Source organism: Maniola hyperantus, chromosome 14 (genome assembly GCF_902806685.2).
Source record: "Maniola hyperantus chromosome 14, iAphHyp1.2, whole genome shotgun sequence".
NCBI classification, from domain to species: Eukaryota; Metazoa; Arthropoda; class Insecta; order Lepidoptera; family Nymphalidae; genus Maniola; species Maniola hyperantus.
In genome coordinates this window covers 10,024,333-10,146,228 of record NC_048549.1, presented here as the reverse complement: position 1 = coordinate 10,146,228, position 121,896 = coordinate 10,024,333, and the positions used below count along the sequence as shown (strand labels likewise).

At 36.2% G+C, this 121,896-nt stretch overlaps 2 protein-coding genes and 1 long non-coding RNA gene across 4 annotated transcripts; 2 read left to right on the top strand and 1 right to left on the bottom strand.

Moving 5' to 3' along the window:
• Positions 1 to 3,027: 3,027 nt before the first annotated feature.
• On the bottom strand, positions 3,028 to 105,046 carry LOC117988140 (collagen alpha-1(XVIII) chain-like). The gene is made up of 27 exons (XM_034975257.2): positions 104,846 to 105,046; positions 59,247 to 59,290; positions 56,893 to 57,413; positions 20,948 to 21,016; positions 20,833 to 20,853; positions 20,355 to 20,384; positions 19,665 to 19,691; positions 19,216 to 19,264; positions 18,978 to 19,069; positions 18,790 to 18,888; positions 18,164 to 18,253; positions 17,603 to 17,797; positions 17,229 to 17,393; positions 16,935 to 17,052; positions 16,729 to 16,790; positions 16,462 to 16,659; positions 16,006 to 16,131; positions 15,670 to 15,753; positions 15,232 to 15,445; positions 14,899 to 14,969; positions 14,338 to 14,430; positions 13,454 to 13,561; positions 12,667 to 12,815; positions 12,081 to 12,260; positions 11,160 to 11,303; positions 6,630 to 6,722; positions 3,028 to 5,554 (listed from the first exon to the last, which is right to left on the bottom strand). Exons 1-27 carry the CDS (start codon positions 104,878 to 104,880, stop codon positions 5,500 to 5,502), a joined length of 3,132 nt encoding a protein of 1,043 aa, XP_034831148.2. The 5' UTR covers positions 104,881 to 105,046; the 3' UTR covers positions 3,028 to 5,499.
• LOC138403262 (uncharacterized) lies at positions 28,663 to 29,530 on the top strand. The gene is made up of 2 exons (XR_011237565.1): positions 28,663 to 28,848; positions 29,401 to 29,530. It is a non-coding gene; the product is annotated as an uncharacterized lncRNA (long non-coding RNA).
• LOC138403256 (putative leucine-rich repeat-containing protein DDB_G0290503) lies at positions 31,624 to 36,073 on the top strand. 2 transcript variants are annotated; one of them, XM_069503107.1, is made up of 2 exons: positions 31,624 to 35,199; positions 35,944 to 36,073. In XM_069503107.1, exon 1 carries the CDS (start codon positions 31,639 to 31,641, stop codon positions 32,995 to 32,997), a length of 1,359 nt encoding a protein of 452 aa, XP_069359208.1. In that variant the 5' UTR covers positions 31,624 to 31,638; the 3' UTR covers positions 32,998 to 35,199; positions 35,944 to 36,073. The 2 variants fall into 2 exon arrangements, with proteins under 2 accessions (XP_069359208.1, XP_069359207.1); XM_069503106.1 differs by having other exon boundaries at positions 31,624 to 35,391.
• Positions 105,047 to 121,896: the final 16,850 nt, after the last annotated feature.

Genomic DNA, 121,896 nt, shown 5'->3' with positions numbered 1-121,896 from the left:
TCAACGTTTTGTTACAAGTTCTAACGTTTTGGTTTATCACGATGCAACAGAAGACGATCGGGATCATAGTATAGATATTTATCAACCCTAGTTGTTACCTTGTTACCAGGGTGACAACCAGGCCACCACTATTTGAAGCACGCTCGTAAGGCCCGCTTTCCACCTAAGCGGAGAGGAGAGGAGATGTGTTCAGTCAACCAATCAGATTCATAATAAATGACGTGAATCTGATTGGCCGACCGCACACATCTCCTCTCCGCTCCGCTTAGGTGGAGACCGGGCCTTAGTGTCAAAATGTGCGTAAACCCTGTGCCAAAACCTATGTAAGACTTACTTTGACGTAAGATTTTTTACACCTTTTTACCTCGTTATCTCCCAAAGCCACTATGTTCCAAACAAACATCCATACAAACATTCCTCCCAGTGTTGGGGACAATACCTACTCAGATAAACTCTCAGCCTTTATGAAATTAAAGATCTGGCACGCGCTGGCTCTTAGGCCATTGTCACGATTAACTGCAAATAAGTTCAAAGGAAAACAATTGAATTGGTCAATATATTTATTGGTTTAACTGTATGATTGTTAAACTGCTACTACCTTAGAGTGGGCACATACTAACTGCGATCGATTCGCTGCGGAGAGTTGTTTCGTGTCACAGCTGCAAATTGATTTCTTAATTGGTCGATTGATGACTGCTTGCGTTATTCAGGTATAAATAGTACATTTTAGTTATAGTAGGTATAAATAAATAAATAATAATTGTAATTAACCAGTAGTCTATCTGCATTGTTCCATGGTTTAATCCAGGGCATACATCTCTTAGGTATTACTTGCTTTAACGGTGAAGGAAAACATCGTGAGGAAACCAGCATGCTTGAGATTTAAAGCCATATTAGTAGGATTTCTGTGTAACAGACAGACAAACTATTAGTATGGCTACTAAAATAAACTATACAATTAAAAACCTCCTAAATAAGTACCTACGCCATTGAAAATGTAATGAATAAAGAAGCCCAAGTCATTTCACTAAAATAAAAATTTGTAAGACACACTCTTCGAAATGAAGTTGGAATTATTCCGGGTTTGGATATATTAAAAAAGTTTTCGATTCAACCGCGGTCGCCAGTCGGCTTATTACTACTACTTCTGGAGCACTTCGCATTAATAAATCGTGGTGAAAGTTTGATGACTTTCCGTCAGAAACCTATGCATTGCAAATATTACTGTTTGAATTATTTCTTCGTCTTTTTTTTTGCTTAGTTTTATTAATATCTTCTCTTCTTGTAATTGTAAGTCGTACTCCGAATTTTGTAGTCGTATCGTGGGTATATTATGTTTGAAAAATCCCGCGGCAAGCATGGATTTTTACGAAATAAAAGTAGACTATGTTTCAATCCACGTTATAATCTATCTACATATCAAATTTCAGCCAAATCCGTCGAGTTGTTTCTGCATGAGAGAGTATAGTGCTCCCACACAGGTGTACAGACACACTCACTCACTCTCCCACACACACACACACACACACATACACCCTTTATGAAAATTCAATTTTCAAAACCAACCATTTACCTGCATTTATCAAAAACTAGCTTATGGCCCTGACTTCATCCGTATAGACTACATAAATTTCAAATCCCTATTTTGCCCCCTTATTATACCAAATTTCAGCCCGATCCGTCCTGTGTATCATTCAGTCAGTTAGTTAGTCTGTTACTCTTCATTTTACATGTTGAGATTTAGAATAATTAGGTGCTAGATGAAGCTTCTGACTTCATCCGCGTGAATATAGGTTTTCTAAAAATCCTGCGAGAACTGCTTGTGAACTGGTCCAAAATTCTGTAAGCGCTGGCCTAATGTGACAAATATATGCCAAATCGTTTACCGAATGCATTGGCCGCGTGCGTTTCGCCAATATGTAGCGTGCCATCCCGTAATAGCATAAATCATTAAATCAACCCTTTAAGCGAGATAAAAAGTTATAAGACAAAAAGTCCCTAGTGTAACCTAAACTTTACAATGAGTGAAAACTAAAACTAGGTGAAAACATCAACAAGTAAAGTCAAACTAAAGTAACTTTGACGAGTGCTTTTGACTGTTATAAAATTTTACGTTTAACATTATGGACCAAGAGCCAGCGCGTGCCAGACCTTCGTTTTTTATAAAAACTGAAAGTTTCTCTGCGTAATGTCCGTAACACAGGGAGGAACGATCACCGACTATGAAGTTTGGGTCATGGTGGTTTTGGCAGATAACAGGTAACAAAGACGTATAAAATCTTTCGTCAAAGTACAGTCCAATTTTTTATATTTTCTTCGGAAAAGTATTAGATATTATCACGTTATATAAATTATATCAAGTAAAGTTTAAGGTTGTCTGCAAGGGGTTGCCACACAGACGCTTATACTCGGTGGTTTGCCACGATACTAATTGTCTGGCAACGCATGACGTGATTTCTAATACTAGGTATGTTTCGGAAAATAGATATATAAAAAATGGACTTTATAGTTTGACGTAAGATTTTTATGATTACCTATTATATATTTATTACCTGTTATCTCCTAAAGCCACCAACATCAAACTTCTTAGTCGCTGATAGTTCGTCCCTGTGTTGGAGACAATACGCAGATAAACTTTCAGCTTTTATAAAATAACGAAGGTCTGGCACGCGCTGGCTCTCTATTAGGTACTTGTCACCAATTTTTTTTAAAGTTTTCAAACGAAAAACGCTTTCACAAATTGCAACAGCGTGTGAAAACGTGGCAACAAGCCGTTAAGTGGAGTTGAATTTAAGTTCTTCATTGACAAGTGTTTTTAGGGTACCGTACCCAAAGAGTAAAACGGGACCCTATTACTAAGACTCCGCTGTCGGCTCGTCTGTCTGTCCGTCAGTCACCAAGCTGTATCTCATAATATATGTGTGCATAGTCTGTTGTGCCTAAAAGCGATATAAATATTTTAAGGTTAGGTATAAAAGAAAACCACGAAATTTACATTTTCTACTTCTTATATTTTATTAAAAGGAATCGTACAAAAGAATTATGGCACCTATTAATTATAAAATTACTTAATTATAAATTAAAAATGCTTCTGAAGTTAAAATTGGTGCACGTAAGAAAATGGGGTAGAATTTGAGTAGGTAGGTACCTAGGTAAGGTTTAGGTAACTGTAGTACGCGACAGGTTAAAATAGCAATCGAGGAGGGAACACCCAGCACGCCCACACAGTCCCCGCGCTAACCGAGTGCGTGCGAGCGTGGGTGACGAGTGGGTGGTCCCCCCGCCTCATACCCTGATTGCCATCTCAACCTGTCGCAGACTATACCTACCTATGTTTGTTTCTTATTACGCAGTGAATATGAAAGGCTATGACGCTTTCAGTGCACTATACTAATACTTTGTAGGTTTCATTAGAGAAGCGAAACCTCGCAAGCTTTTAGACCAAGTTGCAATTTTCCGGGAACAACCTGATTTTCCAATATGAAAGGTATTGTCCGCGAGAGGTTGAGATGGCAATCGGGGTATGAGGCGGGGGGACGCTTCGTACACCCGCACGTCACCCGCGCTCGCCGGCACCCGGTTAGCGCAGGGGCTGTGCGGGTGTGCGGGGTGTTCCCTTCCCGATTGCCATTTCAATCTGTCGCGTACTAGCTACTTTCCTGTTTTCACTATACACGTGTTTAGGAAACGTGTTTTAATACTATACTACTCACACATTCATAAATTATCATAACCAATATTAAGTTGATGTTCACGCTTGCCTCTAAGTACTATGTAATATACTTACTGTATTATAAGATTTATCTTTTGCCTTCAAATTATCACTATGTTTATAAAATGTTAATTTATAAAATATTAATAACTATTTACAAGAAATATTTGTTCATTCGGAAAATATAGTAGTTAAATTAATTAGGTAAGTATTAATTATTTTTTATTATTATTTCTCACCTACTTTTCATTTTATGGCATTGATACAGTTTTTTTAACAAATTACAAGTATCTTACTTACTAGCGAACATAAACATTGTACAATACGCCGCCGAAAGTAATGTATAGTACCCGGCAAACAACTTGGACCTTAAACAACGTAGTGGGAGAAAGTTGGTGAATCCGGGAAGCGAAAGTCGACATATCAACCAATCGCGTGTACTCACGCCGACTGATCAACCAATCCCGTGCACCCGCTAGCCAATCGCACCAATACTCAAGTTGTTTGCCGGGCATTGTACATCGACCTTTAGAATGAGATAGCAAATTAATTTTGTAGAGCACTGTCTCTGTCGTTGAGACCGACAAAACGTCATATAGGTATGAGTGACAGAGACAACGCTCTACAAAGCCGAATTGTCATTCTAAAGGCCGATGTACATTACTTTCAGCCGAGAACTATAATAGGTTAATTGCAATAGGTAAATTAATTCTACTTAATGTTACGTAGGTAAGTTGGTTTGTAAGAAATCCTTAAAAAATAGGAACAATATTAAATCTGTCATGGATCATGGAACAGAAATTAATTATTTCACACCTCCATTAAAAAATCATGCCTTAATGTTTGTTAAAGTTTGATTTTTTTATAGAACTTTATTAGTATCGTTATTATATCGGTGAAGATTTTAATAATTAGATTAAATGTATTTCTAGCTAAGACGTCACAATATGGTGGAAACTTTCCCTTTTGTTAGTTCGAATGCATCTTACGTATATTAAATGCTTTTTTTAGATAATATATTTCAATAAAAATAATATTTATGTGGCCAATGTTTTCAAAATTACAACTTCAATTTTATTTTCACACTTATATTATATATAGCTATTTTTTCTATACAAGATGAAGTTGTAATATAGAAAACTAAGTAATAACTTTTGATTTATACCTACTAGGCTACTTATGAGTTGAAAATACATAAGAATACATTGATAAATTGACAAGTAAATATAAGTAACGTGGTATGAGTAGATACCTAATAGTATTATAGTTAAAGTAAGTTAATTAAATAAGCGTTTTAAAATCGTCTTCCATACCTATCCATATTAATATTATAATCCATACTAATATGATAAATGCGAAAGTGTGTCTGTCTGTCTGTCTGCTAGCTTTGCACGGCTCATCCGTTAAACCGATTTTGACGAAATATAGCACACAGCTTACATCCCGGGGAAGGACATAGGCTACTTTTTATTCCGGAAAATAAAAGAGTTCCCACGGGATTTTTAAAAAACCTTAATCCACGCGGACGAAGTCGAGGGCATCATCTAGTACATAATAATATGAAGAAGTAAGTACCTACCTAATCTAAGACACAAACAGAACATTACTTGGTAGTATGTTAGTTTTATGATCAGCTAAACATAGATTACCTATTTAGTAAGTAATGGATTTATAAATACTTAATTACTTATTATTATATCGACCTAATCATCTATAATACTTTACTAATGACTATAAATATGACACTAACTTAATAGTAAATAGCCTAGTTCAATTTATTAGAACTGCTACGTGCCCGGTATTTGATTATAATAGGTGTTTTCTGGCATAACTTTTCTTGATCTGAAACAAAAAACATGAAGTGAACCATTGACTTATATATTACTTCGTATGAACAGGGTTATTGAACAAACAAAATGGCACCGACTCAGTGGTGCTAAAGCACCAATACAACCTTAGTGACGTCTGGATTTCAATGGGTCGTTCATTAGTATCTAAGAGGTGGCGCTGGTTTATTTGGTTCCTAAACCGTGAAATTTTTTGTTGCTTGACCATATCTTGTCATTTATATCGATGGAAGTGTACATAATTGGAAGTGATTTTAATACTTAGTAGGTTTTAACTTAACCACCAAGTTTTAATTTCCATAGAAGCAAAAATACTGAGCCTGGTACGACTTATAAAGTAATTCCAATTCAAGTTCGTAACTTGACGGGGTTACAGCGGATTTGGGCTGAATTTCGCGGTCACATTATTTTCGTGCCTCATAAAGAACGTCATACTTCGATCTCGGTTATTATCATTAAAGCTTGATAAAAATCTTTAAGCTTTTGGCTTCGCGTTTTACAATAAAATATTATTTTCTATCCTAATAGGGGTATGACCGACAAGAATGCGTAGAGTCGATGTGATTAGATTTCATTTCATTCTATGTAGTTACTCCGGCTACCGAAAGCTACTTGACATTTCCATTAGAAAATGAAGAATCATTTTCTATCAAACTCTAAAGAAATAGAGTTTGCGTTATGGAACAAATAAAAGCTAATACACAGTATAACGAGAAATAACAATTATAATCATCCTTACTCTGTGCCAATAACTTCACAAGTATAAGTCCCGCGGATTGCTATTGCGCTGGAACCATGTCTCATTAACATCGAAATGACGTAATTTTGACGTCAGCCGAATTAAAAATATACCATCAGCTCGAAACTACGGTTAAGTGCTGACGTCACTAAAATGGCGGCCACGTGCATTAACAATTTGCGGGACTTATAGCAGAATATTTTTATTAGAATATATTATTTAGTAAACAGCCGTTTGTGGCTATCTAGATACTTCCAATTTTTAATGTCATATTTTTAGCATATCCTGATTTTTCACTGCTATCTAATAATTAATAGTAGTATGAACTTACCTATGGTGTCTTCTTCTTAAGCTTTGTTTTAAAGCTTGCGTGTGAGATGTAACCTCTACGCAGAGGACAATTAGCTCCTTATCACAGGAGTATCTGGGAACAAAATAATACCAAAGTTTAAAGCCCGCTCTACAGTTGCGAGCGATCACGGCGGTAAATTTGTCCGCGAATCGCGCGTTAACGCTGCACAACAAATATAATTATTTATCTCGCAACTTTATTCACTCTAATCGCTGACAACAAAACTGATATTCGACGGGGAACGCTACGAAGCCCAAAAGAATACATATACAGGGTTACAGGAAAAGAGGACACGATCCCATTAAGGGGTTATAGTACAGGACATTAGCTATCAAACGACCCCTAAAGTGCTTATGCGAAAGTGTATCGTTTTCGAGTTATTCATTTTTTTATTTTTTTCTTGGTAAAAGGGTGTTTGCCACTTTAAAAATTAATAAAAAAAGGAACAATGTATTTCAGCAGATTTTTTTTATTTCTTGCTAGTACATATCCTTGTTAATAATAAACAGTTATAAAACTAAAAAAAACTTCAAGCATTTTAAAATTACAGCCCAAAAACTGTACAAGTTTTCGATTTTTAAATTTAATTCTTTGAATAACTTGCAAATTTTCTGTAAAAATTAGTATGGCACTTATCCTGCGGATTATTTTAAAAACATCTACGTTTCGTTAGTTATCCATTGGTACAAAAAAATAACAAAAAGAATCATAAAATCAAGAAAAAATTACACAACAAAGAGACAAGGTAGAAAATTCTAATAAATGATATTGCCAAAGAATTAAATCAGAATCTATGTAAAAACGAGTTTAATGCAAAATCGTTAAAGATTATTTTTAATGAGGTAAAAAGGTAATATAAAATCAGTCAAGTGCGAGTCGGGCTCGCACACGAAGGGTTCCGTACCTTCGTACAAGAAATAACAATTTATTTTTTTTTAATTTTTATGGCAGCCATTTTGTAATTTTTAGTATTTGTTGTTATAGCGACCATAAAAATACACATTTTGTGAAAATTTCATGTTCGTTCGTCCGTCTGTCCGTCTGTCCGGCCGTCCGTTTGTCTGTCAGTGGACTGTATCTCGTGAACCCTAATACGTAGAGACTTGAAATTTTTACAGAATGTGTATTTTTATTGCCGCTATAACAATAAATACTAAAAATTACAAAATGACTGCCATATAAATTAAAAAAAATTAAAAAGTGTTATTTTTTGTACGAAGGTACGGAACCCTTCGTGTTCAAGCCCGACTCGCACTTGACTGATTTTATGTTACCTTTTGACCTGATTAAAAATAATCTTTAACTATTTTGCATTAAACTCGTTTTTACATTGATTCTGATTTAATTCTTTGGCAATAGCATTTGTTAGAACCTCTACCTTCTACCGTCTCTTTGTTGTGTAATTTTTTCTTGATTTTATGATTTTTTTTTGTAATTTTTTTGTACCAATGGATACCTAACGAAACGTGAATGTTTTTAAAATAATCCGCAGGATAAGTGCCATAGTAATTTTTACAGAAAATTTGCAAGTTATTCAAAGAATTAAATTTAAAAATCGAAAACTTGTACAGTTTTTGGGCTGTAATTTTAAAATTCTTGAAGTTTTTTTTAGTTTTATAACTGTTTATTATTAACAAGGATATGTACTAGCAAGAAATAAAAAAAAATCTGCTGAAATACATTGTTCCTTTTTTTTATTAATTTTTAAAGTGGCAAACACCCTTTTACCAAGAAATAAATAAAAAAATGAATAACTCGAAAACGATACACTTTCGCATAAGCACTTTAGGAGTCGTTTGATAGCCAATGTCCTGTACTATAATCCCTTAACGGGATCGTGTCCTATTTTCCTGTAACCCTGTATATACAGACAACTTCTATGATGTATACGGACGTGTCGGAGCCTACTGTCGTAGTTTGACAGTGACATTGTGACGATCGCAATCTCCAATCACCCCTTATTGCCCGACACTCACTCACTATTGACTGGAATGCATTGTCGCAGTAAGAATATCATAAATTCAGCCAACCACAACATTCAGATCGTAGCAATGATTGACGCAACTTTTTTCTAATCGACCAGCCACTTTACGGTCGCAGCACCTACATAACCGAAAGATAAAGTTTGTTTTGCTAATTTTCGCCGGTCGGTATTCCCTCCCCTGTCTTGCATCTGACCCCGCAGAAGCGCTTTGTCTAGGCGTCTCTGTCGAACGACTGTATAACGTATCTCCTTAAGCGGTGATACAATAGCACAGCTTAAAGAGATTATGGCCTAGTGGTTAAGACGTCGGTTTCCTATTTAGGAGGGTCAGGGACGCACCTCTAACATATGCATATTAAGCAATTAAAGTGGAAGAATACATCGCGAGGAAAACTGCATTTCTAAGAGTTTTCCATAATGTTCTTCGTGACTTTCAGGGGCGGAGGTAAAGAGCGGGCTTATTAAAAATCGTTCACGATTTCAGTGTAACGCTGCCGTCGTATTTTATATCTCTTAAAAACTCATAAATCTTATTATAAATGTATTAAGGCTTCACGAGCCAATAGGTAGGATAAGCGTAGTAATGAGTACGAGGAACTAATTTGCGAATGTACGAGTAAATTGTTAACGTCTGCTATTCCTAGATATTCCAGGAATACCGGAGGCAGACAGATACCTTTAAAAAGAGAACGTTTACAGACTGGAATAACAAAATTTACACGAGTGTAATTATTAATGGTATGGTATCCAATAATGGATATCGTTAGGGTTGTCAGGTACAACTTTTAAAAATATGTCTGCAACTGCTAATAGACATGAGGATAGAAATTGGTTCTATTTTGAATAATAGGGCTGAGTCCATATTCGTAATATTTTGGTATAGATATAGCATCTCCAGTCATATTCAATAAAATTTAATATTTTTTTATATTATTACTAGCTTATGCACGCTACTTCGTTCGCGTGGTAACCCACGCGAACATCTAAGTTTCGAACCCATATTTAAATCACTTATAGGTGGAATTTCAAAATCCTTTCTTAGTGGATTCCTACTCTTTACAAAGAACACACCCGTCAAATATCATGTCTCTCAGACCAGCGGTTTAGGCTGTACTTTGATTTATAAATCAGTAGTCAGTCAGGACTTTGAATTGTATATATACAGAATAGCTTATGCTTGCGACTTCGTCCGAGTGGACTACACAAGTTTCAAACCCCTATCTGACCCTCTTAGGGGTTGAATTTTAAAAATCCTTTCTTAGTGGATGCCTATACGTTATAATTGCTATCCGCTTGCCAAATTTCAGCCCGATCCATCCAATAGTTTGAGCTGTGCGTTGATAGATCAGTCAGTCAGTCACCTTTTCCTTTTATATATTTAGATACATCTGTTTACTTTTTTTACTTTGTTTAGGTACTTTTTTATGCCTAAATACTAAAGCAAACTCAACAGAATTTGCCACAGATTGTACCTACTAGGTTAATTTTACCCACGAAAAAAAAAAAGGATAGGTACCTACTTAATACTAACATGGAATTATAAAATCAGTACCCTTATTATAAATGCGAAAGTGTGTTTGTTTATTGGTTTGTTGGTTTGTTGGTTTGTCCTTCAATCACGTCGCAGCGGTGAAACGGATTGACGTCATTTTTTGCACGGGTATAGATAAAAACTGGGAGAGTGACATAGGCTACTTTTTATCCCGGAAAATCAAAGAGTTCCCACGGGATTTTTAAAAAACCTAATTCCACGCGGACGAAGTCGCGGACATCAGCTAGTTATACATAATCAACAATGTTGCGAAGGGACTAAAGCTAGCTGATATAAAGTTTTCGATTGGAACAACCCTAGACGAGTTACAAACATGTTTCAGGAGGGTATAATATCCAAGTTTTAACGGTTTACCCATGTCCATCCATGTCTTCCAACGATACGGTGGAACAATAGTCGTTTAGATTAATGATGCACCCGCGTTAGGCTTTTGAATATTGTTTTGTTTATAAACAAACAGATATGTAATTCGAACTTTATTTACAGTTATACAGTACCTAGGAGTTTTGTGAATGTTTACTCCATAGTTTGCGAATCTAAATAGTTTGATTGAAAACAGTTTTTTTGACAAATCACAATCTTTTCAATGTCTTAAATTTGAATATAATTAAATCTATGTGTTTAGTGCAACTGCACTAAACTAGTGCGTAGCGAAAGGCGTCAGCCGACACCTGTCTTCGCGTCGAACAGGCAAGCTATTCGCGGTGCATCGGGAACACACATTGTAGTTACGTGTCTATTATTTGTACTTAAAGTGAATAAACCAGTGCCAAGAATTACAGTCTTTTTGTGCACACATCAAACATTTTGGTCCTTCGAACCGGGTTGGAACCCGGACCTATGGATTCGTTACTTAGCGTTGTTATTGTGACAAGTAACAAAGTTGTAAAGTAGCTTATCTACAGATTACGTATAGCTAGTATGGAAAGCGCTTGGATACGCTACGGGTTACTTCTCTTAAGTAGTTACTCACCTTTCTTGATCTAAAAGTCTATAACTATATAGTGAGGACCCAGCACCCTGGCTGGTTGGGCTGTCACTCTCCCAATTCTCACATGAAGCCCTCGGTGACCTGGTGCCATAGGAATTGCTTCCGTGCCATATTGCTTTCATCCTCCTGAAATGTAACGGTTTATACCTATTTCAGTAATTATTATTATTTATATGACTTTCTCTGCGTTTTAATCCTAATAACATTGTATTATGTTTAGCAGTTTATCAAATCAGCAACTAACTAAACTATCATTTTTTTATTCTATTCTATAAGTTTAGAAAAAAATTATATTAGAAACCTCAATATCATTTTTGCAGACCTTGCCATAGATATCCCACACGTATGGGTTTGATGAAAAAAAAATTTTTTTTCTGTTTGTGTGCGGTTCACCAAGTTCACTTACCAAGTTTCAACAGTGGTATTGATTCTGAGCACAACCTAATTTTATTAGAGTATTCGCATCATGTTCTTACTAATGTAATATGAAAAGGACAGACACAGTTTGACAGATTTAAATTTAATTTTGAGCTGTAAAACCTCGTGACTTTAGCTGCCAGTCGCGAGTCTACTGTTTCTTGTAGCGTGCACTAAAATTTAGAGCCTTTCAATGTAAAATTTATTATCTGTCCTTTTATAGCAATATTGAAAAGAAAAAGATGCATATACTCTAAATTTAGTTTAGAGAAAGACAACAGACTCAGCGCCATTGAGGCTAATTCCGTTGTAGACAATCTCTAAACTAAACTAAAATGGCACGTTTAAATCTATTGCTATCCTTTTCATAATGTTGCTTGCAGAAAAGGATAGCATTAAATTTAGACCTGTTAATTTAATTTAGTTTAGGGATTGTGTACAAGAGAATCGGCCTTATTGTCCTTTTAAAAAAGAAAAAAGACTTACCACGTAGGATCAATAAGTATATTCTTCCCGCTGAAGCTGTAGATACTGACGTTGGTGAGAATGGCGCCGGACCCATTGAACATACTGGACCAGGAGTCATAGAGCACCTCGCCCCTAGAGTTCTTTACCGGAATGTTATTGTAGATGCCCGTTTTCCCAACTGATTTCAAGTCATCCACGCTGAAACATAATATATTCATAATACAATTTTCATGAACATAATTATAAAAAGCGGTCAAGTGCGACTCGAGTCGGACTCTTACACGAAAGGTTCTGTACCATCATACAAGAAAAATACTTTTAAATTTTTACGGCGGCCATTTTGAAATAATTACTATTATAATTTCACATTCATGTGAAAATTAAAACTCTCGTCTTAGTCCGTTTATATAAATCCTACGGGATTTTTATAAACGGACCAGACGGGTCACTCCAAACAATATTTTTTGCGGGCTGAAACACGCCTTTGCCTACAACAATTGCTTCATAGAACAGGATTTTTATTCGGTATGATCAGTCTAGTGCATATTGGATAGAGGTCATTGGCCAAGATAATGAGAGTAGGAAAAATATTAATGTTACTCACTTATTAGCTAAGAAGGCGACAAAATTGTTCGTCCGAAACGCTTTCGTACCCTGTCTGAAGCATTCCTGGTTCGCGGCGTTCCGTCCTGTCCTGTTTGCCACAGTCAGCATATTTCCAGGATATGGCTTGTTTAGAGCTACTAACCGGATCTGTGAAGAAAAAAAACCAGTCAAATGCGAGTCAAGCTCACCGCACCGACGCGACGGTTCCGTAAAAGTTGAAGTATTTTTTTGACATTTTGCACGATAAATCAAAAATAATTAAAACTTATTTTATTACTCATGAAAAATGAAGATTAAAAACAACTAAGTACACAATTTTTTATTGCGCTAGATATACAATGGGGCCGATTCTGTAGTACATAATCTTTAAACTAAACTAAATTAACAGATCTAAATCTAGTGCTATCCAATATCCATTTTAGCAATACATTTAGAGGTGTCATTTTAGTTTAGTTTAGAGATTGTGTACAACGGAATTAGCCACATTGTGGCTAATTCTGTTGTATACAATCTCTAAACTAAACTTAAATGGCACGTCTAAATCTATTGCTATCCCTTTCATTATGTTGCTCGCGGAAAAGGATAGCACTAGATTTAGACCCTTTCATTTAGTTTAGTTAAGAGATTGTGTACAAGAGAATCGGCCCCCATGATCACTTTAAAAAGTTCTGATTGAGGATTATGAGATTCAATATTCTCTGAGTAATTGCTTTGATTAAAAGCTTTTGGGATTTCTGATTGAAATCTCCTAGATAGTAGAAACACGGAGACGGAATCACACTTACATAAATATCGTTGCTCGGTTTTACTTGTTCTTGTATTTTGGACGGTTGTACCTTATTGTGTAATTTCGGCGGCCGCCATATTGTAGTTGTGTGTTGGATGGAGTCTGTCTGTGAATAAAGTAGGTATATATAAAAGATAGGCAAGCGTAGTGTGGGACGCCTTCCAGCACGATGGACCGACGATATAAAGAGGCTGGCGGGAAATGGCTGGATGAGGAAGGCTGAGGACCGGGTGTGGTGGCGCTCTTTAGGGAAGGCCTATGTCCAACAGTGGACGTCCACAGGCTGATGATGATTATGATGATGATGATATAAAAGACATACGACATAAAAATATCAAAATCAATTTTATTTAAGCAGGTAGGTAGTTAGGTACGAGTTGGCCCCACGCTAACCGGCGGGGTGATTACGAAAAACGTTGCAGTAGCGACAGCAACGCGACAGTTCATTTGCGGCCTCTCTTCTTCTTCTTCTTATTTTGCTTTGTGGCTATTGCTGTCTCTCTCTAGCCACTGTTACGCGTGACATTTGACAGCTATGATCGCGAGATTTACGCCTGTCGCAAGCCTGTCGCGAGATACGTAATCACCCCGCCGGTGCGGGATAGCCCAACGTACGGTTGTGCGGGGCGTCTCCCCGTCTCACACCCCGATTGACATCTGGACCTGTCACGTACTATAGGTATTAAAAAGAAATATTGTCTGATGGGATTTTTTTGTACCAAAAACATTTACAATAAAGAGAAAAAGAGAGTAAAAGTGGACAGGGAAGCACTAATTTCTATGAGAGATCTCTACCAGAGACCCTTGGTGTGGAGGGATTATTGGGAAGAAGGGTTTTTCGAATACATAAGCATGAAAACAACGAATAGTTTTTCTACTTACAATAACAAATTTCCATCCTTTTTCGACTCTCAATAACAATTTCTCTTCTGCTATAATAAAAGCTAATGTTCCCAGCGGTATGCTTGAAGTTCTCTAGAACAAAAATATATTTACTAGTTGATAGGTACCCTGTGGACGTCGGTTTTGTAAATTCACGTGGGAGCTCTTTTTTTCTTCTTCTGGATGTTTGCAAGCTATGCCTGTACCGACTGTCAAAATTGGTTAAACGAATGAGCAGTGAAAAGCTGGCAGACAGACAAACTTTCGCATTTATAATATTAGTATGGACAGTATCTTATGAATATACTAGCTTATGCTTGCGACTTCGTCCGCGTGGACTACACAAATTTCAAATCCCTATTTCACCCTCTTAGGGGTTGAATTTTCAAAAATCCTTTCTTAGCGGATGCCTACGTCATAATAGCTATCTGCATGCCAAATTTCAGCTTGATCCGTCCAGTAGTTTGAGCTGTGCGTTGATAGATCAGTCAGTCAGTCAGTCACCTTATCCTTTTAATATATTTTTAAGATATAAAATTGTACCGATTTTTTTTAACTGACCTTAAATAAAGCTCTGCTGGTCTTGTATATTACTGTTCCCGCTGTATAAAAGTCATCCTCGTCATCTGTACCTGAAGATATAAGCACACAGACAATATTGCTCATTATTTTATCTACTGTTTTTTTTTTGAAAATGTTACAATGAAACTTAGAGCTAGCCTTATCTAATTATTGTATAAATCATGCCCGCGTGGAATGGTGCCAAGAAGGCTGGCTGCATTTCCACGCTGGACAGCCAGGCTGATCCTTTGCGCAAAAAATGAGTCATCCTGTCTGTCACCAGATGAGGCTATTTATTTGTTTATAATAATTAGAATACGTAAAAACCCTTACCATTCTCAAAATTAAAAAACGAGCTTTTAATAATTTCTCCCGGTTCTCCCTTAGGACCGGTTATTGAGGTACCGGGTGGACCAGGTGGTCCCGGTGGACCAGGTGGACCGGAGCCCGTAATAGAATTACAATTTTCACATTTTCCGGGTATACCAGGTTTGCCTGATTCACCCGCTGGTCCAATGTCACCCCTCTCTCCTTTTTCTCCTTTGAGCTGGAAGCAAAAATATGTATTACTTATTTAATCTGATTTAATAAGAAATGTAAGACATGTTAAATAGGATCATTATGCCCCTTTCTTCTTCAATTAAACTTAAAGTTCTTGCTAAGATTCAGTACGATAATACGTTTCATCTGATAAATTATCGTGATATGTAAGGTTTGGTGTGTAACACAGTCTAACACACTACTTACTAAAATTAACTTGTTAATATTTACCTTTCCAACATCAATGAAAGGTGTCTCGCCCTTTTCACCTTTCGCTCCCATAGCACCTTTATCGCCCTTAGGTCCAGTTGGTCCCTAAAAATTGTTGAAAAATATTTCTATTCTTCACAGTGTCTACTAGGTTCAACCTACCAACCATTCAATCAGTAAAGAATTCATTGATTAGTAAACAAATAGGCTGTAAAATCTGTAGCATCAAAGAAGTTACCAAAGAGTTTGTTGATTCAAGGAATTCGTTTACTCTCCTTTTGTCCAATCCTCATCGTAGTTATAAGTTATCACAGATAATAATATATTTTTTCCCAAATTAAGATGTTAAGTACTTACCGTTGGACCGCGTGGCCCCGGTGTTCCTCTAGGACCTTTAGGGCCAGTTGGTCCTCGTGGCCCAGTTTTTCCTTTGTGGCCTTGTGGACCTCGAGGGCCAGGGAGCCCCTGTTGCCCTTTTGGTCCCTATAACATAAATAGGTAAAAGCTATAATCATGAATCACGTGGTATCACTTTATGTTGCCTGATACATTATTTCCGATTGCGAAAAAAACATACTTTTTTTCAATCATTTCTCCTTGTTTGACAGTACTTTATTACGAAAATGACTTCATTTTGAAAACCATACACTTATTTTAATCAAATATAGGTACTAAAGCTTGGCTAAAAATAAAACACCTTGCCATATTACGGAAAACCTGTGGAACTAATTTAAATAAGACCATAAACTTCACAATACTTAGTTTTTTTATTTCTGGTCAAGCTCTTATACTTTACAAATTTAAATTTATTACCTTCATCAGACTAATAGTCGATGCTGGCACATTTCCTGGAGCACCTGGTTCACCAGGTTCCCCTTTATATCCCCTGGGCCCTTCAGTACCAGATTCTCCTTTGTCCCCTTGAAGTCCTCTTTGTCCAGGAGGCCCTTGTGGTCCATCAGTTCCAGTGTCCCCCCTGGGACCTCCTGATCCTTTATCTCCCTTGTCACCCTAAAATATATTTAAATGATGATATCGAAAAGAAACGTTAAATAAAAATAACAAGAGATTTCTACGCACCTTTTCACCTGGTACACCCATTTCACCTTTCTCTCCTTTAATATCTACTAGTATGACTTCTCCTGCAAAATTTTTGAAGAAATAAATTTACAAAAATTAAAAATTAATTCATAATTAATATCAAAGTGATTTGTAAGTATCTGGGTTTTAATATTCAAGAAATTTAAATTTAAATATCATCACTTCTAGTCATATATTTATTTTACCTTTCTCTCCTTTTTCACCATCAAGACCATGTCTTCCAGTTTTACCTGGTATCCCATTTTCTCCTGGCATTCCAGTGTCACCCTTTTCTCCCCGAGGTCCTGGTTTTCCATCCTTACCCTAATCATAGCACAAGAAACATTAAGTTTTTGGCGGAACAAGCCTGGAGTAAAAATTTTCTAATTTTTGTTTCACTTAAATATATTTAGTAACAATTTGAGATATAAAATTTTGATCACAAATAACCATAAAATAACGAGTAGTAAAGTTATATTATGGTCCATGTCCAAACTTACCTGAATATGTTTTATCACTTCGTCCCCCTTTTCTCCCTTGATGCCATAGTCTCCTTTGTCTCCTTTCATTCCGTCTTTTCCATCTCGTCCAGGAGGACCAGGGGGTCCAATTGGCCCCATATCACCTTTATCTCCATTTATTGGTTCTTTTGTCTCTACTATTTCCTGTCAACATAAGCTCTGACACTATTCGTTCCATTGAAAATCAATCTAAATAACAGTGTGGACTTTCTAGATAAACAATAATTAACTGGTAACTCCCAGTTGTCATTATTCTAATCTAGTAAGTTTATTCTTTAGTACTGAACTAGAATTGAAAATAATATGTTATTATTTTAATGGCTATCAATACTAAAATCATAAATGGTAATCACCTTATGAACAAGTCCTGATTTTCCGGGAGGTCCGGGCGATCCAGTTTCTCCTTTAGGTCCTGGGGTTCCATCTTTTCCCGGTTCCCCTTTTGGTCCAAATGTGCCATCCAGTCCTGGCAAACCCATAGCCCCAGGGTCACCATTATCACCCTTCAGACCAGGTGGACCTCGTTTCCCTTGGATGCCTAGAGGGCCCTTGAAGTGATGTTTTAACTTATAAAATCATTTTACAGTAATGTTTTCATTCAAAGATGTAAAAAATAATGATGTATTCATATCCTAAAAATGTAGGTACTTAGGGAAGTGGTGGCAACTTAAAGTAAGTAGGTACCCGATTTAAAATCCAACCCGAAGGATAAAATTTCTGCGACTGCTTCGCGATATCCTAGCTAGAAGGCGCTTCGTCACTGTTTTGTATACAAATACTACAAGAAAGGGCACCGCTACGTCCCGTATCACTCTTCATAATTCTGAGAAAGGCAGTAATGTGTCTTGTATTACGATCATGTTCCTTAAAATGTGGCTCTACTTTAGTGGCATATTCTATAAAATAATACTTACAGTCAAACCAGGTGGCCCGGGTTCACCCACATCACCCCGAGGCCCGGGTGGACCAGCTTCACCACGTGGGCCAGTTATTCTTTCACACACCTTTGAAAAATTAATCATCCCATGTTTTTATTTAAATCATTGTTGCAGGTCATTCATTTCAACAGCAATTTTAAACGGCTATTTAAAATTCAAGATTCCACCACACTTGACACTTCCAAAGCACGTAAAAATCTCGCCATGCACAAATTATATTAACTAGCTGATGCCCGCGACTTCGTATGCGTGGATTTAGGTTTTTAAAAATCCCGTGGGAACTCATCAATTTTCCGGGATGAAATGTAGCCTATGTCCTTCCCCGGGATATAAGTTAACTCTGTACCAAATTTTATCAAAATCGGTTGAACGGATGGGCCGTGAAAGGCTAGCAGACAGACAGACATACTTTCGCATTTATATTATTAGTATGGATAATAATATCTTAACACTATTTCTAAATAATTTAAAGTGTAGGTAAAAAAAACACTATCATAAAAATTATAAATATAGTCAACACTATAATATTCTAAAATCTGAAAGTAAACACATCTAAAAAAATTATTGAATTCAAGCTATTACAGTTTAAAGAATTTTCTTACTCCTCTATCACCCTTTTCGCCAGATATTCCTGGAGGTCCTTGAGGGCCAGGAGGTCCCTGCGGTCCTTCTGGACCAGTAATAGATTCACCATCGTTACCCTGAATAACAAGAACTACTTGTAGATTATTATTTCAATTATTGGTATCTAGGACATTTGTCAGTCATCGACTAAATATATTTTTCTCACATTTTCACCACGCTCTCCCGTATCTCCTCTATCACCCTTATCTCCTTTTTCACCCTTCTCAAAAGTTATTTTTTTTGTTTCTGAGCTGGAATCTGTAATAAATAGGTAATTTATTGCTATTTATGAATTTAAAAAAGGAATATTAGCCATGTTTATCATGACTAATATTCCCTTGTTTGAATTTTTTTTAATCTCGGAAAATATTATTCTTATTTTATTGTAATTCACAATAACTCACCGTTATTATTTTCTGGAACGTCACCTCGGTGAGGATCGAGATCTAGAAACTGTAATTTATAAATAGCAGTTATTAAAAATTTCTTTTTTGTCAAGCAATTGTTATTTAACTAAAATATACGTGCACAAGCATGAAGGTTATTAGGATACTATAATAAAGCTGATACGTACAAGATTGACCCCAGGAGCTAGGAAGTAACATTATTAATAGTTATTTTTATTTTGTAAATAATTGCAAAAATGAATATTCCAATAATGTAGTCTTCGTTAAAATGCCAATGCAAATAAACCTAAACATGTTATATATTGATTCGAATATCTACTGTTGGTAATTTAAGTACTTGATTGGGTGGTTTATAAGCAAGAAAGCTAATTTTATTTCAGCTTATAAATGTTTATCGTTTACAAACGTAATCTTTGATTCATTTATAAAAAAATAAATTTACGTACCTCCAAATTCTGTGGACTTGAAGTATCCTAAAATTAGGTTAAGGTTAATTAATTTGTTAATCTCGTGTAATCACCGTGTAAATAATATTCTGGTTATATATGAAAAATAATTAATTAAAATATTGTTAAAATGTTACAATGCTTGGAACTTTAAAAAGTAACATAAAAAGGCATAAGCATCACAAAACACACAAATAAAGCTAAACAAATGGGCCATAATATAATTATGTTGTCAGTACATAGACCATTTTTTGGAAAAAGAGAGTATTCCATTGAAATGCTGATTTAGACTTGTTAGTACAATTATTGTACCTAACTCTAGTAAGTGTTAAAAGAACATGTGCTATCAGATCACCTGTCTTCGAGATATTTGCAAGGAAACGTTTGTTCTTGTACTGCGAACAATTAACAAGATCCAATAAAATATTGCTAGTGCATATTTAAGGCCCCTTTTTGGGTCAGCTTTTGGGCCAGCATTCACACACATTGACTAAAACTAATGAATACACGAACACAAACACATAAAGAAGAAAATAATTACAAAAGTAAAGAGTATTTTAAATCTATATATTTACAATCAATATTGAGCTATGCTTTGTTTTTGTTACTTTATAAAGAACTGTAAAGTTTATAGTACTTTTTTTAGTAATTTATGTAACTTTGTTTTGATAACTACTAACTGGAACTTACAACTTTGACGGTACTGGAGTTAGGCTCAATCTACGAAAAAAATACTGATGTTAAAAATGCAATAGTGCCCCAATAATATTAAGTATAATAAGTAAAATAATAATAATTAACAATCAAAAATAAAAAGCAAATAAAACTTAATATTAATTTCAAATAAAGGAAGAATAATATTTTTTTAAGTATTTATAAGTTATATTATTTATTTTGAACTAAAAGTCATAAAATAATATATTAAACTTATTGATAGTGTTGTGAACGATATCAAGGTACATGAAATAGAATAAAACTATCAATAAACCCATTTATTTTTGATTGTATTTTAAGTAAATATTACGTAAACTAAATAAATAATGTGTGAAGTGCCAATAAACCTGCAAAAGATAAAGGACAAGACATAGACATAGACAAAGATTTTAAGCGGACATTGAAATGAAAGAAATAGAGCAGAAGTGATCTACTGGATGTAGATAAAACTTACACTATCGGGAAGAGTAAGCTCCTGTAAGATAAAATACATCATATTTTATATAATATGTATAATTTTTGTCTACTTTTTAATATACTAGTGTTATTTTCATAAATTTTAGACTTACATCATTACAAACATCATTTCTTCCATAAAAATCCGGATTAGGAAATATTTGGAGATTTTGAATAGATCCCTGTAACAAAAATATTTATAAATATTTATTGTATTTAATATAATAATATTTAATAAATATATTTATAATAATATATTTTTTTAAATGTAAGTTTAAAAATAATATTTTTAAACTTCTAACAGATAAACTCATACATAGCATAATGAACCCATAAAATAAATAGTAAATGCTTGAAATACGCAAAAAACAAATATAACATAACTAAGTCAAAGTTACTACAATGTGGCAATCAATTGCAGAAGAATACCATAAACATTAAGTCCACGGAGAATACGTATAATCTGCTAATCTGTAAAGCTTTTCAACAAGCTCATTGTTCTGTTAGAAGATTAAAAAGATGGCAAAAGAACTCATACGTAGCATAATAAACCCATAAATAATTATTTCTCGAAATAAGTAAAATTACAAGTATAATTAAGTCGTAGTTACTACACTGTGCCAGTAAATTGCATCAACAATACGCCCATGGAGAATACGTGAGATCTGTAAGAGCATTTTCTATTTGTGTTGACGCCCTCTCGTTGTTCTGTTAGAAGATTAAAATATTACGAGAATGGACATATACATACCATAATAAACTCAAAAATAATTATTGCTTGAATTATGGAAAGTAAGAAGTAGGTATAATCAAATCTTAGTTACTACACTGTGGCAATAAATTGCATCAACATTACGCCCATGAAACCATACGTGAAATCTGTAAGAGCATTTTCTGTTTGCGTTGACGCCGTCTCATTGTTCTGTTAGAAGATTAAAAATATGACGAGACTGAAGCCTTTTGTGACTCGTAGCGGAGTTTTAATGAAACTGAATCTGAAATAGATTCGCTTGCCATCGATGCGGGTCGACTTTATGAGATTGGATTTTTTTGATGTGTATGCGATTTTAACTCGAGTTATCTGATAAGTGGATTGCTTGAAACGATTCCGCTGGATCCGGATTTAATGGTATTTTCAAATCGAGTCGAGTACATCGATATTATCTTTTAACCTAATATTATGAAGAACTTCCAAAATGATTTCCAAAACCCCTGAAATACGTACTTCTTCATCGTTGCACGAAAACCCAAATACCAATTTTCATCGATGTAATATGGATGTAAATTGAAAAACGACGGGCTTTTATACAGACTTTCATCCCCTATTCAACCCACATGGATATAGAGTTTTAAAATACTCTTCATTTTAAACCAAAAGCCCAAATACCAAGTAGATCTAAAAAAACATATACCTACCTATCTCTTGTAAATTATAAACCACACGTCCTATACCGAAAAAAAAAATGAAAAGGTGATTTTCAATCTTCATGTGGGTGGGTGCCACTTCTTCGGGGTGCTTTATAATATTATGTACTACTCTTATAGACACAAACTGAATTCCACGTGAGCGAACCCGCGGGCACAACTAGTGATATATTATGTTTCAGGATTCCAATGGAATTCGTGATTTCAAAAACACATTGTCTCGTAGCGAGAAAATGTCCACTATATTGCGGAGACATTTCTGGAAGGTTCTCATAATGTTGCGCAGATGAAATAAATAAATACATACGGGTGTCATGTGTAAGCAACTTGGTACATGACAACGTTTATGAGCTACCAAGGGGACATAAAATATTACTGAGATTTAATATCCGGGCGTGGTAAAAATATCTGCGAGAGGAGATTCAATTTTTATATGTATTGCAGAGATGACCGGCTATTTTCGCAGTATTAACTAAGGGACAGCTTAATTTTGTATGGTGTCAAGAGGGTACGAGAATTATTGTATTGACTTGACATGGCTCCTTTAACGGTACAATCAAAAGGGCTCTTGCCACCATAGACATTCCTTCGCTCACTGAGCCGGCAGGGATTAGTCGGGACGATGGGAAGAGACCTGATGGATTGACGCTGGTTCCCTGGAAACGGGTACGGGTGCTAATGTGGGACGCAACTTGCTAAGAGGGTAAAATAGGGGTTCGAAATTTGTGTAGTCCCCGCGAACGAAGTCGCGAGTATAAGCTAGTACAAAGTATATTTGTCTTTAGGATATAAGCTCTGTAGTATGTAGAATATTACCTTTCACAATACCATAAATCCATTATAATACGCCAAGATAGTCGTATCATTAAAAAATCCACGTACGGCAATATTTATGACGGCAAGTAGCTTGAAATTGAGTTTTATTGCAGGCAATCGAGTTAAGCAGGTTGAAATGTATTCAAGGAAAATTTTGGGAAGACAAGACGCCTTGTTGTAATGAATACATCACCCGCAACTAAGCACAAAGAGAATGTGCAAGATGACATTCAAATGTAGGCACTCTATTTTATTAGATATCCAATCCAATCCAAACCAATCCATCAGCCTCTTTGCGTCCACTGCTGGACACAGGCCTTTCCAAGAGCGCGCCACCAAACACGGTCCTCCGCCTTTCTCATCCATCCGCTCCCCACCACCTTCTTCAGGTCGTCGGTCCAGCGGGCGGGGGGTCGTCCTACACTGCGCTTACCGGTACGCGGTCTCCACTCCAGAACACGTCTGCCCCATCGGGCGTCGATTCTGCGACAGACATGACCTGCCCATTGCCACTTCAGCTTGCTCATTCTTTGAGCTATGTCGGTCGCTTTTGTTCTTCTTTATTGTTCTTGTTTATTAGATAGGACCATTTCAAAAAAAAAATCTTAGTGGATGTCTATACGTCAAATAGCTATCTGCATGCCAAATTTCAACCCGATCCGTCCAGTAGTTATAGCGTTGCGTTGATAGATCAGTCAGTCAGTCAGTCAGCTTTTCCTTTTATATATAAGATACGAGATGATTTCGCCCGCGTGGACATCGCTGTATGCTGTATGTTAAACATTTGATGAACTCTTTGATTTTCCGGGATAGAAAGTACTTATTAAGATGTATATTGGGGCCGATTCTCTTGTACACAATCTCTAAACTAAACTAAATTAGAAGGTCTAAATCTAGTGCTATCCTTTTCCGCAAGCAACATTATGATAGGGATAGCAATAGATTTAGACGTGCCATTATAGTTTAGTTAAGAGATTGTGTACAATGGAATTAGTCACATTATGTGTATAAAATATCTTATTTCTTTTAGACAAATCAGTTCAGTCGTTGCAGCGTAAAAGACTAACAAAATATCCCAACCTTCAGTTGGGTTACGCAAGTTGAAAATTGAAATGTATTGAAACAAAATTTTGGGTATACATATACAAGACGCGTTGTAATGAATATATCACCCGCAATTGAGCACAAAGGGGGAATGTGCAAGAAGATGTTATTCAAATGTAGGCACTTTATTTTATTAGATACTTGATGATGATTTCGGATATGGTATGGTGATATGTTAAACATTTTGCGGGAACTCTTTGATTTTCCGGGATTACAAGTAGGTAGGTAATGGCGCCGATTCTGTTGTCTTTCTCTAAACTAAATTTAGAGTATCTGCATCTTTTTCTTTTTAATATTGCTAAAAAAGGACAGTTAATTAATTTTACATTTAAAGTCTCTAAATTTTAGTGCACGCTACAAATTTAAACAAAAGGCTCGCGACTGGCAGCTAAGGTCACGAGGTTTGACAGCTTTAAACTAAATTTAAAACTGTCAAACTGTGTCTGTCCTTTTCATTAACATTAGTAAGAAGAGCATGCGAATACTCTAAAATTAAGTTGTGCTCACAATCAGTACCATTATACGAGTAATTCAAGGTACTAGAGAGAGAGCCAGCGCGTGCCAGACCTTCGTTACGTTATAAAAGCTGAAAGTTTATATCTGCGTATTGTCCCCAACTCGGGAGGGTTTTGCTTTTTTGATTTTAATTTTCCAAGAGTTCTAAAATATAATCCTTTATAGCGTGTTTGATTTATATCTAACAGCATATTTTTCTGTAAAACCATCGTTTCAAAACCGAAGAAGCGCTGGACAAAAAGCCCATCTGTGGCGCTTGTTTCCTCCAAAATATGTATCTCGAATGCGGCCCTAATTTGTGAGAGACCGTAAATTTCCCTCGTCCAAAGTTTTGCAAAAAGTAATCCCATATATTCCAGGAATACATCACGTGGCGTGACAGCTGAATTGCGATTTTAATACCATCCTGCAATGGTGCGTATTTTGAGGATTTATTTTGGAAATGAAAAGTTTTGATACTCACTCCTTAATGAACAACTGACGATATCAGACAGACTTTAAAGAAAAGTACTATAAAATTCAAGATGGTCATAGTTGCTACGACTTCGGCTCACTATTCGGGGGCCTTCACAGTTCTTACTCTAACATCGGAACTAGATACGTGCGTTTTAAGGAATTAAATATCACTAGCCTAGAATATCAATATCATATTTGCCTAGCGGTGAAAGAAAACGTCGCGAGGAAAACTGCATGCCTGAGATTTCATCATAATGTTCTCAAATCCTCAAATGTCCAGCGTGATGGACTCTAGCAGATGTCGTATATTCGAAATGACGAACGATAAGACTAAAAAGTTTGAATATAGTCTAGTAGTGAAAAGTAAACGAATTCTTTAGTAGGTAGTCCAGGGTTCCAGCCTGACACGCACCTCTAGAATTGGATTCATGAACAGTTGAACATAATGTTTTTTTTCTTCTTCTTAAAGGTATGTGAAATGTGCTTAGTAGCAGACCGACTATGGTTTGAGATGATGATGATGATAATGATGTTATCTTTATTTAAAGTATAGTGTCACACAGGTAACTTTAAACCACATCATCGCTAACCATCAGGCGAGATTGCAATCATGTGTAATCTAGTAAACAATAAAAAGTCTACAACAAAAAAATATCTTCAATGTAACTTAATATTACTACATACATTCGCAAAAAATTCGCGTGTCTACGAAACTCGAAGACATTGTAGACACCTGCAGTAAGGACTTAAAGGCCTGGACATATACAAAGCAGCGACGCGCTATGGCAGAAGCCCATGTTCAAACAAACTCTGCAACACGTTTTTGTTTACACTTTACAACTTAATGTCCTGCAATGTTTATCTTGGCTGCTTCAAAGGACACGATTCCCTTCTAGAAGTATTAATTCATTCAACGGCAGCATCATGATCACAAAATGTTACTTACAATAAACGACTGTGTAATTTTTAATACAATAAACTTTAATATTTAGTAGGTACTTCTGAAGCTCGCACGCTGTCAGTTGACTCAGTTGACATTACGGTTCTTGTATTTACGGTTTCTAAGAGCAACATAGGCCGCGTATGTTGCAATTGCGTGTCTTTGTCGTCACGCGTTTTGTTTGTCCAAGCCTTATACGTTACTGTGTGAGAAACTTAACAGATGCTATAAAAAAACTAAACAACAGGTAGTTTAACACGGAGGCAATTTTAAAAGCTGTTGTACTTATAGTATGCGACAGGTCGAGATGGCAATCGGGGTTTGAAACGGGGGAAAATGCCGCACACCCGCACGTCAACCGCGCTATCCCACACCGGGGTAGCGCGGGGCCTGTGTGGGTGTGCGGGGTGTCCCCACCCTGATTGCCATACCGACCTGTCGCCTATTATAACTTTGTTTTTAAACGTAACTTTGTTCATAACGTGATATGAAATATATAACATTAATTTTGGTTAATTACAGGAAGTTTGAGCTAGAATTTGATTTAACCACGTCAATTTTAGCTCAAAATTTTGTTTTAGTTTTGCTTGTTTACAAACTCAATTTGCTGGTGGTGTATTAAAGTAGAAGCGGAAACGGAATTCTTCTGAAATAAAAGCTTTATTTGTTTCAAACAGAACGGAGAATCCAAGCAACTCAAGATAAAAATTCACTGTGTATTAGGCAATTTATTTTTTATTTTTAGGGTTCAGTACCTCAAAAAGTAAAAAGGTACCCTTATAGGATCACTTTGTTGTATGTCTGTCTGAACAAAAGACAGTTTTGGCAGTGATTTTGATAAAAGTTGCAGGAGTTGCGTCCAGTCTTAGGTTTGGAATGAAACTGGCTAAGTATCTATAATAGATACATATTATTAGCAAACGAAAAACCGCGCGCGGAATTTTTCTTTGGTAGGTATCTGGTCCTCACAAGTCTCAGACAAAAAATATCTGGCAAGATTCTATAGGACTGCAGATAAATTCTCTTAGATTTCCTTAGCCCTAATTACCTTTTGGTAATAATGCATATAAAAACGAATAAACGAAATATGTATCAGTCCCGCAAATTGCTAATGCGCGTGGCCGCCATTTTAGTGATGTCAGCACTAGACTGAAGTATCGAGCTGATGGTATATTTTTATTTCGGCTGACGTCAAAATAACGTCATTTCGATGTTAATGAGACATGGCTCCAGCGCAATTTGCGGGACTTATAATAGAAGTAAAGGTTTATGCTATCAGCACTTCATTCACAAATATTTAAGTTTATTACAAAAATAGATTAGGTAGTACACAAATTTTTAAGTTATTTAAGTTAGATAGAGTATCAGGTAGATAGAATATTAGGTATGTTAAATTTGATTTTGTTAATAACTAGCTTATGCCCGCGACTTCGTCCACGTGGACTACACAAATTTTAAACCCCTATTTTACACACTTAAGGGTTGATCTTTAACGATGAGATTTTTACATATATTATGAGCTTAATAAAATATGTAATACTGCTAATTGCAAAAATATTAACTACAAAACTTCTTTATAGACACTTCAAAACTGACAGAGTTTCATACAAACTTCAAACCCCTATTTTACCCCTTCAGGGGTTAAATTTTGAAAAATTCTTTCTTAGCGGACGCCTACGTTATAATAGCTATCTGCATGTCGAATTTCAGCGTGATCCGTCCAGTAGTTTGAGCTGTGCGTTCTGTGTGATCAGTCAGTCAGTCACCTTTTCCTTTTATATATATAGATTATTGTTAATAGGCTACTTGACAATTTTTTTAAGTTGGTCTTAAATGGTTAATATTTGTCCTATTATATCAAAAAAATTGACACTATATTTTTTTGCGACCTAAAAACCGTAAAACTTTAATTTAAAAAAATATTTTTCTTAGACAGGTGAAAACACTGTCGGCCATGTTTGGCCGATAGATTATCTGTGCTCTGACGTCATGCATTTGTAAACAACAGTATAACCACTGTGGTTATACTGTTGTTTACAAATGCATGACGTCAGAGCACAGATAATCTATCGGCCAAACATGGCCGACAGTGTTTTCACCTGTCTAAGAAAAATATTTTTTTAAATTAAAGTTTTACGGTTTTTAGGTCGCAAAAAAATATAGTGTTAATTTTTTTGATATAATAGGACAAATATTAACCATTTAAGACCAACTTAAAAAAATTGTCAAGTAGCCTATTAAGTTAGACTATGTTATAAGGTACGATAGGGTTGTCATATACAATTGTATAAAAGCCCTGTAAAAAAAATTAAGATAATAAAAAAAAGTTCATTACAAAGAACCATTAAAAAGGAATTCCGTAAAGGCTGAATTTAGATCGCTACACCTGAAGTCATTCAGCTGTCAGACGTTGTCGCGACGAACGTCGCGAAATAGTTAATTGTACAAAATATAAATAGTAATCATCGTAAAATTAAATCATCCAATTATAATATCTAATTACAATAACGAGCAAAACGAGATTAGAAGGAGAGGAATCCAGAGCCGGACGCTTAAAATACTATGGTAAGTTGTCTGTGACTTTACTCTGTGGGTCTAATGGTCTATACTTGAAACGCGACGCCGACTGTCTGTGGTCGAAGCCTCGAACCACGGCGCCCACCATTTTGTTAACTGACTGGATCCGAGCACGGCAGCCTCGCCTCACAGCACGCCCACCGTCATCAGTTCGGTGCCTCGCATCCTGTATTATTACTCGTAAGTGGCTAACTATAAGTAACTATATTTGATTGCTATTAATTGTGTGCATAAGGAACGTTTCCATGTAGCCAACGTCGAGAGTCGTAAGGGCCCTTTATTGGCAGGCCTTAGTCGGAATAGTAAATCGTCAACGTCGGGAGCCATTGGGACCCTTGTTGGCAGGACTTGGCTGGGAGAAAGTAATCCGTCAGTATCGAGAGTCGTAGGGGCCCTCGGGTGGCAGGCCTTAGCGTCGAACCGCTAACTCTCGATACAGATGACGAGACCAGCTAGCTCTCGACGTCAGTGACGACCCCGGCTAACTCTCGGCGTAAGTAGCAAGCAAAGGTGTGGCACTTTGAGCCGGCACGAATAGCCAGTTACCTGACCGAAACGCGGTAGGTCAATGGGACCCAATTATAATCCTAATGGCTAGGCTAATGATGGAACCGTTCCTCCTTTAATTTAGCGCTAGTCAGCACTGGTCTTCCCCGCTTAGCGGCGAGGAAGACAGTAGCCCCGGCAGATTTCGTCTAGGCGAAATCTGCCCGTCCCATATATGTATTACAGAGTGCGAGGCAGTGGATTCTGTCCTATGCGACGGGGAGGAAGGCCGCTTCCTCGCCCGTCGCCTCAGTGCCGCGGAGACGGCGCATTAACCTGGTGTCGCACGCGCAAGCAGACTGCGCATCGAGCAAGGGTGAGTGCATAATCAAACATTCACAAACTAGCCTTCGTGACGTCTCTGGTTTCAACCCTCAAACCCGGGCGGCAAGCCGAGTCTAACTAAGCATAAACAGGAGGCGCCACGACATGGTGGAGGTGCTGGGATCTGATAAATCAGTAAATGAGCTTTCAGCAAAAAATGCTAAAAGAAAGAGGGTTGTCAAATAAGTTGTGAATGTTGTTATGCACTGACCTAAATCAGACATGTCTCGACAAGTCTCGACACGTATAGAGCGGCAAAGACCATTAGACCTTAATAGGTTATTTTCATGTCTTGTTTTCTCGTAGCTATGTGATTTGTTCTGAATATGATTATTCTTAAGCGTGAATGACCTACCTACCTACACATGAAAATTATTTTTCCTACTATTGAGTTTTGATACCCACCTACAGGTGATGAATAATTCTACTTATAACTAACACTTTAAACTCTAATACCTACTTTAAATAAGCAAAGTTATGTTGCATTTCACTGATGATTTTAACGTTTTCTTAGACAGTTTTAATATAAATACCTACAATACATTGTAGTGAATAGTGACAAATGTTCAATGTTTAATTTAATAAAGGATAGGTACCTACCTAATGTGAAGAATAAAGGAGGATGCTGTGCGCATAGTCCTATAATAGAATAAAGGAAACCGAAAATTAAGAATAACCTCATTCTCTGTTAAAGTCTAATTGTAAAGATGCGACGGTATTACCAACGTTCTGAATTATTATATTCACAATAAAGTGACACTGTTATTGCAGTTTAGTGGAATAATTATTATAATTATGTTGATCCATGTGGGACTAAATCAATTAAAATAAAAGTTTGAGCTCGCATGAACTTTCTGACAAATTAAGATTATTGTAATATCATATTCAACTGAGACTTAAAGATGAGTCAATTTCAAAAGTGTTTAGGGTTCCGCACCTAGTAAGAAAGAAAATCAATTCTAAAGGTTATCGTTTCTTGTATAACAGTTATAAATGTGAAAAAAACCCTTGGTCCCGGTGCGCAAGAAATTCTTTTTTTTTTCACAAATTTTATGAATGAAACAGTGAAGTGATATGGACATTAACAATAAACGATAGGTACCTAGAGCAGTCACCTGCGATAGTACACTGACCTTTGCCGGTGCATTCACACTGGACTTGCTAGAACGGTTAAATAGTTACACACACATACCTACCCGACTTGAGATTGCTATGATCATACAATTTTGATACGAAGGGGTCAATCATTGAATGCTTATACTGAATGGTCACACAGTGTGTGTGCCCACGCATACCTAGTAACTGAGATGATTAAATACTAAAATTGAGACCCGGTTTAGCAATACGAACCTTAGGCATGAAATAAAAGCCAGTAGAATGTACAGAGATTTAAGAATATTTGTAGAAGTTTATTGAATAGAGGTATAATGCTACTCTATTTTACTACATTCTATATCTTGTTGCAAGGGTAGGCATAACCCTTCTAGCATGTTAGTGGAATTGTGTACACATCTGTGGGCAGATGACTGACAATTATTGATAAGGTCGTTGTCACACTATGACGACAGGGCCGGACTATGAAATTGATTTATGATAAAGTCGGTTACTTACTTTATCCGCGATACTAATAACCAATTAATTTCATTCTACAACAACAACGGTACAAAATTATTTCGTTATAACTAGTCGTTGAAATTTATTTGATAAATTATTTGATGAATATATGAGATTTATAGAACAAGGGTTACCATGAATATTCAAACCATAGGACATTGATGTAACACAACAACTAAATAGAAGTTTTAAATGAACTTTAAAGTGAAATAAATGAAAGATGGACGATCATTTGAAAAATAGATCTACGATACTGACACAGATAAATAAAATTAGTTAGATTAAAATTTTTTTTTTGTTTTGGCCAATCCGTTTCCTTTCTTTCTCTCTCGCTTTTCTCCTAAGCGGTGCTATTTCATTTATAGAGAGACGAGCCACGAAGTTCCCGGTCACAACGAAGACATCAACTAAAATTCTAAAAACCTTAAACAACTAACCCGTTTTGAGGAAACTTTTATCTACTAATATTTCGAACATACCGACAAGATGGATCAAAGTCTCTTGGCGATACTGCACTCAATGAAAACAAAATTACAAAATTTATCAACCAACGCATCTCAAATAATAGAAACTCTTGATGATCCAACCACTCAATCTCCAACGATTATACAAGAAGCAGAAATTATTTCTTCGAAATTACAAACTTTGTTAAATAGATTGAGCTCCGAATTGACCAACTACTTTCGATTAAGCAACGATCCTGCGCCTGATGACATATCCGAGATATCTACAGTACAATTAGAAGCCGAAGATATATTGTGTGAACTTAAAGTCAAAATTAAAGAAAAGATTAAAGTAATTGAACGAGAAAATCAAGTCAACAGGGATACGAATCCGAATCTAAACAGCCGGCTACCGAAACTGAGTTTACCGGAATTCGACGGCGATATCCTGCAATGGTCAACATTTTGGGATCAATTCAGCTCAAATATTGACAAACGAAACTTAACCGATGTTGACAAGCTATTGTATTTAAAAGCTTCATTGAAAGGTGAAGCGAAGAAGATCGTGGAAGGCTTAGAGACAACAAACAAGAATTACAGTATAGCTCTAGTGACATTAAAAAATCGATATGGAAAGGAAAACCACATAATTGATGCACACTACTCAGCGCTGTATCGTGTCAAGGCTTCCACCGCAATGAATGTCACGGAGGTGAGACAAACACTGAACGAGATCGAACGACATCTTAGGGTGCTTAAATCGCTGGGCGAGGACATAAACCACAACCATCTACGTTTCCTAATCATGGAAAAACTCCCGCAAGAAATCATTTACGAAATGAAAATGAAAATAAACACCGAGTCCATCGAGGAGATAAGGAAATGCCTCGAAGTCATTATCACGGCTAGGGAAGACGCAGAGAGAGTTATCCAGGGAAAATCTGAAGACAATTACACTACCCAATCTCTACACGCGAATGCATCCGACGACAATAATATGAAATTAAAATCCAAAGGGCCAACAAGTAAAGAAATGTCCACAAAGAAACAAGATAAAAATCGGGGACTATTTCAAGGTCGTCAGGGAAGTTTTAGGAAACAATTCAAAAGAAAATGGGAAGAGCCAGTAGGAAACCAAGAAAGGCAACACGAAAAGAAAAGAAAACTTCACTGCATCTTCTGTCAGGAGAACCATTTTAACGATCAATGCAAAGCCTTTACAACGTTACGAGAAAGGAAAAATAAATTAATTAACCGATGCTACGCATGTCTTCGCATAGGACATACCGTAAAGATATGTGAGAGAAAAATAAAATGTGCACACTGTAACGAGATTGGATCTCACAATCGGGCACTTTGTCCTAAAAATCTACAAAAGGAGAGTGAAACAACTAATAAATAAATAAAAATAATAAATAAGAATGTAAATAATAAATAAGAATAATAATAATGAATGATTATATAAATAATAAGAATACAAACGAATCAACTAATAATTTAATGCAATTAGATACCAAGGATACTACTATACTTCAAACAGCAGTTGTGAACGCGAAATCTGAAAAGGAAGAACATCCTGTTCATTACTTGCATCATTGTGTCCATCAGAAGGAGAAAACCATCAGAATTATATACCGACTCCAAAAAAGCGTTTAAACAAATGTCTATGAACTTAAGGGAGTGGAGTTCTAATTCTTATGAATTTATGACACAAATCCCAGACTCGTCAAAGGAAATCCGTGTTAAGATATTAGGACTTGATTGGGATTTAAAGGAAGATCTACTTCAATTGAGATACAAGATCGACTCTAATGCGAACAATAAACGGGAAGTATTGAGAGTGATCGCTTCAATCTACGATCCTTGCGGATTTGTTGCACCACATATCCTACCTGCTAAATTATTTAAGAAGTCGTCTTATAAAATTTATTCGGAACTTTCTTCCTGCAAAAGTAACACATCAATTTCTTTGGACCGATAGCCAAATTGTAATCGGATGGTGCAAGTCTTCTAAACTTTTACCACCATTCGTAGCAAGGAGAATCCAAGAAATTAAATGAAACAAAGAATCGATCATAAGATATGTTCCCTCAGAGCTAAATCCAGCAGATGTAGCAACAAAACCTTATAGCGCTTGTGAAGATAAAGCGAAATGGTTAACTGGACCTCAATATTTGTTACAAGCATCTGATACATTGCCACAAAGGGCAACGAATAGTGATCCCTTTTTGTTTCGGGAGGCTCTTCCGAATGATAGTGAAGATGAGGAAGTTGAAATTAATGAAACTATTTCTGTAATATAGAATAAACGAAAAGGAACAAGAACATTATAAAAACACTGTCTTAAGGATCACGAACTATCTACAGTAATGAAGGAAATTGAAGCCGTGGTAAATACACGTCCACTCACCCATATAGATGCCGAGCTGGATCATATATTTGTCGGCAGAGAGCTCTAGGATCGTCGTATTACCTTCTATTGGGCGTTTATCTACAGGGTTATCATGTTGGCTTAATAGGAACGCGGGATACGATTCTACACAAGTACACAAGTCGTTTCTCTTACCATCTTCAAACCATATTGTTATTCTTACGTGTCCATGGTAACCCAGATTGTGTCATAATGCGTAGACTCGATCAACGCCACTAGACAACGTTTGCGTCCCGATTACTGCCGAGTATCTCCGACATATTGAAACCAGCTGATTTCTTGGCTGTAGGAAAATGTATAACAGTAGAGAATACCCGGAAGGAACCTTTAGCAGAAGGAACCGTTACAAAAAGGGAACTAGTTAAAGGTTGGAAAAGAGCTCTTAAAATCCAGGAAGAATTTAGAGAAATGTTTTCTAATCGTTACCTTCTCAGCCTTCGAGAAAGATACCAGCATTCACATAGGGATCCAAGAGTCACTTCGAAATTAGAACCTCAAGAAGGACAAATAGTCCAGATAAAGGGGGAACATCCCAATCGGGAAAGCTGGCGAGTTGGGAAAATAACAAAACTTATGAAGGGGAAGGATGGATTTAGCAGAACAGCGAAAGTAAAAGTAGATAATAGCGAATATATTAGATCCATTTCACACTTATATCCACTGGAAATGGACGAACAAGAAGCTCACGCTCTAGCTGACAAACCTAGACCAAGTTACAACTATATACCTTCCGAACGCATAACAAGAGAAGTGCACGAAGAAACCACTGGAGAAACCAGTGAGATACGTAGTGGTGAAATCGATGCACCTGAAAAGGAAAATGATCACACCATACAAGACCATAATGAGACGATGTTAGAGGATCAACTTCTGCCAGAGGAGATTACTAACGAAAACGAAGTAGACCTTTCTTCCGAGGAGCCAAGACCCAAGAGAGAAGCGGCTGTCAGGGCCCTCGAGAAGATTAAGGAATGGACGCAGAATCTTATCGTCTTATTGTAACTTCCGTTGTTGGGGAGTGTCGCGACGAACGTCGCGAAATAGTTAATTGTACAAAATATAAATAGTAATCATCGTAAAATTAAATCATCCAATTATAATATCTAATTACAATAACGAGCAAAACGAGATTAGAAGGAGAGGAATCCAGAGCCGGACGCTTAAAATACTATGGTAAGTTGTCTGTGACTTTACTCTGTGGGTCTAATGGTCTATACTTGAAACGCGACGCCGACTGTCTGTGGTCGAAGCCTCGAACCACGGCGCCCACCATTTTGTTAACTGACTGGATCCGAGCACGGCAGCCTCGCCTCACAGCACGCCCACCGTCATCAGTTCGGTGCCTCGCATCCTGTATTATTACTCGTAAGTGGCTAACTATAAGTAACTATATTTGATTGCTATTAATTGTGTGCATAAGGAACGTTTCCATGTAGCCAACGTCGAGAGTCGTAAGGGCCCTTTATTGGCAGGCCTTAGTCGGAATAGTAAATCGTCAACGTCGGGAGCCATTGGGACCCTTGTTGGCAGGACTTGGCTGGGAGAAAGTAATCCGTCAGTATCGAGAGTCGTAGGGGCCCTCGGGTGGCAGGCCTTAGCGTCGAACCGCTAACTCTCGATACAGATGACGAGACCAGCTAGCTCTCGACGTCAGTGACGACCCCGGCTAACTCTCGGCGTAAGTAGCAAGCAAAGGTGTGGCACTTTGAGCCGGCACGAATAGCCAGTTACCTGACCGAAACGCGGTAGGTCAATGGGACCCAATTATAATCCTAATGGCTAGGCTAATGATGGAACCGTTCCTCCTTTAATTTAGCGCTAGTCAGCACTGGTCTTCCCCGCTTAGCGGCGAGGAAGACAGTAGCCCCGGCAGATTTCGTCTAGGCGAAATCTGCCCGTCCCATATATGTATTACAGAGTGCGAGGCAGTGGATTCTGTCCTATGCGACGGGGAGGAAGGCCGCTTCCTCGCCCGTCGCCTCAGTGCCGCGGAGACGGCGCATTAACCTGGTGTCGCACGCGCAAGCAGACTGCGCATCGAGCAAGGGTGAGTGCATAATCAAACATTCACAAACTAGCCTTCGTGACGTCTCTGGTTTCAACCCTCAAACCCGGGCGGCAAGCCGAGTCTAACTAAGCATAAACAGGAGGCGCCACGACAGACGTTGTGCAGTATCTCCGAATATATGACCTTACTTTTTGCGGAACTTTTCAGGAATATTTACGGGCTCACTCTCAAATTAGACCTTACATTCGAGGCTCATATTTCGGAGGATACCATCCGCTTTTCAAGGCTTGCTGTCCAGTGAAGAACCACTATGATAATATAATAATTACAGTTATAAAAGTAAATAAAAATCTGTTTTAGAATGCACAGGAATCCCTTTCATATGATACCTCACTTGGTATATAGTTATCTTACTTCGAAAATTGAAAATACTAATTATTAGTTCATGACCACAATTAAATTTTTTTGTGTGATGTTACCCCAAATTCACGGTTTTCAGGTTTTTCCCCTTATGTCTGCTATAAGACCTACCTACCTGCCAAATTTCATGATTCTAAGTCAACGGGAAGTACCCTGTAGGTTTCTTGACAGACCGACAGACAGACAGACAGACAGACAGACAACAAAGTGATCCTATAAGGGTTCCGTTTTTCCTTTTGAGGTACGGTACCCTAAAAATCCACGAGAGTTTTGTTTGTTGTATTCTTCGATTTACACTGCTTTATATAATATTATGCTCTACTAAATTAATTAAAAATAAATAAATAGTAAAAAATTTAGTAGACATAATTAATAATGAGAGAAGAAAATATAACAAATATTCTAAGCTTTAATTTATTAATTTAAAACTAAAAATAACAGGTGAATTGTATTATAACGGCATACTTTAGTACTTAGCATATTTTATATCATTAAGTTTAAGTTGGTTTTTTTTGTGTACCTACGAGTTTGAAATTTAAGGGCTTTTTATATGAATTTAATGCGTTAACAGCTACACCTATAGGTATCCCCTTTGAATCATGAAACGAAGTCGTTAAAACTCACACCACTGCAAGGCAGGCATCCAGCTGTCACAGTGCGTGATGTATCTCCGGAAAAATTAGAGGTACGTGAACGGGATCGAACTTCCGACCTCCGATTAGAAGGCGTACGTCCTAACCACGAGGAAAGAAAGACTTTTTTAAATTAATTTAACACAAATTTTATTAAGTTAACACGAATCTGTATGACTCTATATCCATTTTAGATCATGAAATGAAGTCGTTATAACTCACACCACTGCAAGGCAGGATTAAAATCGCAGCACTTGAAGGCATCCAGCTGTCACAGTGCGTGATGTATCTCCGGAAGTTTTACTGCTTTTTTCTGGAACTCTACAAGCTGATTTACGAGCCCACTCGCAAATTGGATCCTGTTTCCACGATACATGCTCGTGCTTACTTGTAAAGACGTACTTTAACAAGCATAATATTAAGCTAGTCTTCCATTACTATTTATTTAAGTTTTTTTTCATGATTGCAACAAGTTTTCGCAAAATTAAAAGAAAACGCAATAAAGTCCGGCGGGATGATTACGTATCTCGCGACAGGCGTAAGTCTCGCGATCATTGCTGTCAAAACAGCGGCTAGAGAGAGACAGCAATAGCCACAAAATAAGAAGAAGAGAGACAGCAAATGAACTGTCGCATCACTACTGCTGTCCCGTTGCAGTCGCTACTGCAACGTTTTACGTAATCACCCCGCAGATCACACACAACAGTTAGCGCCACGTGCCTGACCAAGGCTTAATATACTATCTATCATTCAACCCTAAATTACAATCACGAATCATATTAATCATCGCTAAACTATTTTTAAGGGATAGCGTAAGGAACAAAGATATCTTTTTGATAACAGCTTAAAATCAACTCTATACAGTATGTAGCCAGAATAAAAGCAAAAACGAAGACAGGTGGTAAAAAACGCGTTTTTTCCTGTATTTTGTAAAAGCTCACGATATATTTCAAATAAAACATCTGACTGACGTTAGAGGTCAACGAACGTTGCGTAAGTAGGCCACTCGGAGTCAATGCTGCGTTACAGGTGGGGTTTTGCGCGATATACATTGCGGGTTTGAAAGATACTAAATCACTAAAACTACAAAATGAGGCAAATGAGGATAATAAAAAAAAGTTCATTACAAAGAACCATTAAAAAGGAATTCCGTAAAGGCTGAATTTAGATCGCTACACCTGAAGTCATTCAGCTGTCAGACGTTGTGCAGTATCTCCGAATATATGACCTTACTTTTTGCGGAACTTTTCAGGAATATTTACGGGCTCACTCTCAAATTAGACCTTACATTCGAGGCTCATATTTCGGAGGATACCATCCGCTTTTCAAGGCTTGCTGTCCAGTGAAGAACCACTATGATAATATAATAATTACAGTTATAAAAGTAAATAAAAATCTGTTTTAGAATGCACAGGAATCCCTTTCATATGATACCTCACTTGGTATATAGTTATCTTACTTCGAAAATTGAAAATACTAATTATTAGTTCATGACCACAATTAATTTTTTTTGTGTGATTTAACCACAAATTCACGGTTTTCAGATTTTTCCCCGAATGTCTGCTATATGACCTACCTACCTGCTAAATTTCATGATTCTAGGTCAACGGGAAGTACGCTGTAGGTTTCTTGACAGACCGACAGACAGACAGACAGACAGACAACAAAGTGATCCTATAAGGGTTCTGTTTTTCCTTTTGAAGTACAGAACCCTAAAAAACATAGGTGTACCGTTACTGAGATGAATCACTCACTCACACAGAGCGTGGGTTACGAAAAGATGACAATTGACGACTGACGTACAAAGCAAGGAATTCAACCGTCGCTGTAATTCTCCCAGCGTCCTCCCGTAACCCGCACCCTACCCAATAAGCCGTTTTAATCCAGCGGTACACCTATAGGCTATAGCATCACATATTTGCGCTTTCAGTGTATAGTTTCTTTCTCTTCAGCTTCACCCCTCATATTTTCGCCCAATAAGAGAACCTTCAAAATTTGAATAGGGCCTTTTCTTACCACCCTCTTTGTACTCAATTATGGGTGATGTATGCAGTGCAAAACTGCTCTATGAATATTTTTTTGAGTTTAGTTAGGTATTTTTAAGCTAATTCTTGCTATTCTACTTATATTGTATTTTTGTGAATACGTCCGATACCATATTATTTTTCAAAACCATACCAACTTCAACTGGATTTGCACTCAGTAAAAATCTGCCTATTAACACTCCCCAACTTATTACTTAAATTCTACCCATGACAAATTGGAGTAGGTATAGCCATTTACATGTTCGGGCTCTGAGGATTTTTGTAAGTTTTTTGATAGGTATGTATATTATTTTTCAAAACCATACCAGTTTTTTCTCCCAGCTTCATGTGGATTTGAATTGGATACAATGCAACTTAACTCCAGCTCTTTACTTTGACCCAGAATGCAACCTCAAGAGCACGAATTACAAGGTTTTGCATGAAAACAAAATCGTATGTTGGCGGGGGACAGGGGAGAATGCTTTGTTGTGATTGGTGGATTCAAAAGTCACGTAATTAAGACAATGTGCGGAATAAGGGGAACCGAACGGGCGTGGGCCGTCTTTTATGCTAGCCTAAGCTTGGCGATCGGGGGTGTCCGGTTGTCTATTATATTATAAGTAGGTGGTGGTCTGCGCGAAAAAAAAATGTCTACCTGTTGTCCCATATTACGTGAAAGAAGGTTATAATAGCTAGGTATTTAGTAAAAAGAATGGGGAAAAAATTCTCATATGCTAGTCATTTTCAGCCGAGTTCACTTTATAAATCCTTTTTTAGCTTTTAAGCCTAAGATGTTACGCACGAAATAACATGAAAACGTGCTTTCGCGAACCTTTTTAAAGGAATCTAGATCTCTTCTTGGAATCTCTTTGGCGGAGAGAGGCTTGTCCGCATTTCGCGAACATTTTATTTCGTAATCTTAAGTCTATTTTGCTTTTTGTCACAGTATTATACTTACACAACTTTTCCTAATTTTCCTTTTTCTCACTTTTCTCGTAAACCACCAGATTAGTTTTTTTCTTAACAAAAACTGTGATTTCGGAATGTTTTCTAGGAATTTTAATAATAGCTTTCAAATGTAAAGGTACATTAGGTTAGGTAATCATTACCCATAATATTATAAATGCGAAAATGTGTTTGTATGTTGGTTTGTCCTTCAATCATGTCGCAACGGAGCAACGGATCGACGTGATTTTTTGCATGGGTATAGTAAAAAACCTGGTAGAGAGTGACATAGACTACTTTTTATCCCAGAAAATCAAAGAGTTCTCACGGGATTTTCAACGTAAACCCAGGCGGACGAAGTCGCGGGAACAAGTCAAAATCTTAGATTGTAGACTCAAAAATTATTACATATGCCAGCGACTTCGTCCGCGTGGAATTTTTAAAAATCCCTTTAAAAAAAATAAAAAAAAAAACTCTTTGATTTTCCGGGATAAAAGTAGCCTATGTCACTTTCCCGGTCTTTACCTATACTTATACAAAAAATCACGTCAATCCGTTGCATCGTTGCGATGTGATTGAAGGACAAACCAACAAACCAATATACCAACAAACAAACAAACACACTTTCGCATTTACAATAAGGGTACTGCTATACATGAAACAAATTTATTAATGTTTATATTAAACACTTCTAGGCTGGTGCTGAGCAATACGATTTTAGGAATATGAGTTTAGTAAGCACAAGTTACGAGTAGTCTAACTTTGGGGGCGCACCGTTAGTTACAAAACGTGAAATCCAAGGTGTATAACGCGTGGTAACGTTTTGAATTTCAAGCGAATAAGGGGCCTGTTATGATTCAAATTTCAGCCCAACTATTAAACGAGTTGTCGCTAATGTATTTAGAGTGGCGCGCAAGTTACTGTGGCAATCACGCAAATGAACTGACGAGTTATTCTCGCTTTCCGTACATTTCGAGCATTTCGGGGATTATTTCCTGTTCTAAAACTAGATAATTTAATATCAGTAACTACGTGATGCGCACAACTTCATTCGCGTGGGTTCAGGTTTTTAAAAATTCCGTAGGAACTCTTTGATTTTCGGGATAAAAAGTAGCCTATGTCCTTTCCCGGGATGCAAGCTATCTCTGTACCAAATTTTGTTAAAATCGGCTGAGAGGATGGGCCGTGAAAGGCTAGCAGATACATAGATAGACAGACAGACACACTTTAGCATATTTTATAATATTAGTGTGGCAATCACGCAAATGAACTGACGAGTTATTGTCGCTTTCCGTACATTTCGAGCATTTCGGGGATTATTTCCTGTTCTAAAACTAGTTAATTTATATCAGTAACTGGGTGACGCGCATGACTTCGTTCGCGTGGATTTAGTTCTTTAAAAGACCAGTAGAGTTCCCCTCTTTGATTTTCCGAGATAAAAAGTAGTCCATGTCCACTGTCCGTATTTACTCTTCAGCATGCAAGCTATCTTTGTAGCAAGTAGATGATTCTGACAACTTCATACACAGAACTCTGATTTTGCGTAAATAAAAATAGCGTAGAAACCGACACAGACAGACAGGTCGAGATCGCAATCGGCGAGGGAACGTCCCGCGCAGCCCCCCGCGCTAATCCCGTGCTGGCGAGCGTGTACGAGTGTGAGGACGTCCCCCCGCCTCATACCCGATTGCCATCTCAACCTGTCGCGGACTATACTTAATATATCCTGCCCCGAGATACAGGCTATATTATGTGCCTTCGTCAAAATAGGTTTTAAGGAAAACGGGCCGTGAAAGCTAGCAGACAGACAGATCGACTTCGGTCGAATCTCGGCCACGGCATCTAATCTCAACGGAGATAGCGCTGGAAATATTGTGCACAAGCGTGTGCTCACTCTCTACTCTCCCTCCTTCACTCTTACGTTGGGATGGTAACCCGACACGACCAGAGAGAGATTAGCCGCGGAACCGAGGGCATAACTTACTCTCCAAGGCACAGGAGTGTCATACCACCAACTTTCCAAACTCTGGGCTTATTACCTAAGAATTATTTCTTTACAGAAAAGCCAATAAATTATTTTTCGGTCTGAACCGGGGCTAGTATCTACTTATGGATACTATAGACTTATCTATCATACTTTTGGTAATCAATTTTTAAAGTTCTAAGCCGAGTTACGGCTAAAAGACTGAAGTTATTTAGTTCAGTCTTAAGTAAGTACCTATAGGTACAAAAAAGTGTTCTTTCTGTAATTAAAAAGTGCTTTTGAGCTTAGCGGAGATTATTAACTTTATAAAGAGAAAATTTTCTTTAGATGTAGTAACGGGGTTTAATTAAGGTCTTTCATAGAAGTGAGAAACTGTAAAACGTTAACCTGGTTAGCAAGAATGTTTTTACGCCACCTTCTATCAACTTTTATATTTTTATCTTTGAAAATCTAATCTTACCTACTAATATTATAAATACGAAAGTATGCCCGTCTTTTTATCTTTCACGGCTCGTCTGCTGAACCAGTACCCGTAGTACAAGATTTTACGTCTCACCCAACCAAACCAAATTCGAGAGTCGAAATACTTCCGCGTTACAGTAAACTGGATCTTAAAGGCCTTGTTTTAAAGCTCAAGTTTGTCTACACTTCTACAGCCCGCGCTCCAAGCGGAAACATTGCGAAATTAAAATCAGTGGCATTGAATATTTGACTTCAATTCAAGGCTCTTTAAGTCCATTTTACTTTGATGTTATTGTGTTTCGACTCTCGAATTCTAGCAACGTTTGGTGAGACGTAAAATCTTATACTACGGGTACTGTTTTGTCGAAATTCGGTAGCCGGTAGGTATGTATCTAACTAACTAATCACCTAATTAATTAATTAATTAATTAGGTATTTAACCTTGCATTACGGAAACGAACATATACCTACTATTTGTCCCCGAAAACTAAAAAAATCCCAAAAGGGTTTTCAAAAAACCTAAAATCCTCACGAGTAAAGTCTCGAACTTTATCTAGTAGGTAGGTATGCAGTAAAATTTTGCTATGTAAGCAAATGATTTTTTCTTTTTTAGCCGAATTCAATTTTTTTTAAAATTGAATTATATTACAAGTTACATTTGAAAAATGGCAATGCTCTTCTTAGTTGAAACGTATAGTAGTGAACTGGTCGCCCCACTAACTCGGAGTGAAATATGAGAGACGTGCAAGATTATGATAAGGCATTTAACTCAGTAAATCATAGGATTTCTGAAGACTGAGGCAAATTTAAGGTGGGTCTCTAGACGCGGGCAGACTGCTTTGACATTTTGTGCTGATTTTTTTAGTTTTAGTTCAAAAATAGTTCAACAAAATTAAGTCTGAGTAGATAAGTATGCTTTAGCCTTAAGTTGTGTAAGTCTGCCTTAGTCTTAGGCACACTTACACAAGGATAGTTTATCATCATCTACCGGTTCACTACAGAGCACGGGTCTCAGAGTCAGAAGGGTTTTGGCCACAGTCTACCACGCTGACCAAATGCGGATTGGCGTGAGGACACCTGCAATGTTCTCAAAGGTGTGTGTAGTCTACACACACCTTTGAGAACATTGCAGGTGTCCTCAGTCCTCACGGTGTCCTCCTTCCCCGTTAAAGCAAGTGATATTTAATTACTTAAAACGCAAATAACACCGAAAAGTTAGAGGTGTGTGCCCGGGATAGAACTTCTGACCTCTGATTAGAAGGCGGACGTCTTAACCACTAGGCTATCACAGCTTCAAGGACCGTTAAACTGATAATTTAAATTTTGTAATAGGTACTTAGTAAATTTTGTAATTATATTCAAAGTCAAAGTCAGAGTCAAAATCAAATAGTTTATTCAAATTAGGTAATGAATTACACTTTTTGATGGTATGATTCATTCGATTCGTATTTTGACGGAATCCGTGATTTCACGGATGAGTGCACAAACACCCTAAGAGTTAAAAAAACACTATTTAATTTCTGTAGATTCGTAAGCAATTTCCTAACCATGCCCTAAATCCAAAAGTAGGTAACTGACCGCGAAACACAAATCCTAACTCGCTAATGTGCATACTAAATCAGGTATTACGAGTTCATTATACACCGTTTTAGTTGTGTAACACGTTTCCTCTAAAATATTTGTTTAAACGAATTCGGCAGCACTTGTTGAGATTAATGTTTATTTTTTATTGCTAATAGCCGTTTATGTTTGACAAATGTAGAGTATCATTATAATTTATTATAAGATTACATTATTTAATGTATATTTTTTTAAGATTATGAATTACGATAAGCTCGTAATCCATAATCTTAAAAAAAAATTGTGACGTCATTATTCACCTTCCGTACAGTATGACATTTCATACAAAATATATAAAAATGATGTTTTTTTTATGAATTCTAGCCGCATAAACTACCGCTAAACAAAAATCACATCATCTCATTACTACAGTCCGAGATCCTATTAATAGATATCTCTCTTAACAATAATTCTGTTATAATATAACTCAGGAATAATTTTGACACTTTAAAAAACGTTGAAGTTATTTCTCATTCAAATAAAATTAAAATTAAAACATCGGTCGTTAGGTAAGAACACCTTTGTGACGTTATCATACAAAATTATGGTAGCAAGGTTGCAATCTAGTGAATTCGTATTCAACCACATGTATTGTATTCCAAGACTCAAAGGGCAATCCCGGTATGAACATTTACGTGAACAGTACGTAGGCCGATTAGTCTGTGGCTGAGAGGTTTCAGGATCCTAGGGGTGCAACGATGTATCGGACAACCGATAAATATCGATATCGACGAAACATTGATATCGATATATCGATATCGAATTAACTCAATAATATCATAGCGTAATATCGAAATTACTATTCATTTTACTTATCAAAAAGGCTCCTATCCACTCCACACGGTGAGTATAGTATAGCCTTTACTCTATCAAGGAGATAGTCTTTAAACCTTAAGTCAAGTAACCTTTTCATTTTATTACTTTAACCTAAATAACATTTTACTCCAACGTGTTCGTAGTCCATGAACTAAAATTAGTATTCCTATTACAACCATTTATACTTTTATGACCAAATCATTTTAGCGAGTGTTCTTACGAAGCTTGTTGTAAATATGTCACTTACGGCATTTAAAATAGAGTAGCAAAGTAGTAAATTGAAATGAATGTACCTAATATAATTATTGACAGAATAGTACTCTTATGTTGCCCGCGACTTTGTCCGCGTAGATTTAGTTTTTTTTAAATCTGAAATGAGAACTATTTAATTTTCCGGGATACAAAGTAGCCTATATCCACCAACAGCATTTTATAAATAAACTAGATGATGCCCGCGACTTCGTCTGCGTGGATTTAGGTTTAAATCCCGTGGGAGATCTTTGATTTTCCGGGGTAAAAAGCCTATGTCCTTCCCCGGAATATAAGCTAACTCTGTACCAAATTTCATAAAAATCGGTTGAACTATTGGGCCGTTAAAAGAATATTAGCCATTTTTTAAATGACTAATATTCCCCTTTCCTCTCCAATTAAGCGTCAAGCTTGTGCTAGGAGTAGGTACGACAATAGTGCAACGGGCGGGGTTTGAACCGTTGACCTTTCGGTTTTCAGTCCACTCCTATACCGGTTGAGCTATTGAGGCTCTATAATATTAGTATGGATAAATAATTAATACAAAGGGATATTAATTATTATGTCAAAGATATCATATTAATGTAATAATATACTTAATAATGCAGTCCAATTCTATCAAAGCTGAACGCGTTTCAAAGAAAATCCAATTGAAACTCTTTCGATATACTTTTCTTATTTGCGGTCGTGCTTTGAACGGGACAATATTACGTACAATCTGTGCCGCTTTCAGTTCAAGATGCACGTTCCGCATACAGTGATTGCTGGAGGAAACATCTCGACCCCGTATTCTGATTCCTGATGAAAATTCTGCAAGTTTTAGTACCTAAGTATGAAATACAAAGCGGTGTTCTTTTTTTGTAAATTAGCATTTACTACCTCATGATTCCAATTCAGAAAGATAATTCCAATTGAGATTGTTTGATCGTCATTACTTATTATAAAGCAATACCAATTAAGTATGTCAAAGATGCTTTATCATACAGTCCAATTCCATTTTATTCTAAAACGTCTCAAGAAAATTCCAATTGAAACTGTTTTGAGATACTTTTCTTATTTGCGGTTGTGCTTTGAACGGACACAGTGATTGTTGGAGGAAGCATCTCGACGACACAGTGATTGTTGGAGGAAGCATCTCGACACCATACCTATCCTGATTTTTGATGAGAACTGTGCAAGTTTTAGTATGGAATATAAAACGCAGATTTAGTATGTTGTTTATTTGTAAATTGGCATCGATTATTACCTACATGATTCCAAATTCCAATCAAGTAAAATAATTCCAATTGAGATTTTTTGATTGTCATTACTTATTACAAAGCAATACCAATTAAGTATGTCAGATATTCTTTATCATACATTCCAATTCCATTTTACTCTAAAACGTCTTAAGGAAATTCCAATTGAAATTCTTTCGAGATACTTTATTAATTATTTGCGGTTGTGCTTTGAACGGTACAATATTACATACAATCCGTACCGCTTTCAAGTCAAGATGCACGTCTCGTTTACAGCAATTGTTGGAGGAAATATCTCGACCCCGTATTCTAATTTCTAATGATAATGATAATTTCGCAAGTTTTGGTATGAAACTAGCTTATGCTTGCCACTTTGTCAACGATTACACACATTTCAAACCCCTATTTCACCCCCTTAGGGGTTCAATTTTCAAAAATCCTTTCTTAGCCTACGCCATAATAGCTATCTGCATGCGAAATTTCAGCCCGATCCGTCCAGTAGTTTGAGCTGTGCGTTGATAGATCAGTTAGTCAGTCAGTCAGTCAGTCACCTTTTTTCCTATTATATATTTAGACTAGCTTATGCTCGCGACTTTGTCCGCGTGGACTACAAAATTTCAAAACCCTATTTCACCCCCTTAGGAGTTGAATTTTCAAAAATCCTTTCTTAGCGGATGCCTACGTCATAATAGCTATCTGCATGCCAAATTTCAGCCCGATCCGTCCAGTAGTTTGAGCTGTGCGTTGATAGATCAGTCAGTCAGTCAGTCAGTCAGTCATTCAGTCAGTCAGTCAGTCAGTCACCTTTTCCTTTTATATATATAGATAATAATGCGGTGGACTTCTAAATCCTTCGCGAAAGATTTTGACTAAGCTGCCTATCTATACGATCTATACTAATAAATAAAATTTAAGTGTCTGTCTGTAATTTCGAAATAAAAATTATGGTTATTTGAACTGTACCATAACTGAGTCACACGTTTTTAAAATTTTTGTCTGTCTGTTTGAACGGGCCAATCTTCAGAACGGCTGAACTTTGCTTACTTTACTTTTACTTTACTTTATTAACCGACTTTAAAAAAAGGAGGGATTGTTTTCTACCTATGTACACCGAAATCTCTGAGATTTCTAAACCAATTTGCGATTTTTTTAATCGGTACCTAGAGAAACTTTGCGACATTGTCCCATAAAAAATTTGGATTCCAATTCCTCAATCCTGATGCTGCTGCGGTTATAAATTGATATTAGATCCAAATCCAAAAAGTTAAAAGTGCGTGCCCAGGATCGAACCGCCGACCCCCGAATAGGAGGTTGATGTCTTTACCACTAGGCTATCACTGCTCACATCATGATCTTACTTGTATATGTGCACTAAACTGAAACCAAAATAGATGCTAGTTTCATGATTATCTAAAGTCTAGACATTATGATTCTGGCATCGTATAATATCCGGGCGTGACCTCATTTCGTGTCACTCGCTATAAAATATAGATTTATGGGACAAGAAAAATTGAACGCGTTTGAAGTTTGAGCAGAGGCCAAGCATAAACAGCGCGACATATCTCTACCACCACACATCCAACTTTATAGATGACTAGCTTATGCCCGCGACTTACATTGGCGGCGTGGATTACACAGATTTCAACCCCCTGTTTTACCAATTGTTTTATTGAATTTTAAAAGATAAGGATTTTCTTAGCGGATGTCTACGTCATAATAGCTCTACTTGTTAAATTTCAGCCATATCCGTCCAGTAGTTTGAGCGTTATGCGTTGATAGATCAGTCAGTCAGCTTTTCCTTTTATATAAATACCAGCTGATGGCCGCGACTTCGTACGCGTGGATGTAGGTTTTTAAAAATCCCGTGGGAACTCTTTGATTTTCCGGGATAAAAATAGTCTATGTCACTCTCCAGGTCTTCTCTATACCCATGCAAAAATCACGTCAATCCGTTGCACGCACCGTTGCTACGTGATTGAAGGATAAACCAACAAACAAACACACTTTCGCATTTATAATTAGAAAAAGAAAAATCGCGAAGAAATTGCGAGAAAGCGTTGTCGCACTGGTTGTGTTTGCACTGTTTAGTTATGAAAATAAACATGTCAAAAAGTTCGTGGTAAGTAAATAAATAAGTGTAAATAACGGACATCCGTATGTTTATGCGGACTAATTGGGAAAATGGAAAAGCTGACACTGTGATCGATTTAAATCTCTTATATTTTTTTACCGATGACAGATTTGTACTTGACGTCACCTGTGGCCCTACCGCGGTTGTTTGACAGCTACAATGTCACGATCGCAATCATCTCTGATTGGTAAATGCTCGCTCACTATTGGCTACAATGCATTGTTGCAACAAGAATCGCACAAATTCAGCCAATCAGAACAATTGAGATTGTAATAATGATTGATGCATGTTTTAGACAATCGCCCTACTGATATTTTTCGAGTGATGATGGAGTCGCAATGGAAAAGAATATAGCAGTTTAAAATACTTACGTAAATGCCTTAAATTAAAATAATTGGTGGTGAGTGGCTACTGCAAGTGGCTACCTAAGTTTTCATCTCTCTCGCACATTTTAACATTTGCAATAATTGTGAAAGAATCTGTATACATTATTAACAAATGTAACTCAGCCAAATCCTAAAAAAAAATTAAAATAAAAACGGCAAGCTAACGATTAGGCTGGTCACCTGATGCCCATTGAACCAGAGGAACCACCAATGCGTTGTCTGCTTTTCAGGAATTTGTTGGTCCGCCCCTTGAATAACTCCATGTTGTAATTTTATCAGTGTTTTGATATCTCTTAATATAATCGAATCTCTTCCGAGATCAGTATTTCCTGCCAATTACAATCCGGGTATCTTTAAAACAAGATGAATACTTAGGCACCTTCTAGGCAAACGCGTCTCATCTTAGCCCACATCATCACTTCCCATCAGGTGTGATCATGGTCAAGCGTGCGCCTATAATTAATAATAAAAAATGGGATGGATGGTTGGATCTTGTTACTTTCATTTTAGACATTAAACTTTGAAATATAGTTTATTTCCAACTACAAACGAGCGAGCGAAGCCGTGGGCTGTGGGTAGATTATCTTTGTACCTAGTATTTTGTTAACAGATGTCTTTGACATATCTAATGCGGTCCTTTAATGGAGAAAACTCCTACACAAGGTTTGCAACTGCTCAAATTTCAAACAAACTTTGTCTCATTCCCATTTAGTGCAAAATGAAATTTCTGTATAGTCAAAGCATTCATTTAGTTCGTTCTCTAAGCTATAATAGGTGCAGGTATTTTACTAATTGAAAACTTGTTTCTGAAGAACTGAATTAATAATGACTAGCTTACGCTCGCGACTTCGTCCACGTGGACTACACCAATTTCAAACCCCTATTTAACCCTTTAGGGGTTGAATTTTCAAAAATCCTTTCTTAGTGGATGCCTACGTCGTAATAGCTATATGCACGCCAAATTTCAACCCAATCCGTCCAGTGGTTTGTGCTGTGCGTTGATAGATCAGTCAGTCAGTTACCTTTTGCTTTTATACAACAGTTTGCTTTTATGCAGTAGTTTTAGTTGACGCAAAAACCGAAACACGTGTCGAATATTTTTACAAAAATAATAAATATACAAAATTTCAAAAACGTTTAATGAAAACTTACGAAGTTATAAGCTTTTTGTATTGAGTCATTGTCCCGCAAAAATATGGTCACCCCAAGCAAGCGGCTGTGAGCGAACGGGACGGCTGGCATCGATCGGGCGCGCTCCCGCTCGCGCGGCTCGAATCAGCTGGTGCATGCGGTCATTCAACTAGGTGTTTAAACTTGCAGAATTTTAAAGTACTTTTTGGTCAAAACTGTGCTTTTAAAATTATACTACAACAATTTCAACAAGCCATAATCAGTTCAATTTCTATGTAAAGGTAGCTACTAAATGTTGTTCCGAGCGTTAAATCTTGTATTATGAGTTCATTATGCTAACGTCACAACGTTCCGCCGTGTAACACGTGCACGTGAAATATTGTTTAAACAAATTCGGTCACATTGGGATTAATTTATGGCAGCCCACAATATTTGCCCAAGAAGCCGACTTTATTACTATTAATGGAATTTATGTAGGTTCGGGAAAATCATTTTCAACTCCCAAATATATAAGAGCAAGGATGAAGTAGCAATCTCGACCTGAAAGGTTCAGGGTAGAGTCGGGGATTCGATCCCGAATAACTTTTCGGCTTGCTAGGTTCTAAGCAAAAGTGAAGGAAAACATCGTGAAGAAACCAGCATCCCTGAGAGTTCTCCATAATGTCATCAAATGTGTGTGAAGTTGGCCAATGCTCACTTGGCCAGCGTGGTGGCTATGGCCACCAAACATTCCAAACATTCTGAGAGGAGACCCGTGCTCAGTAGTAAGTCAGCGATGTGTTGATGATTATAGTTAATGATATTCTGGCACAAAGCCTTGTTTTACGACTCCATTATGCTAATATTATTAGTTATTACCTTTCCACTTTGTAGCATGTGTTGGTAAAATATTGTTTAAACAAATTTTGTCGCATTCAGTTCAATTTACGACTACAATATTTGCTTATTGAACCGCTAATGGGAGGCTTAAGCTTGGGTCAAACTGAGGGGAATTACGGGATTCATCTATCTATCGATCCGTCAGCCTGTACGCGTCCACTGTTGGACATAGGCCTTTTGGAGAGCGCGCCACCACACTCAATCTTCTTTTAACCACCCACTTCCCGCTATCTTCCATACGCGTCCACTGCTGGACATAGGCCTTTTAGAAAGCATGCACTCACTCACTCCTCCATCTTCTTTACCAATCCCCTCCCCGCCCCCATCTTTTTTTGGTCGTCGATGCAGCGGGCTGGAAGACGTCCCACACTTCACCTATCGATAAGCGGTCTCCATTCCAGAACTGGTCTGGGTCCATTGGTTTAGCAACAGACAAGGCCTGCCCACTGCCACTAGCTTGATAATTCTTTGGGCTGTCTATGTATGGGACACGATTATACCTATTGCGCCTATTCCAACTGCGTTAATGAACTTGTAGATTTACACGCATTACCGTGAGGTCGAAATATTTTTATAAAACACGTTTAAAACTCGGCTTTCTATGTATTGAACTGTGTTTGCATTGCGTATAATAATTTGTTGAAGAGGAACTTGTTTAACATTTCAATTAAGAGATTTACCCGATTGTCTGCACTGCGTACGGAAATTCAACAAAAAAGTAAAAAAAATCAGCGTTTACTTAAAATGACCTGTCAAAATATATTCACATGTTTAATGTGGTTTGGTACACTCACAGTAACATTTTAAGAATCAGCGGATATTGGGGCCGATTCTCTAGTACACAATCTCTAAACTAAACTAAATTAACAGGTCTAAATCTAGTGCTTTCCTTTTCCGCAAGCAGCATTATGAAAGGGATAGCAATAGATTTAGACGTGATATTTTAGTTTAGTTTAGAGATTGTGTACAAAGGAATTAGCCACATTGCCTCAGTTTGACCGGAGCTTTAAACATGGGGATTGGCGACTATAAAATCTGTTGAAATAATGTAACAAAAATCTAAATAAAAAGGTTAGAACCCAGAGCCGTAAAACCAGTTAAATAATATAAATAAAATTGAAGATGGCAATACACATACTTTTGTTGTTGTCCAGCAGAGGCGCATGTCTTTTCGAGTTTCGCTAATCTAATATTATAAGTCTGATTAAATAACAAGAATCATATACAAGTGTTCTATTTTATTTAGAATAAAAAACATGAACAAATAACAGGTTATGGGCCCAGAACGCGTGGACAACAATAAAAGGCCGATAAAAATACTACGCTGTAAAAAGGCGTGGGTCGCCATTTTGGACTCCGGTTATTAAAAGTTGAAAATACGTGAATTTCTATCACGGGACACGGAGTAATTACGTTAGTACAATGGAGAATAAAGAAGACTCCAAAATCAAACTACGGGGCGAAGAAAATTGGACCATTTGGAAGTTTCAAATAACACTTCAATTAAAATCCAAAGGACTTTACGACACACTTTTAAAAGATGAAAAAGGTACCGAAAAAGATGCAAAGACCATGGCATTATTAGTAAATCGAATGACTGAGAATGTTATATCGCACGTGTTATCATGTGACAGCGCCAGCCAAATGTGGAAAAAACTTTTGTCAATATATGAACAAGATTCCCACGTGAGTATTCACCTACTTTATCAGCAGTTTTATGCAATAACATATGAAAATAATATGACAGATTTACTAACAAAAATTGAGAACCTTAAGTCAAAGATAATTGCCCGTGGAGAAAACCTAACAGACAAAATGATCATCACAAAAGTTTTGATGAGCCTGCCTCAAGAGTACAAACACTTTATCTCAGCTTGGGAGTCGCTTCCTGAAGAACGTCAGAGTTTCAACGAGTTAAGTGCACGTTTACATCTAGAGGAAACAAGATCTAAGGAGGGCGAGGCCAGCGAGGCATTACTAGCTAAACAAAGGAAACAAACTCATCCAACTTTCAATAATAAAAATAAATTACAATGTAAATTCTGTAAAAAGTATAATCACACCATAGAAAATTGCTGGTTTAAACAAAGAAAAGCTCAAAAGAATACACACAACGACAATACCAATGCATTTATCTTAGCATCAGATGAGGAAACTGCGGCTGCAGCATCTTCTTCGAGCGAGTGGATCCTGGACTCCGGTGCTAGTGAACATATGTGCTACGATCGGTCAATATTTTCAAAGTTTAGTGAAATTTCTCAGCGTAAAGTGAAAATAGGTGACGGCACCACTTTAGATGTGTTAGGAATTGGTACCATACAATGCGAGGCTTGGAACGGTATAAAGTGGATTGAAACAAAACTGTCAGATGTATTGTATGTTCCCTCATTAAAAGCAAACCTTTTCTCTGTTGGTAAATGTTTAGATAAAGGTTATTTTATGAAAAGTGATCAAAATTATTGTAAAATTTTAGATTCAAATAACAGTGTACGAGCAATTGCTAAGAGGTTAGATACTAAATTATATAAATTGTTTTTCAGAGTAGAACCACCTACCGCTAACTATATTTCTAGTTTAACTGAGTGGCATGAAAAGTTTTGTCATCAAAATTATCAATATGTTAAAAAGTATCTTGATCTTCATAATATTAGGTATGAAAATTCAAAAGTGTATCCATGCAAATCCTGTTTACAAGGCAAACAGCACAGAGTAACCTACAGTAACAGTGAGTCTAGATCTTCAGTGCCAGGTGAGTTGATACATGCTGACTTATGTGGTCCTGTAGAATCTAGTTCTATTGGCGGCTCTAGATATTTCTTGTTGCTTAAGGATGACATGTCATAAGTTTGTTTATTTTCTCAAACATAAAAATGAAGTAAAACAACACTTACAAAATTGCATCAAATTAATTAAAAATCAGACTGGTAATTCTATGAAGTATTTGAGAACTGACAATGGCTTAGAGTTTCTTAACAGTGATATAAAGGCCATTTTAGATAACCTAGGAATCTGCCATCAGAGAACCGTAGCTTACACTCCTCAACAGAACGGCCGTGTAGAACGTGAGAACCGGACCATCATGGAAGCTGCAAGAACATTAATTACAGGTATGTCTAAACGTTTTTGGGCTGAAGCTGTCAACACAGTGGTATTTACATTAAATAGGTGTGGATCCAGTCCAGTAATGAATAAAACTCCTTATGAGGTATGGTTTAATAAATCTTTTGATATTAATTTTCTTAGGAAGTTTGGTGTGCAATGTGCTGTACATATTCCTAAAGAAAAACGCAGAAAACTGGATGGGAAAACCAAATTTGGGATATTTATAGGCTATGATACAAATGTCAAAGGCTATAGAGTATATTTCTCTAATACTGATAAAGTTGAGACGGTGAGGGATGTCATCTTCCTACCGGAAAGTGGGGAAATTCCACGAAAAAATCAGGTAAGTAATAGCCATCATGACTCTGATATATCTTCCAGTAGTGAAGAGTCTGAAGAGGAATTGCAAAGTCAGAGCAGTAAACACTCTCAGGAGGTACTAAAACACTCTACGGAGGAAAAACACTCCCAGGAAGATAAAAACTCTACGGAGATTACTGGTGAGGTTAATATCAACAAAACTGATGCATCATCAGGTACAAGTTCAGATGCACGACAAGCTGGGGATATCATGCTGCGAGATCGTCATAAGATCATCAACCCAAAGAGGTATGACACTGAATTTTTAAGTTATGCTTACATGACAGAGTTGGAAAATGAACCCCAGTCCTACCAAGAGGCTATGGAATCCAACGAGTCCACTAAATGGAAAGAAGCCATTAATACTGAGCTTAAGGCTTTGGAAGAAAACCATACTTGGGATGTAATAACGGTAAAACCGGAAGAAAATATTATAGATACCAAATGGGTATTTAAAAGGAAGAAAAACAGTGAAGGTAAAGTACAAGTTTATAAAGCTCGCTTGGTCGCTCGAGGTTTCCTTCAAACAGGTGTATCCTATGATGAAGTTTACTCACCTGTCACCAGCTTAACTACAGTAAGAATCTTAATTTCCATAGCTGCATATTATGGCTGGAATATCCATCAACTTGATATATGTAGTGCCTTCCTACATAGTTCTATAAATGAGGATATCTATATCTACTTACCAGAGGGTCATAGTCAGTCAGGCAAAGTTGGAAAACTCAAGAAAGCTATTTATGGGTTTAAGAAAGCACCTAGATACTGGTATGACACTTTCTGTAATTTCATGGTTAGTCAGGGTTTTAAAAGGTCTAAAACAGACATGTGTTTATATATTAAAATACTTGAAAACACAAAAACATTTGTTGTGCAGTATGTAGATGATATTCTAATAATAAGTTCTCATGAGTCTATAGTAGAATACTTAAAACAACAAATGGGTAAAACTTTCAAAATTAAAGACTTAGGTCTAGCTTCATACTACCTAGGCATTCGAATTATGCAGGAAAAGGATTTCATCTCATTAGATCAATGTGAATACTTAAAAGGTATATTACAGGTATTTAACATGTCTGATTGCAAAGGTATGACTATCCCTTTAGAACCAAATTTCAACAGTTCACACTTGTTAAAAGAAAGCTCTGAGACTCCAGAAATAGAAAATAGATGCAGAAAATTAATAGGCTGCATTATGTATGCTATGTTAGGCACCAGACCTGACTTGTCAATATCCATAAGTATACTAAGTAGATTTCAAAACAGTGCTAGTACAGACCTATGGAAACACTTAAAACATATACTAAGGTATATAAAAGCTACTCTAGATATAAAGTTGTTATATAAACGGAATTTGAATAATATTCTTTGTAGAAATCCTTTGAAAGCCTATGTGGATGCTGATTGGGGAGGTGACACAGTTAGTAGAAAATCAACCTCAGGCTATTGTTTAATGGTTTTTAATAATCTAATACTGTGGTGTAGTAGAAAACAAACGTGTGTCTCTCTATCTTCCACCGAGGCTGAATATATAGCACTAAGTCAGTGTGTCGCTGAAGCATGTTGGTTAAGAAATCTGTTTTCAGAGTTGTCTCTGTTATCTGATAGTGAACTTAGTGTTTTGATGTTGGAAGACAATAGGTCTGCAATCTGTGCTGCTAATAACAGTGGCATATCAAAACGTTTGAAGCATATAGATATAAAATATCATTTTGTTCAAGACAAGTTATCTCAAAATTTAATAATAATAAACTATATAAAAACTGAAGAACAAATTGCAGATCTGTTGACAAAGCCTTTACCTAAACCAAAATTAGATAAGTTTAAAAATTGTATTAATTTAATTTAAACTTAAGGTTTTGTAGTAGAGATATCCTAGCGAAGCTCGAATAGCTTATTTTGAATGTTTCTTTGTATCAATTGTTCCATTAAGGGGGGGTGTTGAAATAATGTAACAAAAATCTAAATAAAAAGGTTAGAACCCAGAGCCGTAAAACCAGTTAAATAATATAAATAAAATTGAAGATGGCAATACACATACTTTTGTTGTTGTCCAGCAGAGGCGCATGTCTTTTCGAGTTTCGCTAATCTAATATTATAAGTCTGATTAAATAACAAGAATCATATACAAGTGTTCTATTTTATTTAGAATAAAAAACATGAACAAATAACAAAATCTATTACGATCTATTGTTTTACTACAACATTATACGGACTTCGTAGACCGTTGTTCTTCGTTTCATCATCATCATCATCATCATCATCATCATCATCAACCGATAGACGTACCACTGCTGGGCATAGGTCTCTTGTAGGGACTTCCACACGCCACGCTATAGCGCCGTTCTTCTTCGTTCGGTCTTCTTCATTTGCATAGATTTAAATTCAGCTTCTATCTATGGGTTGTACAAAACAGTATTAAAAAAACACTTTCCACCAAATTTCTCTAAGGTAAAAAATATATCAAACTTGTCCTTACCTCAAACATTTCTTCATCTAAGTCGTTAAATTTTCCAAGAAACAGGCGGCTTTCCTTCGAAAAGTTTATCTCTTTGATGACATCAACATCCCTAGATTCTCTCAGTTTACAATCAATGTATAATTCAACTTTAGTTTCCTCTACGCGAAGTATTATTTTGGACCAATCGTCATTCTTGAAATCACTATAGACGAACGATATGTCTGAGAAAATTTCGGTGTCTAGCAGCTTTACTCTAGCCTTATTTCTGTGGAATTGCTCAAAACATAAAGCTACTTTCTTAGTACTGTCTACAGATATTGAGAATAAACAAGGGGAGTTTCGTATTTCCAGTGTTATTAATGCGTATATTTCAAATGGAGGCCTAAGGGTGTCTAGTGGTTCCGCAAATTTGTCTAGAGCTATATTCACTGGTACGTCATCCAACAATTTTATGGCGATAAATCCGTCAGTTCCGTTCGCTATTTCTAAGGAGTCTACTGGAATATTATCTTGTATAACTTCTAATATGTCGTATTTTTCTGTAACAAAAAAGAACACTAAGCTATTATTGCATGATACTGAAATACCTTATTTAGTATTATAAGGCCGAGCGCAGAGCTTAATTTAAACTTAAGTTTCAATAATAGCATGACAGCCATTTAAAGTTACGTTATGGTTGTGGTTAAACTTTGATCGCTATAAAGCATAAAGTGGTCTTTAACTAGTCAGTATTCATACCTCCTTGATTAAGATGAAAAATAAATTTTGGTCTACAGTTAAAAAACTCTGACAGGTGAAACTTATTTTGCTATTATTGAAGGCTAAAATTTAATATTATGTAATTGTAACGTAACTTAAAACTTTAACCACCTGTCATGCAAGTTTAAATAAAGCTTAATACTCATAGTTTTATTAAGATGTGTCCATATTATGTAATAATATATTGTTATGAAACTTGTTATAATATAACACACTGCTTGTTATAAGAGTTAAGTACCTCAGAAGAAAAAAGGGACCCTTGTAGGATTACTTCGTTGTCTGTCTGTCTGTCTGTCTGTCCGTCTGTCGCGTCTGTCATAAAAACTTATAGGGTACTTCCCGTTGTGTTGTTTCTTGTGATGTAACCACAAATTCACGGGTTTCGGATTTATTCCTTTACTTGTGCTATAAGACCTGCCAACCTACTTTTCATGATTCTAGGTCAACGGGAAGTAAAGTACCCTATAGGTTTTCTTGACAGACACGACGGACAGACGGACAGACAGACAGTCAGACAACGAAGTGATCTTATAAGGATTTTTTTCTTTTGAAGTATGGAGCCCTAAAAATGTTATAGAACCATGTTTATGATATATTTTGTAAGACCTGGACGCACCTTTATACTAGAGGTATTTTAGTTAATCTAATCTTGATCAAATGCTAATGGCAGCAGTCACGGTAGCTTATAAAACAAGTTCACTACAATAATAAAGTTAGCATACCCACCTATTTGATGTAGGAGTAAAGTAATATGATTGGGCTGCATTATGCATAAAATGAAGTTTTGTAATAGTGCTAATTATATTGTTTACAAATCTTAAACAACCATAAAGCCTATAAAAAAACCGGCCAAGACCAAGTGCGAGTCAGGCTCGCGCAACGAGGCTTACGTACTACAGACGTATTTTTTCGACATTTTGCACGATAATTAAAAAACTATGGTGCATAAGAATAAATAAATATCTGTTTTAGAATGCACAAGTGAAGCCCTTTCATATGATACCCCACTTTAACTTACCTCGAAAATTGAAAATACCAATTATTAGTTCATGACCACAATTTAATTTTTTTTGTGTAATGTAACCCTAAATTCACGATTTTCAGATTTTTTTATAAGACCTACCTACTTGCCAAATTTCATGATTCTAAGTTAACGGGAAGTACCCTGTAGGTTTCTTGACAGACCGACAGACAAACAGACAGACACACAGACAGACAACAAGGTATTCCTATAACGGTTCCGTTTTTTCTTTTGAGGTACGGAACCCTAAAAATTGAGGAGGTTTTTGATGAAATCCGGGTGCTTCTTATGCATTACGTACCTGATTCTAGTAAATAAAGACTGAGCAAGTATTTAAGTCATCATCATCATCATGGTCTCTACCTATCGCCGGTCCACTACTGAGCACGGCTCTTCTCTCAAAATGAGACACATTTATGCCATAGTCCGCCACTCTGGTCAAGTGCGGATTGGCAGACTTCACACACCATTGAGAACATTATGGGAAACTCTCATGCATGCAGGTTACCTCACGTCACGGTGTTTTTCTTCACCGTAGCAAGTAATGTTATTGTTTTTCATAGGTAAGTATAATATTATAAAAACCAAATACCTGTTAAAGCCATGGAGTGTGATATTGAAATGCATGTGATGAATCTGAAAATAAAAGAAATGCACATAAATATTTAGCAAAACCTCGCAAAGCTGTCGCCCCATATGGATGGAGCTAAATATGAATAATACAGTCAGTGACTGAGTCAGGACTTTACTTATGATTGAAGTACCTAAGTACTGTTAGACGGATAAAAACTAGGTCTTTGTATTATCGGTGGTGTGCTCTGCGAAGTAGGGAATCTATGGGAAACGTCACTCTGAAATGGCGCGTGAAAAGAGTAGTTTAGTAAGAGTTAGTTTTAGTAAGAGTAGTCTTGTGCTGATATGACTAAGAATTACTATGTGAACAGTGAATAAAAGCCTTCTAAAGTATATCAAAGTGGTTTTCATTCTAATAGTACCTAATGACAAACATTTAATATAAAACGTGGGCTGTAAAGTAAAAAAACAAGCTAAAAGTTAGGCGGAAAACTATCAAAGGAAAATGGAATAGAGGTATCTATTGCATCACCAATATGACCAACAATGTATGTAAATTGTAGGTAGGTAATCAATGAATCTAGCTTTATGATAAGGGCGTAACTAACACAAACTTTACAAGTTGTAAATGATTGTGCTAATAGGTTTAAATTGTTCAGGTCATTTTGCATGTTAATGAACTGTGTAAAGACTGCGTTTTTAAACCTAATCCTAATCCTAATCCTAATCCTAATAATATTATAAATGTGAAAGTGTGGATATTTGGATGTTTGGATGTTCGGATGTTTGTTACTCAATCACGCAAAAACGGCTGAACGAATTTGGATGAAATTTGGAATGGAGATAGATTATATCCTGGATTAACACATAGGCTACTTTTTATCCCAGAAAATCAAGAGAGTTCCCGCGGGATTTTGAAAAATGAAAATCCACGCGGACGTAGTCGCGGGCATCAGCTAGTAAGAATATAAATGGATTAGTAGGTACTTGGATATCAGTAAGAGAGTAAGGATAGTATTGCTATACTAGCTTATGCCCGCGGCTTCGTCTGCGTGGACTACACAAATTTCAGAGTCCTATTTTACTCCCGGGATTGAATTTTCAAAATTTCTTTCTTAGCTGATGTCTTCGTCATAATAGCTATCTATCTGCATGCCAAATTTCAGCCCGATCCGTCCAGTAGTTTGAGTTGTGCTTTGATAGATCAGTCAGTCAGGCAGTCAGTCAGCTTTTCCTTATACATATTTAGGCATTCGTCAAAGCCGTTTAGACAGAGTATTGAGCAATATCGTGCGGTGAGTGTGGCACGAAGGAGCGACCCAAACTGAACTACTTAGTTATAGGCCCCTATGTTAAAGGTTCGTCGGGGTCGTCATTTACCACGAAATCAAAAGAGTTGGATTACTGCATCTCTCTTTATATTGTGGCGCTGCTGCCATGGAGCGTTGGAGCTACCAAAATCAGTATGATCTCTAATTACGATCCGATTTAATTAGGACGTGTTTTGAATATATAATTACATGTTATTCAAAGTTTCAAATACAGTGTTTCAGAGCATGATTTTCAGTAATAGTTGTTTTCGTTCATTCATATTCAAATTCTAAATATTAGTATGTAGGTATGTAGACTGATAGGCTTTTGCGGGATATAATGAGGTATGGTCTATGGATTGTGAATAATTAATCTGTTTATATCAGTTGATTTATTAGAATATGGGTTTGTTAAAAGATTAAAAGCTTAAGTCTAATTATAACAATGATTATTATTAATATCAATACAACTAACTGCCTATAAACTGTGTATAACCTATAAAAAATGCCCAAGAGCGAGTCATGACTCTCGCACCGAGGGTTCCGCACTCGGGTATTTTTTTCGACATTTTGCACGATAAATCAAGAACAATTACGTATAAAAAAATCTGTTTTAGAATGTCCAGGTAATGCCCTTTCATATGATATCCCACTTGGTATAGTTATCTAACTTTGAAAATTGAAAATACTTATTATTTCTTCATCATCATCATGATCAACCCATCGCCAGCTCACTACAGAGCACGGGTCTCCTCTCTGATCCTCCGAAAGGGAGGCTGAAGTCTAACCACTAGGCTATCAAAGAACATTTTAGTCACCATAAAATCAAATTTTATCTCCACAATATTTCCCAGTTTTGCTCCGCACAAATTAATATCTTAAAGTTAATTTCTAACATCACTTGCAAATGTTATTAATGAACATAAAGAGACGTTATTATGCGTAATCACGATACACCACTGATCTCTATTAAAACACGCTGGATTTGCTATTGCCGATCTGTTTTTGAAGCAACTTGATTTTCGCCATTTGACGCTGACAGCAGCAGTAAGCGTCATGTGAGCATACTCGAAACTACAATATGAAACATATTTCAACATTTTATTATAGAGCCAACGAGAGATTGCGTTTTTGATATGTGTCAGTTACATAGAAAATAATATTGTGTGCCCTCTCGCACACATTACTTTGATATCTGACAACGAAATGTCAAAAACGCAATCTCTCGTTGGCTCTACAATAGTGTCAGCACGAAGACTATTTGACACGAAAAGTGCCAATTTTAATTCCCTGTACCACAGTAACAACATTTACGAAACTTGTAACCAAACGTTGAGGCTTCACATACACAGGCATGCGTCAAATGTTACCTACATTTGACGTTAGATGTATATAGTCATTGAAACGAGTAGGTAATTTTGATTTTACGTCACCTCTAATCTAATATTTGACTGATTTCGATTCAGGATCAAACCGAGAGTTTACTCACTCAGTTCACTCTGCCTGTACGCTCGGTAGGGCGCTTAGAATCGGCACAAAAATAATTATCATTTTATACTATGAAATACTCGTACCTCTTCCAGCGTACTTTTATATTTTCATTTCAGTGCGACACACGCATGTCGTAGTCTATAGAACCTATATGACAAGTCATTTGCCTCAGTTGATATTTTACTCGCACATGAAATTGCTTTCGTGTAAAATTAAATTAGATATTCATATGAGATTTGATGTGGGAGGTTTTAATTAACCTGCATGTATACCTAAGTCCTGAGGGAGAATTCATACTAGTGCCTACATACTTCAATTTTCGCATACCTAGAGTCCGTGACAGGTTGAGACTGCAATCACGCACGTCACCCGCACCGGGTTAGCACGGGTGCTTTGCGGGTGTGCGGGGTGTTCCTTCCCCGATTGCCATTTCAAGCTGTCGCGTACTATAGACATACATAGGTATATTTTTCAATATACGTACCTACTAACCCGACCAGTGTATCGTCGTCCGCGCACATGCTAACCAATACCAATGAGGTAGTTGACAGAACGGCCGACTATCGTATGTACGTAGGTAGGTATAATATAGCTTAGTGATTCACCAGAGTATCACACGTATAGTTTTCGCACTCTACATCACGTAAAAAACAGGAGAGAAACTACTAAACATTGTAAACACATTACTCAGTTTTACTAAACCAGTAAAAAAAAGCCAGTAGTGACAACAGGCCCTTGCGGAATTTAACTTATGCTTTCTGGATTTCAGTTTGTTCTCTAATTAAATAAATGTTTCTATAATAAATACCTCTCAACTAACTAATTAAAATATCAGATCTAACTAATGTTTATTCACGGAATGCTCATATTAAATTTATTAGCTTTTTGCTACGAAATGCAAATTCTAAATTCTACATTTCAGTTGGCAACATAACCATAGAACATTGAATTGTATAAGTAGAATATGTGGGTTATAAAATTCTCGAAACTCTAACTAGAAACGTACAGATCAGTAGAACCTAAGGCTTAAAGCACACCCGCAGAGTGAAGTTAAACCAAAGCGCAGCGATTTTCTTCAACAATGTCGTACACCCGTGCTTTCTTGATTCCTTTCGTCAAAGGTTGCCTGGAAGAGTTCGCTTTAGCGATAAGGCTGCCTTTGCATGCTACAGCTATTAGATTAAGATCCTTCTAAGTTTTCTTTATACATTTACTTTGTGTTTTGTGCAATAAAGTTTAAAAGTATAAATAAAACTTTTATCATAGTATTTTACTTACGTTTTAAGGATATTTCTCGTTAAAGATCTCATTGAAATATGGATATTTGAATTTAATTTCGATAGGTGTAATCGGTCGCTACTCACTACATCTTAGACTAATTGAATAGGTACATTACTGAAATTTCAGTAGGATGAAAAACCATGGCCTAGTGGTCAAAGACGCTCCGAACGTGATTCCCAAATCCCAAGAGAATTCTGCCGGGTCCGTCATTTGTGATTATGTATTTAAAAATGTATGATGTAAGTACTTTTACATGCATCGCCCTTTTAAGTTTCTACCGCGTTTTGTTTTCATTCATCATCATCACCAACCCTATTGAGCACAAGTCTCCTTTCAAAATGAGTATAGGTTTAGCAATAGGCTAATACGCTGGCCAAATGCGAATTAGCAGGCTTCACAACTCACATTTAAGAACATTATGGAGAAGTCTCAGGCATGCAGATTGACTCAAGATTATTCCTTCACATTTACATTTACATTTTGCTTAAATAGCTTAAAGCGTCGTTATTTTCATTAAGTATATACTTTTGAATTACAGTCGAAATTATGATACCAAAAGCCAAGTAATTATATTAACCTAAGTTTAAGTTCACTTCACTCCACGTCGTCTGTCCGCGTTGGCCCTAATAGATTCACATTAGCAATTCCCACTGAAATTGTAACATTATGTCATACAGCGTCCATTCCTTTGCTAGACTTTGATTATACATTTTACTTTGTGCCCGTCACTTTGATGTATGTTGTTCAGTTGTAACATCTGAAGAGCTAAAATGTTACAGAGTGAAATAAAATGTAATGCGCAAATCTTTAGTACCAAGTTTTCCTGTTGTAAGAAGGAGATGTCATCTAAGTAAAAAGACTCATAAATGATTTCTTTCGTCATTTAAAATATAATTATGAGTACAGTCATTTCCAAAATTGCAGTGTCATCTTACACATATTTTGGCAGTTTTGATATCACAATAATTCGAATTCGAACTAGTATCACTTATACAACCTCTGGGACTTTACCACGAGAAAGCAGATTCTACTCAGAAGAGCTGGCAAGGTAGATCCCCCTTCCCTCTCCCTAGAAAAGTACCTATTACGTAAAACACCCTTGTAATTTAACTTTTAGTAGCCGCGTTTTACTTTGTTGTATATTTTTTATTTGGTTTCTACTTACACGTATTATTTCAGGAATGACTGCAGAGTAGACTCCGGGACGGCAGTCGCCTACTAATAATAACTAGTTCTGGTAGACCAGGAAAAGTAGTCACAAATTTATTACGGCAATTACACAAATTCTCGTGATTGTAATGAGCATTTTCCTTATTTATTTAACTGACTCACTTTTAATAGACAAAGCGTACAGTACGCGGCCGAAAGTGTCATCACCGGCTTTTAGAATGACATTTCCCATATGACGCTTTGTCGGTCTAAACGACCGAGACAGTGCTCTACAAATCTGCTGTCTCCTTCTAAAGATCGATGTTCATCTCTTTTCGCCGCGTACTTTACTTTGGTTACTACTTTTTATGCTTCATTCAAGAGACTTTTGTAGGTCGCACGTTTCATAACGGTTTCATAATAATATTTTCTTTGCCAAAATATTTCTTTTTTCATGTTCCTTACACACTCTTACGTATGAAATGTACCTACCACAATACAATTTTAACAGCCAACCAACCACACATTGGGCCAACGAACTTGCTGATGAACGAACTTGAGCAACAAGCCGTGGCATGTAGAAACACCTACAAGAGATCTATGTGTGGACGTCGGTTGATGACGATGACTCAGCCAATGCCCAGTAGGCGTGCATTTTCCAACTTTCGTAGCTTTTCGTACAAACATCAAAGCATCTGATCGCAATATTCGGCAACAGTGTTCACAAATTGACCAACACTGGACGATCGCGTCATACCAATGTATACTGGAGAATTTAAACTCACAGCTTACGGGTGTAAATTACTTGTATCCGTGCCAATGTAATTTACAATCCAGTAAGACCTGTCAGTGTAGAAATACAAGATTTTGTCACAGTTCTTTTGTTAAAAATATATGCCACTGAAAACTATTGGCGTATTTTTTGCGCTGTTCTTGTTATAGCATTTTCTTGGCCAAATAGGTCATGCCTTAGATACATTCAATACGCTGCAATTTTCTTTTACCCAGTGTCAGGAAATTGGGGTCAGATTGGCTTAAAATCAGACTGGCGATATTTTGTTTCAGAACTTTAGTTTTGTCGTATTTTTACACACTTGCCACTGGGACACGAGTCAAACGACAAAATCAAATAGATTTTATTCATTTAAAAGGCCAGTTGAAATACGAACAGTCGTATTCTTTACTTATACCTAGTTACATTGTTGCTGATATCACTAGATATAAAAAACAAAAGCTTTTTAAATATAAACTATGTTAATAAACAAAACAGCATTACATTAAGTTTTTGGAGATAATTGTAATTATCTACGCAACAAAAAAAAGAATTAATAACTGTTTCCGATTAAAACTACTTATGTAAACAAATTAATATTTGTCGAGCAATTTTCGTTTTTTTTTTCTATAATTGTAAATTCTATAATTATTATATCCAATCGTGTTTTCATTTCCCAAAAAGCACATTTATATGAAATATTAAAGTTATTGTATTTATAATTTTCAAATAGTAAGCTTTCAAAAGTCGCTAAATTTTACATGTGGTGGTGTAATTGGAATATTTTCATTTTCTGATGTCGACCACTGTTTTTAATATCATGTCGTCACCTAGTGTGTCACTTACATTTTGTTACATAAAAAAATGTGAACCAACTTTTTGTCTGGCGACAAATCGATAGCCTGGCCATATTATTACGATGTATGCGACTACGCTTATGTCCGACCTAGAACAGTCTGTCAAAGAGGACGTACAAACGGCTGTATGAGTGACAGTTAACTATATTATTTTTTGGTTTTATCGGCCACATAAAGCGGTCGGAGTGAACTGTCTGATGAATGGGTAGACGAGGGGTTTCAAGCTGTCACGTTTGGATTTCGTTTATTTGTTCGTAAACAAAACCTATGAAAACCACATCAATATTATCGTTTTTTTTAAATGTATAGAGACAACATTTGTAAGCGGTTAATGAGGCTAATTATGTAGTATACAATTTCTAATCTAAATTGGCTGGCCTAAATCTAGTGATATCCTTTTTCAACAGGAGCTAATGAACGGGACAGCAATATAATATTTAGATCACTCGTTTTAGTGTACTTACTATAATATAATTAGCCACGTCAACGTTCAAGTGTTATGTGGTATAATTTCTCGATTAAGGTGTCTCTTTCGATTAAATTAACATGATTCTGCTGAAATTGGCGGTTCCTCTGGTGCTGAAAATATTCATGGGCGGCGGTAGATAATCACTTAACATCAGGTTAACATCAGGTGACTCGCCTGCTCGTTTTCTCGCTATTTTTTTTAAATTGCCACTTTGGAAAGTATCAATTGCACAAATTCAACTCAACTCAACCGAAGCCAATAATTGAGTGTGATTTTTTTGGATTTTTTAAATAATAATTATCTCGACGTAATCTGTCAACGGCTGTCGTAATGTGACAAGCTGACAAGTGACTATAGATTAAGACAGATTTCTTGGACACACAACGCGGACGGCAACGGTTCTTGTTGGGTTGTACCACACATGACCACATGACACAGTTTCCGGTGCTTCTTCTGCTTGAGGCATGTAATGTTGGCTTTAAACTTCAAGTGGAGGAAGCGCCAGGATAACCAACTCTTAGTTATAAGATGTGACGTCTGATTGTGTGTGGCACAATTGAAGACACAAACGTTTTTTTTTTCTTTTCAAAGTGTCCAAAGTGCTTTTTATATCACAAATTGCACACGTATACGCGCGCGTTCAATGTGACGTTTTACCGAGCATGCATGTAGCCAGAGTGTATTTATTGGTTTACTCCTCGGTGCATTAAGCGAACGAAAAAAAAAAACATTTTTTTTGTTGAAAGTAATTTTGATTGGACTAAACTGGTGCGGTCCGGTTCGATCCGGTGTAGTTCAGTCCGTTTCATTCCAAGTCATTACGGATTACGGTGCAGTCCGGCTTGGTTCGGTTTGGGTCTAGTCAGTCAATATAAAATAACACAAGAAGTACCTAGGTGCCTGAGAGTTCTCCATTATGTTCTCAAAGGTGTGTGAAGTCTGCTAATCCGCACTTGGTCAGCGTGGTAGACTGTGACCAAAACTCTTCTTACTCTGAGAAGAGACCCGTGCTCTGTAGTGAACTGGTGATAGGTTGATCATGATGATGATGATGAGATAGCAACTTGTTTTAATAGTACGGTGACGTTTTCTTCTCATGGCCCAAACGTCCGTAAATAAGTATCGCTTCAAAAACTGGTTCATAAAAGATCCTACATAATAATTTCTTTAACACTCGCTAAGAATTTAATTTACAGCTTTCTTTAAGTTTGTCGGCAGTTCGTTTCCTCCCATTCAATTATTTACCGTCGTAGCACGTTTATTATGTAAATGTAACTGCTCATTACGCACAAAATTGCTGTACACTGAGTACCTTCAGCAAATTGCGAGTCAGAATCAGGTTCCAATAACTTCGCTGTCACTCTGACGTGTAATTAAGTGGAATAAGCAGAATCTCGTTGGCACTTTTCATAAATAATATGACGGCTATAAATATATCCTGGACTTAAGGTGACGCAGTTAGCTTGACCTAATCTGTTTGCTTTTCACTAGACACTGTATGAGAAAGGTGAGAGGCACGATGATTTTCTCTGAAATCAAGGGTTTAGGAAAAGTATTTTTGAGAAAAAAATACTAAATTTATGTTTGCCAAATAAAGATATTTCAACTAATGAATAAATAAACTATGTCTAATGTTAAATTGTTTTAGAATATTCAAACCCCTAAACTTATTTATTTACGCCCAAAGTTGTCATAAATTTAGTGTTAAAATAGGAATCTTTTGAGGCTCGTAACTTTAAAATCAATATTTTTTACTTTGTTTAATATATCAATAAACCTAGATAATGGCAAGACAAACTGATATAATACTTAGTTTTGAGCATACATTATCAAATAATGTAGTAAATACCCTCCTACGTTTGTATGAAGAAAGCACCGAACTGAGGTCACTTAAGGCCAGCAATACATCTTACAAGTAGCTGTACAACTTCGCAACTTGTTAGTATTTAACTCTTATGTCATAAATATAAAGTTAATGATACCTATATGGAAATGCATAAAATTAAAGAGTTATTGTAGAGCCAACGAGAGATTGCGTTTTTGACGTTTTGTTGTCGGATATCAAAGTAATGTGTGCAAGAGGGCACTCAATATTATTTTGTAATGTACCTATAACTATGACATAACTCAAAACGCAATCTCTCGTCGACTCAATTATAATGACATGATGGGTTGAGCATTGAGCATCTTCAGTATGCTGGTGTGCACTTGCCTAGAGTTTCATGTCTGCTGTTATGCATGGTCCATTCATACTTGCCAGAGGAATTGATGAGGAATGTGGTGGTGCCAGTTGTGAAGGACAGAACGGGGGACGTTACAGATATCAAAAACTATAGGCCGATTTTATTAGCTACCATAACAGCCAAGGTACTTGACGGCCTCCTGGATAGACAACTGGATCAATACCTAGACCTACATGATGCACAGTTTGGGTTCAGGACGGGGCTTTCCACCGAGAGTGCCGTGTTGACTGTTGACCCTAAAGGAGACCGTCAAGTATTATACGAGCAGGAAAACACCAGTGAACGCCTGCTTCTTGGATCTCTCAAAAGCGTTTGATCTGGTTTCTTACCCGATACTCTGGGACAAGCTCAGACGCACTAGCATGCCTCAGGAACTCATCAGCATCTTTAGGCACTGGTATGCAAGGCAGGATAACCAGGTAAGGTGGGCGGGGGTATACTCGGACACGTATAGGCTGGAATGCGGAGTCAGGCAAGGTGGGCGGAGCTCACCGAAGCTTTTCAGCCTGTACATGAACGAGCTGATCGAGGGGCTCAGCAGCATGCATGCGGGATGTTCGATTGAGAGTTCTCCACAATGTTCTCATAGGTGTGTGAAGTCTACCAATCCGCACATGGCCAGCGTGGTAGACTATGGCCAAAACCCTTCTCACTCTGAGAGGAGATCCGCGCTCTGTAGTGAGCCGGTGATGGGTTGATCATGATGATGATGATGATCTCTAAAAAAGCAAAATAAGTTTATTGCAAAAGGAATGTAAACGACACGAAGACATTTAGTATAGGCCACAAATAAATTGCTCCGCGTGGGTGAATCAGTACAGTCGCCACTTAAGTTTATAATATCTTCCTTGGTACTAAAACTGCTGACATTATGCGCTAGTACAGTCCTGAGCGGCTTATCTAGATGTTAATTAAACTAAGCCACTGTAAATAGAAATGTATTTTTTTTAGGTCTTTAGCTGTCTTGCACTTGTAATGTGAGACAGGTCAACGTATTTGTCGTTGTAGTGAAAAGATTTGCATTCATTTTTTTTGACAACCTCCCTGGCGCAGTGATGAGCGCTGTGGTCGTACTAGTGAGAGGTCCCGGGTTCAATTCTCGGCAGGAGCACTTTGGAATTTTATAATTTCTAAATTTTCTCTGGTCTGGTCTGGTGAGAGGTTTCAGGCGAGGCTATAGTTTCCACCCTGCCGGCAAAGCTGTGCCGCTAAGTAATTTAGCGTTCCAGTACGTTGCCGTGTCTTAAACCAAAGGGGTATCTATGGATTTAATAAACAAAAACTGACATAGCCCTCCCAAGTTAGCCCGCTTCCATTTTAGACTGCATCATCACTTACCACCTGGTGATGTTGCAGGAGCTAACTTGTACTTAACTGAATTAAAAAAATCAGTAGTCGCCACTTAAGTTTATATCTGTCTTAGTACTAATACTGCTGACATATTGCGCTGGTAGTCCTGAGCAGCTTATCTAGATGTTTATTAAACTAAGCCACTGTAAATAGAAATGTATTTTCTTTAGGTCTTCTAACTCCTTAGCTTCCTTTCACTTGTAATGTGAAACATGTCGACGTTTTTGTCGTTGTAGTGAAATTTTTTGCTTTGGAAGATTTTATAGTTCTACCTAATTAGTTAAGTAGGCCCAATACCTAATTAAATTTGCCCTTTCCATCGAGGTTAAATTAAAATGTTTTATAGAAAGGCCGAGAAAGGATATAAGAATCGTTACTCTTGTAAAAAAAACCTGTATGCAGAAATCACGTTGTGGTGATGTGTAACATTGCATTGCTACTAAAACGAAACAAGTGCAGCAAGCGCTTAACAGGTAGTTAATAAATCAATGCCTCCTCCGTACCCTACCCTACCGCCGAAACAAAAACGAAAATATTTCTGAAACACCCTTTATTTTGCAAATGCGGGTTGACTAAATAAATACAGTCCAGAATATGATTAAAACAATTTTTTATTTTTTTAACATTTCACTACTCTACTAACTCTTGGATAGGCAGATATAAACAGGTAAATCGATACTAGTAATTTGCATTGGTCTGGTTAATGAATTAAAGTTAAGTTAAAATAAAGATTATTTCATTACGAACACGGTGGTATAGGATTGTCTGCAAAAAATCTGGCCTGTATTCCGATTGACGAGTTTTAAAAAGCGAAACATTGCTGCGAGTGAATACGTGCGACAGAGAGGTCCCAGCGAACTTTAGCTTAGCGAGCTTTACTTTTAAACTAATGATACCGAAGAGGTCCACACGGCTTTATATTTTGAAAATTTCTTGGAAACAGTTTCATTCTCCGAAGGATAAAAGTATCCTATGTCATTTCCTGGAATGCAAGCTATCTCAAATATTGGCAAAATTGTTTGAACGGATGGGTCTTGAAACAGTAACAGACCGACAAACAGATAGACAGACACAGACAGGTGTGTCGTCTGGTCGTCTGGTGTTTAGGTGATGTGGCCATCACCAAATTATGTCGCATCGCACCGTCAGCGCTTTGCCATTGCGTCTTCGGCTTTAGATTACAAATTCAACGACGCGAAATCACAAAATCTAAACTTGTCATCGAATACAAAAAAATGCAGTACATTGCTATGTATTGTGATGCTGTTAAAAAACACAAACAGAAATATAGCAATTTTAGTACACCTATTAATTGTCACGGGCGCGCGCGTAACAATAAAAAAAGGAATGTGAAAATTCATATCCTTTATATTGAAATTGAAATGCACTTTTAGAGTGTGCGGATATTGGAAAAACATTAGTCCTGAATGGAAGAAAAGGGATATGACAATGGGACGTTCCTCGGTGCACTATATTGATTCTGCCTATACGCTTGAAATGCTCCGAGAAATCTTGATTCTACAACGTTGAACATGAAAATAAAAATGGATTTTTACTGTTACAAGGAGTAAAAATATTATTCTGAAAAGACAAGGCATCTTATTGAACTTTTTGACATCTATACTAATATTATACATCAATCAATCAATCAGCCTGTTTACATCCATTGCTGGACATACGTCACCAAAAATTAAAAAGTGTAAAAGTAAAAAGTGTGTAGCTTACTTCGATAGTACGGAACCCTTCGTGAGCGGATCTGACTCGCACCTGTCCGGTTTTTGTACTTACAGATTTGCGTACACTATGATCAATAATTTCAATCTCTCTTGATACCTAACATGATCGATCAGCTTACAATGGTATAGGTACTCTGAATCACTACTTCAGTGAACTGATATTAATTATCTAATGTGTATATTATACAGGGTGAAACCAGAACGCTAGCAAAAACCTAGCATTATTGTTATAGTACTTAAACACAATCCAATATCAATAGCCATTTGCCTCATTTTGTAGTTTAAGTGATTTAATAATTTTCAAACCCGCAATGTATAGCGTGCAAAGCTCGGGTCAATGCCCCGCCGACGAGCGACGTGGCATTGATTCTGAGTGGCCTACTTATGCAACGATCATTGACCTCTAGCGCCAGTCAGATGTTTTATTTGCCATATTATAGCGTAAGCTTTAACAATATTATAGGAATTTTTTTATATTTTTTTCGCGATTTTATTGTCGTATCATATCAGTAATCATCGGTTGGTACCAGCAGCTGTCTTCGTTTTTGCCAGCCAATTGCCAGCGTTTTGGTTACAGCCTGTATTGCGTCTACTATGTACCTATCTAGCCACTCGTATATATAACATGTCTCTACGATCAAATTTGCTTTGGAGAATTACTCGATCAAATACCGTAGAGAATTCAATATAGTAATTGGGAAATCGCGCATAATATTATCAGTAGGTATTATACAGCGGAATTAACTTCAACAGGCCTACTCGTGAAGTGGTTTGGCTTTATAGCCCGGCTGAGATATATGAGCTACTTCCATTTCAGCCCAATAGCTGCATCATATGAGGTGGGTATCCATCACATCTCTAAATAAAGGACATATTTCACTTTTCATATTGCAGTGGAAACAACATCAACAGGCTTACACGTGAAGTGACTTGGCTTTATAGCCCGGCTGAGATATAATATGAGCTACTTCCATTTCAGCCCAATAGCTGCATTATATTAGGTGGGCAACCATCAATTATTATCTCTAAATAAAGGACATGTTTCACTTTTCATATTGCAATGGAAACGACTTGGTTAGGTTTAAAGTGGTTAGCTTTTCTTTATAGCCCGGCTGAGATATATGGACTTCTATTTCAGACCGATCATATTCATCATCATGTTCATACCATCCCAGCTCGCTTCTGAGCACGGGTCTCTCAGAATGAGAAGCGTTTGGCCGTAGCCTACCACGCTGGCCAAGTGCGAATTGACGTACTTCACACACCTTTGAGAACATTATTGAGAAATCTAAGTGTGGAGGTTTCCTTACTGTGACGTTGTAAATTTTGAACTACTAACTAGCGTTTCGCTTTTAATAAAAATCAATTTTGTTCAAAGTATGTTGGTGCCACCTAGCATCAAGGTGCAGAACTACGCGTGGGTCGATGTTCAGAGTTCATTCGAGCCACAATAGATGGCGTTTGCTTCGTTGTCAATTGTCGTAAAAATAAAACAAAATAATTAAATAAAACCATAATATCATTTGTTTATTGTTAAGTCATTAACAAAACGGTTCTTATAATATATCCTTAGGTTCCGCAAATATTCAAAAATGAATTGGCTTCATGATCAAACTAAATGAGAGCGGCCACACTCGGGTTGCGTCTGGCAACACCGATTGGTGAGATTTAGAATTTTTCTGGAGTCAACATGTGAAGACGAATTTTTTCGTTCCAGGAAAATCTCACTCTTTTTCGCCCATGGCTTCGCCTGGGAAAATACAATAGTTATAAATTTAGTCATCCTAACGTATTTCAATGTTTCATCAATTATGTTCCAGTTATTTTACCTTCCCAAAGTATTGTGACGTTGTAAATTTTGAACTACTAACTAGCGTTTCGCTTTTAATAAAAATCAATTTTGTTCAAAGTATGTTGGTGCCACCTAGCATCAAGGTGCAGAACTACGCGTGGGTCGATGTTCAGAGTTCATTCGAGCCACAATAGATGGCGTTTGCTTCGTTGTCAATTGTCGTAAAAATAAAACAAAATAATTAAATAAAACCATAATATCATTTGTTTATTGTTAAGTCATTAACAAAACGGTTCTTATAATATATCCTTAGGTTCCGCAAATATTCAAAAATGAATTGGCTTCATGATCAAACTAAATGAGAGCGGCCACACTCGGGTTGCGTCTGGCAACACCGATTGGTGAGATTTAGAATTTTTCTGGAGTCAACATGTGAAGACGAATTTTTTCGTTCCAGGAAAATCTCACTCTTTTTCGCCCATGGCTTCGCCTGGGAAAATACAATAGTTATAAATTTAGTCATCCTAACGTACTTCAATGTTTCATCAATTATGGTGAGTGAAAAATCAAGTAATGTGGATTCGACAAAATGGCGGTTTGGTTAGAGAAAATCCTAATTTCATGATTTTCCCTTTCAGTTCCAGTTATTTTTACCTTCCCAAATAAATGAGGATAATGGGTTGTGGGTGGACTCCTGAAAACCATTGGTGGCCAGGAGTTCAATAGGGTTTCCGTTTTCCGTTTGCGTTTCCGTTTTTAGTTTTCGGTTTTCCGTTTTTTTTTGCTTTCGTTTTCCGTATTTATTTCTTTTGCACATTCACGTTGGCAACTTAATTTCTATGGATAAGACTTGGTGAAAATCTTTGTAAGGAAACATTTCGGTTGTGAAGAATCAAGTTAAATTGAGTTTTGGATCTTGGCCGATGCCGTCCAGCTACCTTGCAGTCTTCGCACCTACAAGTAAGCAAATGTTTGTATCCTGGAACAGTTTAGTGAACCTTCTTAGTGTATGTGTACAGTAAGAACCCTGTCTTTACTACTGAGCTTTTATTTTGAAACAATTTTATGAATTTTACTGTGTCATTGTCTATTCCATGCCAATGGCATCTTAAATTTAAAACATAGATTTTATGTACTATCTACCTAAGGCATTCTAATGTATCTAAATTAAGTCTTGGCATTAAGCTAGAATAACTAAGCATTATTAGCCATCACTATGTATTAAGCGACCCCGGTAAAAGTTACATTAAAAACAATTTTGCCTAACATCTAGCAAATTTCATTTATAACACCTCATATACATTACAAGGGAGTCGACGGCTAGCTTCTATTCTTTACTAGGTAGATAGATCAAGTAAGTAAAATTATTTTTTTTTTCCTCTAATCTTTGTAAGGTGGTAGATTATTCCGTATCCGGGTATATTTCTATTCCGCCCAATTTGCCACACTTACAAATGGCGCCCGAACGTTTTTTTATATAGTTATTTCAGTATATTTTGAGAAATTTTGTGAATTTTATGAAATGTACTCCGCTGATTGTACAATTTTCTAAGTGGTGACACATTGCAAAGAGCTCTAAGCTGTGTTTTTTTTTATGGTTAACTAACTAAATAATAACTAATAGTTAGAAATTTTGTCTGATAGGTTAAGTAATTTTCTGAGTATAGTCCAACATTGGTTTTTTCTTATTTAATTAACACATTATAAATGGTGCTTATGCCGTTCAATTATGTTATTTGACTTACCTTGGAGGTGTATAAGTGAATGTTTGCCTTCAGTTTAGTAATAAACATTGCTTAACTGAGTTGTTGTTGGGTATTGCTTTCAATAGTAAGTACATCTTATGTTTGAAAATTCCGGTAACTTAGTATAATTAAAGTTTTGAAACGCTATGTGCTGTTAACTAGTTACACACATACATTTATAAATACTAAGAGTTACAACTTGTGAAACTAAATATATAAACTATATTCAGAGATTACATTAAGTTCAAGTATGAAGTTATGAACAATTTTTTTTTCAGTGACTTGATACTTCATTATTTTGTTGAAATTTTGTTTAGAGCTGTGTTAAGGTTATGATAAAAGCTACTTCACACACAAAACATGTTAAGTTTAAGTGAATGCTGGTAGTTTAAAGTGACATTTAGAAACAGATTTTGTTGTATTTTAGGTTATGTGTTAAAAGTGTAAAGTAACAGTCATCAAACCATTGCACAATCTCTTTGTTTTTTTTTTGAAAGATAATATGCTAGTCAGAGTTCATTGCAACTTTGCTGCCTGTTTACTTTTGTAATTGTAAAGGTTGTAACACACTGTGTACTCATAAAGGTGATACTGCACCTTACAATCATTTATTCAATTTTGGGAAGTTTATTTTGTTATATTTTGTTTACTATAGTAATAATATGTGCTTGTATTATTAACAATATTTTGGAATAGGAACATAATTGATAAAATAGGTTAGGATAGACTTAAGAATATTGTTTTTGTTGTGTATTTTGCTTGTGTATATTTAATAGTTTAAATAACTTCTTTTGTGTTTGTGTTTAACCAATTTGTATAAGGCTAAACATAGACAGTTACACAAGCTCGATATTTTGTTAAATGTGTTTTGACTTAACACAATGGAACAGACTTTTGCCCAGTTTCATTCACTTTTGAAGGACGAATTGTGTTATGAGGTATCCATTCGTTCCGAAACTCCAGCACCTACAGTGCTAGGTTTAAAGAAACAGTTAAAACAATTAATTCAGGAAATTCCTTCTGAATCAATTTTAGAGACGGATTTCACTTCTGAAAGTGAGTTAGGGGTTATTACTAAAAAACTTCAAGACTTAGAAGATTTATTAAAAAAGTGTTCTGACACTAAAGATAGACATGCCCTCTGTAGGTCTAAAGCTTTAGCTTCACATTTGTACTTTAGAATTTTGAGAATACAGTGTTCCGAACTCAGCTTAATAAGTAGGAAGAGTGAATTACATACAAAGTTGCAGAGTTTGATTTCCAGATTAGATGCTGACAATGAGTCGTCTCACGACGAATCACTGGATTCCGAGAGTACCGCCGTTGACTGCACTGGTGATAAAAATGTGGCCAAGTGGAAGTTAAATTTCAACGGACAGGGTGATCCGCGCAGTTTCATCGAACGCGTTGAGGAATATAAAAGATCTTATGGCGTTTCAGATGGAAAATTATTTGTTTCTGCATTTCATCTTTTTACAGGCCGAGCATTGTTATGGTACAGAGGCAACAAATGTCAAGTTTCGTCTTGGTCAGAATTGAAAACTTTATTTTTAGAGGAATTTGATGCAGTAGATTATGACTACAGGTTGCTAGGTGAAATTCGAGCAAGAACACAAGGCTCTGAAGAACCTGTGTCTATCTATTTCGCTATAATGTTTTGCATGTTTTCAAGGTTGTCAACACCACTTTCCGAAGAACAAAAGTTACAAATTTTATTACATAATATTCGCCCTTTTTACTCAGAACAATTAGCTCTTGTTGACATTAAGTCTGTCGCAATGTTGAAGGAAAAGTGTCGCAAACTAGAGGCTGCGAGGCAGCGTTCCGCCTTATTTTCTGAGCCTACTAACAGTAAGGCAACTTTAAGTTCAGAGTTTGCTTACAAACAAGTGACAAAACAGATAAACACACTTTCAGTCACACCTGCACCTAAGGTTGATACAAGTAAAGGCACTGATTTTACGAAAACAAATAAACAACTATGTTACAAGTGCGGCAAGGGTAACCATTCCTTTAAATTTTGCAGGACAGTTCCGAAATTTATTAGATGTTTTTCGTGTGGACGTCAGAACTTTACAGTAAAGACATGTCCAAGTTGTAGTAAAAAGGCGATTAGTAAACCCGCTCCGGACAAAAATTCAAAAAACTAATTAGTAAGAACTGTGCAGAGACACAAGTAAAGAACTTGGTCATTAACAACAAAACATCCCTTTTACCTGACACAGTTCTGTATTCAGTGGATAAACGAGACTTTAGGCCACATTTAAAGGTTTTTGTTGACGGTTTTGAGATTACAGGTTTACTAGATTCCGGTGCTTGCGCGTCAATTTTGGGTAACCAGGCGCACAAGGTTTTTTTGAGATTCGGTTATAAATTGCATAGCAGTATTGATACCACATTTTCAGTGGCAAATGGAGACAAACTTGATTGCATGGGTTATATGTTTATTCCGATTACTTATAATTCCGTAACTCACATAATAAAATTTTTTGTAGTACCCTCTATAATAGCGGATGTTATTTTTGGTTGTGACTTTTGGAAAACATTTCAGTTAGCCCCTGGCATTTTTGATAATTTAGAATTAATTAAGGCACCTTCTCAATTTTACAATATTTGTGCGATTGATAATGAACAAATTCATACCATCACTTCTTTTGAAAACTTATCATCTCAACAGAAAGAATTAGCCCAATCTGTAGTAAATAAATTTTTAGATATTTCTTCAGCGAAAATTGGATTGGGTAGAACAAAATTAATTGAACATGTTATTGACACCGGTGATGCCTTGCCAATAAAAATAAAACAATATCCACTTTCTCCCGAAAAGAAGGAAGCTTTAAGTAAAGAGTTAGATAGGATGCTGGAAATGGACGTAGTTACTCCGAGTGAAAGCCCTTGGAATAACCCAGCAATTTTAGTGAAAAAGGCAAATGGAGACTGGAGATTTTGCCTAGATTGCAGGAAATTAAATTCAGTGACAAAGGGGGATTCATACTCAATACCGTACATTCCACAAATTCTAGATAGCTTGAAAGAGGCAAGGTTTTTATCATCGATTGATTTAAGTTCAAGTTTCTGGCAAATTCCATTAGCTAACGACTCTCAGGAAAAAAACCAGTTTTACAGTTCCTGGTAGAGGGTTATTCAAATTTAAAGTCATGCCGTTTGGCCTATGCGGTGCACCAGCACGACAGCAGAGGTTAATGGACCAGTTATTTAATCAAAATTTTTGTAGTGATATTGAAAATGGAATAGTATTTTGTTATATAGATGATATTGTTATTTGTTCTGCTGATTTTGAAACCCATTTAATTTTATTAAACAGAGTTCTGGATAAACTAAAAATGGCTCAACTATCCATAAATTTTGATAAATGTAATTTTTTTAGAAACTCTTTGAAATATTTAGGGTATATAGTGGATGAATTTGGTTTACGCACAGATCCTGGAAAAGTTGCCGCAGTTTTGAACTTTCCGACCCCAAAAACTGCACAGGAGGATCCTGATGCTTTCCTTTACCGTTAAATCAAGTGATATTTAATTATTAAAACGCACAAAAGTCTGAAAAGTTAGAAGTCCGTGCCCGGAATCGAACTCTGGACCCCCAATAGGAGGCCGATATCTTAACCCTGGCAAATACTAATACTCACCAAAGTATTAAAAAAATAGTACTATCCATATTAAAAGCTTTAAATTTTATTGTTACCCTACATTAATATAATATCGAAACCGAGTAAATATCACATTCAACTCGACTTCGTGATTATGCCACTTCATTTCACATTATCGGAAAGTTATGCAATATAATATTATATTAATTCCAATATTCTGATTTTGCTTTAATTTAGCACTAATTGGTTCTACTGAATATTATAATACTGACTGAAAATAAAAATCATATTATCAATAATATTAACCTTAATAAATAAAATATAGTTTTCTCTCCCACTTTTACTTGTATTCTAGATCGACTAACATTAATTTAATCCAAAAAAATGCTTAACCGAACCAATTAAAAGTAAAAAAAAACAACATTAAATTAAAACTAAAATAAATTAAATTAAATCTAAAACATCGAAGCCACCGCAGCGAGGCATTGTACCCAAGGTGCTTTTCCTTCCTTTTCCTTTTCTTTTCGAAATTTCCTCTAAAAAGAGCTCGAGCACCCTTGCCCCACGGCCCCAACGACTCCACACCAAATGCCTTTGAAGCTCCCATCAAGGTTTTCATATTTGCGCCTCTTGGCCTGTTCGGCGCTGATGGGCGCCGCACCCACCATAGAGGAGGTCGCCTGAATGTGGGATGCAGCTAAAGTTTTTGCACGTCATGTGCGTGATAGCGCGGGTCACGTGCGGATGTGCGGGGTGTCCCCCCGCCTCATACCCCGATTGCCGTCTCAACTTGTCGCGTACTATACAATATACATGCCTGCCTGCTATGTACTACATAATTTTCTCAACAATGTGTGTAGTCTGCTAATCTGCACTTGGTTAAACGTGGTGGATCAGGGCATGAGCATTTCTCATTCTGAGAGAAGACCCCCAGCTCGAGAATTTCAGTAGTGGGGTAGACCGGTAAAAGCCCGAAAAATAATGAAAAATCTAGTTAAAATTAACAGCACGTTCCGGTTAGATCGATCGATCAGATCCATAGATCATCTTGGCAGAACGTCAATTACGTTTTACAAGTTTAAAATAAAACAATAATTTACACCAATCAGAATGGAGCCCGTGTCTAAGCCTTAACCTTCCAAGATCTTTTTAGGGTTCCGTACCCAAAGGGTGCCAAGGGGACTCTATTACTAAGACTTGTCGCTGTCCGTCCGTCCGTCCGTCCATACGTCCGTCTGTCAGCAGGCTGTATCTCGTGAACATTTCACTGTGGTAGAGATCTGAAATTGTCTCAGCATATTATGTACTTCTTTTGCCGCTACAACAATAAATACTAAAAATTTCTAAATTACTGCCATGAAAATTTTAAAAATTACAAAGGGTTATTTCTTGTACGATGGTACGGAACCCTTCCTGTGCTAGTCCGATTCGCACTTACCGATTTTTTTCATTGCTTTGTGCGAGTGCCCTAAGATTTATGGTCCTAAAATCTATAGAACTTTTGTTAGTAATAATTATTATATCGTACTAATTGACTGTCAGTCAGGGGCTGAAAAATTAGCCTAATTTCTCAGGAATTCCAGCTCATGATCTAGATTAATCTTTTTGAATACCCGTGAGGTCATTTAACGCACAGATAGGGGTGACCGTTAAATGACCGCTGAAACTTATTAAGAAAGTTTTTTACTGCCCTGAAAAAAGCTTTTAATATCGCATTACTGACAAGTTCAGATGTCTGTTTCTTGCAATGACCTCTATGTAGTACTACGGACTAGACGGGTCGTTCCGAACAAAAATTTGTATGGGCTGCAACTCGATTTTGCTTACAAATTGATGTTCATAGGGTCTTATAATTTTGATTGTTTTCATTAAACCCATATCGCTAGTCGGTTATTATTTTACGTGGCATTGTACTAGAATGCTAAATCGTTTGGCGGCACGGCTTTGCCTGCAGGGTTGCAACAAGCCACGGCTGAAGGCTTCCACCAGACTAGCCCAGAGCTAATTAAGAAATTACAATTGAAAATTAAGGAATCGCTGGGAATCGATTCTAGGACCTCCTAGGACTTCTTCTTCTTCTTATACTTTGGGGCTATGCAGGTTCTTGAATACCATGTATCACTGCGATCGTCTCCGATCTACTGTGTTTGCCTGCACTTCACATTTCCTTGTCAAATCCTGTGGCCGCCAGATACAGCAGCACTTTTTTGACTGGAATTGAAGTAGGTAACATCCTCAGGGTATACAATGTGTTTCCCTAGTCCGTAGTAGACCGAGGTAGATGCTACGTTTGTGCATTAAAGCAGGGCAGTAGCAGATAATGTGCAACGGAGTTTCGATAGACTCATAGCACAGTCTACAGATGTCCGAGCCCTGGGGCTTAAGGTTGTACATGTGCCTGTTTAGGTCACAATAACCCGTTAAAGCTCGCACTATAATGCACAGATTACTCCTATCAAGCGCCAGCACCTCAGAGACTACCTTCTTGTTGTAAGATTTGACCAGCGCTTTCGAGTGGTTTAACCCTGGAAAGTTTCTCCGGCGATTGAGTCCTAGAGCTTAAAAGAAATAGCACTTGCCACTGCACCATGGTATTTTCTCTATGCCATTTCATCTGTGTCAAACCCTCTCAAATACCACCTACATTTATACGATAGGTGTGGTCACATTATAAATTTTATAATCGTATTGCCACACCGTATAATTTAAAGGATTAAAGGTACGCTATTATTTTATAAATAAACCATTTACAACGAGTCGATGTGACAAGACTACAAATTAAATTTTGAACTGAATTCCTGCTTTTGAACCTGCTTTAAATAGGGCCCAAAATAAGAACATAATAGCTAGTCGGCACAATACAAAAAGAATGTATTCAAACTCTATCGTACCTACGTCATTTTTTATAATTTATGTTTGGTTAAGGTTAGACAGAAATTCTAAAGTTACGCTTCAGAAGAAAACATAACCCTAATGTCTTGAACATAGAATAGATTTTACTTTGCTAATACCTATAATAACTTTATTTAAATTAGTAGGTATCCCCTCGATAGGTTAATTAGAAATAGTCACTGATTTTTGATGATTGCAAAGGTTAGAACGTGCCTGAGTGAGTAAAATGAAAACGTTTTTTAACAACGCATTAAGATTTTTGCACTTATAACTTTTTTGTAGGATTGTCTACCTATTTTTTTTTTATTAAAATATTATGTTCATAAACGTATTACAAAAATTTAGCAATATAATAGAAAAATAATATTCAAGTAAGTAGGTATACCATAAAAAACTTAACACTAAAAATTAATGCAATTTACATAAAGTATATATATTACGTAAGAGATTGATTAAAGTCACATCACAACTGATAGAAACAAAAGTGCTGCCGGTAAGAGCACTAAAACGCGAGATGCTAGGTTGAACGACTACCGGAATATTTTCTACCTAAGTATTTACTTACGTACCTTAACATTTAGTCCGCCACAGGTTGAGATGGCAATCGGGGTATGAGACGAGGAGACACCCCGCACACCCGCATGTGACCCGCGCTCGCCCGCACCGAGTAAGCGCGGGGGCCGTGCGGAAGTGCGGGGCGTTCTCTCCCCGATAGCCATTTCAACCTGTCGCGTACTATACTTAGCATAGAACTGCCCTATTGTATATTATGCGTTCCTTGCCTCAAAGAAAAAACCGGACAGTTTGGCTGGCTGGCACGCACGAAAGTTGACTGATAGACAACCAGACACATGAGTAAGACTGGCAATTTGTTTATCATGCCATCATCATGATCAACCCATAGCCGGCTCACTACAGAGCACGGACCTCCTCTCAGTATGAGAAGGATTTGTTCATAGCCACCACGCTGGCCAAATGCGAATTGGCTTCATACACCTTTGAGAACATTAAAGAGAACTCAAAGGTATGCCGGTTTCCTCACGATGTTTTCCTTCATCGCTAATTGTTTAAATCGCACATAACTCCACAGAGTTAGAGGTGCGTGCCCGGGATCGAACCCCCAACCTCCCAAATAGGAAGTGGACGTCGTAGCCACTAGGCCATGAACGCCATTAATAAATTACTAAATTCTCCTAATTACCAAGTTCAACAAAATGCTAACTAATAACGAGAACGGCTTATCTGATACCAATAAATAATGAGACGGATACATAAATTATAATGCAATGACACAAAGGCACATAGGTTATCGATTTAATTGGTAGGTAACTATAAGCTTTGTTTTCTTATCACTAGAGAATTATGAGCATTCACTCACAACTTCGTCTAAAAATCTATTTTTCCTTTACTGACTTTAAATATAAAGTTTCTTGACTGCTGTAATTGGCTTATCAAAAAGTGCCTTTAAACTATTTTGCAGTTTCTTATTTTTATTGTATCCTTTTTATTTATTTTCAGGTAAACAAACCTATTACAAATTAAGTAAATTTATACAGTATCAATTCCAGTAAAGTAAAGTAAATAAGTGAAAGAATATTTTCTAGTTTCTGTTGTAAATAGTGACTAAATGTTTTATCCAAATACCTACCTATGTATTCCAATTACCAGCTTTTTTATAATCTACGTTGGTAAATTAAAAGTAAATTTATTAGGTTCAAACGACGGTTGAGATCACTGCCAATTCAAAAGTACTTTTAAAAACCAATTTAAATCAAGCTTTTTTATTTATTCATTCAATCTATAGCGGGACGAAGACGATTATTTTTCCCTTTACATTATTATTAGGAGTGCAACTAAGTGGATTTTTTCTATTAAATACCGGAGCTTTATTGCCACGATTGTTTTATGTGGCTTGTAAAACATAAAGCTTTCCTTTGATCCTTAATAAAACGAACATCTTTATATTGCAGAGTTTTCCGAAAAGCAATGAAGCAGTGGGTGACAAAAATATCGATGCCAAATCGTGGACATATCGAATGGATCCCTGGAATCGTGCCAGTTGCTGGGATATCGCTAAACATATTTCTATAAAACTTCATGTTTGAGAACAAATTACAGCTGGGCGTGGACTGTACCATTAGTCAGATAATAAATGTGAGAAAACAATGACGAGTAGCTAAACACAGAGTGGACACTGAAGGACCGCGTCGCAACGCGTTTTTGGCAACCCAGCGTGACGCCGGATTTCGCTACGCCCCGTGTGGCATCAGCAATGAGTAAATTTTTAAAGATATTAATCTTTGCAGTTTTTGGGAAATACTGTTGCAATAAACACACTGCTTACATTTGTATTGTGTATTCACAAGATATTATATGACTCACATTGATGATCGGATCGCGAAACTAATACAAAACTAATACAATCGATAGAATCGACATGACGATGGTATGGAAGAGTGGAAGAGAATGCTCTCTTCTCGTGAGTCTTGTGTTGGAGAACAACAGCAGGAATTTTGAATCGTTCCGAATTCGATTGTTGTTCCAAGTGGCAGCTGCAATGTTTTCTTAATCTTAATCACGAAGAGATTTGATAGTAAGTTATGTTGGATTTCTTAGGAGAACTGATAATTAATTCCTATATCCAAGCCGACAGTCAAGTGAAACTTCTTGTAATTAAAGCCACGTAATTTACGTTCTAGGCACAATAAAGGTACCTACGTACCTATTATAGTACGCGACAGGTCGAGGTGGCATTCGGCCCCCGCGCTAACCCGGTGCGGGCAAGCGCGAGTAACATGCGGGTGTGAAATTACGTACGTATTACGTACCTACAGATGATGCTTTTCTCCTTAACTTGCACGGTTGCACATAAAAAGTTAAAATCATCAATGGTTAAAATACGATGGTACGGAACCCTTTGTGTGCGAGTCCGATTCGCACTCTACCGGTTTTTTAGGCCGTCAATTACTCCTCGATTTTCAAACCCATCCAAATCCAGGTCAACGAATTGCCTTCGAAAGTGCCACTGGGTCGCCGGGAAATCTCCCAAGACCTCGTGTCAACATTAGCAAGACTCAGCGTCCATGCCAAATATTATTTTTCGCTTGCGTTAAACTCTAATGCCGTGAACTGAAGAACGATATTCGGTTCATTAGAGTTTCGAATAAGTTTGCAAAACTCGACGTAGCAAGATTGATTGACTGTGAGGTGAACGAACTTTGTAACGTTCGATAGAAAATAAAGGTGCGGGAAAATTCGATTTTACTTTTAATACGGATGTATGGATTGAAAAATAAAAGAATGTAAGATACAATATTTGGCGACAAAAAGTAAATACCTAGCTGCCCTCTCCAGGTCTTCAACTATAACCATGTAAAAAATCGGTCAAGGGCGAGTCGGACTCGCGCACTAAGAGTTCCGTACTACAATCGTATTTTATCGACATTTTGCACGATAAATCAAAACCAATTATGCTTAAAAATTAATAAAAATCTGTTTTAGAATGTACAAGTAAAGCCTTTTCATGATATGATACCCCACTTGGTATATAGGTAGTAATCTTACTTTGAAAATTGAAAATAGCAATATTTGTTCCTGAACAAATTTTAATTGTTTTCTTATGATGTAACCACAAATACACGATTTTCTGATTTTCCCCCTCATGTCTGCTATAAGACCTACCTTCCTGCCAAATTTCATGATTCTAGGTCAACGGGAAGTACCCTTTAGGTTTCTTGAGAGACAACAAAGTGATATTATATAAGGGTTCTGTTTTTCCTTTTGAGGTGGGTACGGAACCCTAATAAAACAACAAACAAACTCTCTTTCGCATTTATAATATCGGTATTGATAAGAAAGACTAGGATTAGATCGACTGCAAGATAGCATGAACAACTTAGAATTTTACATCTCAAAGGACGTGAATAACAAGTGACTGTTCTGTTTTACATGGATATCTTGTCTACATGGGTCATGGGTATGCGCGTCATGTAGAGATTACCGCAAAACGGATGCTCGATGCATAAGTATCCGTCTTATCTATTCCATACACTTTGTATGCAGTCTTATTTCTGTCAATTACATCACGAATCACGATAGAACGCTTTTCTTGAATGAGAAAACAATACATAACAAAATGATCTAATTTTATGTGATACAAAGATGATATAAATCCCGCAATTTGCTATTGCGCTGGAATCATGTCTAATTAACATCGAAATTACGTCATCAGCTAGATACTTCAGTCTAGTGCTGACGGCATGGCACTAAAATGGCGGCCACGTGAATTAGCAATTTGCGGGACTTATACAAAAAACAACAACGCTCAAGTTACAATCTCCGTTATTTATCACCCACAAGTTTGTATATTATTGTGTTTTTGTTTGTGATATCATGAAAAAACCCAATTTTTATTTCGCGATCTACGCAAAAACAAACAAGATTTTCACGTAGAACGAAAACTACAACGTAGAACCAGAGACAAACCATTCATATTTCGAAAGATTACCATACATCAATCCACTAAAACCTAAAGTAAGTAGGTAACTAAACAACGTTAAGTACCTAAGTAACTATTTAGTTTCATTTTCATTAAAACTCGTTATCCATAGACCCGAATACTATCATGCGGGTATTACCATGTAATTATTAACCTACGTAGGTACCTATTTTTTGAATTAGAATAATAGGTATTTATAAAATTAGAATCAAAAGAATAAAAAATATTCGATTCCTGTTCCTGTTAAATTCCAGTAATTTATTATAAGAAAATAAACATGTTGCTTTAACAACTCACTTTGATGTATCTATTACAGAAAAACATACCTTACAAACTTTAAAGGCAATATAATTAGATAAGCATAAACATGGTTTTTGGATGGCCGTGCCCAGCGGGGTACCCATTGTGATGCATTTGATACTAGCTCGTAATTTCTATTGTCTTAAAGTTTAATTTTCATTGTTTCAATGCAAAGATTTGTCTACGTGAATCTGTAATTGGGTTGGCCCCTGGATACTAATAAGTAGCAGTCACGGCAACGTAACGGTGTTATAATTGTAGTTTCTTAACAGTGACGTCATCGTACAGTGACCTTATCTCACCCTGTTATCTATAAATCATATTTCGTGAGTACTGCCTGTTTCATAATTCATACTAATGTTCTTTTATCTTGATAAAACTCAATTTACACCGATGTGTATAATTGTGTGACAGGAGTGTGTCGAATTTAATCCAAAATCGGCGATTGCTGTGAATAATATTTTTCATTGTTGACGCCGTCGCGTCGACGGAGGCGACGCAATACAATGAGAACAAGTGCTACTTCTTCGATAAAAGTTGCATAGATTTTCATAGAATAACGGCAACCGTAAACCGGGCTTTATAGGTTGTAGCAACTGGCAACTTTTTAAAACCGGCCAAGTGCGGATCAGACTCGCGCACTGAGGGTTCCGTAGTACAATCGTATTTTATCAACATTTTGCACGATAGATCAAAAACTACTTACTAGATCTCGTTCATTTTATCATTCTCTTAATTTAGAAGTTTCAAGTGGGGGGGGAAACACATTTTACCACTTTGAAAGTGTCTCTCGCGCAGTTTAGAAAAAAATTATGTTAGAAACCTCAATTATCATTTTTAAAGACCTATCCATAGATATATTATATATAACCACGTATTGGGTTTGATGAAAAAAAAATTTGAGTTTCAGTTCTAAGTATGGGGAACCCCAAAATTTATTGTTTTTTTTCTATTTTTGTGTAAAAATCTTAATGCGGTTCACAGAATACATCTACTTACCAAGTTTCTACAGTAGCTCTTATAGTTTCGGAAAAAAGTGGCTGTAACATACGGACGGACAGACAGACAGACATGACGAATCTATGAGGGTTCCGTTTCTAGCCATTCGGCTACGGAACCCTAAAAAGTTGATAGTTTCTTCAATTGAAGTTGCTTGCTCCATTTGCAAAGCGCCTAAAAGTCAGCAGCTGCTAAAATGCAGCGATTACTCAGGCGATACTAAGCCAATGTGTGCGCTGCCTAAGTGTGATTGTAATAGCTTTCAGAAATCAGAGAAGCCCCGCTGGGATTGACGCATCACGTGTCAGACCGAGACGCTTTCGTAAGGGAAATAATAACACGAATTATAAGAGGAAAATGTGTGGTAGCCTCAGAGATATAATATCATAATATTTTTCATTTAGAAGTAGATATAGAAAGCAGATGCGCTGATAGGCGAGTGGTTAATTAAGATATCAGCTCACTGGGGTTCCTTTTCGAGTGATATTGCATGTTACTTAAGTTTACAACACTGATAACATTGTGGTTGGTCGTGATACCGAGATTACTTAGCGTATACAGTTAATAGACAAATACGCAAGCTTACATATAATGCTGATTAGGAAAGCGCCGTCACTTAAACTTAATGTGATTGTCTGATATCAAATCAAATCAACATATTTTGTATTCAAACAAACTGTTGCAAATAATTTAGTTTCGCGGCGAGAATTAGATTATGAGAGTAACTGTGAGGATATTTGGATCACTATTGATTTCTTGACTCAGCATGGTAAGAAATCCTTGCATATCTGTGGTGTTTATCTTGCTCCACCTATCAATACCACTTCACTCGATAATTTTCTAGATAACACTAACAAAATCTTCAATAGCACAAATTGTCCCATACTGATCGTAGGCGACTTTAACTTAAGTGGAATAATTTGGTCTGCCTCTGCTGATACTACTGACGCCCTTCCATCAAATTATAGTAGTTGTACACTGAAAAGCTCTCTTATCGATTTTATGTCACTTAATGGATTAAAACAATATAATCTGATAAATAATCATAAAAATAAAATTCTTGATTTAGTTTTAGCAAATGAATATGTCACGGTCAGTGAATGTTATAATCCTATTAGAAACATTGACAATTACCATCCACCACTGGAAATTCTAATACCTCAACCAGAAGTTAAAATCAATAATAAGAACGAATCCAGAAATACTTATAACTTTTTCAAAGCTGATTATGACAAAGTTATTCATGATCTAAACTGTATATCCTGGATTAAGGAATTTTCTGAATGTAAGGATGTTAATGACATGGTGTCCAAGTTTTATGTCATACTACATGACATTATTCGTCAATGTGTTCCTTTGAATAAGCCCAAAAATAAAACCCATCCAGTGTGGTTTTCTCCGCAATTGATTAAATTACTAAAATTAAAACATAAATGTCATGCAAAAGTTAAAAAATATAGAAATCCATTGGATCTAGTTGAGTTTAAGTACCTGCGTAAAGATTGTGATAAATTAATTTTAATATGCTACAAAGATTACTTAAGTAAAATTGAGAATGAAATAGGGAAAAATCCTAAATATTTTTGGACCTATCTAAAAAACATCCGTAACAAGAGTAGTGCTTATCCTCCTGTCATGATTCTAAATGATAAAAAAGCCACTGACACTAAGACTGCGTGTGATTTATTTGCAACTCACTTCGCTTCAGTATATGAAATTGACAATGACGAGACTAATGACCAAAGCTTTGTAAATAATTTACTTGATGAAATAGATTCCATTGAACTTTCCCGAACAACTGTATTCAAAAAACTAAAAAGACTTGCTAAGCGTAAGGGCGCTGGTCCTGATAATATACCTCCAATCTTTTTGATTAATTGTGCATGGCCGATATCATTACCTCTCACTCTGATTTTCAAAAGATCTTTAAATGAAGGGCAGTTTCCTGATGCCTGGAAAGAGACTAGAATAGTTCCTGTCTTTAAGTCTGGCAAACAGAAAGAAGTTAAGAATTATCGACCAATATCTATTATATCTACCGTGGCAAAGGTTTTTGAATCATTGGTGTATCATCATATGTACAGTTATTTAAATAATCATATCAGTGTTAAGCAGCATGGTTTCATGAGCAAACGTTCTACAAATAGCAATCTTGTACTCCATGTTGCAAATATTGCTGAATGTATTGATGATGGGCTGCAAATGGATGCCATATACACTGACTTTTCCAAGGCTTTTGACAAGGTCAATCATAGGATTTTATTAAGCAAGTTAAGTGCGTATGGTATATCAAGCACTTTACTAATGTGGTGTAAATCATATCTTGAGAATAGAAAGTCCATGGTGGTAATCAATGGTCATCAATCTAACGTTTTCATCGCCCAATCAGGAGTCCCACAGGGTTCCAACTTGGGTCCTCTCTTTTTTAATATTTACATTAATGATATTACTGAAATTTTTCATAACAGCAATGTAAGCCTTTTTGCTGATGACTTAAAATTAACTCGGATTATAAAAGGGGATGCTGATGTACAATTATTGCAGGAGGATCTTTATAGACTATGTAAATGGTGTAAGTTAAATAAAATGTTCCTAAATGTTGACAAATGTCTTCACATTAAATTCACGCGGAAAAAGAATAAGATATTATCTGCATATTATATTGATGACAGGCGGTTGGTCGAAGTTGACTCAATTCGTGACTTAGGTGTTGTTATAGATAGTAAACTGAGTTTTATCCCTCACATTGACAAAACCCTGAACCTGGCAAATAGATCACTTGGATTTGTTCTTAGATGTACCAAAAACTTTAAGAAAAGTACTACTATAATAAGACTTTTTGACTGCTATGTACGAAGCAGACTAGAATATTGTTGTATGATCTGGTCACCGTTCACTAAAGTCCAGATCAAAAGAATTGAGCGTGTCCAGGAACGGTTCTTGCGACAGCTTTCTTTTCGTTTTAGATTAAACCTTCACAACTATGAACAAAGACTTGCTTTTTTCAAAAAACTTAGCCTTGGGGATAGAAGAAATCTAATAGCCATGACATTCTTGTTCAAGCTGTTTAATAACAAAGTTGATTGTTCTGAACTGCTTTATAGATTTGCGATTAAAGCACCACGCATGAATTATCCGCGGCACCCTTGTAATTTGTTATATGTCAGGTATTGCAGAACTAACTTAGGTAAACATTCCGCCATTCCTCGAATCTCTGATCTCTATAACAACAGCGTGCGTCAACAGAGTGAAATAGACATATTCTCTAATAGTTATGCTCAGTTTAGGCGAAAATTTCTAGATATAGTATTAAGCAATAGGTGCGAAGTGATGATTAAAAATTAAAAATAATTAAATAAATAAGTATACACATACAACAAATATTTGTATGTAAATAATAATCATTAATCTGTATTATTTATATTAATCTGTATTATTTATGTAATGTAATTTAATTTTGTTAATTTTTGTTAATTAGCTTTAGGAAATGTATGTTAAGTTTATGCATGCTGTGGTTGCCTATAATAAGCTTGTCATTTTGTGATTGTATTTTACTTAGTTAAAATTGTTTTTGTGACTGTATTTGTGAATGACTAAGCTGTTGGTAAACCCAATAAAGAAAATAAAAAATAAAAATAAAATAAAAAAAAAAAAAACTTTTACAAGTACTTTTGCGTCGTCAAATGCATCTACTACTGGTTCGGAATGTCTTTCCTCCTGCCGAGAAGAACCAGCAAGAAACTCTTGAAAGGTAAAGGATTTTTGAAAATTCAACTCCTAGGGGGTAAAATAGGGACTTGAAATTTGTGTAGTACATGCGGGCGAAGTCGCAAAAATAAGCTAGTCTAAATCTTAATATATAAAAGGAAAAAGTAACTGACTGACTGACTGATCTATCAACGCACAGCTCTAACTACTCGACAGATCGGGCTGAAATTTGGCATGCAGATAGCTATTAAGACCTTGATATCTGCTAAGAAAGGATTCTAGAAAATTCAACCCCTAAAGGGGTAAAATAGGGATTTGAAATTTGTCCACGCTGACAAAGTCGCGAGCATGAGCTAGTTTTAAAAATAATTATAGTTTTATCAACGCGTCATTAATCCTACCAAAAAACTTACCTACGTAAAGGTATAATTTATACAGGCTTCCCACGGCGCGTGATGCAGCGGATGGACGCGGATCAGCCCGCACCGATGCAACATGGGAAGAGTGTCATCCGTGGTAGCGCCAACACGTCGTCGTCGTCGTCCGAGCCTTGTGCGCGGTGTGTGGCTGTCCGTGGTCGTCGGCCTTACGTGATAATCCGCATAATCACGCACCGTGGGAAGCAAGTATTAGGTTTACATTGAGCATAACATAAAAATAAATCAGCTATTAATCAATTTGAATAAATATTGGAAAAACGCATTAAACTGGTTAATCTCTAATGTAATAACTTTTATTAATTACAATTAAAACGCGTTAATGAAGTATTTTTATTGATTGAATAAATATAGGATTAGGAATAAATCAGCTAGGTACAAAATAAAATGATCGATTATTTTATCTGTGGAAAAAAGTCATAAATTCTCGTTTATCTCTAACGTCGTAAATCTAAATACGTAAATGTGTAGTCCGCGACAGGTCAAGATGGCAATCGGGGCAAGAGGTGAGGGGAATCCCCGCACGTCACCCGCGCTCGCCTGCACCGGGATAGCGCGGGGGCTGTGCGGGTGTGCTGGGCGTTCTCTCCCCGATTGCCATCTCGACCTGTCGCATAATTATACATTTTTAGAAATTGTGGAAACAGAACACACACAACGAATAGAGACACATGCCACAAAAATGAACGACTGAAATAACATAAATTGAAAAAAAACGCATTAACTCTCGTTTGCCAAAAACGTCATAACTCTAAAAAAAAACCGGTCAAGTGCGAGTAGGAGTTGCATCGACAGGTTCTGTACCATCGTACAAGAACTAACACTTTTTGATTTATACCAGTGAGATGCGCTGAAATAGACAGGTAGATGGTTTCGATGACTAGTTTTGAGGAATGTGGTTAGCATTATAAATAAACCTGTGATAATCAAAAGAACAAAAAGATAAAGTCTGTAGTAGGTAAACTTGTTGACAAAGTAGCCTATTAGAGAGAAAGCAAGTGTATGTCAGACCTTCATTATTTTATAAAATCTGAAAGTTTCTCTGACAACCCCTTAAAGTTTATGGGTATCAGGCAGGGGGTTGCCACGATAGTAAGTGTTTGGCAATGTATGACGGAATTTCTAATATTCTTTCGAAGAAAATAAAAAAAAATTACTTTATACTTTGACGTAAGATTTTTTACACCCTTATTACCTGATATCTCTCAAAGCCACCATGATCCAAACAAACATCCAAACAAACGTTTCTCCCAGTGTTGGGGACAGTACGCAGAGAAACTTATAGCTTTTATAAAATAACAAAGGTCTGGCACGCGCTGCCTCTTAGTCCATATCTACGTAATAATATCGAGAAACTGTTGGTATCGAATTTCTCTTTTTGTATTTCGTTATCATTAATTTGCTAAGAAAAATAAAAGTACTTAACATAAACAATAGGTAAGTTTACTTCAATTAAAATAATTTTGTAGTTTTTAGGGTAACGTACCTCAAAAGGAAAAAAGGAACCCTTATAGGATCACCTTATTGTCTGTCTGTCCGTCTGTCAGTCGTGTCTGTCAAGAAAACCTATATGGTACTTTCCGTTGACCTAAAATCATGAAATTTGGTAGGTAGGTAGGTCTATAGCACAAGTAAAGGAATAAATCTGAAAACCGTGAATTTGTGGTTACATCACAAAAAAAATGAATTTTCAATTTTCGAAGTAAGATCACTATACCTACCAAGTGGGGTATCATATTATGCACATTCTAAAACAAATTTTTATAAATAATATTATAAATGCGAAAGTGTGTCTGTCTGTCTGTCTGCTAGCTTTTCACGGCTCAACCGTTCAACCGATTTTGACGAAATTTGGTACAGAGATAGCTTGCATCCCGGGGAAGGACATAGATTTTTTATCCCGGAAAATTGAAGAGTTACCACAGGATTTTTAAAAACCTAAATCCACGCGGACGAAGTCGCGGGCATCATCTAGTATGCATAATAGTTTCACGCACAATACAAACTTTCGCTTTCATAATATTAGTGTGATTATTGAATCGCAACTGAAAACAATATAAAAAAGCCAACTTTAGTGGGATTTAGGACTGGATTTAGGTATATTATTTAAATGATCTCAAATCTGCGGTCGCGAACATTGCAAATCGATAGGATTTTTTTTTTTTTTTTTTTTTAGGATGTAACGCGTGTGGGAAGATTGCAATTGAAATAAAGAGCATAATATAAATCATTGCAACATTTATCAGTATAACAAATAACTTTAGCCCACGGCCAACGGTTTCGTATGCATATGGTATAAGTTGAATCTATCTCGGGGATTTAGATTAGGCAGTGTTAAGATTTTTTATATTAGGCGATATTATATCATTTAAAGCCTGACCAGAAATATAAAAAAATTGCCTGGGGGTGCCACTAATATAATGTGAGTCAGTCAGTGACTGATGACTTTTCTGTTTAAATATGGTGATGGTTAATTCACCCATGAATATATTATTTCAGCTCGTCCAACTGTTTAGTTTCTGCGTAGATCAATGAATCAATCAATCGGATATATTAAGTACCAACAGCTGAATGAGTTTATTTTTAAAAGCTTTTTTTGGTTCGACTGGTTCATATGTTATCATTCCGTCGAAGTTGTTAACTGATTTTTCAAGGTGGAAAATTAAAATCTGTTCATGAACAAATATTAGAAGGTATTTTCAATTTTCAAAGTTAAGATAACTCCTACCAAGTGGGGTAACATATGAAATGGCTTTACTTGTATATTCTAAAACAGATTTTTATTTATTTTTATGCGTAATGGTTTTTAATTTATCATGCAAAATATCACGAAAAATACGACTGTAATACGGAATCCTCGGTGCGCGAGTCTGACTCGCACTTGGCTGGTACTATCGACACATTGAACATAAATTGTGTACAATCAAACTTATCGTATCCGCTATTCATCAGCATGTTAACTTTATGCTAATAAGAACCCGCGCCGACGAGAAAGTGGGTTAACCACAAAATTCAACACAAAATAATGGGCCCGCTATATTTATGAGAGTCACAATAAAAACTATGTCTTTAGTAAGTAGGTACCAAAATAAAACCAGGCATTGGTTTCATTTTGGTACTAAAGACATTTTTAAATACCTACATTTTTTAGTTTATGATCGTATTCGACATTTCTAAATATATTTTACTGTAATTTTCATGAAATATATTTTAATTTGAATTACTCATGTAGGAAGTAGAATTGCTTATATTATGTACTTTACTCAATTGAAAAAAAAATGTTGGTTAGGCCAATCGAGTAGGTAAAATATATTTTGATTTATGATAACATACATACAGGTAGGTAGGTATAATAGGTAGTAGTTTAGTCACTCTAATATTATCAGCTGTGTCTCACTATTTATTTCATACACGTTTTGTTTGAATTTTCTTATCTTATGCAAACTTTGCCGAGATAGTCAAAAAAGCATAGCGATATGAAGTTTAAGATTTAACTAGTAAAGTAATACATTTTATTAGTATCAGTACCCTTATTATAAATACGAAAGTGTGTTTGTTTGTTGGTTTGTTTACTATCACGTCACAACGGTGCAACGGATTGACGTGATTTTTTGCATGGGTATAGGTAAATACCTGGAGAGTGACATAGGCTACTTTTTATCCCGTAAAATCAAAGAGTTCCCACGGGATTTTCAAAAACCTTAATCCACGCGTACGAAGTCGCGGGCATCAGCTAGTAAGTAATAATTATTCAGCGATAAAATTCATTTGACACAAGACGCACTTTACTGCTGAGGTTACACTACAAAATCAAAGTATAATACCTAAATGTTCGACAAATGCTACTTTTTATCCCGTACAAATCCAATGGTTCCCGTGGGATTTTGAAAAACCGCTATTTACGTACCATAGCGAGACCAATAATTAATCTATGTTTAGAACATTAATTCTTTGTTGCGAATTTGGGAAGATAGGTTTTTAGAAAGTGTGGCGTCTATCCCACTGTGGCATCTATCCGTACTCTACCCCACAAGTAGCCCGACGACTGCCTATTTAGGCAGTGTCTGACATAACAGTTAAACGTGTTAAGTTAATTTTTGTGTTGCATAAAAATAAAAATTCAATTCATGTCAATTTACAAATTGTGATCCAATTCACAATTAAGCCTTATTGGCAGCAGCCGGTGCGGTAAAAATATAGGTGAGCCATAGAGCTGTTTTATACTAGAGGCAGTATTGTCCCGCAAAAACGCCTCCACATGAACTGGTGACAAAGAGGACTAGTCGTACTTTTTCTCTCTGAATAAATTGGCACTGAACCTGGTTTTACTCTAACAGTAAAGCGATATTATAACGCTTTACTCATAATAATAATGACATAACAGTTTATATAACAACAGCGATCTCTGTAATACTAGAACCTTAACCTTGAAGTTATTCAGTAGGCAAGATGTAGTAAAGTTTTTCAACGTGCCTAACCATTGTGCGTAAATGGTCCACTTTCACCTAAAGTCGTATTTCTCGTTGTTGAGTGTCGTGCCTTTTTTCCGTTAATCACATAATGGCACAGGGTTTTTGGGTTAAAATTACGCTGAGTTCCCATGTCCTTCCGCCTACGAGTTGACTGAATACTATAATTTCATCTCTTAGGTTTAACGATTACTATCAGACGTTGTTAATGATAACCGGGACAGACAGCTTGACATACCTACTCTTCGACGCTCGGAGGATATGAAAGGCCAAATTCAGACCTACAAGCTTGGTCATCTATCCAGTTACCAACTTGGGTCAACGTTGATTAACAATCGCAAACGACTGATAATATTGCTCTCACAACTAGGCCACATGTATTTTGTGTTTTACTTGAGGTTTTACCTAAAGGTATAATATTTGATCAATTTTGACGTTCCCTGCAACGAATTGAGTCCGTGATAATGTTGATAACGTGATAACCCTGTATAATGTTGACTTAAAAAATGTTTACTCGTTTCAAGCTTACCTCTTTGTAATCAATAGATGCGGGCACTTTTTTACCGTCTGCTATTTGCTTGATCAATTTCACTCAATGGGTTAACTCATTATTGAATTACATTTCACCAGAGAAATCCCATTTTTGAAATAACAAAAAGAATCACGTACAAATCATTTTTGGGACAATTCCGCTTTCGCATTTCAATTAAACAACGGCCGCAGACTTTAATGACTACGGTTTAAATGCAAATTATATTTTTGAGTGTTTCTGTTTAAGCTCTTTAAGCTATCGTTTTGTTATAATTATTGGGAATTTTGGTCCTTAATACTACCAACAATTTATATTCGGCAACCTTTAAAGGCAGACTTATAAATTAAGGGTAAGGTCTATATAGTGTACTTTGCTCAGATCTTTGAGAGTTAAAACGATATGAAATTAATAATTATATCTCTATTGACCCCGACAAGTTAGATGGCAATCGGGGTAGGTATAACAACGTCACCCGCGCTCGCCTGCACCGGGGTAGCGCGGGGGTTGTGCGGGTGTGCGGGGCGTTCTCTCCCCGATTGCCATCTCGCCTATACATCGTTATGATTTAATTTACCTAAAATAGCAATTAAGGGTTTTCGAATAAATTTGCTTATATGTGTTATAGATATACAAATGTAATTGTAGGATAAATGCTCGACATTGCATCACATTCAATTCTTGAATGTACTTAGAAACGTTGAGTATAATCCCACGTGGAAAGAAAACAAACATGTAGATGCATAAATGTTATGCCCGCAAAACTCATTATCATAAGCCGTCGATGTATGATTAGTCTACTATTTTCGAAAAACTAACTAAAATTTGAATTATTGCGGCCGGGTGTATCAAACCACCTTAACTAAAAATACTGATTCATCATTCACCGTATAACGTTATCGACACATAAAGCTTTACCACAAAATTTCGGAACCATTCATTCAACAAAATAGCATTTCTATAGTTCGTGAACTTATTTATTCTTTCATCATAAACATTAAACACGTTCAGTTTTGGCACCCGTTCCAAATCAATCGACCGTTAAAATACCTATTATAAAATAAGCAGGTTTGTTAGTAGAAAATTTAAAAAACAACATTTTTTACATTCTAATATACCTTTTACTCTAAATTTTTAGTTTTCTTCAACTCTAGAACTTATTATTTTTTTGTTTTTTATTTCTGTTGGTATTTTTACTCACAACAAAAATAATTAAGACGGAACATTTAAAAACGCATAGTTTAATTTAATAGATTTTACCGTTACAATTCTCCCTAAAAAAATGCATTTTGTTGTGGGTTTTTGCCACATAGCAGGTTCTACTACATTTATTATGATATGAATCCACCAGGAGACGTTGCAAACAAGGTGTGTTAAGTACATTTTTTAAAACTTATTTTAACTTGAATTATCTTTTCCCGAAAAACATTCTAAAAATTAAATATTCCTTTAAAAATAGTGATAAAAAGAAATACAATATTACTGATACCAAATAGTACCTACTTACCTACTACCTGTTAAGGTAATATTTGATTATAAACACGAACGAAGTAGCGACAATTCACTAGTGTATTTAAATTATTATTGTATGAGTGATGGTTTGAACTCAATATCACTTATAAAACATAAAGGGTACATTAAAATATTTTAAGATAAGATAAGAAAGATGTGAAGGACCAGTTCAATGAACTGTTTCGCTCAGGCGGAGGTAGGTTTGGTATGCCGAACTTTATTTATATATCATTCATATTGATTCGCGATAGCCCATCCATTTTTAGAGTGACCACCCGTAAATCCATTTGCATATCAGGTAACAATTAAGCATATATTATTTACTAGATAAGATAGTAGAGTCCGAGACCTTGTCCACGTGAATTTAGTTTTCAAAAATCCCGTGGAAACTCTTTAATTTTCCTGGATAAAAAGTAGCCTATGTCCGTCTTAGGGATGCAAGCTATCTCTGTACCAGTCAAAATCAGTTAAACGGATGGGCCGTGAAAAGCTAGCAGACAGACAGACACACACTTTCGCATTGATAATATTAGCATGGATTTTTCACATACTTAGTCATACGTTATTATCTGCCTATATGACAGGCTGCCCCGAATTCCTAGCCATACCTACTTTATTTATATCCTACCAAATTTTGAAAACTTGAATCAAGTTTTCGACGGCTAACATTAATATTTTAACAAAGAATTATTATTAAAAATTTGTGTTTTCTTAGATAATTTTGTCAATGAAATAATTCAAAATAATGATAATTCTGACTTACCTTCAATAACATTTCAATAACTATTAAATTTTAACTACTAATATAGGTACCTAAGGCAATCAGGGTTTTTAATCGTGAGACCAACCTTCGTAAGGGCGATTTATTACAAGATTTACATAAATATTACCTATCTATGTGTCAATTGCGGATCATCAAAGAGTGGTTTTGAAATACATAGTGTCCATGAATGCTATCAGCTTAATGGGAATAGATATTTGATACACTTTTAATAGATAGTTTACAATATACCTGAGACCTATGTCCAACAGTAGTATAGTCCGTACAAAATGACTCCTCACGCGCCATTTTAAGTCTATGGGTTAACTGTCATGTCAAAAGTACGGTCCACCTTTATATCGTACTTTTGACATGAAATTTGACACAAAAAGTTAAAATGGCGCGTGCGGAGTTAGATTTTACGCGTTATATATGTATATCAGTTGACGATGATATCAAACAAACCACACAAATGTCAATAATGATATTATAATATAACTAGCTTATGCTCGCGACTTCGTCTGCGTGGACTGCACAAATTTCAACCCCCTATGTCACGCCCTTAGGGGTTGAATTTTCAAAAATCCTTTCTTAGCGTTTGTAGGTATACGTCATAATAGCTATCTGCATGCCAAATTTCAGCCCGATCCGTCCAGTAGGTAGTTTGTGTTCTGCGTTGATAGATCAGTCAATCAGTCAGTCAGTCAGTTCTTTTATATATTTAGATATAGGTATCTTCTAAATGTTATCAGTCAGCTTTTCCTTTTATATTAATTTATTCTTCTAAATATTATTTAGAAGAATAGATTTAATTCCTATCTTACATTCTACAAACTTTTACTCGTGCTACTATAATTTATTATCAAGCATAGTTCTACTACTATAGCTGTAGTATACAATATTGTGTATGAGTTACAAACACCTAAACAACAAAATATACAACAATGTCACAAGCGCAAAAGGTGTAAATTGCAAAGCACCTGACATAAACATGGTAATAGATAGAACCTGTTGTCAGACATAGTCACCGTTATTCGTATGACAAAATTTAACACTTTCGTAACTTGAATGGTCATTGAAACTTCATTGAAGTAAGACCTCCATTCTATCTACTACAACCACTGACTTCAAAATAGGTATAGAAGTTGCAAAGAAGTGTGAGCTTGTTACCGTGCAAATGCCTAATGAAACATCAGTGTATTTTATTGCATAAACAGTCTTATTTGTATCGTAACAAAAACAATCATATTTTTGATTCATTGTACTTATTCAAAATATTATACCTATATATAAATCTTTTCCACATCCCATCCGTATAACTGATTTTAGCCAAAAGGTACAGAAATAGCTGGCATCCCAGAGACTGGTACCTATAGGCAACTTTTTATCCTGAAATCCCACAGGATTTTCGAAAACCTAAATCCAAGAAGACGAAGTCGCGGTGGCACTCATCTAGTTAGTAGCTAATAATAATATTATTATGTGGTGCCAATATAATTATCAAAAACAGCAGATACCATATCTATTATTCCTTATTTAGAATTCTGTGTCTACAACTACTTGTATAGAATAGTATAGTATGCTCACTTAGTTCTGGCTGTTTAATATGCATGTAGGGAAGCAATTAGTCATGTTTTTCTCGGACGCATCCTTTGTTAAAGGCATTTAGAAAAGGTGAGAGCAAAATTTATTTGACCCACATAATATTATTCAACTTAAGCAATAATAGAAGTGCCAAGTGTTTTAATTTATAATTTGGATTTTTGGGTTTTAGGATTATAATTTGGCTAATTATGGCTAGTTTTTCACGGCCCAACAGTTTAACCGATTTTGATGAAATTTGGTACAGAGTTAGATTACATCCCGGGAAAGGACATAGGCTTTGTTTTATTCCGAAAAAGAGAGTTCCCATGGGATTTATAAAACCTTAATCCACACGGAAGAAGTCGCGGGCTTCAAAAATAAAATGTAGCACGTTTATTTTAGTTGCGTGTATTTAGAAAAAAAAACTAAAACGCAGCTATTTTCTTATGGGTATCTAAACATTGGGAGTGATGTAATATTTTAAATTCCAAGAAGGCAAGGCAACATAACTGGAGTGCGCTGGTGAGTGAAGAGTGCGAGAGCGAACTGATTCATCAAATTCAATAATACAATCTATATGCGGATGGATACACGTGCGAAAGCTTCAAATTATTCACAACTAGATGAAGTCAACAACTTTCGTCAGCGTGGATTTATGATTTTTGAAAATTCAGTGGGAACTCTTTGGTTCCCGAAATAAAAGCAGCCTATATCTCTCTTCGGGATGCAATGCAAGCTATCTCTGTACTAATGAACATCCCGTGGGAACTCTTTGATTTCCCGAGTTAATTGTAGCCTATATCTGTCTCCGGGATGCAAGCTATTTTCGTATTTACTAAACTTTATCAAAATCGGTTGAATTTAAAAATCCCATGAGCCTTTAAAAGCCCTGTTGGCTGCAAAAAAGTAATTGACAGGCAGACAGATAGACAGACATAATTATTATACTTTCGCATTAATATTACTTAGTATAGACTGGATGTAGAGTTTCGGACACAAGTAGAATTTTAGTACTATTACCTATTTACTTTGAATAATACCTACCTATTATTTATTGAAATAGTTTTAACATAAAACATTATATTATTTTAGTAGGTACCTATATCTTTTGTAAATAAGATTAATTTCGTAAAAATCCATACTAATATTATAAATGCGAAAGTGTGTCTGTCTATATGTCTGCTAACCTTTCACGGCCCATCCGTTCAACCGATTTTGATGAATAAAGTAAGCTTACATCCCGAGGACGGACATAGGCTACTTTTTATCCCGGAAAATCAAAGAGTTCCCATGGGATAATCAAAGGACCATCCGTTTAAGCGATTTATATAAAATTTGGTACAGGTAGTTTGCGTCCCGGAAATTGACATAGGCAACTTTCTATCCCGGAAAAGAACAGAGTTTTCACGGGATTTTTCAAAAACCTTTATCTACGCGAACGAAGACTGACTGACTGATCTATCAACGCACTGCTCAAACTACTGGACGGATCGCGCTGAAATTCGGCATGCAGATAGCTATTGTGACGTAGGCACCCGCTAAGAAAGATTTTTTTTAAATTCTACCCCTAAAGGGGTAAAATAGGGGTTTGAAGTTTGTATGAAAGTCTGTCAGTTTTGAAGTTAGAATCGCGAAAGTTTGTAATTTACACTTATCTATCTTATCTAATATTTATACCCTAAGGGTATAAAATAGGGGTTTAAAATTTGTGTAGTCCACGCGGACGAAGTCGCGGGCATAAGCTAGTCTAGTATACCTACAGTAACTAGCTGACCCGCCCCGGCTTCGCTCGGGTGGAATTTAGAAAATAGAGGTGGGGGTTGAATTTCCAAAAATCCTGGAACACGTATTTTTTCATTTGTTACGGAAAACCCAAATACCAATTTTCATGCAAATAACTTGAAAAATGACGGACTTTCATACAAACTTCCATCCCCCATTTAACCCACTTAGGGGTAGAATTTCAAAAAATCTTTTCTTAGTGGATACCTACTTTTTACAAAGAACACATCCTCAAAATTTCATGTCTCTAAGACCAGCGGTTTAGGCTGTGCGTTGATATATATTATGTCAGTCAGTCAGTCAGGACTTTGGATTATATATATATATATATATACAGTAATAATGTTGAACCGTATAATAAAAGCAAACATACCTACAAAAGTTTTCCTTCTGTATCCACAGGAAAATAGGATGAAAAAACCTAAAGGTGTAATCTAACTATAACTTTATACTTAGGTATGTACTTTTTATAGTCTTTGCTTCAAGACAACATAGTTGTAGGTTATTTAAGCTAGTAGATACTATAATACATTGTTGCTGTCGTCATACGTGACTCCAGTTGCTATCGTAAGCCAAAGTAAACGCCTAAACTGCTTAAATGTTTCATGGAAGTGTTTACTATAATACACATACCGGTACCGTAATTTTACTATCGAATTTCCTGCCGATGCTTTAATAGGTATTTTTTTAGTAACGGAATAAAAATAACTTATAAATAACTAGCGAGACGCCCCGGCTTTACACGGGTGCAATGTAAGTAGGTACTAATGTAGTGACAGTGTGTTTATCTAAATATATAAAACGAAAGGTGACTGACTGACTGACATCTATCAACGTAAAGCTCAAACTACTGGACGGATCGAGCTGGAATTTGGCATGCAGATAGCTATTATGACGTAAGCATCCGATAAGAAAGGATTTTTTTAAAATTCAACCCCTAAGGGGATGAAATATGGGTTTGAAATTTGTGTAGTCCAAGTAGTACCTAGTAGTTTTACCTTATCTTATCTTAACTAGCGACACGTTCCGGCTTTGCACGGGTGCAATGGGAATACTAATGTATTGACAGTGTGGTTGTTTTGTTATATTTTCATAATAATAACACAGCATTTTCGACGAAAGCTCTCCTTCGGCTTGATTGATAAAGTTTGATAATGTTGGGGCACCATCTATTTGGTATTTGGTAGCTTGCATCTTTGAAACAGATAGGTATCATCTTTTATCGCGGAATATTAAAAATTTCCCATGGGTTTTTAAAAAACCTGAACCACGCGGACAAAGTCGCAGGCATAATCTAGTTTTAACCATAATTTGCATGTAACCAAATCTAATACGATTAAGATTAAAGTTTAGATATCTATTATTTATTTAAGTCACATAGATATCTACAAAATATTATTTATCTAGTTATGTTAATAGTCAGTATTATAAATTGTCTATTTATCAAACATTATAAATGTTTTTATCAATGGAGTAGTTTACCGGCAATAAAATACCTACCAATACCATTAATAATCGTTTTTATTACTAACAGACCATATTTTATACTAAGCTACTGGATAATTGGGATATAATAATACATAATATTATAAAATGCAAAAATGTGTCTGTCTTTCTGTTAGCCTTTCACGGTCCATCCGTTTAAACGTTTATTACAGGATAGATAGGCGTGCACCCTATGACGGAAATAGTCTGGATACTTTTTACCCCGAAAAATTAAAGAGTTCCTACGGGATTTAAAATCCTAAATCCACGCGGATAAAGTCGCGGGTAGGTATAATCTATTAGTTAAGAATTATAAATAGAGCTAGGTACCTATATATAACTATGTTAGTTTGTGAATTTGTACCCAGGTAGGTACGGGAAAACACCCTGAAATAAAATCTCAAAATTCTTTCACTGATAGAGAGTTAACATTACCCCCGAGTGTTAGATTTTAAATTATATCACGCGGACGAAGTCGCGGACAAAAGTTGGTGTAGCAAATACTAAATTATTAATCAATTGCTTATTAATTTATGAACTGCTTACTTAAATGTTTATGTGTTAGTAAAGCTGTTTAATTTAGCAAAAGTTAACATTAATAATAAATAATTTATCTTATATCCTAAGCTTAGGTACATAGTTTGGACCCATAATAACTTAAACTTTGCTTAGCTTTAAGTTTGTAAGAGCTTTTGCGACATTAATTTTCTGACATCATGAATAATTACTTATTATGAATTTCGCTGTGTTTCATTTTCCTATCTATATAAGGGGTTTTAGTATACTACGAGTATATAACTGGGATACAAAAAATGCCAATAGTAAAAATCGCATCGCATTAATTCAAAATCTACTTACAATAGAATTTTCACGATCCAATTGAAAAATTCCATTTTGTCGTCAAATGCACATTCACAGTAAGTAGCACACAATAAATAAAGAAAACCTATTTAAATATCGAATTTTCGCAATTCAAAATTTCGATCATTTTCGTCACTCGCGATCTATTCACGTACCGGACCGGCGCGCGGCGTAAGCGCATACGAGCGCACGCTTTAGCGTCAGTTCATTAACTGATTTTCGCCTATGCATGCCTTCACGAGAAAAAATTATCGAGCTTTTACGAATAGTATTTTTTATTGTAATAATAATTATGTAGGTCACAGTATCGATAATGATAGATCGATTGACTGACTTGAAAGTATCGAGTTTCTTTCTGGTTCTTTTCGATATGGATTTGAAACTTGGTGAAATAAATTCAGTTATACTCAAATCTTCAATAATTCGTCAGTTTAAGGGGTGGAGAGTCTGGAGGTTCTAATTCCATTTCATGTCTTCAAATCAAAAGACTTATTTACTTCTCTACTAGGTATCAGACTTGTCTACTCTCAGACCAGGGGGCGCGTTTGGAACCCTTGCACCTAGCTTTAGTTTTAAGTTTACGTATTTAATTAATCATCATCATCTTACAACAGTTAACCAACAAATAGTGAAGAATGGTAGGATTCCAAATTTGAATAAATAATTTGACTTTGACATTAACTTTTAAGAAGAAGGGAAAACTTTGTTATCTCTACTAGTGACTCTATTATGAATCTAAATAGCTTCTGAAAGAAATTGAGTTCATAAAATTGATAGCTGATCCCCGCGGCTTCACCCGCGTGGATTCAGATTTTAAAAAATCCCGTGGGAAATCTTTGATTTTCCGGGATAAAAGGTAGCCCATGTCCTTCCCCGGGATGCAAGCTATCGCTGTACCAAATTTCGTCAAAATCGGTTGAACAGATGGGCCGTGAAAGGCTAGCAGACAGACAGACAGACAGACAGACAGACGGACAGACAGACACACTTTCGCATTTTTAATATTAGTATGGATATGGATGGATAACATAGTCTAGATTCTAGACAATATAGAATATCATGAAAACATAAACCTTTAATTAGAACCAACAAACTTTTAAATATTAATGTGAATACAAATTAATAACATAATGTGGCAACACCTACGCATGTGCCAAAAAGCAATCATTCTTATGATTCTTAATCATTATTATTATTAACATGGAGTGTTAATCTAAGTTAAATAATATTGTCTATATTAAAATATAATAATATTATAAAGATTTCTTTGTTTGTTTGTAATCGATAAAATCTGAAACTACAGAACCGATTTTAGTAATTCTTTCCCCATTAGAAAGCTACATTATACAGAAGTAACATAGTAACACACATACATAAATTATAATGTACAGCGGGCAAAGTTGCGAGCAAAAGCTAATAATTTATATTCTAACTAAACATGGAATCGAACCAGTGACTTAAAGCTTACATCGCTGTGCCAAAGAGATCGTATATGTGCCCTTTTCTGTGTGCAAGGACCTTTCATGACATAGTTATTATAGTGATTAAAGTATTATAGTTATCTTGTCATCATATATCACGTAAAATGTAGAATAGCCCAGGTGACTGACCGATTGAACGATTTGGAGTCTCTGATAACGTAGTTTTGGTAATAGCAAATTCCTATCTGTTACTAGCCGACTTGTACTACTTTGATACAGCCAGGTTAAATCGTAGATAATAAGTATCTATTAAACCTATTATAACATTTAAAAAAAACGGACCGAATTGAGAACCACCTCCTTTTTAAAGTCGGTTAAAAATATCTAGCTTATGCCCACGACTCGTCCGCATGGACTACACAAATTTCAAACGCCTAGTTTACCCCCTTAGCTGTTGAATTTTCAAAAATCCTTTCTTAGCCACTAAGTAAGTCATGATAGCTATCTACATGCCAAATTCCAGCCCGATAGGTTCAGTAGTTTGAGCTTTGCGTTGATAGATCATTCAGTGGATCACCTTTCCATTTTACATAATATTATGAAAAAGAAAATTCAGTTTCATTGATTTGGTATTGGTAATATTATAACAATATGGTTTAAAACTTTTGAATATTGTTTTTTTAAATATTTATTAAAACTGAAAAAAATCCCTACCATATGAAAATAATCTAATAATACGCTTGACAGATCAAAACCACCGGCTAGACTATAGACTCTAGAGTCTAGAGTAAAGCCACATGATGCGTTGCGTTGGCTGTGCGGCTCCTGAGCAACATGAGTAGATACTCTGTGCCTGAGCGGTGTGTCATCCTACATAGAAATCGCTATACCATGCCACATGATGCGTTACGAGTTACGACGTCGCTCGCCGCACGCACCGCACGCGCAACGGATAGGACCAGAGAGATGAGTCGAAGAGGGATGGTGCGTTGCCACACCATACTTTATGCCGGAGCGGCAACGCAGTGCCCGTGTGGCATCCAATACTGAAATCCACTGCAGCGGTGCGGCGCCGCAACGCACCGGAAACGCATCGTGTGGCGTCAGCCGTGCTATGTGACGGTGGCTTTTAAATCACTATACAAACTATGCTATAAGTAGGCCAGAATCTCATGAAATGAAATTCCAAAGTTAGCAACACTGTTCTCTGTGAATATACTATGTGTATCCTATCCATAGTATTCAGTGATGAATAATATGTATTATAAATTTACCACAATATTCACCACAGAGTACAGTGTTGCTAACTTTGGAATTTCATTTCCGTATTTTTCATGAGATTCTGGTCTACCTATAACTACTTTCGATTAATAGGTAAATTCAAGACAGATGAAACTGTGTATTATGTGTACAGCGTCTCAAAGTCGAAATATGCAACTCAGCTGCTCGATTGCGGTAGAATGACACCTACATTGTCACGATCGCAATCACCTCTGATTGGTTGACGCTCGCTCACTATTAGCTACACAATGCATTGTTGCAACAAGAATAGCACAAATTCAGCCAATCACAACAGTTGAGACTGTAATAATGATTGATGCAGGTTTTACGAAATCGCCCTACCGTAAATCATGCTCCGGCAGTATTTTTAGTCTACATAAACTATGATTCTTGTAAATGCCGCAATTTCAAACATAAGATCATTGACCGCGTAAAACAGTGAATCTGCATAGGAAGTTTACGTAATATTAATAAATATACAAACTTTTTTTAGCTCTCTCGATTGTCGTAATAAATATCCTCTTCCTACGTTAGTTTCTAAAATAAAAACGTCGGTGATTTTGCTACGTCAATCGTTCAATAATTTCTCGGCATAATAATAATATAATGAAGTTCATTCGTTCGTAAAGAAGTTTTCAGTAACAGTTGAAATATGAAGGTCAATTCCGCAATACGTTTTTTCACCACGCGCATTTTACCGCAAAAATCTGTGGCATATGGAAATTGTACATAATAATATGTAGCCGCATGCACTACATACCTATTAAGTGCAAAAAATACGCGCGAAAATCATTCAATTTCCATGTCACAGAAATCTGCGTATAAAATCGCGCAGTAAAAATTCGCAGTGCGCTCCTTATGAGTAGCCACTCATAAAGAGCGGCTTGAAATACCTACAAAAGGAACCTAGTACCTACCTAAGAAAGGCAGACATTCTCTGCATCTGTATAACTTTTCCCTACAAACACTTTTTACCAAAACTTTATAATCGTGTAGGTAGACGGTGCATTGTATAGGCATACAATAATATATTATAGTACCTATACAATATGCCAAGTAGGTTCGAATTCATAGGACACAAGATCTAAGCTTTTTCCAGTAGTTCTGTTGATCAGTTGTGTTGTATCAAATTACCTGTATCACAGTCAGTGAGTATTTTAGTCAAAAGAATCACAGAAAACAGAGAGCGAAAACAAATTCAGCAGCTCTGTCGACAGAAATGACCAACAGAACTAATGGGAATAAAGGCTAAGTTCAGGGCCTTCGGGGCGAAATAGTATTTCAGTAACAATAACAAATCGACACCTCCTACGTATAATATCGTAACTGCATTTTAACAACTTTACAGTAGAGCTGTTTAAAGTTTTGCAAGCAGATTAATGATGCTCATGAGGTCAAATAGTGTCGTATAGGAACCAAATTTCGAAAGGTTTGAAAAGGTTACTTGATTTTTTGCCACATTTCCTTAAAAATCACATACGATATTTTACTTTGGAAAATATCAATCGTATTTCATTGTATATAGTACTTACTATACTTTACGTCGAACATAATGTAGGATTAAATAATTTTTGCTACACATAAGATAATTTACATTCATACTAATTAAATAATAATGTGTATTACGACAGTATACTATAGATTAAAGTCATTATAACGTAACGCGGGTAATATATTGAGGAATAAATATAATGTATTTCATAATTACAACAGTCCAAATGAACATCAACTACTCTCGAAAACTTAAATACTAATCAATGCTTTTTTCATTATTATTATGGTTGTAATATTACTAGTAGTGTTATATTCGAAAACATTATTAAATCTCTATAATTACGGAGACAATTTTGAAATAAAATATATAATAATTTAAATCCGCGACACAAAAATCTCTTTCAGAAACTAAAAATATAATAAACTTTCTTTACTTATTGGTCGTAAGTATAATAAACTTAACTGCTCAGTCTTTAAAATTACAAAACTAGTAAAACAATAAAAAAAAATTCTAAAAAATTAAGCCAAATCCAAATTAATTGCCAATTTTATTCTGGTATACTTTGGGAAAAAATCATGATGAGCACTGGGGATGATTCGAGCCTTGCACATTAAGTCATCTTTTTTTGCCTTTGAAATCAGCCGTCTATGGTCACACAGAACAGTGGATACACATTGTTTCCTGGCAGACGCCTTCATAGATAAAATATGATAATCAGCAGCTAAATCATTTTTATAAAACAACTTAAAAGAATCTTCAGGTTTGACAAAGACGTCTCTTATTTTATTCCATTGCATTTTATCCCCATGAGTTTTTTCTACCTAATTTCCCTTTGACAATGCTTCCTAATTAAAAAGTCGGTGTATTTTAATTCCTCAACTATGTAAAGCTTTCCTTTTTGCTTAGCCCAGCGTACGTACGTGTACACAAATTATTTATTTACTGAAAATGTGTTTAAAAACATCTTTTAACATACAGTTAAATGATTTCCTTGAGTTTCAATGTTACCAGTCTATAAATTTAAGTAAAATAACGCTTATATTCAGTATCAGCAAAAACCTTGCGTTTTATTTGTTTTATAACCAAATTTGCCAAGACCCCAAAACCTATTGAAAATCAGTAGGTATTCTTTCTTCTTCATAATATGATACATAGGACTCAAAGATTTACCACACCTTACAGTAACCATCACTACTCACATTAACTCATACTGCTTGCCGAAGTTTCTTAGCATTTTCCTTTTGTTGTCTTTCGATTTAGTAACATGTCAACGTCTGATATTTCCGTTTCTTGGGTTGTTCTTCTTTTTCCTAGAAGTTTGAATGAGGACGAAGACAATGGCGAGTTTGCTTGCGGAGTGTAAACCAAATTAGCTTAGGTTGAATCAACAGCCTATAGTGGTGAACAAACCAGGGACAAAAGTAGTAATCGCAATTAAAATCTAGACAATTTATTGTCCAGTCTGGTGATGGATATTGTGTAATATTTTGAATAGCTGCTCAAAAATCTTCATCTAGTTCTAAAGGAAGGGACAAACTATTTTATAATTTTGAAATTTTATTTTTAAACACTCATCCTACTAAGAAAAATATATGATAAAACATACATGTACAACGAATTAATTAAAACTTTTCGCTTAACATCACTTTTCCCTACTTTGTTACGTAAGTGAAACACTACGTCTTTGATGTATTTTCTCAAAACCAGATAAGCAATCCATCATTTGGTTTATTCCCACAATATTGGCGTCAGAGGGGAGTGGTGATTCTGTGAAAAAAAGTACAAAATATCTTATAATTGAGATTTTTTGAAAAGAATACTATTGTAAGTTATTTTTCATAGCGTAGTAAAATATCTTAAATACAACATAGGATAGAAAATCACGAATAAATTCCGACGTAAAGTATTGTAAGTACAAATACGGGAACCGTGTATATATTGATTCCATCGTAGAGTATCTTAAGTATATACTTACGATATTTGAAAAGTAACTGAGATCGAAGTAAAATATGGTAAGTCATACTTAAGATATTTCACTATGGGTATTATACAATTTTATATTTATATATTTTTTTTTCATATTAAGATATTATTAATATTAGAGAAACACATGATTCACCTTCTATCCTCATAGAATCCTCTCCCGCGTAATTAATCGGTACTAACAGTTACGATCCGGTCGCGCGGCTCAACGATGACCCCACCCCCGCGTATTGTATGGGAACTACACCGTACTACATTTTACTTCGATCAAGATGAACATACGATAATTTACAGTATTATTATCTAAGGTTCTATTGTAAATAAAAAATAATTGATTAGGCCAAACGATAATATATGTAATAAGGTATTTGAAAATCGGTAAAAGTCATTTTCGCCAATTTGTTGGTTACGATACTATACGTAGGAGGTGTCGAAATATTAACTCAGTCCGAAAGCGGGCCAGTAGTGTTATTTGACATCGAAGGTGTTGCCAAGTCTTCATGCTGCCAAAAGTATTTAATCAATTACAAATTCTGAAGTAACGAAAAGTAATTGACTACAATATTTTGTTATATTCATCGCTTTCATCAGGTAAATATCATTACATAGTTTTCAACATGAAACAATCACATGTTGTAAGTAGATAATAATATCGCAAGATACTCGTAAAGTCAAAAACTAAAACCAAAATACCTACTAATAAAAGTACAACCACGGACTAAAAGTATACATCACTACCCCTATTATAAATGCGAAAGTGTGTTTTTTTTGTTGGTTTGTTGGTTTGTTGGTTTGCCCTTCAATCACATCGCAGAGGAGCAACGGATCGACGTGATTTTTTGCATGGGTATAGTTTAAGACCTGGAGAGTGACATAGGTTACTTTTTATCTAGGAAAATCAAAGAGTTCCCACGGGATTTTTAAAAACCTAAATCCACGCGTAGGAAGTCGCGGGCATCAGCTAGTATTACATACTTTTGGACTACATATTTGGGTAAAAATTAAGTTATAGTCAAATAAATTTTAAGTACTAGAAGATTATATAGGTATATTATCTGTCAACGGCTGTAATCACGTATTTAGTCGACGTTAGCCCGACTAGTTGACAGATAATATATATAAAATGGAAATAACTCACGATAGTTTTTTCTTCTTCTTCCTTACCTTATCCCACGCTACGTGGGGTCGGCACAACATGTCTTCTTCTTCCACTCACTTCTGTCATTCGTCAACGTATTATCCACTCCTTTTTCACGCATATCCTCTTTCACGCAATCCATCCACCTTTTCTTTGGTCGTCCTCTCCTCTTTTTTCCTTCCACATGCATATTTAACATTCTTCTAGTGACATGGCTTTCTTCCCTCCGCATTATAATATTTCCATACCTCATCTCTCACGATAGTTTAAACGCTAAAATACTAGAAGATTTATTATATGGTGTATGTACACGGATAAAGTACCATTCAACAGTTTTGTCGTGCAATCATCATCATGAGTTATCATGGAATTGGAAAGTAGATAATAAATTAAAACTAAAAGATATATTTTGTGTGTCATCAAGTCTAAAACTAATTATAATAGCTCCAATAACGAATAGACAAAATTAAATTGTCATAATTTTTCTTTTGGAAATATTATTGTAGTTAGAAATCTGGGTCACACATTTAAACGTTATATCGTTAGTCGTTACTCTGAAGTGACAGTCTCGTTACTCCTTAAAATTAATGAAGTGTCATATTTTTTTGCATGCAGTAACGTTAACTAAACAAACAACTAGGTCATATTCTGGTCTACTTGTAAAGTTGTACGTGTTAATATTTTGTTGATTATCTAATCTAGTATAGGTAGGTACTTATTCGTGTAATCGTGTAACTTTGCGTAAGTTTAAGTAATCTATATAAATATTGTAAGCACGAAAGTGTGTCTGTCTGTCTTTTACGTAAGCGGATGTACGTTTTCACCGTCCATCTGCTTAATTAGACGTTTGATACAGAGATAGTTTGCTTCCCGGAGTGTTACGGACATGAGTTATTTTTTTATACCAGAAAATCAGTTTCCCCTTTTTAAAAGAGATTTTTTAAGTTTCCCGTAATAATTCCGTGGGAACTCCATAAGATTTCAAAAAACCTAAATCCACGCAGGCGAAGTCGTGGGCATATCTGATAAATAATAATATGTAATGTAAGCTAAGCAGCTGCTATTGTTGCCCAAAGAAGCCCCATTAATGCCTGTTTTGTCAAATTTCTAGCTATAAATGTCAATTAGATAGAGACAATTGACAGATCTAAATAAGGCTTCTCGGTTAAATTCACAGAAATTAGGGAATTCCCATTCACAGACAAAGCCTTTGACGATTCAATGATAGGTTCAAAATCCAACTAGCTTATGGGCTTATTGTCATTGTTTAATATGAAACGCATACAAAAAGACTACTGGCCTTTTGGTATGAATTTTGGCTATTGTGACCATTTAAATTGGTCGTAGGTACGAGATAATGATTATACTCTTAACTCTATATATTATACTATATACTCTGTATACATTTAAAACAAAAAAAATGTTTCTTTATAGACTTTGAAACTATCCAACCGATGTGCGCCAAACCAGTTTCACTAGAAAGGCAATAATGAGAAGATAGTTTTTATTTTAGAGTGGTTTTAAGCGTAGTGGCACGCGCCGGGTATCCATTAGTCTATACTTCTATACTAATATTATAAAGAGGTAATGTCGTTAAGTTTGTTTGTAGGGGGTAATCTCTGGAACTACTGAACCGATTTTGAAACTTCTTTCACCAATAGAAAGCTACAGTATTCCTGAGTGACATAGGCTATATTATATACACGCGGGCGACGCCGCGGGGATCAGCTAGTTAGCTATAAAATTCAACAATAGGCGGTCGAAATGATAGTCATTCGTGAAGTCAAATCCTATTGAATACAGTTGTTGTAAATCAATTTACGCGGGGTTGGCTCGAACTCGGAGTTCGCAAGTTAACGATTTGAAGTTGTTTCGGGCAATTAGCTTCAAAGTTTACGTCTTGATTAAGTTTGAAGTTACTTGAAAATGTGTTTATCTCTTCTCAAGATTTATTCATATAAGTAATTCAATGTAGGTGTACGTTCTAATTGCCTTGGATTATTGGTTTAGTTATTACCTTAGCTACCTACAGTATTAGTTTTCCTAAATGAAATTCAACATTTTTATTATATTTTGCTTTGTGTAGACCAACTTAAATCATTTGGTGTGCGAAAGTGTGTTTATTTGTTGGTTTGTCCAATCACACCACTATGAACAACGGATCGAAGTAATATTTTGCATGGTTATAGGTCCTCACTTACCTATTATTCAAAAAGAGATTGACACAATAAGTAGGTAGGCATGTCTCAAGGAATTTTTAAGTAAACCTAAATCCACGCAGACTAAGTTCGGACAACGGCTAATTAAATGAATGCCATTGGCCTTTTACTTTTCTGTCCTAAACCTTACATTTTCGTACCAGGGTTGAAACTTTAAAGGCTTGTTCTAACAAAAAATCTTATTGAAATTGTATTCTGTGATCAACAATAAATAATCTTTATCATCATCATCATCATCATCAAACAGCAACCCATCGCTGGCTCACTACAGTGCACGGGTCTCCTCTCAGTGTGAGATAATCTTTATGTAATAATATAATTATACATAATATTATTTATTTCCTACTAGCTGATGCCCGCGACTTCGTACGCGTGGATTTAGGTTTTTAAAATTCCTGTGGGAACTCTTAAATTTTCCGGGATAAAAAGTAGCCTATGTCCTTCCCCGGGTTGCAGGCTACCTCTGTACCAAATTTCGTCAAAATCGGTTGAACGGTTGAGCCGTGAAAAGCTAGCAGACAGACAGACAGATAGACAGACAGACAGACAGACAGACAGACACACTTTCGCATGTATAATATTAGTATGGATATGGATGATCAAACACTGCAAAAATTTAAACCACTTTTATGCGCATAGGAATTTGTTTTATTTCAATACTTACAATTATTTATTTAATCACTATGCATGATGTCACAAGCATGAGTGTCATTGTTTCTGTTTTGAATAATAAATACCTAATTTAGCCACATTCCCGAGTGTTGGGTTTTTGCATGTAGTAATATTGCATCATCATTCATCACTTACCACCAGCTGAGATTGCAGTCAAGGGCTAAGTTGTATCTAAAAAAATTGGTTGCTCATGATGATGATGATGATGATGATGATGATGATGATGATGATGATGATAGATATTTTAGAGACAGATGAAGAAGCCCATTTTTATGGCCACAAAGGGCTCTAGCGATGACGATGATAATGTGACTTTTCCTTTGTCTTTGTTGGTGCTATATTGTATTAATTAACCGGAATGGAATAAATAGACAATAGATAATGTAACGGGCGTGGTTTGGCCATAACCTTTAACTAGAGGTCCGCCCTATCGTTGATGAAATCATACAACCACGAATAAAAAAATTATTAGCATTGACTTAGACCAGTAAATTTATTCAGTTTAAATATTTAGGTATTAGAGGCCACACAATGCGTTTCCGGTGCGATGCGGCGCCGCACCGCTGTGGATTTGAGTATCGAGTGCCATACACTGCGTTGCCGAACCGGAAGAGAGTATAGCGTTGCAACGCACCACCCGTCCCCATCTTGTCTCTTTAGTACCAAGCCCGTAGCGCGTACGGTGCGGTGCCGTATGACGCGACGTCGTAACGCATGTGTTGTGTGGCATGGTACCGTGAATTATACGTAGAATGACGCAACGGCACCGCTCAGGCACCGCACCGCCAACGCAACGCATCGTGTGGCTTCAGAGAATCGAGTTTTCAATGAGAGCTACCAACTATGTTTCTAGATACATACCTGTTTACTTGTTAGGGTTCCGTACCTCAAAAGTAAAAAAGGAACCCTTATATAATCACTTCGTTGTCTGTCTGTCTGTCGTGTCTATCCTTCTCTTTCCGAGAGGACACCCGTTCTCAGTACCTAGTGAGCCATCGATTGGTTGATCATGATGATGATGGTGTAGATGAGTTTAAATTTACTTGCACTCAAGAAAAAACGTCGGTCATTCTAATTGCTAACATATTGAAGTGGCCTTGGCCTGATTTTTATCGCGGAAAATAGCCAAGTGCCAAATTAATTAAGAGTGCAATCAGCACCCAAAAAATGGGCCAGTGGATAAATTGACACATTTTTATTAGAAGATCAAAGTATTTAGTTAGATGCGTGAAGCCACCCATGAGTTGTAATAAGGCACGGTATATATAGAGCACTAGCTGATGCCCGCGACTTCGTACGTGTGGATTTAGGTTTTAAAAATCCCGTGGGAACTCTTTGAATTTCCGGGATAAAAAGTAGCTTATGCGACTCTCCAGGTCTTAAACTATATGCATGCAAAAAATCACGTCGATCCGTTGCTCCGTTGCGACGTGATTGAAGGACAAACCAGCAAATCGACTAACAAACACACCTTCGCATTTATAATAGGGGTAGTGATGCATTTTGAGAACGCACTCGCCATATTTGCGCATGTGTTAACTGTCATGTCATATTATCTCTATGTACCTATATAAAAATGAATCGCTAAATGTGTTGCTCATCGCAAATCTCGAGAACGGCTGAACCGATTTCGCTAATTCTTTTTTCATAATATTCCTTGAAGTATGGGGATGGTTCTTACAAAAAGAAAAATTAAAAAAAATCCTGAAAAAGAATCGACTGTGAGGCGGTACGAAGTTCGCCGGGGCAGCTAGTTAAACATAAAATTTTCGATCTTATTCTAAGTATTTTACATGACAGTACCGTACTTTTGATATGACAGTTTACTGATTTTGTGGTCATCCTTAGATTTATCCACAGAATTATCTATTTAGTCGATCTGAAATGTCATTCACAGACTAATTACATAAACAATGACATCAAAATTAAACAAATAATGACATCACGGGTAGAATCAATACATAGTCCGTACAAAATGACTCCTCACGCGCCATTTTAACTCTATGGGTCAACTCTCATGTCAAAAGTACGGTTCGCCTTTAAAACAAAGACTAAAATCGTGTTTTCGACATGAAATTTGACACAATGAAATGGCGCATGAGGAGTTAAGTTTTAGGCGTAATATATGGTACTAGCTTGTGCTCGCGACTTCATCCGCGTGGACTACACAAATTTCATACCCCTATTTCACTCCCTTAAGGGTTGAATTTTCAAAAATCCTGTCTTAGCGGATGTCTACGTCATAATAGCTATCTGCATGCCAAATTTTAGCCCGATCCATCCAGTAGTTTGAGCTGTGTGTTGATAAATCAGTCAGTCAGTCAGTTACCTTTTCCTTTTATATATGTAAGATTCAAAGTTCTGACTTATATATCACCGCACACGGCAAGGCCTAAACCGCGGGTCCTAGAGACATGAAAGTAGGATGTGTTCTTTGTAAAGAGTGGGTATCCACTAACAAAGGATTTTTCGAAATTCCACACCTAAGTGAGTTCAGAGCCTCAATAGCTCAACCGGTAAAGGAGTGGACTGAAAACCGAAAGGTCGACGGTTCAAACCCCGCCCGTTGTACTATTGTCGTACCTACTCCTAGCACAAGCCTGACGCTTAGTTGGAGAGGAAAGGGGAATATTAGTCATTTTACATGGCTAATATTCTTTTTCAAAAAAAAAAGGGGGTTTGAAATTTATGTACCCAGTCCACGCAGACGAAGTTTTAGCTGTGGTTTTAGTATTAGTAGGTACATATGTGTGTGTGCATCGGCTTTAATTGGCAGTTGCAGAGTGATGTAAGTTACGCATTTATAAACCATTAAATTGTTTACTTGATCAAAGTGAGGGCTTCTAAGAACCGCTTTATGGGAGTCAATGGCAGCGAGATGGCGTCGTGATATAATTATGGTGACTTGTTAAAATGTTATCTTAAATTGTCACCAATTTAAGAGAAGTGTACCTTTAGCGCTCTCCAGCTCTCTCCATACAAAGGTAATTTGGTTTTCATTTGGATATTAACCAATCAAACTGAATTAATGTTGTGAAATGCTGTCGCCTAAAACACAGGTGTATACCTAGCTTAGGGACAGTCGATTTTTCTGTATACCTACCTACTTAACAAATTGTTCTCGTATGTTTGATCAATAAATAAAAATAAATAATAAATAAATAATAAATAAAAAATAAATAAATAATAATATAGTAAACGAATTAAAAAGATGTAATTTTTTAATTGTTTTAAATTCGTTTTATTAATTTTTACAGAACAAAATATAAAAAGTTTAAAATTGTGGTCATGAACTAATAAAAAAAAATGTAATTAGAACATAAATGTCACAAAGTTAGTTAGTATTATACAGGGTGTAACCAGAACGCTAGCAAAAACTAGATCTGTAAATTGTATCTCCTCTCTCGCTCTCTTTTCACTAGAACTGAATTAAAATAGACTTGTTTTAAAGCTGCTGTCATTTTAATTTATAAATCCTGGATATTCCCAACGCTAGAGCGCCGTGAACCAGGAAAGCAAGGTCGGTGAGTGTCCCTGAACCCGCAGTCGCTGAAGGCAGCCTGTAACACCTGCAATGCTAAACAGGTCGTAATAATTTTCTTTCTAACTGCATACGAGTGCCTATTACCTACTAATGTGTTACCATTTAATTGGATGTCGGGACTTTACACGGAAATCTGACATCATGCATAACAGCTGATCAAGTGAATACTAAAAACGTAAAGAGAAGGGTCTTACTTCGAGCAAGGTAGTAACTTCGTTTTATTGATTTCATTTCTTTCGTATAGATCACCAGGTGGGGTTTCATCAGGGCTTACAGTTTTATTGCTATTGCTAGCTGTAGCCATGCACATATATTTTGAATCCAATCAGACTTAACGGCTGCAAACGTGATTTCACAGTATTAACCGCACCTGACCTGACGAGATTTATTCCTATCTTATAATCTTACACGCTTAAAGTTTTTGCGGTAATGCTAAAGGCCATAAATAATAAATAATTAATTAAAACGATAATCCAAGTGCAAAATTATGATTTTCCTAATATAAATATATAAGTATAAATTAAAAAAAACAGAGTTCATGTGAGTTTCTTTATTCCACCATAGCTTCTAAATTCCTGAACAGATTTGGATGTCGGTACGCGGTAGAGACTAGGTAGATTTTTTTGAAATAAAATTCCATATAGTGGCGCTATTTGCAAATGTGTTTTTTTTTAATTTTGTTCATTGTATGCCAGGACAGTCATGTTTTTTTTAATTTGACCTGTAATTTGAAAGACTGCTGTCATATTTTATAGAGATGACCATCCAAGCAAGATTGGCTATACATTTAATAAGAGGCGGTAGGTACCTTTGTGGCATAAAATTGTACTGTTATTGCTAATTGCTCCACGTCGCAATGCACGTATATTTTGAATCCAATCAGCCTTTACAGCTGAAAAAGTGATTTCCTCGAACGAACCGCACCTGACCGAGGCGCGATTTACGTCTATCCTACAATCTTGCATGCTGACAGACTTGCGTGACCGCAAAATGAAATGGTAACGAAGTAGACACCGAGATGTCATATTTTAGAGGAGCAAACCTTTCTTATTTTACTAAACTTGTTTCTGTTATGTTAAGCATGTGTGTAAAAAATTTATAAAATAAATAAATATGAAATGTCAAACTAATAATTTACAGGGATTTTAAAGTAGGCACTTGGAGATCACAAAGGTAAAAATCGTTATATATAGATGGTTCGTACATTTCTACATCCATATTAGAATAAATAATATTATGTAAAAGAAAGAAGGGACCTTCAAATTGAATACGTCCATAAAGTTATCACCAAATCTGCCAAAGCCCACGACTATAGGCTTCACCACCACGTTAACGTTGAAGCAATCCAGCTGCTTGACGTAACGGAGTCAGTGAGAAGACTAAAAAGGACCAAACCTTTTGAGTTAGTGTATAGTGATTAGTGATAATGTACATAGTGTAAGTGCTGAAAGAACACGTGAACATATTTATGATCAGGAGGTGGATCGCTCAATAAACTCAATCTTCGTAAATACATAAAATATAATTTATTATTTTAACAGAAAGACATTACTTTTTCCAACGATAACGACAACTCATAAGTGACAGACTTACAAATATAGAACGCTATTTTATTCTTTCTTCACTTTAGATGTAATGAGTTTACATACAAGTATATCACGTTCTAATACGCGCCCTTAAACCATTACATCGCAAACAACATAGTGTGCCCGTAACTTATTACAGTGTAATATAAACACGCCCTTACATCGCGCCCTTAACCTATTACATTGTAATATAAACACGCCTTTACAATTTTCTATCAATCAATAAGATTAAATAAAACTCTAGAAAATATTTGATTATAAAAATAAAATAACTATAAACTAGTTCTACGGCAAACACACAATATTCCTATTAGGTATATTATGCCCTATGCCCCCTTAATCAAATATCTTCTTCAGACATAATTCTGATAAAACATGTTTCATTTTAGGACCATGTAAACTTTTTGTTAAAATATCTGCAATGGCATTACATATACAATTATTTACATCTGGTTGCTTACGTGATCTAAGGTTATAACGTGCTTCAACCCTTTCTACAACGTTTTTGGTCTCGTCTTGAATATCAAACATTTCTTCATTGTTTTCAGTATCATTGTTATTATCAACTGTCTCAACAATAGTATCAACTTTATCGTCTTTATTATCATCCTCTTTAGGATTCTCTCTTGGCACAGACTCTTTTTGTCCCTCGTCCAGATATATAGGAACAACTGTGTCCTTTGTTACTATATTATCGTTATCACCAGGAAAAATATTCTCTAAAAATTTAACATCTCTATATACATGAACGGTACTCGTCTTTGGATCCATCAACCGATAACCCTTAGTGTTATTAGGATATCCAACAAAAATCGTAGGTACTGTTTTACTGTCCAATTTTTGTCTCTTTTGTTTCGGTTTCAATCCGTAAGCTAAACAACCGAACACCTTAAGATGACTTAGATCAACTTTCTTTCCTGTCCATAACTCCTCCGGAACACTATCTGTTACAGCCTTAGTAGGACTTCTATTTTTTAAATATACAACAGTATTTACAGCTTCCGCCCAATACTTCTTATTTAAATTAGCTTCGCATAATAATGCTCTTGCCTTTTCTATAATCGACCTATTTGCCCTCTCAGCAACACCATTTTGCTCAGGTGTGTACAGGACCGTCGTCTGGTGCTTAATACCTTCAGACTTTAAAAATTTATCAAATAATCGATTACAGTACTCAGACCCATTGTCAGTCCTCAAACATTTAATTGATTTGTTCATCTCTTTCTCTACTTCCGCCTTATATTCGCGAAATTTCTCAAAAGCTTGACTTTTATTCTGCAGAAAATATACATGTGTTTTCCGAGTAAAGTCATCGATAAACAGTAACATGTATCTCGAACCACTGAACGACGGCTCTTCCATCGGACCGCAAATATCGCTATGCACTATTTCCAAGATATCCCGTGCTCTAGTACCTTTGTTCTTAAAAGGACTCTTACACGTCTTGCCTTCAATGCATGGTATACATGGTTCGATCAAATCGTTTTGTTTAAATTCAATTCCATTCACTAGGTTTTTTAACTTATCCATATATTTTTTACTCAAATGTGCTAACCTTCTATGCCAAAGATTCGATAAATTTTGACTTGACAATGTCACGTTCAATGATAAGTTTTGATTTTCTTTTAATTCGAAAATTCCACCAACATCCTGACATTTGACAATTTGTTTATCCTCTTTCGTTATGATACAACCTTTTTTGTTAAAAT

Bases quoted from the DNA above. Each gene is read 5' to 3' on its own strand.
- LOC117988140 (XM_034975257.2), bottom strand. From the start codon at position 104,880: ATGGAATTTTTCAATTGGATCGTGAAAATTCTATT. The intron at 59,291-104,845 runs GTAAGTAGATTT...TTTTATTTTCAG, and splicing joins TGGATCGTGAAAATTCTATT to ATTCATCACATGCATTTCAA. The intron at 6,723-11,159 runs GTGAGTAACTAC...TTTTGTTCCCAG, and splicing joins AGACTTTTAGATCAAGAAAG to ATACTCCTGTGATAAGGAGC.
- LOC138403256 (XM_069503107.1), top strand. From the start codon at position 31,639: ATGGATCAAAGTCTCTTGGCGATACTGCACTCAATGAAAACAAAATTA.